Raw genomic sequence first — 144,179 nt, forward strand, 5'->3', positions numbered from 1 at the left:
TATTTTTGCCGTCGTTGTGGTCAGTCTGAAAACACTGAGTACACCCACGTAGGCTACTGCAACCCTTTTCTTTCCAGTTACGTTTCCTTTGTGTGTATTTTCTGTGTTTAGAGGAAAGTTTTGCAGACCAGGCTTACTTTTAGTCTTCAACCAAAGCAAACAACAAGGTTTATTTTATTTTATTTTGCATTTGTTCCTTTAGCCTATAGTCTATTGTTTGAATATGCTTGTCCAAGACAGCTTAGACGTCCATTTAATATTAATATAATATTAATGTAATATAATATGGCCAAACATAATTAAAGCAACTAGCTTTTTCACTACTGTTCTACCTTTTTCACTCCCACTCCAGACTTACTCCTCTCCACTGTGGGATGTCTACTGCCTCAGTCCTATCAACTCATCTGGTTCTAGAGCCCTCTGCTTACAGACACCCATTCCCACAATTAGTAATCCCATCACATAGCCACTTTCATTACGGCCTATCAGATGGGTTATACGTTGATTTTTTTAATACTGATTACAACTGGGCAATCCCTGAATGCTACCCTATAGGACATCCTTCACAAAAATCAAAATTTTTACAATGTTATTGCTAAAATTCCTGATTTTTCACAGCCCCCTACAGGGCAAATGTAGTTTCCCGTTAAATATCTCACCTGATTAACAAACTAGAACTCCCCACCTTTCCATTGATATCCTAAATGTCCATATCTACTGTACAATTTTGGAGAAAATCCACCTCAAAAATCAAGATCTTCACCATCTCAGTGCTAAAATTACAGATTTTGCACTGCCCCCTACAGGACAAATTTGGTTGCCCGTTCAATGTCTCACCTGATTTATAAACTAGAACTCACCACCTTTAGAGTGATATCCCACAAGTCCATATCTACTGTAGCATTTTGGAGAAAATCCACCTCAAAAATCAAGATTTTTCACCATATCAGTGCTAAAATTCCTGATTTTGCACTGCCCCCTACAGGCCAAATTTGGTTGCCCGTTCAATGTCTCACGTGATTCATAAACTAGAAGTCCCCACCTTTACAGTGATATCTCACATGTCCATATCTACTGTAGCATTTTGGAGAAAATCCACCTCAAACATGCAAGATTTTCACGTTTTGTTAAAATTCCTGATTTTGCACTGCCCCCTACAGGCCAAATATGGTTTTCCGTTAAATGTCTCACCTGATTCACAAACAAGACCTCCCCACCTTTGCATTGATATCCAACGTGTCCATATGTACTGTAGAATTTTGGAGAAAATCATCTTAAAATTCCAAGATTTTCAAAAGTTTTTTTTAAATTCCTGATTTTGCACTGCCCCCTACAGGCCAACTATGGTTTTCCGTTAAATGTCTCACGTGATTCACAAACTAGAACTGCCCACCTTTTCGGTGATATCCCACATGTCCTTATCTACTGTAGAATTTTGGAGAACATCCAGCTCAAAAAACAAGATTTTCACAATGTTTCATTCATTTTCCTGAATTTGGAACGCCCCCTACAGGCCAGATTTGGTTTCTTGTTAAACTCGAACTCACTACCTTTCCAGTGATATCCCACATGTTCATGTCTTTGTAGAAGTTTGGAGTTAAACCAGCTCAAAAATCCAAGATTTTTTAAAGTTTTGATAAATTTCCTGATGTTGCACTGCCCGCTACAGGACAAATATGGTTTCCCATTCAATGTCTCACTTGATTCACAAACTAGAACTCCCCACCTTTCCATTAATATCCCATATGTCCATATCTACTGTAGTATTTTGTAAAAAAGTATTTTAAATTCTGATAGTGATTTCACAATAATTTATCTTTATTGCAAAAATACGCTGTTAACATCAAACAGTTTTATGTATACACTTACAATATTTCACTTACAAATATGTACAGTCATTGCAATATCTCAATTACTCAAATTGTCACCAAACCACAGAAGCTATGTATGCTTTACGTATTGCTTCTCAGATGATGGGAGGTTCACTTGACATAACATAACATAACATAATATCATTTAACATCACTTAACATAGCATCACTTAACATAACATCACTTAACATCACGTAACATAACGTAACATAACGTTTTTAGATTTCAGTGTTGAGCCTTTATTATAAAACGGGGGGCCCTGGTTTTTAATGATAGGAAAATACGAGTTACAACGTCCAATGTTCTAGGTGTTGAGTATTTGAAATTACATACAGGAATATCTGTCACTTAGCTTCAATTGTATTTTTCATTCCAGAACAGTGCTCAGGGGCGTTTATACATTCCTGTTGATTATCCAACCTTTAGACTTCTTCTGATGAGATGGTATTTGGAAGCCTACAGTGTGTCTTCTGTGTCATAAGCACAACCCTGATCTTCAAGGGCAACATTCTGTTTGATCACAACCAACCAATCAATCAATCAATCAATCAATCAGTAAAGAAAGAAAGAAAGAAAAAACATTTAATAGATATATTTAAAATGTAATTTTAATATTGAATTTATTTAATAACTAACATCTTTTATTTATTTATTTTATTTATTTATTTATTTGCTTACTTATTCATTTATTGTAGGAATATTTATTTATCTATTTATTTACTTACTTACTTATTCATTTATTGTAGGAATACATGTAAATTAGTTTCAGCAGCTTTGAGTGAAGACATTTCTTACCTGATCTTCAGATTTCGTGATGTCATCACCCTGTGGTGTTGTTGTTACACCCTTTGACTCTGCCTGTTCATCCTGATGTTCCTTGGAACTTTCGTCAGCATCATCTTTGTCTTGTTCCTGTGAAGCAGCATGTTGTATTGAGAGAGTGTTTTTTAGAGGGGAGGCATTAAGGAATGTCTTGATAACACTTAGTTTTACAAGGACCAAGTGTCCAACCATCCAACTTTGTAGCATTAGTCTTTTCACATGTGCATCATTAACTTTGCCAACTCCACCACCTGGTTTGAATGACTCCTTCATTCCGTCATAGAAATGCCATCCCTCATTGCCTACCCGATGGAAGCTTACAAAATGGGCAGACCTGTTCTGATAATAAGTTAAACCAACAGGTGTGTACCTGCGGAGGGGACATGTGTTATGAATCGGGTTGTCACCATAACAGATTTTTTTATCACAATTATATTTGAGAAATCGTCACAATAACTGCTTTTATCACAATAATTGGCGCTGCAATAATTTTATTTCTTTTTATTTTATTTATCCTTTATTTAACCAGGAAGGTCCCATTGAGATACAATATCTCTTCTGCCAGGGAGTCCTGGTCAAGATGGGCAGCAAAATAAGATAAGAAAAAAAAGGTTTCATATAAAGATACAAACAGAGACAGATAAACCATAAAAACATATCAAAAATACAACAAACGGACACAAAACATACAGGGATCATGGGCTAAGAAGAATCATAAAAAATAATGGCACATGTTAAAAGCAATGACATTGTTCTGTAAAAACTGATTTTAAAATATTTTTAAACATGTCAAGAGAGGGTAATGATTCCAGGTTAAGTATGCCTTGCAGCTCATTCCAAGCTTGCGGCACATGAAATGAAAAGACAGATTTACCCAGCTCTGTTCGGGTGGTTGGGACCATGAGGAGAATTTTCTCTGATGATCTAGTGTTATAGCTACTGTGGCAATATATAAGCAAACTAGATATGTACTGCGGTAATTTACCCAGTAAAGCTTTTACAATAAAAATTAACATATAGGTTTTTCTCCTTAGACACAGTGAAGTCCATTGAACCATTTCATATGTTACAATGATGTGTACGAGCGCTTGCACTAGTTACAAACCGCAAAGCAGCATGATAGTCTACATCCAGTTTTTTCAAAAGAGATGAAGATGCATGCATATAAATTACATCACCATAGTCTAATACTGACAAAAAGGTACTTTGAACTAGTCTTTTTCTAGCAGTAAAAGTGAAATGAAACGGAGATGAAAACTGGAGATAACTGTCTCAGAATTATCAAAGTTTATTATTTTTTCTGTTTTTCATCATCTAATGGTAGCCAAATACCTGTTCATATGGTTTTAACATTGACATATCAAATGGTATGATCAGTTATACTGTATGTACATTGCAGTGTTGTGTGAGTGAGTGTCTGTCTGTCTGTGTACAGTAGTATGGACAGTATGGTTAGTTACAGTATGTGGTGAAGATGCTCAAAAAATTTTGGACACATGGCTTACTTTATGAGTCTGCACTGCCTTGGAGTAGGATGAGCCCAATCATCTAGGTTTTTCTGTAATCCAGAAAAATCATTGCACCTGAAAGAATTACACAACTTTTTATTACACATGAAATTTACAAACACATGCACTTTTGGAGTTATTAACAAATATACCTACACAACTTCAATCACCATTTCATTTTTGGGAATCCTGGAAAAGGCACAGTCCTGTTCAGGACATCTGGTAACCTCCCTGACCAACTGTAGGGTGGTCAGGTGAGAAACCACAAAATGATGTTCAGTTCCAAAACAATTCCAGGCAGTTTTATCTTGAAACTGTGGGAAGTTCTTAAGCCAGGCTATTTTCCCCTGGCTCCACCTTCTTCCCAAGAACTCTTGGTGGACCTCAAGCAAGGACTGCAGCCATTCATCGTGAACAGGTTCACCTTCCACCTGCTTCAATACCAGTGGGTGTCTTGACATCACTAGATGTAAGATGTACAACAGGTTGTCAATAGTGCATGTATTTGTCACAGTAATTTGTTCGCCATTGACTATTCTTTCACCCGACCAAGGTGGGCTGGTGTTTTTCTTTTCTTGGTTTCTCAGCACCTTTGGTGGATTGTAATATTTGCTTTTTTTGGTTTTTGATGCCCTTTTCTTCCACGTCTCCTGCTGGCTCAATGACAGGTCTTTTGGATCTTCTATTACGTCCTCATCCCCCTCACACACCACTGCCTGATGAGCACTGTGAACATCCGCTCCTTTGAAGCACCCCAAAACAAATTCCTCCATGATTTGGACAAATTGTCCCGGACGACGGTGGAGTTTGTCTTTTAGCACCACTTTTTTGTGATGTGGAACCAGTTCTTAATATAGGCATTTGTGTCCCTTGTTCGACCCATGTGGTTAAGCATGAGACCACTCCAAAGTGGGAGCGTTCCAATGTAAGGCTTTAGGACCTTCAGAGGTTCAGGGCAATAGTGAGGATTAGAAGGCAGTTCACTGTCCTTCCCACCCTGATCTTTTTCATTCAGTGTGATGAAGTTTTGTGCATGGATTGAAAAAAAAAATTGAGGAAAAAAAATGGAGGAAAAAAAAAATTCAATCCTGAGATGAAGAACCAAAACACATTGTCACAAAAGGTAAGTGAAAGTATATTCCAGACAGGAGTAGGCCTACATGAAGGCCCATTGAAAAATGTAAGAGGAATACATATAATGCCAATTAGGCCTAATATATGCCAACGAGAAGTTTGCCATTACTACTACATTGGCTGTTTTTGTGGCCTAACCATTATTGATCTTGAGCCAAGGTTGTAAATGTGCAGTTCTGAAGATGCACTGCTCTCAGAGTTTGTTCAAAAAACAAAAATACCACAGCGATACCACCATGTCAGGACTTTGTGTGTAAATTTAAACTGCAATATTTTAGGGAAGATGTGCCACATAACCAAGGTGCTTTAGTGAGGTATAAGCTATATGGGCAAGATAGATCTCTTGTATACTGGAACATGAGGCATGGCCTAATTCTGTTAAGAAAAAAAAAAAAAAAAAAAAGACCTGTTCAAACACCACACTAAAAATCATGCACCTTTCAGTGAGTCACACCTCAGCTCATTCATTCATTTAACCTATACATTTATTCATTTAATGTCATCATTTCATTCATTTATTAATGTCATTTATTCATTTTCAGTGATGTCAAGATTACAATCATAAAACAAAGACAACTAAATGGTACACAATAGTGAGTGAAATTTAGAAAGGAATAAAAACATTTAAACAGTTTCAAATTGACATAAGGTTTGTGATTACAGATCTGAACTGACCATATGAAAGGAGGAAGTTCATTTTTAGTGTATTCAAGATTATTCCAGGAAGCAGGTGTAATGTAACACAAGTGACTAAACAAAACCACATGCTTCAGTTGTTACAAAGTCAGGAATTCTTGCAGTAATATTGTGAAAATCTTGATATTGGAGGTGGATTTTCTCAAATTCTACAGTAGATATGGACATGTGAGATCACTCAAAGTGGGGAGTTCTAGTTTATGAATCAGGTGAGACATTGAACAGGAACCCAAATGTGGCCTCAAGGGGGCAGTGCAAATTCAGGAATTTTAGCACGGATATGGTGAAAGTTGTTTGAGCTGGATTTTTTCCAAAATTCAACCATGGATATGAACTTGGAGTTGCCAGACATTCAAATCAAGGCCTGAAGTGTGTCCACCAATTTTGCGAAAGATGACTCAAAATGTATGCCAAAAAGTGCAAACAGTTTCAAACTACACAGAATTTAAATAAAACTCATTTCATGAATAAACAAGCTGAAATGTATTAAAATAAACCAATGAACCAGTAGTCCTTGTGGTGTAAAAGGTTTGTGGGAATGGGTCAGCAAAGGGTTCCTATGGGCAGATTAGGTGACAGGGCTGAGGCAGTATACCACAGTGGATAAGACCTAGATTTGGAGGAGAAAAAGACAGCAAGTTAAAAACACTATGTTGCCTTGAAGTAATCAGTGCAGTGATGAGGAACAATACTTTAACCTTTTACATTTGCAGGTAGGCCAAAAGGAGATACTTGTATAATTCTCTGATACGAGTAATTACAAACATCAAATAAGGACAAGTTTATTATAATAGCCTGAAGCCAAAAAAGACTTTTATGGCATAGACAACCAGTCCATTAATATTCATAAAGTTACCCTGGACAAAAAAAAAAAAAAAAAACCCTTTCATACAACATGCAATGCAGAAAAACCAAACGTTGCTGTTCCTTATATGTGGACGCTTTGAAAACTATTGCGCTACATACCTTTTGGACACAAAAATATTACAGTAGGCCTACTGCATTTTACAGCAGTAAAACTGGTTTTTTGTCCAATAACTGCAGTCGTAAGGGTCTAAACACAAAATGTGCAATAAGAACGTAATTAGAAAAAAATGGTTGTTGAACGCTTTATAAATGAATGCAAACTCGGTTTAAGGACTGAGTGCGAGAGTGAAATTAAGGTCGGAAATCAGTACCAACGGCTCTGATCGGATCGATGTTGCGGTAAACACTTCCACCCAGTGGCCGAAATGCGCATTTTTTTAAGGTGGAATCGAAACTTAGGAGAACCGGAAGCGAACGTAGAGCCAATTCCAGCGTCGTCCACCAAATGCTTCAAAGCAAGGAAACGGGGCAGATAACGCCAAGTTCAAGTTTATTTTCAAGGTCAGGTTTATTTGTCATGTGCATACAAGTACAGAGTACCATAAGCAATGAAATAAAATGTGCCCTGGCGCTCTCAGCCCAATATCAATAAAAGTACAATAAAAAAAGACTAAACACATAGATCAGACCTCAGCCCTCCTAACTGAACTGTTGTTCAGGAGCCTTATTGCCTGAGGGTAAAAACTGTCCCTGAAGCGGGAGGTCCGTGCTGTGATGCTCTGTAAGCGCTTCCCCGAAGGGAGGTAAGAAAAAAAGAGCAGGGTGACTTGTGTCCTGCATAATGCATAGTGCCTTCTTGCAGCGTTTGATGTAAATGTCCTGTATTGGTGGTAATGGTGATCCGATGACTTTAGATGCTGTTTTTACTGTCCTCATCAGGAGTCTATGATCATGTGATGTAATGTTGCCAAACCACACCAATAAGCTTCCTGTCAAAAGACAGTAAAAAAGTTAGAGGGTTTTTGTAAACAAGCCATTTTTTTTTTTTTTTTAAACACTTTTGAGAATAGTGCCCCTGGTGTGCTTTCTTGATGACACAGCTGATGTGAAGAGACCAGGAGAGAGAGTCAGAAATATGAATGGCTAAGAACTTAGCTATTAAATTTCCACAGGAGTGTTATTTATGGGAACAGGTATGTGTACTGATTTACTCCTCCTGAAGTTAATGAGCTCCTTCATTTTCTCCACATTAAAGAGACAGATTGTGTGACACCACATGGTTAGGTTCCCCACTTCATCCCTGTAAGCCATCTCATTGTCAGTAAAGTCCTATCACTGTTGTATCACCTGTGAATTTCACAATGCTGTTAGTAGGATATTTAGCCACACGGTCATATGTGTACAGACTGTACAGTAAAGGACTGACACAGCAGCCTTGTGGAGCACCGGTGTTCAGAACTACAGTGGATGAATATCTGTTTCCAACCCTAACTATCTGCAGTCGGCCTGTCAGGAAGTCCTGTAACCACCTGCAGATGGAATTGCAGAGGCCAAGGTCTTTCAGCTTAGTTACAAGGATAGATGGAATAATTGTGTTGAAAGCACTGCTATAATCAACAAATAGCATCCTGACATGTGTTTTTACCCTCCAAATGTTGTAACAGTATGTAAAGCCAGTGATACAGCATCATCCACAGCTCTGTTAGATCTATATGCAAATTGTAATGGATCGATAGTAGCAGATGTGCTGTTGTTTATATGTACTTTCACCAGTTGCTCAAAACACTTCATTATCACAGAAGTTAAAGCTACGGGTCTAAAATCATTCAAGTGGGTAACAGGTGATTTCCTAGGCACAGGTACTATTATAGATTTCTTAAAACATGTAGGAACCACACAGAGGGAAAGCGACAGGTTCAGAATGTCTGTGAAAACAGAAGCAAGTTGGCTGTAGCAGGACCTTAAGACTCGAGGTGTAATGCCATCTGGGCCAGCAGCCTTCCCTGCTTTAACAGATTTAAAAACCCTGCGCATATCAGTCTCTGTCACCTGATGTACTCGCCCACTTTGCAAGTGTGTGTCCACAGTTAGAGATTGTCCCTGCTCGGGTGACTCAACAGAACGCTCGAAACAGGCATAGAAAGTATTTAGTTCATCTGGGAATGAAGCGGAGGTAATTGAGACGTCACTTGGCTTGGTTTTGTAGCTTGTGACAGCTTGCAGGCCTTGCCATAAGCGCCTCGAATCACCCTCGCAGCAGTGTTGTTCAAGTTTATTCCGATGAAGTTTTTTTAGCTGGCTTAATGGCCTTTCTGAGCTTGTATCTGGCTGTCTTGTAGCGTTCATCATCCCCTGATTTAAAAGCAACAGACCTTTCTTTTAGTCTCCTATGGACATCGCTGTCCGCTTGTACGGACATCCACGGTTTTTGATTAGGCTAGGAGCAGAATGTACGAGTCGAAATACGTAATATGTCGAAGTACGTGTCCACACAGAATTTAACATAGTCAGAAATTGCTTCAGCGTACTCATGCAGGCTCGAAGAATCTTTAAAAACTGCCCAGTCAGTAGAATCAAAGCAACCCTGCAATTTGAGCTCACTTTCGGCAGTCCAGCGCTGTACGGTCCTCATGGTGGGCTTCTCCCTCCTTGCCTCCTGCTTGTAAACAGGTAAACGGTAAAGGCACATACCTTTGTCGTGGGAAAACAAATTGCGAAAAGACACAGTAACTCAACCAGCCAAATCAAACTGTACACGCCACCAACACGGAAACCAAGTTCCCCAAGAGAGAAAGGGAGTGAGAGCAAGCGCACAGCCAGAAAGCGGTCACCTACCGAGATATAATGCTGAAGAAGGACCGCCCGACAATTAAAACGCCCGTAAATCGGCACATTCCGCACGAGGACAATTAGCAAACCCAGCACGGAGACAAGTAAGTAAGCAGAGAGAGGAGGAAAACCTAATCTGGTACATCAGTTTAGAAGCAAGTCAGGTTTAACTGTCAGGAGTCATTGTCGGGACGATTGTAACAGTTGTTTCTTTCGTCCCTCTACAACAGTGTTTCTCAACCCTCTCCTGGAAGGCCCCCTGCCCTGCATGTTTTAGATCTCTCCCTGCTCCAACACAGCTGATTCAAATGATCAACTCGTTATGAACTCCTGAAGCTGCTTAATAACAAACTGATCATTTGAATCAGCTGTGTCGGAGCAGGGAGAGATCTAAAACATGCAGGGCAGGGGGCCCTCCAGGAGAGGGTTGAGAAACACTGCTCTACAATAAAAAAAAGACTATAGGCTACTTATTATATTATTATACCTAAGTCGTTCCACATTTGTACAAAATAGCACCTGATAGAACACGCACAAGTTGTTGATCGACCAGAAACGAAAATTAGTTTCTGTCTGTAACGTCCCGGCTCTGCCCTAAGTAGCCTAGCCCCGTGTTTCCCAACCCTGCTCCTGGAGGCACACTGTCCTGCATATCTTCTATGTATCCTTCCTGCTTGACTAAATCAGGTGTGCTCAGCTAATCAAAAGTGCCACTGATGAGTTCAGTCAGGTAGGTAGAGCAGGGATAGATAGAAGATATGCAGGACGGTGTGCCTTCAGGAGCAGGGTTGGGAAACGCTGGCCTAGCCTAACGTTATTAGCCCTTTCGCAGGTAGGCTAACTTATTTTGTATGCAATGTAACGCGCTGTTACGTTACATGGTTCGTTACGTTTTCATTAGCGTTATTAAAATTCTCATAGTTTTCAGTTAGCATTTGATATATTTTTAACGTTAAATCACTGTTTCATCAAAGCTAAAATTAGCTAGAATTTTTCCAATCTACTGTTCTAATCGCACCGGTTTAAGGCGCGAAAGGGTTATTCCATTATGCTAAATAATTAATGGCCTAATTAACATTTAAGAATTGCAAAGTTAAGGCTATATGCAGCTAAATAAATATATTGTCATATGCGCTATTAGGCTTATTCAAGTGTTCGTGGGGGCTGGGGAAGCTAAATTACTTCGCTTACTGCATGTTTAACTTCATGTTCTCTTTTTTGTTTATCATTTGTTTTATGTTTTTGTGTTGGTGTTACAAGTTCATAAGTTGTAATATGGTCTACTGTGTTGAAATAAATTAACAAAATGTTCAGTCTCCTTGCTGGTTGTTCTGACACATTCAGAATCATTACCGCTTTTGCCGTTAGCATTGTCATTAACAGGAGGCTCGCTTCGTGCCTGCGCTTGTAAAGTATCCTAAAGAGGCTATCTGAGAGCAACACAGACAATCTGGTTAATGCCAGTGACTCTAGTGGTACATCAGGTGCCAGTGAGGAGGACATCATGGAGGTAGAATTAGAGGATGACCTGCAGGACTCCTTTGAGGATGATGCTTTGGAGGATGACCTGGAGGACGCCTTGGGGCATAACCTGGAGGACTCCTTCGAGGATGATGCTTTGGAGGATGACCTGGAGGACGCCTTGGGGGGAGACCTGGAGGAATCTGACCAGGAAGTCACCTTGGGAAAATCACTCACATCTGATCTGACCAGTAAAGGTTAGATCATTTTTTAACGGACACAAAGACTGTGTACTAGTACTGATAAATGCCATCATTTCATCACAATATCACTCATCTTAACTACATTACGTTAACTACATTACATTTTCATTTCTGAACAGATTATCCTACCACCGTCACACGGCCTACCTCTGTGTCCCTGGCAAATGATGGTAAAGTGGTGAATGGGAATGATGGTTAAAAACAAGTGGCAATAATTGTATGGGCCATGGCCACCCTGAAGGCTATGGTTTGAAACAAAAGCATGACTTGAAGTCTTGCACCACCAGGTGCCATACCTCCAGGTGCCAATGGTCTGGTGGAGGAGAACCCATTGGGGGCCCATGAAAACAGCGGGCAGCCAGGTGAGTGCAAATAAAAGACACTCCAAAAAATACTCAAAACTTTTCAATATCTTTGCCAACACATTTTTAATATATAATTAAGTTGTTCTGTTCATGGTGGAATAAAAAAATTATATCTTTGTAAAAACAGAACAAATGCTGTCATACTAATGCTTTGTATACCCTATTCAGCTGACAGGACAGAAAAAATTCCTACTTGGGCCAAAACCATTCAAGGTAACACTTGTTATTTTAAAATATTAAATCTAATCTAGAAGAACCACAGTGTATGACAATTACACTGACTCTTATAAACTCTAAAAAAAATCTTCTTACATGTCCTTAATTACAGACACATTACAAGTTCTTCTTAGGAATGTAGAGACCTTGGAGGAGAACCAGAGAGAGGCTCTCCTTCTGCACAGAAGAACTCAAGGAAGACACACTGAAGAGGTGCCAGTGATGGACCTACAGGTGGCCCAATCACAGGCCGAACTCCAAGAACTTGAGGAGCACCTTAAGGTGCTGGAGTTCCGGAAAAGAGTGGTAGGTGTTTGGATAATACTAAAGTAAACTTAAGCCATAAACTATAGCTTACACATAGTGTGCAACATCATTTTGATACAAGTAAACAATTAAGCAATTTATTGTAATATTGTGCTTACCTTGTTCACTAAAGATGTCCACTTGTTTTCTCAGATCTCCCATCTAAGCCTCATAAGTGGGTCCAGCCCTGGAGAGTGTGTAAGGAGGGTGATGCGGGCATTAGCCACCAATTATGTATGGAGCAGCTACAGCCTCAAGGGGAAGAAGGGGAAGCTGCCACTCCTTGGCACAGCACTGTGCACAACAATTAAACGTGAGTCCAAACACGTATTTCTACAAAAGAATCAAAACATGTCAGAGGCGTTACCTTGTATTAAAAAAAACTTAAAATTGGTGCTAACAGTAAGTTCATGATTTCTATCTAATTTCAGACACAGTGGTGAAGTGGAAGGCAGGACTGGGAGAGAAGGACTGGGAGCTCCTGATAGCGGAGACTCTAAAACACGACCCATCAGCCCATTCAAAACAAGCCCAAGTGAATTAATTGTGATTGCATGTCCAACCTTAAAGAATTCTTTAACATGGAAAAGTTAAAAACTCATCTCAACAATTAAAGGGATGGTCCAAATATATTGAATCACGTACATTCTAAGTAGAGATCTTTTCACGCCAGATCTGACACGACCAAACATAATACGTCAACGCAGACCTCGTTTGCGTAACCGTAAAGCTCAGATCCTTTTATTATTACTCCCACTGCAGTTTTTCTATTTTCCAGTATGATACGAGTGAGAGTGAGAGTGGGGTTGGTAAAGGATATAGGCACGGGAAACACGGGACACGGGAAATACGGGAAATCGTTCGACCAGACCTAATAGTTGTTTAAAGCTAGTTTTATTTATTTTTATTATTATTATTTAGATTCGTTGGAGATTTTAAATTGTTTGGCATAGGCTGCAGTTCTTTGTCACAGTCACATGATTAAAATTCTAAATCCTATGGGTTGCACAGCTTTTCACTGCAGTTATGAAAAAACAGAATGGAAAAAAATTACATTTATTTATTTATTTTGATGCGTGTGCAAGAACCCATGGGATTTGAATTTAATAACTGATGTGAATCATTTGTACGAAAAATTCGGACATCTGGTGTGAAAAGGCGCTGACAAGTGACAGGTTAGTTTTTTAATTCGATCAGTTCAGAGAAATTAGCACCATCATAACGCAGGCTACCAGAAACCATAAAATGTACTAATGTACTGTACATTTCAACTGAAATATGAATTTAACACTAGATAGCCTAATCCAGACTTTATGATATTTTATGACTTTAACACTGAAATTAACGTAGCCTACTGGTATAATACTGGTAGAAGATGGCGGAGCGGGTGGTGTGCTGAACACGACACTCTCAGCACGTCCCATGTAAATCTACAAAGTTACTAAACCTAAACTACTTCATAAAACAAGCTGGAACACAACGAGATTGAAAAACTCGAGAGTTTTATTGATCTTTATTATTTTAAAAGGAGTTCTAAACAAGAAGCAAAAGCGCCCGAGAGAATTATTCCAGCGAAACGGAGTCTGAAATGACTGCGGCGCTATCAGAAGAAGACCGTGCGGTGTTAGCTTCAGTGAACGAACAGATGAAGCACCTAAGAAAGCTGGATCTGCTGCACGATGTCATAAAAGATATCACGTCAGATATCAAGATATATAAGTGGAATAAAAAACAGCAGTAGAATACAATAATAAACTTAAGAAAATGCGGCTCTCAAAAACCGTGAGTACCTTCCTAACAACAACAGAAAAACTCTGATGAAAATAAGCAAATGAAAGCTGAACTACTGGACATAAAATGTAGAAATTTATACTGCGACTGAAAACCTGCTGAAACAGTTCATGAAAAACGAACTTAAGATGTCTGACAAGCAGGTAGCAGAAACTGAAATTGAGAGAGCGCATAGGATTGGCCACAAAAAGGATCCCAAGAAACCCAGCGATTTCTCATTTCAAAGTGAAAATGTCAGTGCTAGAGCGTGGAAGGGAGCTCAAAAGCACAGTTTTTTCTATGTACAAGTAGTTCCCTCCCGAAATCGTGGAAAGGAGACGCGCTCTCTTACCCATAAAGAAAAGCAACAGGGCACTGAACAATAAAGTGCGATTGACAGTGGATAAACTGCATATTAACAACCAGCTTTTAAGGGACTCCAAGATAACAACGTGGCTGTAAGTGGGTATTTTCCTTCTCTAGCAGCATGAAACATGTTTGTGGGATAGTGTTGAGGGGTGCCCTTTGTGGATGAAGTGGAAGTGGTGTTGGGGATGTGTGGAGTGTAGTGAGGGAAGGAGAGGTGGGTGGACAGAGGTAGATGTTACTTCACAGTACGTTGGGAAAGGGATGACACTGGGAGGGGGGAGGGAGGTGTGGGGACAATGCATAATTTATGTAAAACTCAACCATCTTAATTTTATGCATGACATAACTACACTGCCTTGTTTGACCCATTGGATTAAAAACTCTGTCAAACTCAAACCTTAATATCTAAATATGGTTATAGGAGAACTGAGAATAGCCAGCTATAACTGCAGTGGTTTAGCAGACCACAAAAAAGACAAGCAATTTTCACCTGGCTGAAAGATAAAGGATACAATATTTTTTGTTTACACGAGACACATTCTATACCTGCAGATGAAACAGTTTGGGAGAAGGAATGGGGGGGACCAATTCATTTTTCTCATGGTACAAAAAATTGTACTTTTTTGTTCTTTTTGTCTTTTGAAAATTTAAATTTATTGAAAATAAAATTGTTGACTGTGACATGGTGGAGATAATGCCTGTTTTTTGATTAGCGTAGGTTACACATCAAACAAAAATATTAGTCCTCCTAAGGCAGCAGGTAGCTTTTATATTTTGGGCAAATGAGGACTGCAGGGCATGCAGATCCACCCCAATAAAAGCGGATGTAATTAAGAGGGTCGCCAGGACGAAATATGGTCGCCAGGATGACTCGGTTATGGACTGACAACATCACAAAATTACGTTGCCGTTTCAAAATGGCACCTTTCACTTTCCACGTTGCCGCGACGTCCAACTTAACGTTGTAGCAGCATGTTTGGTCATTAAATTATGTTGTGGCAACGTAAGGGCAACGTGACTGTGTTAGCTGGGTTGTGTTATGTTTAAGAGATATTCTCTTTATTATCGGAAACTGATTCAGTGTCTATCCCTGTTGATCCTGATTTGAAGTAATCAGCTACTTCATTTTCAGCAGAGACATAGGCATCCTCCTCATTCTCTTCAAAGGAAAAGAAATCATCCTCTTTACTAGAAGCCCGGTGCTGTGTTATTGGTGTTTTCCCTGGATGCTCCTCCTGTTCTGGGACATATTTTCGGCATTCTGTTACCAGACTTGCTTTTGCTAGGTCCTTCCTTTCCTGGTCACGCAACCAATGTAATCTGAATTTAGGTAGTGTGACAGCAGCCAGCAGAGCATCTTTATCTTCAAGAACACATGCGAATCTTGTTTTGATTGCCTGAAATAAATGACATGTATTAGTGCATTATACTCTACATTGTAAGCATATCTGGTATACAGCATAAATCTGTAGGCTACAGATCAATCACTACAAAATTAAACTGCACTTAATAGGTCTACAAATTCTGCATATTGCCTAGACACATACATAACTGTGATTGAAGTTGTTGGTTTAATGAAAGATAAATGCAAAATAAAATAGCAGCTCCTACCTGAACAATTACATCTGGTAGGCCGACAAGGATTGCAAGACGACCTTTCACTTCCAGAATCTTGGACATCAAGGTCTCCAGTGTGTGCAAGAGTGTTCCATAAAAACAATTGTCCTCTCCTTGCAAAATGTCCAGTGCCACAGTAAGTGGCTTCATCACAACACAGTACTCTTTAAGGAATTGATATTCCCTTTCACTGATACATTTCATCTGAAGTTTGGAGGAGATTGTATTCAACTCGACCATAGGTATCTCTGAAATTTGTGCCAGGGCATCATAAAACAAATTCCACCTGGTTGTGCAAGGTACTAGCAGTTTCTTGGTGATAACGTCATTCACAATCTCCGAGGCCACAGTTGACCGATTCCACATCCCTGTGCATTTTGTGGTAGCACTTTTGTAGATAGTTTTCGTTTCCATTTTTGACATAAGCCACTTATCCACATCAGTGCATGAGATGAGGTTCAGTATGTGCGATGCGCATCTGTGATGTGGCGGTAAAGAAATTACGTCATCATTAATTTCGGCGGCACTATCCAGCACATCCCCAATGTTCGTAAAATTCACCTCATCCTCTTCCAAATCTCCAGAGTCCGACTCAGGCGGGTGGGACATCTGAAACGCTTTCACAAAAATTTGAGCCATTGTCAGTTACAGTTGCTGTGACTTTGAATGATAGGCCATAGGATGAATGGATGCTGTCTATCTCACTTGCAATATTATCATATGTATGCCGGCCTTTGATTCTTTTGCATGCTAATGCTGCTTTCTGACATAGCATGTCGTTTGGATTTATCCAATGTGCGGTTATGCCAACTTTTATTATGCACAGTCCAAATGTCTGCTTTGGTAGAGACATTCTAATCCCTCAAATGTTTTCTTGAGTTCGATCTGCATGTTAGCATATTCTCTATCCAGGTAGCTTGAAAAGGTGCTAATTAGATGTCTGAAGGAAACTGATTCGACAGTTGACAGGGGATGCATGTCTTCGACAACATATCTAGCTATCATCTTGTTTAGTTCTGCCTGGCTTATCGACTGTACAGAAGTCTTACGTTTAAAATCTAGACTTGGCTGTTTGCTTGGAGTGGCTCCCTCTTCAGCATCGTTATGGGTTGGACCTTTTGCAATTAGCTTTGTCAAAGCGTGTTGCTTTATCAGGTGCTTCTGAAGATTATAATTGCTAGTCTTTTTCACTAGGTTTTCACACCTGCACACAGTTGACAACTCACCACAATATTTTTATTCTTTACTCTCGATGAGAGAAAAATAATGCCCATATTTCCAGGACAGCAAGCTCGCACTACCCGAACTGTCGGCCATTGTGTCACATTGTGTATAGGTTAATGCTGATTGATTGATTCATTTACTGATTGCGCCACCATAAGGTGGAGGGAGGTAGGTTAGGGAACAGGCAGCATTTGTCTGCATGTCTGCAGTTGTCCATTTCATACAAGATAAACAAAGTAATGAGTAACGAACACATTTAAGTTTCAGTAACTGTAATTGTGTTACTTAATTTGAAAAAATGATTAGTTATATGTTTGTTACTGCCAAAAGTAGTGAAGTTACAGTAACGCGTTACTCCCAACATTGGTGTTAACAATGTTACTTATAACATTCTTCCTCAGCCCTGGAACTCAAACCATTTTCTGATGCCCCAAAAATATATATTTAAATAATTAAATTAATGTTATAAACGTGCGACAACTAGTCGACTAATGGATTGAACTAACGACTCCTAGTCGACTAGGAAAATCTTTGGTCGGGGGCAGCCCTAGTTTTATTCTAATTGAACTAATTATTTACCAGGCTTGTTCACAACACCATGTGATGTAAAACGTTTTTTTATGTTTAACAATGTAATATAGGGTTACAAGAAATGTTATTGCAGTTTAAAAACACACAAATATCGTACATTTTGAACTTTATTTGTACATGTATAATAATGTTAAAAGTAGGCTTACCGCCGACTTAAAAGGCAATATGGTGTTTCGCTATGTAGTGGCGCCTGACTTAATACAGCCCTCAGAAGCACATAGCTGAAAAGCACGTAAGTCAAGGGCAGAATACGTGTAAATGGTGTTTACATAAGAAACACCCAGATTTTGGGGTTGCTGCCCGAAGCGCGTAAAGCTGCTTACACACTACTAGCGTTGGGGCATCAACGCAACGCTCAGCATAGGTTTGACATGCCGCTCAGTCCTCCACATGGCAAGTATCCTAGATATGTAATCACGGAAGCGCTTTTTTAAAAAGTAGAGAGTGGGAGAAATAAGGCAGACAGAACCTCAAGTACTATCTCAACAACTTTCCTGAACATGTATTTCAGCAAACAGAAAAAGTTTGCTCTTTTCACTCAAGTCAATTCAATTCAATTCATTTTTATTTGTTTGGCGCTTTTTACAACACAAGTTGTCACAAAGCAGCTTTACATTGTTCCCAGGCCTGAGATCCCAAGCCAAAGGCAACAGTGGCAAGGAAAAAAACTCCCTATCAGGAAGAAACCTTGAGCAGAACCAGGCTCAGCGGGGGAGTCCATCTGCTTCTGGCCGGCACTGGGCAGATAGAGTTAAAGACAAGCTTAGCTGATCACTACCCCAGAGGAAATCCCCTGTGAGATTGCACACAGAATTGAACTTTGGTTTCTTTGGTTTCACAAATGGGAAAAAAATTTCAGGAAAGACAAGTCAAGTTCATAATTTTTATTTTTTTTTTATGTTATTCCACAACACATTCAGCCATGCAACATGCATAGTTGTTTTGTCAGCTGTGTTTTGAAGTATTGAAGCCCAATTAACTTGTGAACACCAAACCAAAGTTAGCCAAAGCAAGACAATATAAATCCACTGAACATTTTGTTACCTTGAATATAGGAAATACTGGAGGGTGATGCTTGCTTGTCAGTACTGATATGAAGCCACTTCCAGGTAAATGGCCACATAGGATGATGATGGACACATAGACATTTTCATCACCCGATGAGAAGGAAGAGGTTGCTCTTACCTCAACAATGCAAAGTTTTTTCTTAATTTTGCATAGGCTCATGGACAATCAATGCATGTATCAATTTGTAATTGAATTTGTCTGGCAAGGAAATCAGACTGAAATGGATTCAGAAGGATTTGAGACTTGGGATTGGTTCAGTCTCCATCAGCTTGTCATTTGCACTTACTTTTGTCACAAAAGAGCAAAATCCCCCTTTGATAACTACACTCAAGGCAAGAAAATGTTAAATAAATTTTGAATTTTCAGTTGAAATTTGCTTTAATCACAGATGGCTCATAAGCAGATGCTGCTATTTAATATGATGTGTGCTGCATGCTGTCTCTTATCATCCTTGTTAAAAGGTTACATTTTGTCTGATTTGACAGACAAATCAACATTCTTTTGCTCCACTGAAATATACAGAACTGGGTCATTCATCCCTTGTCCCATTACATATATACATAAACATACATACAGAAACACAAACAAATATGACTCCAATGACAGGCTGTCCCTTTTGGCATCTAGTACATCATACAAAAACCAGATTTAATCAGTGCAAATCATAGAGACTGAAACATGATCAGCCACCACAGTCCTTTACCAAATTATGTTTCATACAGAGTGCTGCCAGGTGTGCAACACATTGTCCATGTAAAACTGCTCTAGGATAAGCTACCCAATAATCTATATCAGTCACTGCTGCTTTTGATGCAAAGTTTTTACATCTCAGAGATAAAGGGCATCCAGTGCTACAGCAAATAGCCGCAGCATGCTGCAGCTTAACAAACAAGAGGCATGGCCTACTTGAAATGGCTTACCGGTTTATGTGTAGTATTACATTGTGTACAGCAACCACAAAATAACATCTTAAATTGACATTTTTAATGAGGCACCCCTGTGAAGAATGTTACATTTACGAATGTTAATTTTCCCTAATTAGGACTCTTGCTTGATTTATTTGGTCACTTATTAGGGTTCCATGAAGTCCAAACTAATTACTGCTGTGCAAATCTTCATTTTAAAGTGCTCATTCAGTGGAATTAAAGGCAATATTGGATTTAACATTGAGATGTCTTGTATACTATTATTGTAGTATTTTACTATATTATTATACTGTAGTATATTTGCATCCTCTTAAGATAGACAGTTAAAAATAGGACTTTAAGGTACATCATCAGTGAGAATCTGAGGCCTTATTTAATGTATTCAGGAGGAGCAAGCATCATGCCAACAGCTGTAATTACATAGTCAGATTGAGTCAATTAGAAGGATTGATGAGGAGCATCTGGAGAAGTTGACCAGAAAGAGTCAATTCCCTCAAAGGGGACTTCCTCTTTCAGTGGAACAGGGGCAATTTTACCACTTTGTATAAAAACAACTAAAGACTGCCCCCTGCTGGCTGATCAATACCACTTCACATTCAAGGACTTATCAATAGGGATCTTGGGAACCTTAGTATTTACTTACAGCTCACAATCCTCAATCAACTAACATCTGACCCTGTTCTCCAATTCAATTAATCATTTTACTATACTTACTGAAAAACGAAGTTTCACGTACTTTAAAGACATTTAAGTATTCTTTTTTAAAGCTGGAATCTTTGCTGATTAGACCGCACCCAAATAAAGGGAATTTAAAGGCTTTTGGCTTCTGGCTATTTCTAGATCATACAATTCAAAACTACATTACAGGAAAAAATGTCATATTAAGAATATATGAATGCAGAATTAAATGGTAATAAAGTTAATGCATTGCATTCATGTGGATCTCAGAATTGGTTTCAGTGACAGGCTGAAGGTGAAGTGGCTCACTTCTACCACTTATTCACTACACCTCACCAGAGGTGGGGAAGAGTGGGATTACTTTATAAGAACCAGATGGGGAATCAGGCAAGGACATTCTCTGTAGGAAGGGCCATGGAAACTGATGGTGAATACACAGTGAATACAGCCCTTTGCAGGGTAATTCAGCTAGTGCTGGTTTTGAACTTATAGCTCTTTACAGGGAAAATGTTTTGCATTTATTTGTGCAGGATAAAATATGTAAAAAAAGAAAGTTGCAGTAGGCCTAATATGTAGGGGTGGGACAAAATATCGATACAGGAATATATCGTAGCCTATTACTTCCTCTTGCGATACGTTATCGATACACTGGCACCAAATATCGATATTTTTATTAAAACATGCAGGTGCTCTAAACAGATTCCCCCCGCCAAGTTGACTTACCAGAGTCACTACTTCATGACTCCTCGCGACTAGCTCGTGATTTTACACCGTTACATTGCATACTCCTTAAACTTGCAGATGTTCATTTTAATAACTTGCTTTATGGTTAATTTGATGACCTATGTTATTATCGGACAACTGACCGCCATAAAGATGTAACAACTGTAGGATCAACTAGGTAGCCAGCAAGTTGACTAGCTATAATGTCATGGGTTGATGAAAACAGGGCATCGACTTAACTGAGATAAGTTAGCTAACATTTCTTCGCTGGCAAAGTAGAAACATTATGCAGTTTAGAGGAAAAACATATCTTCACGTACGGCTGTCAAGTAGGCCAACCGGTCCCTCATCACACTTCTTTTTCTACCAAAGTTGGTTTAAAAAAACATCAGCTAGTGTGCTAGCTAACGTTAACTCCCTCTTACGATGTAATCCAATGTCTTGGTACTATTTCCCAGAATGAAGTTGAAAATGTATCCACACACATCGGCTGTTGTATATGGTGATTGTCACGTTGAATTTGGCTATCAACTTTTCACTATATAAGGATGAGCAGCAATGCTTAGGGCTTTCCGTGGTTTGTGTCTTCCCTTACAGTTAGCCAACCTCCCAACTCCTCAAAACTAATTTGAACTGCGGCTTGGCCTCTTCATGCTCACGATCGTCCACACACACCATCGCCACATCAGTGGAGACCGGAGAAAGGGTGTGGGGTTGTGTAGCGCTCTAATACGGAAACTAGACTGAACGATGTAACCATTACTAGCCAATCCAAGTAATTCACGACACACAGGAGCTGTCATCAGTGTGTCCCTACAAGAAATAACGGAGCCAGCTGATAATGGGAAATACATGATCTAGCTTGTCACCTAGCCTAACCACTGTATTTCAATACACATGGAGGCCATACAGAAAACATCTAATGTAAAATATAGAATGAGCTCATGACTTGAATGACTTTAATTGCCGCAAAATATGTAACACAACGGCTGCATTTTCTGACGCCTTCTGGAGTTTCATTTGTGAAGTTTACATAATTAATTGTCAAATTCTGTGAAACTGACACCACAATGCAGTGAATAAATACATAATTCCTGCTTTTTGCCTTTTTAGGGGTAATTTTTCTTCGGTTACACAGATATCGTGATGTATTGTAGATGATTGTCTCGCAATGTATCGATTGTTATCGTGGTCAACGTATCGTGAGTTACTCTGCGATTCCCACCCCTAGTAATGTATATGCATAGAGATAACACAAATGGTTTATTTGATCAAGCTGACCCATCACTTTTTGTCTTTCCAGACCTAGACTTTCGGTCCAATATGGATATTGCAACATACTGTACTACACCAACACAAACACCCAACAGTTCTGGGCTTCCCAAGTTATTTTTCAAAGCCTTTTAAGCAGTTGTGCTTCCTGGCTCAATTGAAGGAACACAGTCAAGTTCACCTATGCTTTTGGTCACTGAAAAAATGAAAGCAAGAAAGGACTGTGAACAAGAGTTGGGAACGCATGGGACATGGCAATAAATGACGAAATGAAGTATGGCAGGTGTCAGGCAATGAGGGAATGCTGCCTATTTGGATGGGTGAAATGGATGAATGGTTTGATATTAAGCAAAAGGGTACAAAGGGACTAAATGATCAACCAGATTTTTATTGAATGAAACTGAATTCTACTAGTGCCATCTTATGTAAATGTAAACATTTACATTGCATTATGACTCATGACAACAATCAAGGATGGAAATGGATTTATGCGCATATTGATCTAAAGTAGTTTAAAAAATTACATTTTCTTAAGCCTTTCCTAGCCTTAATTACATCTTCTAAATCTCTTCTCTCTATTCTGTAGACTTTATTTTAACTGAAAAAATGCACACTGAGGGATATAAACACATGAAATCAATATGTTCTGTGGAATAATAAGAGAAAGGAGGCTCACACACTATCACCTCCAAGATACTTTTTTAAAGAGAAATTTACACCAATCTTTTAGCATGGGTGTCTATCTCTACCATCTGTTGGTCTGCAGTGTGCTTATTTGCGTGTGAATTTTTTCTGATGTAACTTTTGGAATAAAAACCATATGGCAATGTTACAGGTACATGATACTGAAATGTAAGTTTAATTAAATACATTAAATAAAAACATACAACTTTTAGAATAAACATCACTATGAAATAATATTATTAGTGCATGCTATTGAGCTTAAAAATTTTTTATGAATACACACTTCCAGTGGCAATGGGAACACTGCAGCTATCCCTAAAATTCCTCCAGCGTTTCATGTCAGACTCATTGTATGTTCCTTACTTATTTAGTCAGTTGTACTTTACCACCCATAGATCCATTTGCTTCTGGAAAGGAGAGTGAGCATATTTACACTCTATGAACTCAAGTAACATGTGGTATTGCCTCCTGCTGGCCAATTCTGCTATCACAATTTGCTCTCAACAAAACATCACACCACTTTTTTTTAAACTTAAGTTAAAAAGAATCCTAGCTGAAATTTAAACAGAATTACATGTTTTTAAATAAAGAAAAGCAATGTCAATACTGACAAACATTAAAGCAATATTAGACAAATGTGCCTTTATAGAACTTAAACTACATAAGTTTACCCTGTCTATGAAATACTGGTACTGCTCTTAATCAAATACCCAGTGCAATATGTCACCTCTCGGCTTCAAGACTGGAACAGCCTGTGCAACTTGAACTGCAAGGCATCACACCTTCTCTACAGCTGCCCTTGTAGTGGACTCTGACACAACATTTATACCTGAGTCCAAAATAAAGAATTTAGAAAAGCAGATTATGATTTCATAGTGCAATTGTACATAAACAGTTTACTACTTACACATTGTACCAATTCAGCAACAATGTTAAGGCCTAATGATGAGGCTGATCAACACATACTATAGTATATACAAAACAGGACTTGATGATGCATCCATTTGCAGTCCATTTTGCTTTGCTCATCAGAAGATCTGCAGACACTAAGCCACCGAAGCAAATGCTCTGCCCAAACAACGCAGTGTGTTGCTGTATGTACTAGGTGGCACGTTTAAGGTGAGAACAGTATGCCACAAGAAAGTGCTGAGTATCACATAGACTCTGTGTCATTCATAAGACCACAGTGTCCCTTGGCAGCCAGCTCTGAATAGCACAAACTAATGTTCTGATCTGAAAGTGAAGGTGTAGCTAGTGGCACTGCTTGAGACATGGCTTCTGCATTCTCCATTACTTCCATGGCTACACAATATCAGCAGTGTTACGGCCCTTCTGCTCCATCCTGACACACATCCTCTAAGTAGCCATCTGCATTGTGAAAACAGGATACTTCTGTATCAATGACAGAAACTCCATTTGGGCTTTACTCTTCTTTTTAGTGGTCTGCACTGGTCTTTTTAGTTCTTCATAAAGAAGCAGAAAGTGCTAAAGTAGCATTTAAGAGAGAGAATCATTATACATTTTGTTACGCTTATGTTTAAGAATCTGTCCGAGAATAAGAATATGACTGAAGTTGTAAACCATTTAAGGACTTAAAATTACTCAAACTATCTCAAAGGATATATCTGAGGTCTCCTTACTGTGCTCAGTAGCAGTTACCCAGCTACCTTAGGGCTTTTTATATGCATCATTGATAAAATTGAAAATCAGGATTTTGTCAATGAAAATCTGTTGAGCTGGGTATTAAATAAACAAATATTAACTTCAGAAATAGCTGTAAATATAGCCAATTTAGTTATTTGATGTTATATATCATATATCACCATATATCACTTCCCTCGCAATACAAACTTCAGTCAAGTTGCAAAATTAACAACCAAATATGGAACTACACACACTACATTATAACTTCTATAACTGTTTGAGACCCCTTAACAGGCAGCTTGCATTACAGTCGACTGGTTTCCTATGACTTGCTACAACCAGCTTACTTTAACCTAGAGCTTTACTTCAATAAACAATTCCATACATAAGTAACTATCACAAATTATTCAGTAAACAAACAGCCAACGGGCAGTTTATTAACATTTCCTACATTGTGCGCTATTAATCACCCACCATTATTGCTGTTAAACATCTCCATTCATTTCTCTTTGTCTATAAAGCAAAAAGCTGAAGGTCACACCCTCTCAAAAAAAAAAAAAAAAAAAAAAAAAAACTCAAAAAGGCAACTGAGGATATAATAAGCCTCTTTTCTTTGCTCAAGTTCTCATGAAGTATTGGGAGACCCCTCTAAAAATGGCTGATATCTCTCAATGCAAATGAAGTGCGCGAGGGGGGAGAACTGGAATATAGCAGTTGTTAAGGACTTTTTCTCTGTGACATTTTAAGTATACTTTCATAGGCAACCTTTAAATGATGGTCTTCCATTCTTAATTGTTACACTTAATTCTTCTCAATACAGCCACTGATGTCACTCAGAATGTTTTATAGCCTTACTAAAACTTACTCTTAGCTCAATGGTAACTATACCTTTCAGGTCTGATTTTTTTCCTCTTAATTAAAAAAAATCTTAGGAAAGCTCTCAGACATTTGGGGAATACAACACCTTCTTGAAGTTTTCAAGCACTCATTCAAATGGGAATTTAAAAACATTCTAACAGTAAAAAAGCAGCTAATTCCAAGGAAGTGTGTCTTGCATTACATGAGACTGCTCAACAATGCCTCTTCACACAGATTGGTGAACATCACTGCAGGAGACAGTACTGGAGACTGATCCTGCATTCAACTGCAGGCAAGGAGGATCCATCAAACCCAGGCAACTCCAGTACTACTACTTTTAAAATACATATAACCACTTTCCTTTGTTATATCAGAGACCACTTATGCCACTTTATATAAATATTTATCTTTATGAAAAGGGTGGTCACATTTCTAGGTATTCAATGCACGCATTTTTGATCCTATTCAAGCTTAATTTTTATCCCAAATTTTTCCAAACTTCATTTGATGCAAGCCTGTTTGGCTATTAAACACCACAGCAATGTCTATGATTGCTACATCACAAAATTACATTCAATAAAATTACCAGTTTCATGGTTTGTATTGCAATGACCTAAATGCTGCAACAAAATACCAATATAAACAAAATTATATAAATACTGAAGTTCTACACTTCTGGAATGATGTTAATGAAAATGATTTTGTGTGCAAAGTCAAGAAATGCTTTGATGCATTTCTACAAGATGATCACACTTTGTAAAATAAAAAGCAAATTTCACTGATAAGTAGAAGACTCCAGTTTTATGTTTTTTCTGCCTAACAGAATAATACGAGAATCAATTCATTATATGCCTAGGCAGGGTTACAATCACACTTTTCTTATTAAGAGGTAAAACTAACTGTTTGTAGAACTCTGTACTTCTGTTAATTCAAACCACTTTCAACCACTCCCTTACTTTGTAGAAATTTCCAGAGAAAGTAGCTAGTAGAAAGGTGTTTTGGCTTTCATCACAGAACAATGAGGACAAGGAGTTGGTGTCTCCAGATGCACTCAGTTCTTTAAAGCCTGCTCCTTCTCTGCCTTCTCCTTGGCTTTCTCCTTCTCCACCAGCTGCTCCTCCTTCTGTAGCATCACCATGATCTCAGCCACTTGCGTAGTGGAGATGTCGATGTCCTCCTTGTCAATCAGCTCTATCACCTGTGGCCACACAGAAACATGGGCCATTTAAACACCAAGCCACCTCTGCACTGACAGTTGTGAAAAACGATAAAGGCACTGGCTCCTGCTGCACAGACCTCCTGGAGTTGTTAAAGTATAACAGATTACAAATACATCTTGAACTGTGTTGACTGTTCTTTGCAAAGAGGTATATTACAACATGATAATATCGACTGATATTAGCTGGCTCCCAGTGATGAGGGAGAGAATTAACCATGATTTCTTCCTTGATGTAGTTCTATGAGCAAAACACCAGTTCTGGTCATTGCCATGTTTTCCATTTCTTTTAAATTATAAGTTTTAATATGCCATCAATCAACAATGGCACAGTGGTTCTTACATACTGGTATCTGTGTTCACCTTACAACAAAAAGTAAAGTTAAAGTATAACCCAGTTTTCTAGAAAAGCATTTCTGCCCACAGAATCACAGTTACCAGCATAACCTTTATGTTAGTGTGGCCAGTTCTTCTCAATCAAGCCTCTGACTGATATTACACATGAGCTCCACGCTAGCCCCTCAGTGTCTCAGACCTATCAGGCCACACAATCAGCAGGTAAATGATACCTCAGACTTCATGCAGACAGGAGCCTCCCTAACACTGCACACCATTGTAATTATGGGACAGTGATGCTGCCAGACCCTCTCTGCTGTACAAGAAAAATATGTAGTATTACATGGGAACTGCTTTCAGAGTTTTAATATTGTTTAATATTGCTGAGTGGTAGGAGAACAAAAGCAGTATTTTAACCATGGTTACTCATGCATTTTACAATTAAAGAGACAAATAGACACATACAACTAACAAGCATATTCACTGTAAAGATAATCATAAACAGACCACAACACTTGAAAACAACATTTTGGCTATACAGTTATTAAAAAGGGACATACAAACAGCAAAGCTACACTAGGACTACTGGAGTGGTAGTTCAGAGATCTGAGATTTTTTGATGAGCCTCAAAAAATAACCAAAATGGATGATTAATGTAAGCACAGAAGAGCAGTTATGGCACTTCACCAAGCTATATCCATTACCTGCTCATTAGCCCTGAAGTGTCAAGATTCTCAACATTTCCAACCCCTCCCCACCAACTGGGACTGGCTGTTGCATATTTCGGCAGCTAAGTAAGGTATTATTGGTTAACTTATTGTACACCTAAAAATCATAATTAACTGCTCTAAAAGGAACAAAATTTGGGTGTACCTTTGACATTAAAAGAGCTCATTTAACACTGAAACCAATGGGGAGTGGCCAGTGCTTAAAAAACAAAACAACAACAACAATGGCTTCACTAGCAGTAACATTATCTGGGTATGCATCTGCATTTCTTATGTAATTCTTCACACGTGTTTCTCACGGTCTGGGAAAAAGGCACTGGATGTTTCTCCAATGCTGATTGCCAGATTTTATGGCATGACTTCAGAGAAATGCAAGCCTCTGTCAAAGGTACCTTGATGACATCGTCAATGTCAATCTTGCCATCCTTGTTCTCATCCAGCGCGTCGACGATGCTCAGCAGTTTGTGCTCTGGAATGTTCTGGATCTGGCGCAGGACGGCAATGAGTTCGTTGATGCTGATGAGGTTCTCCCTAAAGGTGAAGTACATGCTGCATACAGGAAACCACTACTAAGTTTGGCAAGAAGTAAGATGGTGGTGAGACGATGAGCTGCTAACAGGAAGTGACATACACAGGGGTCCCAGATCACAGCAGGTAAACTTCCTGAGACTCAATATGGTTAGATCCATTAAGTTACAATGCTTTCAGTAAACAGTGTCGACTACTGCTTTGTCGCAAGCACAGCTTTGCCCTTCTATAATCTGTTGTGGAAAAATACTTAACATTTAATAATGAAAATATTAAAATACTGAGCACCTGTGTCACTGTTTAAAAAGTAACTGGGTGGATACACATCTTCAATAGGAACCAAAACTACAACTCACATTTCTCCATAACATAAATACATTATATGGACAAACGTATTTAACCACACCTGTTAATTATTGAATTCAGGTGTTTCAATCAGACCCATTGCCACAGGTGTATAAAATCAAGCACCTAGCCATGCAGTCTCCATTTGCAAACATTTGTGATACAAAATGGGTTGTTCTGAAGAGCTCAGTGACTTCAAGTGTGGTACTGTGATAGGATGCCACCTTTGCAATAAGACGGTTCGTGAAATTTCATCCCTGCTGGATATTCCACAGTCAACTGTAAGTGATATTATTAGAAAGTGGAAACGTTTAGGAACAGCAGCAACTCAGCCACGAAGCGGAAGACCATGTAAAATCACAGAGCGGGGTCAACGACTGCTAAGGCGCATGGTGCGTAAAAGTCGCCAACGCTCTGCCGATTCCATAGCTGAAGAGTTCTGAACTTCCACTGGCATTAATGTAAGCACAAAAACTGTGCGGCGGGAGCTTCATGGAATGGGTTCCATGGCCGAGCAGTTGCATGCAAGCCTCACATCACCAAGTCCAATGCCAAGCGTCGGCTGGAGTGGTGTAAAGCACACCGACACTGGACTGTGGAGCAGTGGAAACGTGTTCTGTGGAGTGACGAATCACGCTTCTCTGTCTGGCAGTCAGATGGGCGAGTCTGGGTTTGGCAGATGCCAGTAGAACGTTACCTGCCTGACTGCATTGTGCCAACTGTGAAGTTTCGTGGAGGAGGGATAATGGTATGGGGCTGTTTTTCAGGGTTTGGGCTAGGCCCCTTATCTCCAGTGAAGAGCAATCTTAATGCTTCAGCATACCAAGACATTTTGGACAATGCTATGCTTCCAACTTTGTGGCAACAGTTTGGGGGAGGCCCTTTTCTATTCCAACATGACTGTGCCCCAGTGCACAAAGCAAGGACTATAAAGACATGGTTTGATGAGTTCAGTGTGGAAGAACTTGACTGACCCGCACAGAGCCCTGACCTCATCCCCATCGAGCACCTTTGGGATGAACTGGAACAGAGATTGCGAGTCAGGCCTTCTCGTCCAACATCAGTGCCTGACCTCATAAATGCTCTCCAGAATGAATGGGCACAAAATCCCACAGAAACACTCCAAAATCTTGTGGAAAGCCTTCCAAGAAGAGTGGAAACTGTTATAGCTGCAAAGGGGGACCAACTCCATATTAAAGTATATGCATTTGAATACAATGTCATTACAGTCCCTGTTGGTGTAATGGTCAGGTGTCCAAATACTTTTGTCCATATAGTGTATATAACAGTTTTCCTGTTATCAGTTATTGTCATAAGTCCAAGGACTGGACTGGTTTACACCAGCAATAGTTTGTATAGTAATAAATTCTTTTGTTTATAAGCTTAAGTGTAATACTGTCAATAAGAAGCAGAGCATAATTAATAACATAAACATTAAACAGTTCTAACTGAATACAGCATAGTAAGTATGCAAGTGATTTCTAGTCCAGAAAAGTAATCACTAAATTACTTGCTGAATACATTTTTGAATTTGACTTCATGACTTGAATTTCTGCATGACATAAACAGGGCAAAATATTTCCAAAATATTTGCCTCTCCTCAGTTTTCCTCCCTTTTTATATCACTGTGGCTCAGATAGCAATCTGTAAAATTTAGGAAAAATAAACATGGGGTACAATGAGATGGCAATTGTGGCAGGACAACCTCGGCCCCCTCCAATGTTGTTATAAAGCCATGATGCTCATCATGTCCTCACCACCATTTTACTGAAGAAACTGAACACGAGCACTGTAGGTCACTTCCCAGCATGCACCACACAATCTCCTTCCTGGATCTCTCCTTAGGGTGTGAGGGAGCAGTCTGAAAAGGTGGCCCTAGATGAGCACCTGGGGGTCATCATTTATGGGTTTTTGAATGAATCCCAACAGTGTTATTTTACAGAGCAGGTGGAGTGCTCACAAACACATTATTCAACATGGAGTCAATAGACAATTTTTATGCTTTTTTCCTCCATAAAGTACATGGATTTTCGGAGTCTCCAATTCTATGCGGTAGTAAGACACTCCATCAGTATGACCACCCCCTGGAGGACCAACGCTAGTCATGTAATATCAGTGGATATTACATTACTGGCATTTAGCAGACATTCCAGAGCAACTTACATAAATTACAATTTTATACATGCTATTCATTTATACAGCTGGATATTTACTGATTCTTGCCCGACAGTACAGCAACCAGCAACCTTTCAGTTACATGCCCTGTTCCTTACCACAATGCTATACTGCCACCCATGTAACTTGCAGACACCTGATGAATTGCAGGGTGCCTGACAGCAGTGAGACGATCAATCCCTGCTGCCATATCCACACCTATTCCTGCCAGAACAGAGCCAATTGGTTTGGTCGCTGTGGAGCCCTGGTCATCATTGTTTGACTGAACCCAAAGAATTCAGCTTGCATACAGGGTCTGAACCATTGAGCTACTTGGAAGCCCGGTTATTTAACCATTTGATGAGTAAATTTACATATAAAATTTCATTAACGAAACATATAACATATGTTTTTATTACAATGATGGTTGTAAGAATTGTAACCAGACTTTGTCAGTGCAGGGAGTTTAAAAATGGTCATTTGCTGCAGCTATACGTTACTTCTGTTTGTTTTCTACCTCACTCTACCTCAGGATCACTGACACGCAATGACTACAAAACCAGAGTCCTGCTGCTCTTCATTGGAGTAAAGTCTTTTTTGTTGTATGATATATGCAGCATTGGAAACAAACACATTAGTTTGGCCGGGCTGCCAAATCTGTTGAGGAATCAACTTAAAGAACTGCAGGACCTCTTGGTCCTTCCTACTGTGTGAAAAATGACAGAAAAGATTAAGGAAGAAAAGACACACTCTTACTGACAGAAAAATTTATGAAGAGAAGCAGCAATCTTACTGAAAGAGTGCTGACTTAATTAAAGAAAAGATTAAGGAAGAGAGGGAGCACTCTTACCCAACAGGGGGCGTTGTTCCACTGTCCAGTTGTCCATCCAGCACCTTCTTGTCCTTCTCCAGCTCAGTGATAATGTTATCTATACGCCCAATCATGCGATTGACCCTCTTGGAGAGCCGTTTGCTGGCCTTAGACACTTCTACTGCCCTCCCCTGGCCTGTCTTAGACAGTTCCTTTCTGATCTCCTCAAGGTCCTGAGTCAAAGCAAAGATTGACAGAAGGATAATACACTGCATATACAAAGACACCATGTTTCTGTGTGTGTGCGCACGTGCATATGCACTCTTTACCTCATTGTACTCCTGCACATCATCCTTGAGATCCTCCAGCTCTTCTTTCTCTTTGGTCAGCAGCTTCTTCTGCTCCTTCAGCTTGGTACAGGCATCACTCAGCATGTCAATCTCCTCTTTGGTGATCTCCTCTCCCTGAGCAGAGATAGGTACTGGTTCAGTAGAGAACTCACACATGAGGACAAGGATATGTATGTAAAATGTATGTAGGTATGTACATTGTATGTACATGTACATTTTTACACACACACACACACACACACTCAGTGAGCACTTTATTAGGTACACTTGTATGCTTAGGTACGCTTGTTGATGCAAATATCTAATCAGATAATCTGGCAGCAGCTCAATGCATAAAATCACAAAGACATAGTCAAGAGGTTGTTCAGCTGCAGTTCAGACCAAACATCAGAATGGGTAGGAAATCTGATTTAAGTGACTCAGACCATGGGATGATAGTTGGTGCCAGACAGGATGGTTTGAGTATCTCAGAAACTGCTGATCTCCTGGGATTTTAAAGCACAATACTCTCTAGAATGTATAGAGAATGGTGAAAAAACAAAAAACATCCAGCGAGTGGCAGTTCTGGGGGAGAAAACGCCTTGTCAATGGAGGTCAGAGGAGAATGACCAGACTGGTCCAAGTTGACAGGAAGGCGACAGTAACCCAAATAACCACACATTACAACAGTGCTATGCAGGAAAGCATTTCTGAACATACAACATGTCGAACACTGAGGTGGATGGGCTACAGCAGCAGAAGACCCCTCCGGGTACCACTCCTGTCAGCGAAGAACAGGAAACTGAGGCTATAGTAGGCACAGGCTCACCAAAACTGGACGGAAGACGACTGGAAAAACATTGCCTGGTCTGACGAATCTCGATTTCTACTGCGACATGCAGATGGTAGGCACATGCCTCAGTATTGATCTGCTGAGCCCCAGTAAAATCTTACGTTCGAGTTTTAACAAGCTGCTACATTTGTGGCAGTGGATTAATTTAGATTGATAATAACGGGAAAAGAATGGATGCTTCTAATCCACAATGTCAAAGCAACGTGGCTTAACCCAAAATACAAGCCGAGGCGCGCACCTTGCGCTCCGGGTCCGTACACCACGGCACGCACATTACTGTCCGTGCACGGCAGTGTGCATGTTGTAGCAGGTGCACCGCGGCGTGCACGCAGCAATCTGTATCAGCGCACAAAACAAGAATCAGGATTGAGGAATGATAGCACGACGGGTCTAAGCACGACAGTAAGTTTTTAAATAATACCGATGATCTTATTTTGATTTCGAACATTACTGACTCCTGTAGATGGACATCAGAAAATTTTTTGGACGTAACAGAGACAGGGAAGCAGTAAGGAGAAATGACACAGAGAGGTAAGACCTGGCTGTAGTTGGTGATAAACAAACTAGCTAGCTAACCTACTTGTAGGTCTGGCACATGTAAAAGCCTGGATGATTATATAAATTTGGTGAGGCTATATTTGATCAGATTTGTTTGGATATTGCACCAGAGAAAGAGGAGCAGAATGCAGGAGGAGGAGGAGAGAGACAGAGCTGGATAAACAGTTGGGGAAAAGCGAGAGAGAGGAGAGAGACAGGAGAGAGACAGGCGAAATACAGGAGAGACCGCACCCCAGAGATGAAACTGAGGGAGCAGTTGCCACAGTAGCAGCGAACATCAGACTGGGGGCAAGGGAAAAAAGCGTTCCACAATGTAGAAGGGAACATTAGTGACCTAGGGGAAAAGCATTGTGGCCCAAACCAAGTGAACCCAGCACAACTTTGGGTTAAAAAAGAGATCCTTCAATTTTAACTGGTTTGGAAGCTTTCCACAGTTAGAATATGCCATATTTAGAGATGCAGCTTTTTGTTTTTAATGTAGGATGTGTGGTAAACACATGAAACATGACACTTTTGTAAATACTTGCCTAACAAATTGGAAAAAAGCTCTGGATCTCTTTAGAGAGCATGAAAAAACACCTGCCCATAAAGCAAGCATGCTTTCCTGGCACAGCTTCTAAGCCAGTGCTGCTCATGGTAGTGTTGATGAACAGTTACACTCAGCAAATGAAGCAGAAATCAAAGAGAGAGGGGGGTACATCAGCCATATTGTGGCTGTCACACAATTCATAGCTAAACAAAACATTCCATTCCGTGGCCACGATGAGGGAATCTCCAGCCACAATCAAGGAAACTTTCTTGAGCGTATGAAACTCCTAAAACAGTTTGATCCATTTCTGCAGTCATAGCCCCATCACACAGTACATATTTATCACCTTCGTCTCAAAAGGAGATAATTGAGTGCTGTGCTCAAGAGGTAACAGCAACTATTGTCAGTGAATTAAAAGATGCAGGAATGTTTTCAATTATGGCAGATGAAGCCAGAGATGGAAACACGGAGCAGTTGGCTATATGTGTCCATTATGTCACTGCATGTAGAGTAAAGCAGTGTTTGCTGGCCAAGACAGAATTGAAAGAATTTGATGCAGAATGCATAACTGCTGCAATTGAAGAACAGCTGGCTCATAATGGCACTGAACACCTTAAGTGAGTTGCACAGGCTTATGATGGTGCAGCAGTAATGAGTAGGGCAGTTGGAGGTGTCCAAGCCAGATTTAAAGTAAATCATCCACAGGCCATTTATGTGCACTGCTATGCACATCAACTAAACCTAGTACTGTGCCACACCTGTCGAGCAGTACCAGAAGCCAGGGATTTTTTTTGACCTGTTACAGAGTGTGTACTCATTTTTCAGTGTTTCGCTTGTAAATTATCACACATTCAAAGACGTTCAGAATCAGCTGGGGTTACAGCCAGTGTGCGAAATACCCGGTGGCAATTGAGGGGTCCCTCCTACCCATACCCAACATTTATGTTTCACAATATGGGAGGTTTTTTCGGCAGGGTGGGGGAGGATAGTAAATAAATAAGTAAATAAATAATGCAGAAATATGCTATGGTTTCAAAACCAGAATACTCAACAACGCTTTGTCGCACAGAGAAACATTGTGAAGCGATAGGGACTTTGTGACTAATTCAACCGAAAAGCAAAAATTGTGTGATTTTAGTAATGGGGGCCCCTGGAGCTTTATGTCACCCCTGGGTCCTACTCTGTAGTAGAGAAGTGTACCTAATAAAGTGGTGTGTGTGTGTGTGTGTGTGTGTGTGTGTGTGTGTGTGTGTGTGTGTGTGTGTGTACACATATATTATATATATTTTATATATATAGTACATTCTAGAATTGGGGGTACATTTCGTGTCTCCCAGAGAAACCTTTTTTTAAAAAGAAAAAAAAAAAACCTTTATTGAATCAGTTTTGAATAATAATACTAATTATATTAAACTTTCAGTAATAATAATTCTTGATGTATATTTTAGGCGCAATTTATACCTCAAATATTAACTAAATGACTCCCACCCCACACATTATTGACTGTCATCGGCTCCTGATTCATACATTCAACTTGAATTAACATGAAATAAAGTTTAATTTTCAGTTTTTTGTGCTTACTCTATTAACAGTTGTAAAATCAATAACATAGAATATCTATTTTCTGTAGAATATGCAATTTCAGTAATAAAAAATATATATTTTACGTCTGTCCCAATGTTCTGGTCAACTCTGTTACCTCTGTTATAAAACCACGTAAAAATCTTCAAAGAGTTCTAATAAAAAGCATGTGACCTGCATCCAGTGATGTCTTTTCCCCTGATGGGAAACATCTGGAAGCCAGTGAGGTATGTCATGCTTCTTCCCTCATTATTTTGTACAAAATGTTGAGGATATACCAACAGTAGATTAATTATTTGTCAGCTCTGTTGTTGTGATATTCCAGTGAATCTCTCAATTTAAAAAAAAAAAAGATTATATGATGAAAATCCATGAAATTCTGTTTTTAGACATGCCATGTGGTATCCGGTTTGAGGTTAGCATATGGAGTTAAGGCACAAAATGGTGGAAAATGTCAACTGAACTTCAAGGAGCAATGGGGAGGGGGACAGTGCCTTGTAGTTGTGAAGCAATATGGATGGGGTCAGTGCCTTGTAGTTGTGAAGCAATAGGGAGGGGGTTAGTGCCTTGTACTTGTGGAGCAATGGGGATTGGGTTAGTGCTTTGTATTATAGGAGCAATGGCGAGGGGGTCAGTGCCTTGCATTTGTGGAGATTCAAATCCAGTTCAATCCTGACCCCTGAATTTGTAAAATTTGTTGAAGGCAGAGTATAGAAATTTACCAAACAAGAGCAAACTATTACCTAAACGGTAATGTATGTAATACAAATGTGAATACTGCATAAGTGCACCTGATGCAGATGGTCAACACAGTTTTTCATCTCACCTGGATACGAAGATATTTCTGCCATTGCTCAAACTGTGCAGCATGCAAGAAAACAAGCATTTGATAGGAACGGAGTCCATTAGTGACAGAAACAAAACCACTCAGCACCACAGCAGCAAATAAAATACTATAGCAACTTATGGAACAGCATGAGCTTTACAATGTTAATAAAACAGAAGATCAGACAATGAAATAAATCAATATAAAACAACCATGAATACAGTGAAGAGAACCACAATGACACAGGCTGAGCAAAAACAGGCAGGCTATGACTGGAAAATTATAACCTTGTCAGAGAGGTCATGAACTGATGCCTTTTTCATGTTATTCCACTATTAAATAATTGTAATGTTTTGATGTCTGGAAGTGCAAATGCTTCTCTGAAGGGTCTCCAACTTGTCCACAATGCAGCTGTTCACATTCTAACCAGAGGCAATCAGAGCTAAGGATGCAACCAATCTGTTGAATACTCAACTGTCAGTTATAAACGTGCAAGTCAACAAGTTAAGTTAACATTAATCAAAAAAGTTTGTTAGGGGAAAAAACAAGCAGACCACTGAAACGTTATCACTGGATGATATTGTAAAAGGGGTGGGGCTTTCTTTTCCCATTCCAAGCTTTTGCTAGTAGAAGTAGCCTAATGTAATGAACAATACATGATTTACATGATGTCCCCAATCCTAGTGTGATTTTCTTCCCCTTTATGTCATTTTTATATATTGTAGTTTTGTTTGATGAAGTTATTTCACTCATAATAATGGAGACATTGCATTCAAATCCACATGTTGAACCACGTCAAGGATTGTTGACAGTTTGTTTTGTTGTTTTGTCAAATGCACTATTTGCACATTGGAAGGTGCTCTGAATAAGAGCATCTGCTGCATGACAAAATGTAAATGTAAATGTACACACAACTGCATGTGCTTGCAGACAAATGTGACAGCTTTGTTCACATGGTGCTCTCTCATTATTCCATGAGGAGCAAAAAGTACTGCAGGTGTTTGTTCCATAAGAGAGGAGCTTAAGAGGAGAAGGAGAAGTCTACGTGCTAATATTCAGACTACAGACACATTCTCAATCTTCAGGTCTAGGCTTAAAACTGACCTTTTCAGTAAATCCTTTGCGGGATAGGGGTTAAAGGACTGGCACTTTTAGGCTATAGTGTCTCTGGAGGACTGAGTTATCAGTGCTGTCCCTAGGTATGGTAACTCTTTAGCAGTTCCAGCTTTGATCTGGTGGTGACAGCATTAGGTCTGCCCTCATGACTACGCTCACCCTCTGCAACCCATTCCTTAGTTGTACTCAACAGCTTTCTGTACAACTGCTCACCCTCTCTACTCCTCTTCCTTTCATCCCTCTCTTCTTGTTCTCTGTCTACCTCTAATGCTCTCTGTGCCTCCCACTAATAATGATTTTCTCTCCTCTGCGATAGCAAGCTCCTGCTTCAGCCACTAGAATCGATCAAGCAGCCCACCCTCGCCCCCCTGGTCCAGCTCCACCTGCTATTCTGCCACTGCCAGTCAGCCCCACCAACAAGAACATCCCCTCCTCCTCCCAAAAAAAAAAAAAAAAAAAAATCCCCCTGCCCTTAAGATAAGCAGACTACCCAGTGCTGCCCAGAGGCACACAGGTTCTGCCCTTTGAGCCAAGGTTTCTTCTGGCTGGTAACCTCCACTGACACATCCACAGTGAATCACTTGGAAGCCATCTACTGGTGTGAGTCTCTGAGCTTTTAGTGCCAGGGGTTACAGCATGCATCATGGAGCACTACTGATGTTAGCCATGATATGCACATTTCTGAAGTAAATCAACAATGTGACTGGGAAGGAATCGCTACAAAACTAAGTTTCATGGAGAAATGGAAGTGTGTTATTACTAAGGCAGTAAGATAGTCAGAGCCATATAACAAGTATAACATATAACATACCTGTCAAAGATCAGAGATTGTTAAATCACAAATTACTGCAAAACCTGTCATTCAAGTCACTATGTTCTTCACGTTATATTTTGTCCTTAAGGATGTAAGGCCCATTTTATGAAGTCTTTACTAATATGTTGTTAAGAAATCATTCCTTCTAACTTAACCTTAACAGAAACGTGAAAATGTGTAAGCAGTACACGTGCCACACCCACCTGTCTTACCTTAATCCCCTCCAGTACTGGGGCAGTGTCTCTCAGGGTCTCGGAGTGGATTGCTACGTCTACACTGGCCAGTTCCTGTTCCATATCCACAGCTATCTGGCTCTTGGCCCTGCCAGTGGGTGGTTCTAGCTCCCCAGCCAATTCCCCCCCTTTCTGTGAGAAGGAGAAGAGCCTCTGTGCTGATCCATCAATGCAAACTGAGCTAGCACACAACATTCACATGAGCTCTCTACAACTTCACAACAGCCCCATTTTCAACATTACTGCAATGTTGGGAGAAGATTGTGCTTAAACTTAGGTGCCTTCATGAACATCACTTGGAAACAGAATTCCCTCATATTGAAATGAAATATTTCTTACATCTCTAATAGATTACTGTAATGCCCTTCAATCAGGATGATGGAATTCCAATTTAAAACCTTTGCAAACTGTTAAAAATACTGCCGCAAGAAACTTGATGGGAACAAGAAAAAGTTACTATACTACCTCACTTCACCGGGTACCAGTAAAATATCAAAATGATTTCAAAGGTGGACTTGAACTGCCTTACCTGCAGGGTCTATTAATCCTATTAATACTCTATTAATAGCCCACTTAAATAGCTTCATTCACAAGTAGCTGACTTGCGGGTGGTTCCAACAGTGGAACAAACTAAATCTGATGGTAGAGCTCTGTGTGAAAAACCTCTATTAAGGAGTAGCTTAGCTATGATTATGGTAGGGAATTGCACACAATCTCAGTTTTTAAGACTAGACTGAAAACACGAAAACTTGAACTGCCCCTACCTAGTTCCTGCTCTAAATGGGGTGGGACAATCTCGAATCACCTTTGTGGCAGTAAGTCCTAACCTTTCTGTTCATCCCCTCTTTGCTGCCACAGTTCATCTCTGCTGAGCTGCCTAATGTTGCATTGCCTCATAACTTCAATATGAAGGAATTCTGTTTCCAAGTGATGTTCATGAAGGCACCTAAGTTTAAGCACAATCTTCTCCCAACATTGCAGTAATGTTGAAAATGGGGCTGTTGTGAAGTTGTAGAGAACATCCTGTCCCCGTACTGTCGCTATACTTGCTGTATGCACTTTTGTAAGTCGCTTTGGATAAAAGCGTCTGCTAAATAAATAAATGTAAATGTAAATGTAAACTTAATGCACTCAAATTGCCTGTTCATCTCACTCTACTACATTCCCTCCCTCTCCTCTCTGTCTCATCTCTCCATTTTCTTTTTTTATTCCCTGAGGAAAATGCCCAAAGGCATCGGGCAATGTTACGCCACAAGCGTGTTGTTCTTGCAGCACAAGTTCCTCTGGCTACTCACCTGCGCTGTCCCCTTCAGGATCTCTTTCGCCTTCTCCACAGCATCAGCCAGGCGCTCCATCTCCCTCTCGCGGTTCTCCTGCTGGATGGCAGCCTCCTCCTGCAGCATGGTCTCTAGCTTCACCTTATTATCCACCTTGGACAGCTCCAGCTCCGCTACCTTCACCTGCGCCTCCTTTGCCTGAGAGACAGTCCACAGTCAAGCACAGACTGCTCAGCTACAGACACACGCATACACACACTTTAACAGATCATTTACCTACAGAGACACAGACCTGAACTGACCACTCACCTACAGAGACACACAGACAGACAGACAGACACCTGAACTGTGTCACCTTAAGCAAAACTGGCAAATCACACAATGAAAAAAACGACACTGCTCTAGTTTTGAAGAGTTAAACGTTTGCTTTAAGGCATCACTCCACACACCTACAATGTCAGAATTATACTAAACATACAATTTCAAGCTGTTTTCTTGTTGAATCAATATGAACAGCCTTCAGTTTGTTCCAATATGTGGTGGTTGGGCACAAAGTCATTTCAGCCAAGAAGGAATGAACAGCTGATGGATTAATGCCCATCTTTCCAGTAGAGGGGTTTCAGCCTGAGAGGAGGGTCCAGGACACATACCACAATCTCCGGCAGGGTTTTGAGTGTGGTCTTGAGCTGGTCAGCTGGGGACAATGTGTCAGGCAGGTACATGGCCCGTGACAGCAGCAGCAGAGAGGTGGGGATGTGCTGGTTCAGATGCAACTCCAGCCACTGAGAGGAAAATACCACCACATGCTTACACATCCCATATGACCTCTGCATATATTATCCATATTATCTTACCCAGAGCAACTTGCATAGCTTATGATTTTTAAAGGTGACTCAGGTGATCTGGGTTAGGATACTTTGCTCAAGGGTAAAGTCTTGCCGTTTACCGCTACAGTGCACTGCTGCCCTGGTCCTTACCACTACAGCACACTGCTACCCTGTCCTTTACCGCTACACCACACCACTGCCCTCTGAGTAAATATGAGGTGGATGGTGTGATGAAAGTGAGCTATGGGAGATGTACCTGCTTGAGCTGCTCTCGCAGTCTCTCCTCTGTTACACCCAGCGCCCGCATGCCGCGAACTCGACAGGCTGCCTGCAGCTCGTTCACATTCAGGCTGTCCACGCCCTCCTCTGCAATCAGCTATATAAACGCATGATGCATACATGAACACAGACACACACACACAGGCATTAAAACTGAGTTTCTACTCTTTTTAATGGAAACATCAAAAATGTTGTGTGACTCTACTTTGTGACTGCATCCTGTGACTGCGTGACAGAGATCTGTGACTGCATGACTACACCCTGTGACTGTGTGACATAGGGCTGTCACAATAACCGCAATATTGCAATACCACGGTATTGTCAAGCCAACCACAGGGGATGGCAAGCAGCCGTACAACCGCACGTGCGCACGAGACACCATTTCGATTGAGCAAAAAAAAAAAATTTAATTAGGGATTCACGATATTGGATTTTTGCTGATATTCGATATTTGCTGATATTTTCAAACTCTCACAACTCGCGTTATTTATTTTAAATTTTGGCCGATGGCCGATTGCCAATGCCGATATAGTGTGTCTGTATATATATGTAGATGAGCCAAAACATTATGATCACTCATAGGTGAACCGAATAACATTGATCATCTCCAAACAAGGGCACATGTCAAGGTCTGGGTAGACTACATGGTAAGCAAACAATCAGTTCTCATAGTCAACCTGTTGAATGCAGGAGAAATGGGCAGGAGTAAAGACCTGAGGGCCAAATTGTTATGGCCAGATGACTGGGTCAGACCATCTCTGAAACGGCAAGGCTTGTGGGGTGCTCCCGGCCATCAGTGGTGAGTACCTACCGACAGCTCAGATCACTGTTGGTCACTGCTAAAGAAACCCACTTTAAATCCAGCTGATGTCAGAAGCTACCGTCCAGTACCTCTTCTACCATTTCTCTTCAAAACCCTCGAACGCGCAGTCTATAACCAACTTTCTCCCCATCTCCTCCAGAATAACTTCCTGGACCTCCTGTTGCAGGATATACAGGAGCATGGTACTGTAAATAATTTGCATTACTACTGCGATCTTTTGCCTATGAGGTAGTCAGCTAAACCTGATTGATGCACTAATTGTAAGTCGCTTTGGTTTAAAAGCGTCTGCGAAATGCCAAATTGTAAATTGTAATTGTAAATTGAGGAGGGACAAACCACAAACTGGCGATAGGGTGTTGGGCGCCCAAGGCTCATCGATGCGCAAGGGCAATGAAGGCTATCCCGTCTGGTCCGAACCGACAGAAGGTCTACTGTGGCACAAGTCACAGAAAATGTTAATGATGGTTACGGGAGGAATGTGTCACAACACACAGTGCATCGCACCCTGCTGCGTCAGAGTGCCCATGATGACCCCTGTCCACCATCGAAAGCGCCTACAATGGGCATGCAACTGTTGGAACTGGACCTTGGAGCAGTGGAAGAAGGTCGCCTGGTCCGATGAGTCCTGTTTTCTTTTAGATCACGTGGATGGCCGTGTACGTGTGCGCCGTTTACCTGGGGAATTGATGGCACCAGGATGCACTGTGGGAAGATGACAAGCCGGTGGAGGGAGTGTGATACTCTGGGCAATGTTCTGCTGGGAAACCCTGGGTCCGGCCATTCATGTGGGCATCAATTTGACACATGCTACCTACCTAAACATTGTTGCAGACAAAGTACATCCCTTCATGGCAATGGTATTCCCTGCTGGCAGTGGCCTCTTTCAGCAGGATAATGCGCCCTGCCACACTGCACACATTGTACGGGAATAGTTTCAGGAACTTGATGAAGTGTTCAAGGTGTTGGCCTGGCCTCCAAATTCTCCAGATCTCAATCCGACTGAGCATCTGTGGGATGTACTGGACCGGCAAGTCCGATCCATGGCGGCTCCGCCTCGCAACTTACAGGACTTGAAGGATCTGCTGCTAATGTTTTGGTGCCAGATACCACAGGACTCAGGAGTCCATGCCTCGGCAGATCGGCGCTGTTTTGGCGGCACACAGAGAATATAATACATATACATATATTTTATATATATGTATACCATTAGGACCTCCGTTCGAGTTTCAAAGCACGAGCTTGGCGATCGCGGGCTGTCTTGTTTAATTTCCCATCGCATTCTCTCGTTATGGAGCTGCGATATTTATTTTGAATGAGCAGAGACACAATAAAGTTACAGAAAACGTTATGTGCTATCCAGTGTCGTTGTGTAAGTGTACAAACACAAAATTTACACCCTCTGTTCGAGTCCCAAAGCAGGAACTAGGCGCTCACGGGTTGTCTTGTTTTATTTCCCATCGCATTCTCTACTTACCGAGCCACGATATTAAACAATGGTCTCATGCCCCTCCGGAAGCAAATCAAAGCTTAACGGCACTCAGCTAGCATCCTTCCAGGGTGAGAAACCTAGCTAGGGGGTTGGATGAAACCATTAGGACCTCCGTTCGAGTCCCAAAGGACAAGCTTGGTGATCGCGGGCTGTCTTGTTCCATTTCAAATCGCATTCTCTCCTTACAGAGCTGCATTATTTAAAAAATGGTCTCATGACCCTCCAGAAGCAGAGAAAAGCTTAGCAGCACACAGCTAGCATCCTCGCAGAGTGAGAAACTTAGCTATATATTTTACCCCTCCTCGCGTCACTGGTACTTTACAAGCATTGCAAATACCAATTTTGTTATCTGTTTCAGATACTTCGAAATACTTCCATACAGCGGACATGTTGAAGCTTGTTGCTGGCGCTCATAATAAACATTTAGCATCATCACGTGCACATAGTTAACTCGTCACTTTATCAGCCAGGCACATCGGCAGAAATTTTCACATCTGCCGATATCATCGTGCATCCCTAATTAAAATAGTTTTGCATGCGCACAAGAAACTTTTTTTTTAAAGTTTTTTAAAAATTTTTTTACTCATGTCGCTTTAGGAGCTCCGTAGATTAGCACTTAAAAGATTTAGCCCTAAACAATTTGTTTTATTTCTTCTCGTTTGACAATTTATATCTAGCCTAGGCTACCCTTTCAGTGAAATAAACGCCTGCCTCAATAAACGCAGGGGAAAATTATATTTATTTTTCATGACTATAAAATGAAAGAGCAGCGGGTTAAAATGCTTACAGCAGTCCTATTTATTTTTTGTGGCTAAAAAACGAAATAACACAAACAAACAATTTTTTTCATTAGGCTAAATGAGGTCATTTTAGTGAATTCAATTTGCCTTGCCTTGCGTGTTCATCTGTTCACGGATTAGACATAAACGAACAAAACAAGCTGTCTTTCGGATCATGGTAGCCTAAATTCACAGTGATATTGCTATTCTTACAGACTGTGCTCTCCCATCACAGGTTGCAATGACAATGTTTAACTTACTTTATTAGTGGTTCCTGTTTGAGTTGCTACCAAAGAGCGCTGTATAATGTTTGTTAAGTAGGCTACTTGGGGGAAAAAAAAACATGCTGAATTTTACTGGTTAGTTCAGCTACCAATAACTTGCAGAAGCCTGAGGGCTTTAGGTGAAAGTTAAGTAATTAAAGTAAACGCCTGCCGTTTATTGGAAGTTTTACGGTATTTAATTTGTTTTAAAACTGTGTCATCTTTGTCATTTAAAAAGCAACAATATACCTAATAATAGGCTAACAATAAAACTTATTTATATATCACTAAAATCAAGATAAAAAGTAATTTCCAAAAAAAAAAAAAAAAAAAAGGAAAAGAAAAAACCGCAGGGGAAATTCCTTCACTGCCACAGCCCTAGTGTGACAGTGCTCTGTGTCCAGTGACTATGCCCAGTAGTGATGCGCGGGTCGACCCATAACCTGTGGGTCCCGTGGGTTAACCCGTGATTCGGGCGGGTTCAGGTAGGCTTACTAGAAAATATCACGGGTTTGGGCGGATCAGGTAAAAAAGTGAAGCAGCGTTCCGACTAAGTTATAAATAACTTACAGAAACATTGCATGCAATAGGCTTTGCGTTATAGGCTCTCTGAATTGCATGCTCCAGGCTAGGCCGTGATTACTAGTCCACCTTCTCTTCTCCTTCTCTGTCTCTCTCTCTCGCTCTCTCTCTCCCCCTCTCTTAAACACACACGCACTGGAGGGTGCAGGTCCTCTTATGCCCTGGATGTCAATAATCTGCATTACTGAACTATAAAGTAACCTGCATCTATCACACATCTCTCAGCACCCAGACTATAATTTATAATGCATTAGGCTAGGCCATAATTTATAATTATAGCCTGGTCTAATAGCTTATCAGCTATCAGATAAAGCCTAGCAGCTTTATCATCAGTTTGCGATTGTGGTTTGTGTCAATGCATGTGTTTTAGAGTGTTGATAATAGGCTTCACCTATGAGTTTTTTCCCTAAGCTTTTGTTTACATTATACACCACCAAAACTCTTTTCTCTCAGAAAGAGGACTCAGAAAGAAGACGCTACCACTGAGGATATGGCCGACAATCAGAGAAAACGGCGAATGCTAAGGCTGCACACAAAGTGAACCAAAAAAGTAAGGTATGGGAGATATTTGGGCAGGTTGTCCTGTCCAATGACACCAGACTATGTTACCTGCTTCAGTTGTGAGGCATTGTACAAACATGATGTTCATGTCTTTGTGACCGGCAGAGTTACCCGTTTGCCTCTCAGCCACCGTAGCTCCTTCCCTTGGCCACGCCCCCTAGTAGCACTCGGGTGGCTAACCACTAATTAGCCAAGGTTCCCGTTTGTGTATATATATGGCCGCTCCGTCAGGTACGGCAGTTCGAGTCCCTTAGTTCACTGCTTTCCGGTGCGTAACGCTATTAATGCTGAAAAGGTATGTGCTCCCTGTTTGATTTTCAATTACCACTAGATCATTGCTGTGCTCACGCATGGGTTTAAAATTGAATTGTTTGGTAACAAGTATTCGTGGTTCTACCAACGCGTCCTGTGGTGTGTGTATGTGCTTCACTGAAGGTATTTGCGTTTTATTCAATCTGTTGCACCCGTACCTTTGTTAAAATCCATGTTGCAAACAATCGATCATGTATTTTAAATATGCGTGTGTGTAATGGCAATGTTTTAATTTAGGTCTGTGCTGGAGACGCCGAGTAGGCAGCAGTTTCGCTCACGTTAACCGGAAGGCCCGTAGAGGTAAAATTTAAACTAGGGGCTGCCTCTTCCCGTGTGTGCAGCTCGCGGCAATTGGGGACAATGTATGTTGTGTACTTGGTACTGCTATGCGAACGCTAAACCATGACGAATATTGTTTTGTTACCTTTTTAGGAAGATTTGCCACTGCTGCTTTGCCTCCTGTAATTTTAGTTAGCTTTTGCCTTGCGAGGTTTTTAGGTAAGTGGCCTGAGTTGGTGTGTTTGGCCACTTGTTTGTGCGTGATTTTTATCGGCAGATGGATTTTAGGCGTACTGGCTGCCCCAGTGTTTTCTATTTTATTGCTTTTTAATTATTTGTGCTTGACATTTTTACATTAACTTTGTATTTAGTCCTCAACCAACTGGTTGGGGTTCTAATCGTCCCCCCTTTTTTCCCCTTCCCCTTATATAGTTATCAGGGAGTGTAGCTGCTGGTCTGCAGGGTGGGTCACTGGACCTGGGTCCCCTCCTTCGTGCACTGCATGCAGTGTTGTAGTGCACTTCACTTTTTGCTGTGGTCACTATTTGCTGTGCGTGTGTATATGTACGTGTGTGTGTTAGCAGGCACCAGGAACAAATAAATAAATAAATAAAAATATATATATATTTCTAAATAAGAAAATGTTCTCTTACTCTATGATATGGATGCCATTGCTATACAGGGTAAAGTTGGCGTTTTGCAGGTTGGGTAGGGTTCGGGTGGTTGATTAACGCATATTTTTGCGGGTTGGGCAGTGCGGATTGGCTCTCATAACGGGTTGGGTGGATGCGGGTATTAAAAAAAACCCTGACCTGCGCATCACTAATGCCCAGTAACTGTGTGAAAGCACAGCTTTTTAAAAGCAAATTTTTTAAAGCAGATGCCCAAATTCTCTGTGCTCTCCAGTGCAGGCCATGAAATACAGCTAAACAAAGTTAAACAAATTTACTTGTTAATTGCATCCTCACACAATGTTCACACAATATAATTAGAACTGAAGAGAATGTATTTTGGATATATTCTTATTAAATTAAATTAAATTAATGGAATAATTAGTATTCATCACAGTACATCTACTGTGAATCATTTTCAGCCCCACAAAGCATATCATCATGTTTTTGTACTGTTTTTGTATAGTTTTGCGGTTTTTTGTAACAACCCTAGTGACTACGCTCTTTGACCGTATGACTGTGCTCTGTGACTTTGTTAACCTAAACAGTCTCAGCCCAGTGTGGATGAAGCTCTGCTCTTTCTAGCCTCAGGCACATTCTGAGTGAGACTTACCTTGTCATCAGCACGGATGGCCCTTAGTTTCATGATGAGCTGGAAGCGCAGGAAGTTATTGGTGCCGATAGATTGCAGCTCCAGCAGGCGGCACAGGGCCACCAGCTGAGGGCGCGTCAGGTTGTCCAGGGTCAGTTCATCCTCAAACAGCTTGGAGAAGCGGATGATCTGCTCATTACTGGGCCTCTCCCCTGAGTCACGGATCTGCATGGGTTCAAAGCACAGCATGTCAGAGAGACCAACTGTAGCGAACCACTAATAAATCCTTCAGAATTTACTTTCATCTAAACTCACTTCTTTAGCAAAAATAAGTGTGATGCAGGACACAGATTTGAAAAATGTTTTCTAAACACTTTACCACTGGAACTGTTCATTTCAGACGAATCTGAGCTATATCCTTCAGATCAGCAGCATTACTTTGAACGGGTTACCATCTGCTGCAGCTGCTCTCTGGGGACCCAAAAATGATGTTCTTATAACTAAACCATACTTACACTGGCACAGTCTCAGCTGCACTACAGTGGGATCCGGGTTTTCATGGAATTTGTATGGTTACATAGCCACAGTTTGGCCTAGTTTGGGGGGGAACCTCTGTGTCTTGTTTTCCAACCTGATACTCAGGTAGCAAGCTTTTTCAGAAAAAAAAAAAAAAAAATCACACTGCGATGATGACAGTTCCCATAAACTGAAAAAATATGCTGCGTTGGGCTTCTGTGAGAAAATCTGGGCTAATTATGAAAGGAGTGGAATGACCACTTAACATCAGAGCTCAATGTGTGGACATGCAGGTTACTTTGTCCCTTTGCTGTGAGCTTGGATTGCAAACAAAAATTTAATTGTACAATACTTGTATGCACAGATCTCATTCTGCAACAGTAGCAGTATATTAGCATAAGACTTAAAAGTGTGTGGTGTGTGGTGGGGGGGGGATAAATCAGTATTAATATTCACTGTTTGTCAGAGTCCCTACAGAATAAAAATGTATGGTAAAACTCACATGATCCCTTTGTCCAAATCCCCACATTGAAATGAGACCAAGATTAACCAGATGTTACTGCCAGGTCCAAGAAGGTTAAGGGAATAAATAGGTTACTAATGACACCTAGGGAAAAGTCAATGGATTGCAAGGTGACTTTTTAATTCTGTTTTAGCTGCCTATTCCTCCTGGAAGCCCAAAGAAAAGGTTACCTTCTGGAAGAAGGTGGAGAATTCCTCGGTCACGTTGCCCTTGGCTGCCTTGTTGCGCAGGGCAATCTCCTCTACTGTGTCCTGGAGAAACTTGGCCATCTCCAGCTTTACTCTCAGCTCCTTTTTTAACCTCTCCTCCTGCATTGAGGATAGACAGTTAGGCAGATTCCCTATTCATTGAATCCTCAATTGCTTTCACTGAAACTTAATGGTACATGTGGTGATAATGTGTAATCTAAATATGATATTGATGATATTGTGATGATTTTTAGTCAAAAGTCTAGAGAGTTGAGATGTTACACGTCATGCATTTTTTTAAAAAGTGATAGGAATGTGCGTATTATCGAGAATGGATCATCAGAGTAGTCTGATCTTCATAATTGCTAAATAACACAAGTTCACAAAAATGTATGAGATATAATGCTAAGTTTAGCCACAATATGTTTGTATGCACAGCTTTAAAACTACACACTTTGGCCAAATGTTACAGAGCAACTTACAACTAAAGCTGCATACACTATTTGCATGTGATGTCATCACGTGCAACTTTATTGCTACATGAAACAATTCACAAGCAATTGAAACATGATTTAAATTGCAGATTTATATAGTGCATGTAATTAATTTTTTGAATAATTTATTCCTCTCTGATTGCATCAGGCTACTACATTTTTCAGAAATAAAAGTGAAGTAAATAAAGTCATAGCTAGCAAACTGGATACCGATCACTTCAAACTCAAAACTAGTTAGCTAGAAACTCGCTCAAATACAGCAAAACAGGATTCTTTGTAACTAACTTCAGTTAGCTAGCTAGTTATTATTCAATGTGGACATTTCATGTTGACATTTTATTTACTACTTGTGCAGACCTTCATAAAAAGTCAATGAGCATTTTTTCCCATAGTCCATAGTGTATTTTTCTCCATCTGTCAATAACCAAATATGAATTCATTCTGCATACTTTATGATCTGAATAAAAACCTAGCTAATTACTGTGTTCAAAAATGACTGGAGTGAAGTGCTAGTGTTTCCCCAAAGAAAGGTGGGCAATATCTGCGCGTTGACAGAATGTTGCATGAAACGAGGTGCATGAAATTCAACTGCTGTCAAGTTTGTGCGTTACAGTTGAGTCACTGGTTAGTTCCTCCATGTGATGTCAGCCACTGCCATTTCAGCATGTGCTGAGTTTTATAGACAGACGAACGTTGTTTGTTTAGCAGGGTTATTATATCCATGCAAATATAAAAATCAAATCTTATAAATATCTTTCATTTATTGTAGATATTAATAAGGCATTATAATTTCTATCGTAGTTCAATTTCCTCAGCCAACTGCTCACATAAAATTACAAGGTGTATCTTGTATTTGTTTCACCACCCCCCTCCATAGAACAATGCCATGCTTACCATCAGATGCATGGAGGCATCAGTAAACAGAGATGGAAAGTGTATACATATATAATTACTGTACAAAGTCATCTGTACAGTACATCTTTGACAAAATCCACTAAGATTCCTCAAACAGACTGAGCTTTTTTAATTTTAACTTTTTTTAACCTTACTTTCATTTCAGACAATTTCATTTTGGTGTTCAATTTACATAAGATCTTACCTCTTATGTTAAGAGGTAAAAGAATATAAAATAAATGAGAAAATGTTTTAAAAATTAAGGAATTTTCCATTTCAGTTTTTTTTTTTTTTTTAATTCAAACCTATAATCTTAAAAAAGGCCTTTAAAGCCTTCTATATTTGTCCTGTATATTTCTCTTGCATATTTCAGTTGATGGTTAAGGAGAATAAAATAATCATAAGGAAAAAGCAGTCAGTGTGCAAGAAACCTGTTAATTCCCATCAATTCCCACACAGTTCCCACACAGTTCCCACACATTCCACTTGCAGGCTTTGTGGTATGAACCTTGGAGGCATATTGTCTGATCTTCAGCAGACTGCTTGGTTTTCATCCTCCTGTAAGAGGAGTAACTGTTGCTCCTACCTTTTTCGACTGGGTCTCGAAGGTCGATGGCAGCATATTGGGGAAGAGCTTCAGAGCCACGGGCAGCAGGAATTCCATAAAGGGCACAATGATGAAGACCAGGAAGGGCAGCAGGCGGAAGACATCTGCACATGTTCTCAAGAACTTGGACAGGAGAGACATGAGTGGTTTTTGTCATTAATGAGGTGGGGAGCACAAGAAAGCACTCCTCAAAATTAAGAGAAATATGAATATCTATTCTAACTACATTCTATGCTTTACAGAGACAATTTGTTGGAAGAAAGAGTTGCCTTAAAATGAATTTTCTATGTAGACAGACAGTCCCTGTGTTACAAATCACTCCTCATACATAAACTCAACTTTACACAAGTCCTCTTAAAATACAAAAATATGGACATAATAAATCTGAAATGTGTAGCATATATTAGGGATGAGCTAATTTCACTATTTGAATATCTATCTGAATATCTGCACAGGGGAAATTAAACACCACTGCAGTGCATAATGTGTGAAAATTTCTACTTCCTAGATATGGCATAGTATGGCTGTAGTTTAACCCTTTCGCGTGTACGGTCACACTGGTGTGATCAGCCATTTAGCGCGTATGCTAACAGCGATGCGATTAGAACACAAGATTGGGAAAAATTCTAGCTAATTTTAGCTTTGAGGAAACAACGATTTAACATTCAAAAATATAGCAAATGCGGCGGTGAAAACGATGAGAAGCTTAAAACGCTAATGAAAACATAAACCATATAAAACATAAACCAACGTAACAGGCGTGCTACATAGCATAAAATAAGTTACGTGCCAAAGGGTTAACCAATATAGTTTTTCTCAGTCAATCTTAACTGAACCACGTATACTCTATTATACAAGTATTTGTGAAGCAAATTTGCATGACTTTTCCAAAACTTTCCAGGTTTATTTATTTTTCCAAAACTTCTCCAGGCCTGGAAATTGCTATTTTCAAATTCCATGATTTTTCCAGGTTTTTCATGACCGTACAAACCCTGTCTAATTTCAATAGCCACGTCATCCCAAATGGCTTGATTATCATAAAGACAGACAAGATGGTCCACACCTCTGACGACACCCTGACAATGGGGTCAAGTGAGATGGTAAACAATTATAGAATGGGACCGGGAGTGGGCAATTGAGAACAAATGGTCTCCTGACTTACTCAAACACGGAATTCTGATTTCATTATCATACAGGCAATAGGTCTGGTTCATTTACATCAAGAGCATAACCTAAACTGTACATACTGGAATTGGTTTGAACAATCAGTGTTCACTCCGACACCACTAAACCCGAAGTCAGTGCTTTTCATGTGCTTCGATACTGTTTTTTTTTACTGAATTAAAGATGGACTTTCACATCAACATGCATTCTTCTTCTCCATCCTCTCTTTTTGTATATTGGTTAAAAATAAATTCTCTAGAATTGTTATTCATGCCAGCATAAATGTCATTAAAGTGAGGCAATCAAAGGTCCTTAAAAAATACTGTTTCAGTGTATGAGACTGCTAAAAAGGTTGAGCTGGTCTGTCATTTTCTCTAGTGCCACTCCATCTTTCAGAGGTGATGTGACCTATAAGCACAAGACTCATGTCTCTAAATTGATAGCTGGCTGACTGGTGCATATCAATGTGGAATTTGTAGACAATTGGAACTCTAAAAGCTGGCCTAGAGAAGCAAGGGACTCCACCCCAGCTAGAGAGGTTCTCTTCTCTTATCTAGAAATATAGAAAATAGTCTTATTGCCCACAGTTGACAGTTTGCAGCACTTGCCAGGAGACATGCACACAGTCTTACATTAATGTCTACCAGCTTCTCAGACCCCCTAATTTTTCTGTCGAATTTGTGATCTTTCCCCATATTATCAATGCCCAGTTATGCCACAGGGACCTCTGCTACGATAATATAATTCACATCAATATCATTAACTCAAAGTCATCTAGTGAAATGCGTTCTGAAAATTTGATGGCAGTGAAAATAGGGCAAATGAATATTAGATCACCGTGTAGTCATTCACAAGATCTGACAAAGTAGATCCTTAATCTGTCCAAAACCAGGTTTAGACAGAATGAAAACACAGCTCTTAATGAAGCCACCCTTGGAGGGGGGGATTCCAATAGCCACCAACACAACATATCTGGCCACAGGGGTGGTATTGCTATGTTATTTTTTTTTTTTAACTTTTTTGAATGATATTTGTTTAGCACTGTGAACTATTCACATTCTCCATGATGGTGTCATTTTAAAATAGGACATTTTAAATATTAACATTGACAGTGAAATCGATAAATGAAAAATATATATGCTTTTATGTATATTCGACTGCACTGGTTTTATTCAGTGCGTAACTGAGCCAATGCATTATCTGAAACACAAGTTATCACCCTTGATATGAACTTAAACAACTGTTTTGCCTTCTGATCACTTCTTACTGCACTGTACATTGTACCTTGGCATGTGACAAATAAAAAACTTTGAGTTTGACTTTGACTTATGATGTTTGAAATTCTTACAGTCCCCAAATTATTGTCCCCAAAACACACTACCAAAAATTTCCTCTAAGCCATGTGTTGAATTCCCTCACAGTTCAAACTTTAAAAAGGACCTCCCAAATTTCCTTCAAATGGAAAATGTTAATAGCTTAACCTCAAAAGACTTTTTGAGTGTTTTCAACAATACTGTACATCAAACCCTCCACTGTTTATTTTAAAGTGGACATGAAACAGCCTAATTTTGACGAGTTTTGTATAGAATTAAGTTTGTTGGAATTTATTTTGAGAAAATTTTAGATATAAAACGATTACACGTTAAATTACAATAGATTTATGTTTGGTACTAACTTACCAAACTTAGCTTTCGCTCTGGCTCGCCGCCATATTGCCGTTGCGTCATTGACTACGTCATGAGGTTGGTTAGTTGGAAAGTCGACCAAGGAAGACAGCAGTTGCGGCGATGGTACGCAGAATTTCCAGAGAAACTTGCTTGTTGTTCAAGAGAAAAGTAATTTAAAAAAAATCAATAAAATCATTTTTAAATCAATATCTTGTGTCAAATTGATTTCTTTAGTAAGTAGCCGTGTAATAAACTGATAATGTACAGCTTCGCGTCGGGGTCTTGCATCATTTATTTCGCAATAATGACCAGCTCGCTGTACATTATCCCTTACATATTACATCTAATCATTATCTTGTAAACTAGATGGCTGTGCTTTGACGGGAAAAGACGTAACAATCCTGGTCATACCTCTTTCTGCTCTGCCAGATGGGCATGCCGTTGGGCCCCTTCCTTACAGCGCACAGCTACTTCTTTGCTATTAGACTGGGTCAGATGGTCTGTACACCCAATCTTATAAGAGAAAAAGTCAAACACAGGGAGCGGCCTCAGACTTCAGCTTGTTGGACCGGCGAACCACCAGTACGCCTGACTCTCGTCCACATCGTCATTGTTTACAAAGTGCTCGCTACAAATCCTAGCATCACGGATAACTGGGGGATTCTTTCGTTTCAGTGCAGCTAGCCAACAATAAAGAACCGCTTGCCGCTTAAGAGGCAAAGTATGAAAGTGGACAATCTTTCTTTGGTTTTTGACTCTATAAAATTAATTGCTGCATCCAGGGGCAATACAAAAGTGACCCCCTTGCATCGCTTTTTAGTTTGGCTTTTCTTATTGTCCAGTGAGTCAGTGATTGTCAGTGCTGTCACTAGTTAATTAATGTGAACTAATGTAGAATGTCCAAGACAACCAACCTCATGACGTCACATTCTACGCTAAAACAAGATGGCGCTACACTTGTTTCAAAAATGTAACTTAGATTACCTGTTATTTTTAATCCAGTTTCACTGACAGTGTTAAACCTATAAGGATTTTTAGAGTGGGAATCCATCTTGCAAATTATGCTAACTACATCTAGTGTTTCATGTCCACTTTAACGTATGTGCCCTAAAACAAGCTTGCTGGAAAATGAAACAGATATGGTGGTCTACAAGCCTAGAGGTATTCTTTCTGGCAGGGAAGGATGGTCTTTTACACTATAAACGTGCAGTTTTATCAGCCCAGTCATCATACTTTTCTAAGTTAACTGAAGAAAATATTAAAAAAAAAAAAAAATAGATCCCCATTTAATACCATTGCTAAATTAAATAAAGCCCAGCCTGCACCTTGTCTAACAGACTGCAGAAGAAACAATTTCATGAACTTTTTTGGTCAAAAAATAGAAGAGGTATCTACCCTCTCCCTCACCTTTACCACATTACCTTCACAAAGGCCTGACATCACCTAAAACGATGACGGACAATTATGTTTTGATTAGTCTCACAATTGTTCAAACAGTGCACATACATGCACAATTACCACTGCTGTGAATGAATAAAGTCCCATAAAAATTTGAAATTTCAAGGGAAAAAGCTGAGCAAAAAGCTCAACAGCAAGAACGGTGGAGGGTACTGTCCTTTCTTCAGTTAGAATGGTGGTGTTGCCAATTCATTCAGGGCTTTTTCACAAAAGATGCAGCGGTCATTTACCTAATTCACAAGTCAAGCCCAAACAAAATTGTCTGGATGAAGGATTGTGAAACTGATTTTCATGACCTGAAGGCATGCATGAGTCAGGGACGTGTTCAGACTTTGATCTGTCATTCACTGCCCAAACTGACACCTCTGGGCTAGGGGAATCCCGTATGCCTGTGCAGTACATTAGCTGGAAGCTGTTCGCAAGGAACACAGCCATTGAAAAGCAATTTTTCTTGCAATAAAATGGGCTCTCTCAAACATAGACTTGCAGAATGACTCCCAGCTGGAGACAGACCACTGCACCTTGCAGTAGAGGAAATATATGAAGGACTGGTGGCACTTCTGGATGTAGCTGTACCGGTTTACCATCAAATAGCAGGCAGGTAAAGACAATGTGATTGCTGACTTGTGCCCCACTTCATGTGGCTGAACTGTCATAAGTGGAGGGGTATGTGATGATGTGAATGCATTTACACCTCATCACGTTACCTACATCCCCACGGCTGATCCTGTAGCAATTGTACAGGCTGCAACTTAACATTTGTGCATTTACATGTTACATAGTAAATGTTAAAGAGAATAAAATGCAGTACTCTTGTGGGTTTGAGTGTGTTGCTTTGCCATCTGCACTAGGTCTTAGAATGGATGAGCTCGGTCATTTGTTTTGAGTAGCAATGCAAAGTGTTACTTTGTTCCTCATGACAGCGCTAGCGTGATAAAGCAAACTTTTACTTTTATGTTGGCTGTCCTTGTGACACATGCTAACCTCATTTGTTTCAAAGTTAACAGAGTGTATGGGTCACCTTGCTTTTCAGGTGACCCGTATACCTCCTTATCTAAAGCAATGGGTACATACTAGGGCTCCATAAGGAAGGGACCAAGCAGGACAGTTAAACTACATATATTCTGGAGATGTCTTGACCAAACATATAAATATTAAACTGTACCATGTTCATTTCCTTAAATAGCTAATATTAGAAGTTGCTTGTATATAGGGTTGATTCATTATAGTGTTTTGTCTAGTTTTCCTTTTTTCTTTTTTTAATTTGCATTTTTACTTTTTTCCAAAACCACCTGCAGTTTGACAGTTTTTGTTTCTTGCTGGTACACTTGTAGATATATCCACCCTTCACTTCAAGATCTGTGGTTTTTACATGATCGCCCTTTGGCTGCAAGTTCCACTCTACACTGTGACAAATTTTATCTGCGTTTCACATTAAAGCAATTTTTTAACTAAAGACTGAAGTCTCGTTGTTGACCTGTAAGCAAAGCTGATGGCAGGAGCTCACCTGCCTCCTCTCGCGGCGGGACAGGGCATGGCCATTGAGGATCCTCCACAGCATGCGGCCAGCAATGGTGGTGTCAATCCACAGCAGCCGAAAGCCGTGGTAGTAGTGCTTGATCTCATCCAGCACGCGCTGGCCCATCGACCGTCGCATCGGCTCCACGTCCACTGTGGGACTGTACACAGGGCCTCCCTCTTCCAGCTTCTTATTCTTGTCCTTCAGGGACTTGAGGGACTTCTCCACCTTGGAATCATCATACAGCCTGCCCGTGCAGTGCCACCACCGCACGGGGACCTGCTGATGCAGAGCCCATAGTCCTGGATTCTCGCCCAGAAAGGACGGGACTCCCACTACTGCGGCACAGTAGAGCCTGTGAGACCCAGAGGCCAAGCATGGGTGGCCATCTCCACCTTTAGTGTGCAAAGCTGGAAAGAATCTGCTGCTTCTCAACTCTTTAGTCCTAAAAGAGACAAATGCATATGTAGGTACAAGGCATACTTTGTCATTATGGATTGAAGGGCACTTTACACAAATTTAATACACTGGCAAACCAAGTGACATGGGAAAGCATATTCACAGAATTTTTTCTTACATCGTTTTGATCATCCTTGTGATCATCCTGTTTTTAGTAACATAATTCATTTGTGGTCATGGAGTAAGCTCTATTATAATGTGGAGGAATTATAAAGAGGCCTTACAGTCCAGCTAAAAATCCAGCTAAGTTATGGCAGACATCTGTGGCTACACAGCAAAGCTTTGCACATTTCAGGGTTTCACAGGAGTCTTGACTATCAATGAACTCATTAATTCTGAGTTACTGGACAGCAGTGTAAGAAGGTGCAGGGATGAGATGTTGCTGGTTCGAATCTCTGCTGAGGCACGTTTGTTGTACCCTTGGGCAAGGTACTTAACTCACAGTGGCCTTAGTAAACATATCCAGCTGTATAACTGGATAACACTTGTAACATATGTAATTTGCTCTGGGTAACAGAATCTGCTAAATGAAAATAATACAACTCATATCAACAAGTGAAAATACTCTAAAGCTGGCAGCACTGCACAAACATTGTTCATAAAAAGAAACCATTCCCACATTTGGTTTGATATGCTTGATTGATCACCTGACTTCCACTTTAGTTTCACAAGTTCCCAATGAATCATATTTTCATTGTTTGCATCTTTCACTTAAGGTACTCCTATTAAGATTTTTTTTTGGAATAATACCGATGTGTCTCATGTTTTTCTGACTATATACACTAGTGCAGATACAGATTTTTTCCAGACGGTGTCTTTCTTAAACCAGTACTAGGAAAATTTAAGTTTCCTGATAGGAAATATGAGGCAGCACATCTAACAGAGTAAATTGTTACAAAACGCAGGAGGGCATCCAATAAATATGGTGCTGTCTATAAGCTAAGTCATCTGACATCATCTGCAATCACATGAGGGCACTAAACATGAGCATGGTAATATGACAGTTTCTTGCAATATGGGATTGCTACCTTTGGAGTGACAAACGGAGAGCTGTACAGCTGAAGCAGGCACCATCCTGCTGTTTCCCTGAGAGATAGAAAGGAAGACAGGAACATGTCACGGTATCATCACAGAGGTCTACAGGAAGGAATACGGAAATAGGTCATGGTATCATCACACAGGTATACAGAAAGGAAGACAGGAAGATGTCACGGTTTCATCACACAGGCCTACAGGAAGGAAAACAGGAGCATGTCACGGTATCATCACACAGGTCTACAGGTCAACAGACATGACACAAACAGTCATCGTGAGTACAGACACAGACAGCATTAATCTAACTGCAGACAGATTCACTGAAGCCTATATTAGAAATACACTGCAACATAAAGAAGTACAAAAATGCCATTTGCAAATGAAAGTTCACCTGTTCCAGTGCCTCTATTGAATCTAACTTCACTGAAAGAACATCACACATTTCAAAAGGACATTTTCTGACACAGAGAGTCTTCAGTACAAGTGCTTCTCGCTCACTGGCTCACCTTGGTGAGAAACAACTACCTTAGAGTCTGTGGAATTCACAGCTTTTAGAATTTACCCATCAGTCCTTCTGACTCCATCTGCAGACAAGCCGCACATATACATCAGATTTCATTTCCTCACTTCTGTGATCTCAGTAGCATCCCCACAACTGATGCTATAGTTTTTTGTATTGTGTACTTGGCAATGAAAATACAAGTGACGGAATGTTTAGGAGGAGAGGAGCACAGAAGACTTCTGGTGACGTATATTAACCTGCTTCAGTACGAAAACGTGTTACACACACGTACACTAGTAGACAACTTGTATATAGGCCGAACTGAAGTGTCTGTAAACAAAGCCTTTACCATAGTTCATGTGGGGACTGTTTTTGATCAAGAACCAAAATCAACAAAGCAACTGGAAAAGACTGAGCTGTCAAAGAAATAGGAGTACCTAAAAAATGATGACAACGTACATGTATAAAACGTGTGGGATTGCACTGTGCAGTTTTGCAGGTTAGACTATATAGTGCATAGAACTGATATTTAAAGATAAAAGTAGTTACTCAGAATTTAGTCCAGTACCTTACAAGTATATCATTTATTAAAAAAGGTTCTTTTGCGAAAAATAGCCAAGAACAAGGTATACCTCTGGTTTCAAGGATTCTTTTACTGTTTTGCAAAATTATAACTGCCGTCTTGCAATATAATCATGTCCAAGATCCTGAAGTCTCCTCTTAAAAATTCCTCTAAAAAAACTCAAAAGGGCACATGGCCAATGTCTGCAGTGTTGACCTGTCTTTTGATTTCCATTACTTGAATTGTTTTTCCCCTTTCATATTCATGTAAAAAAGCCTTTCAAGGGTCTCTTTTATGGTAGATATTCCTTTTTTACATTCATTTACATTCAAAGATGTGTAAGGTTGTGAAGCAACCAAGATAACAGTGTGTAAATCCACCCTTTGTCTCAACCACCTGCTCAACCTCTTATTTAACACCTAATCAAGGAAACACTATCTGATGACAGTCTGGGGGTCTTCCAGCCATTCTCCTTTTGAAATAGTAAAGTAGCTGGGAGACGATAGTTAACTTAGAGTGGCAACCAAGAGACCACAAACAAATAAAATGGGCTAAGATGTGAGGGCCGGGAGTGAGCTGTTTCATCGGTTTCGTCTTTCATTTGCATTCAAAGCAAAAATCCGACAACAATACTGCATAAAATAAGTCTTAATCAACAATTCTGGGTTCATTTTGACTCCACTGAACCCAGAGTGCGTTGGACGCATTTCTGACAACCGCCGTTCCTGTAAATAAGTGTTTTCCATGAAGATCTGGATTGTACCTTGTTTTTCCTGACAGATGGAACTTTGCCTGATGGCTGGGCTGTGTAACCCAGCTCTGCCAATGCTGACAGGTGACAGGATTTAGCTTCACATCATCCTGAAATAGCTGCAATTGCAACAGTTGCAACAATCATAATCCAATTTGTATTCTGAACACATACAGAATGGATGCCACTTCTACCAGCAAGCATATTCTCTTTGGGTCTTCACTCTGCAAACTTTGAAAAGCTGACTTTCTTTCCAGGACATGCATCTTTAAAGTGCCCAAACAGTTGCTGTAAGTTGCAGAATACAGGGTTTTTCTGGACATCGACCAGGCTTTTGCTGCTTGGACTCTTTATTGCCACATCACTACATAATACACATTAGCAAATTTCAATATTTATTTTCACATTTTCATAATCATAATTAACCTAAAAAAATGTTTCCCATTTACTAGGGCACTATTAGGATATAAAGATATGAAGATCATGTTTGTGGCATGTATAGATCAAAGGCAAGGATGAGGGAAACAATGTTCAGATTAAAATATTTTGCAAATATCAAGTCTCGAGTCACTGTCAATCTTTACATCAATGCAAAACTAGGGTATGCAAATTAAGACAACTATTTATCAGCATGCAAGGTCATTGATTAATACCATGTTGTGCGACAAAATCATGTGCTGGTGCGACCAGCTGAGAACATTGGTAGCACCAGTGCTACCAGTGGAAAAGTTAGTCTGGAGCCCTGATATGAGAGAGGACAGTGTGGCCAGGACCAATGAGTTAAACCTGTTTTTCAACAGGTTTGACACTGGAGCCTTTGTCCACCCACCCCCCAGCCCCTCGACCATTCACACCTCCCCAATCACCATACAGGCCCCCTCCAGCCCTTCTTAGGGCCCTGTATCCGGAACTGCCCCTCTCCCCTCGCCACTCCCCCCAACCATCACAACTGACCAGGTGAAAATGCAACTGGAAAGACTCCACTCAGGCAAAGCTGCAGGCCCTGATGGCGTGACGACGGAGGTGCTTAAGGCGTGTGCCGAACAGCTATGTGGAGTCTTCCAAAGCATCTTCAATCTGAGCCGGAGTCTTGGAAGGGTTCCCACACTGTGGAAAACGTCATGCCTGGTCCCTGTGCCTAAGAGGGGGTACCCCAAGGTCTTACATAACTACAGGCCAGTGGCGTTAACATCACATGAATTAACATGGCCCCCCGAGAGGCAGCCATGGTTGTATGGTGTCGTTTATGTTTATGTTTGTTTTGTTCGCTAAACCTACACATAGCGTCACAATTCGGATTACGTTCAACCGACACGATCTCCTATATATTAGGAGCCTATTACTACAAGATATTATTCCGGAATTTCTGAGCATTCTATGAAAGAACTCTCTGGGTGATTACCAATCCTCATCAAGGAACAAAGGCATGGCAAAGCGGCGAGCACGGGAAAGACGTGGTGTCGCGGCTTCGCAGACGTGGCTTTTGACCGGCACTTCCTGGGATATTTCTTTCAAATGTTCGTTCTCTACACAACAAACCCAAGGAACTGCGAAAGCTGGTAAGCACAATAAAGGACTTTTCTACTACATCTGCACTCTGCTTCACTGAAACGTAGTTACGTGAGAACATTCCCGATGCTGAGGTAGATCTGCCTGGTTTTTCACTATTCAGAGCAGATTGCGATCCTGCACTCTGCCAGAAATCCAGGGGTGGAGGAATATGTTTTTATTTTAACCAACACTGGTGCAGCGATGTGTCCGTTTTAGGCAAAACGAGCTCTCCCAAGCTGGAAAGTTTTATTGTCAACTGCAAGCCATTCTACTCTCCGCAGGAATTCACCTCTATAATACTGGTTGGGGTGTACATTCCACCTCAGGCAAATGCCCACTCACCACAACAGCTGGCAGACCAGATTGTACAGGTTGAAGGAAAACACCGACTCTCCAGTCATCATTATGGGAGATTTCAACCACACCAACCTGAGTGTTGAACTCCCTAAATACAAACAACTGATCAAGTGTCCCACCAGAGAGGGCAAAATCCTGGATCATTGTTACACCACCATCAAGGATGCATACAAGGCAACCATCCGTGCCCCACTGGGGAACTCTGACCATTCCCTTATTCACCTCATCCCTTCATACAGACAAAAGCTTAAAACTACCCAGCCTGAGGTGAAAACGGTGAAAATATGGTCCCCTGAGGCCATAGATGATCTGCAGGACTGCTTGGACTCCACAGACTGTGGTGTTTTCAGAACCACCAACGACAGCCTGGATGACTATGCTGAGGCAGTTACCTCTTACATCAGTTTTTGTGAGGAGACCTGCATCCCAAAGACTGTGTATACAGTGCTGCTTGAAAGTTTGTGAACCCTCCAGACATGGTCATTGTTTTTGTTAAAAAAATTAAAATAACCTTATTAAATGTACATCCAAACCCCAATTTGTAAAGCAGACTTTCCAAATGATAGACACAAACAAAAAAAAGATATTTTCATTATTTATTCAACAAAAGTGGTTTATCTCATAAAAACTGAAAACTGTGCAAAAGTATGTGAACCCTTTTATTTAGTAGCTTGTGCCATCTCCTTTTGCAGCCATTACTTCAACCAAACGTCTTCTGTAACCACTGACCAGTCTCTCACATCTGCCATTGGGGATTTTTGCCCACTCCTCCTTGCAGAACTCAGCCAGTTGAGAGAGGTTGAAGGGACATCTGGCATGTACCGCCCGCTTCAGGTCTAGCCACAACATTTAGATTGGATTGAGGTCCGGACTTTGACTAGGTCAATCCAGAGTACAAATCTTCTTTCTTTTAAGCCATTCCTTGGTGGTATTACTTGAATGCTTTGGGTCGTTGTCTTGTTGCATCACCCATTTTCGGCCCAGCTTCAGCTCCCTGACTGATGGCAGGAGATTCTCATCAAGAATTTGTTGATAGGCCTGAGAATTCAAGCTTCCCTGGATAATATGGAGTCGTCCAGGCCTGGAGGCAGAAAAGCAGCCCCAGACCTTCACATTTCCACCACCATGCTTCACTGTTGGGAGGAGGTTCTTTTCTTGGAATTCAGTGTTGGCTTTTCTCCAAACATGGCAGTTTTGATTATGACCAAATAAATCTATTTGGACTCATCTGTCCAGAGAATGGACTTCCAAAAGGCCTCTGGTTTGTCCAAATGCTCTCTGGAAAAGTTGAAACAGGTAGCTTTGTTCTTTTTTGAGAGCAGAGGCTTCCTTCTACCAACCCTCCCATGAATGTCATGTCTGTTCAATTTCCATCTGATTGTAGACACATGCACATTTACCCCAGATGCTGCCAGAGAGGTCTGCAACTCTCTAGAGGTGATGTGTGGGTTGGCCTTTACCTCATTTATTATTTTTCTGGTGCTTCTTGATGATAGTTTTGATGGGCGTCCACTTCTAGGCAGAGTTGTGGTCATGTTGAATGCCCTCCATTTGTAGATGATTTGTCTTACAGTGGATGGATGGAGCTGGAATCTTTTGGAGATGGTCTTGTAGCCTTCCCCAGACTGATGGGCTGTCACCACCTTCCTGATGTCCTCGGATATCTCCTTTCCTCTTGGCATTGTTGGTCTTTGTGGGTACACCTTGGCACCTCTCTTTTAATCAGTGTTGCCCAACCCCTTTCCTAAGGATGTCTAATTGGTCTGCTCAACTGATTAATTAAGCACCCAAATGTGTTTCACCTGAATCTGTTACCACTTGACGTTACCAATGCAATTCCATCTTTCATGTAGTTTTTTGGCTACTCACACAATTCCCTCTAAAGAAACACATGCAATTGATAACCATACATCTGACATTTAATATATAAAAAACTGGTGATGATAAAATAAGAAAATCATGGTAAAACAGAAAACTCTGAACTGCTCAAGGGGTTCACATACTTTCAAGCAGCACTGTAGGTACAACAGCAGCAAACCTTGGTTCTCTTCTGAGCTGGGGAAATTACGCTCCACCAAGGAAGACGCCGAAAGGAGTAGTGACCGAGACGCATACAAGAGAGCCAAGTATGCACTCAAAGCAGTCAAAACTTCCAAGCGCAAATACAGGGACAAACTGGAGAACCACTTCTCCACTAATGACTGTTCTTCCATCTGGAGGGGACTCCAGAATATCACAAACTACAAACCTAAACCCATCAACACCACAGCAGACCCTTCACTCCCAAACCAGCTTAACACCTTCTACTCCAGATTTGAAAAACAAAGAACTTTCACCCCAGCCCCCTCTCCCCAACCCAGCCACACTCACTGAAGCCCCTTTCACACATGCACTGGACGCTGGAATGTATCCGGCCCTTAGCCGGAGGAGCTGTATGTGAGAACGCAAATGTCCAAATCAGTTCGACCGGACATGTGACGGACTTCATTCTGCCAGCTCCCTAGTAAAAAGTCCGCCTCATGTCGGAGTGAGCCCATGTGTGAATACAGCAGGCAACGTTCTGGAGAATCCACCGCCAACGAGTGGGCGTGTTGATGACGTTTCTGTCATGCAACTGGTGCGAAACCGGAAGAAAAGAAACATCTGCCTCGTAGTCTTTTCTGCGTGCCTGTATATTGCTTTCCACTGTTTTGTTGACATTGCGGATACGTCCAAATACATGCTATTTTGAGTCCAATGATCGTTAAAGAGATAGTTAGCTATAGTTATACTGCCAAAACTTGTCTCTTATGATGATCAATAACGTTGGTTAGTAGTTCATTATCTTGTTAGTAGCTAGCTAAGCTGTAGCTAAGTAATAGCGATAGGTATAGTGAGACAGGTGAATTGGTGACCTAACATTACATAGCGAACTACAAAAACTTACCTTCCTGTTATAATAAATGTATAATTAATAATAAATTGTGTGTACCGGTAGCACCATTTGGATGGCTATGTGTGATTTTTTATAGGCTACCCAAAAGTACAATAGCTATGTTCGCCTTCTCCTCCTCCGTGCCACATTATGTGCCTGTACCACCGAAAGGTAAGATATTGAAAATATAACACTTCATCTCGCGAATGCTTTGTCCGGAGTTCATACGTGAAAACGGCTTGAGACACTGTTTTCCCCCACCTCCCCCCCAACCCTCTTCTGACCTTAACCTCCCTACACCTACAACCCCCAACTCCCCAGCCCCTATCACTATCACTAGCCATCAACTCAGCTGTATTCTCAAGAAAGAAAAGATCAGAAAAGCAGCTGGCCCTGATCGTGTCTCACCGGCAACACTTAACTGTTCTGCACAGTGCCTATCTCCCATCCTGGCTGATATCTTTAATAAGTCCCTGCCCCAGTGCACCGTGCCTGCTTGCTTCAAAACCTCCGTTATCATCCCAGTCCCCAAAAAACAGAAGATTTCCTGCCTGAACGACTACAGGCTGGAAGCCTTAACTTCTGTTGTCATGAAGTGCTTTGAGAGACTCATCCTGCACTACCTCAAAACTAAAAATTTAGATTCTGATTCTGACATGTGATGAAGACTCTGGAGAGGCTGGTCCTCTCCCACCTCAGACCCCTGGTCAGACCAGCATTGGACCCCCTGCAGTTTGCTTACCAGGAACGCATCGGAGTGGAGGATGCCGTCATATGCCTGATACACCTAGCCTACTCCCATCTTGACGAGGCTGGGGCCACTGTAAGAGTCATGTTCTTCGACTTCTCCAGTGCCTTTGACACCATACAGCCTTTATTGCTGGGAGACAAGCTCAGGTGCATGCGGTTGGGACGCTCCACTGGTGACCTGGAAAACGGACTGCCTGACCAACAGACCACAGTATGTGAGACTAGGGAGCAGTGTGTCAGAGACAGTGTTGAGCAGCACAGGGGCCCCCCAGGGGACTGTCCTCTCCCCCTTCCTGTTCACCCTGTACACCTCTGATTTCAGGTACAACTCAGAGTCATGCCACCTTCAGAAGTTCTCTGATGACGCTGCCATCGTGGGGTGTATCAACGTGCAACAGGAGGCAGAATACAGGGGACTGGTAGACCGCTTTGTGGAGCGGTGCAGCCTGAACCATCTGCAGCTAAACGTCAGCAAGACGAAGGAGCTGGTCGTGGACTTCCGCAGGTATAAGCCTACTCTGACCCCTGTCTCCATCCATGAAGAAGATGTCGAGGTAGCCCACTCCTACAAATACCTTGGAGTGCACCTACACAACAGGCTGGAGTGGATTGAGAACACAGGCCCTCTACAAGAAGGGCCAGAGTCGGCTCTACTTCCTGCGGAGACTATGATCCTTCAACGTCTGCAACAAGATGCTACAGATGTTCTATCAGTCTGTGATATCCAGTGCCATTTTCTACACAGTGGTGTGCTGGGGGTGTGGTCTGAAAGCCAGGGACGCCAACAGACTGAACTGAACTAGCTTGTTAAGAAAGCCAGCTCTGTCATAGGAGGCGGAATTGAGCTGGACTTACTAGGGGCGATGGTGGAGAGGAGGATGCTTAAGCTGGTGAGCATCCTAAACAACACCTCCCGTCCCCTCCACAACGGGCTTGTTAAGCTGAAGAGCACCTTCAGTGGCAGGCTGATCTCCCCCAGGTGTTCCACTGAGAGACACAGAAGGTTGTTTCTGCCAGCAGCCATCAAACTTTACAACTCCTCCCCTCTCTGCTGCAACATGGATCAGACTGACGCTTGAGGCCCTGTGCTGTTCCCCTGTACACATATTCATTGCACAATTAAAATAACTATTTCTTTTTTTGAAAAGCTTTATACTTCAGAAATAGGTCTAAACACATCTGAATTAAGTAATTTCCCTGGACCACATTCATATTCCCAGGATATCGGAAGCAATTAAAGAAGAACTAGAGAAAGATATAACTTTAATGGAATTATCTGTTTGCCATTGAGACAGTATCAAAGGAGGGAAAACCCCGGGGCCAGATGGGATACCCATTGAAGTTTATAAAATGTTCAAACATAAAGTTATGCCACCACTATTAGAAATGTTCATGGAATCTTTTCGTAATGGAATCCTTCCAACATCCTTAAGAGGAGCTTTAATTACTTTGTTGCCAAAACCTGGCAAACCAAATAATAACTGAAAATTTTAGGCCAATAAGTCTTTTAAATGTGGATTTAAAAATTTTGAGTAAGATAATAGCCAAGAGACTTGAGAAAATTATTCCAAATATTATTGACAAAGACCAAAATGGCTTTGTACAAGGTAGGCAAGGCTTCCATAATGTTAGGAGAATCCTAAATATACTGATAGAGGAAAAGGGAGCAACAGATACAGCATTACTGTCATTAGACGCGGAAAAAGCATTTGACAGAGTGGAATGGCCTTATTTATTTGAGATCCTTACACGTGAAAACTTTAATAAGTGGATAAAACTACTTTATACAGAACCATATGCTGAAATCATGACTAATCGTAATATATCCAAATCTTTTAAAATACAAAGAGGATGTAGGCAAGGAGATCCCTTATCCCCTTTGCTGTTTATTATGGCTATAGAACCACTGGCAATAGCTGTAAGAACGCACCAAAACATAACAGGCATAATAGTTGGACAACAGGATCATCGTCTAGCTCTATTTGCGGATGACATAATAATTTTTCTGAAAAAGATGGAAATATCCATTCCTGAATTATTAGAACTCATCAATATATTTGGAAAAATCTCAGGATATAAATTAAACAAATCAAAATGATCAATTATGTTCCTAAATCAATTAGAAAGTAAAAAACCCTCCTAAAATAGCCACTCAATTTAAAATTGTGGATTGCTTCACATACCTGGGTATCCAAATTGTACCACAACTTAAACATATTATAGCATGTAATTATGAACCATTAATGGATGAAATTTCAAAATCACTAGATAGATGGACACATATACCAATATCACTAATAGGTAAAATAAATGTCCTTAAAATGAATATACTGCCTAAACTATTGTATCTATTTCAAAATCTCCCACTTCCTCCTCCAAGTAACCTGTTCACTCAACTAAAAAGATTGTTTATCAGATTTTTGTGGAATAATAGACGTCCCCGGACACGACTGTCACTACTGTACTTACCCTTTGATAGAGGGGGACTGTCCCAACCCACTCTGGTACTATTGGGCAGCACAATTGAACACATTGCTGTTCCATTTCACGGAAAGAGATGCTCCTCTCTGGAAAGAAATGGAGGAACTCCAGCTAAGTCTGCCCCTCCCTACATACCTGTACTCAGCAAGCACTAAAATCCTTAAAAAGAATACAAAAAATCCTATTGTGAAAAACATGATTGTAGTGTGGCATCAAGTTAAAAAATATCTCAGAGAAACGCCCTCTCTCTCTGTCTTCAGCCCAATATGGAGGAATGACTCCTTCCCACCCAGGAAAAGCAGACGGGGGGATTTAAATCTTGGGTTATGAAGGGGCTGGGGAAAATAGGAGATCTGTACAATGCGCAAAAGGTGTTGATGACATTCAAAGAAATAGTTGATAAATTTAATATACCACCGTAATCATTTTTTCAATATCTTGCAGTTGAGAAATTCATTAGAACTCGACAAATCAACATTAGACATTCCTGAAATGTCCTGTTATAGAGAAAACTAATGAACACAAATTGTTTAGGAAGAGGTTTGATTTCCAAAATGTATAAATGCCTGGTGGATGGATGTACAGAAACGTCTGTAGAATGGCTGGGGGCATGGAGAGAGGATCTACAAGAGGACATCTCAGTGGTAGAGTGGGAAGAGGCATGTACTAAAGTACAATCAAGAACTACTAACACCCGCTTGAAATTACTGCAATATAATTGGTTGATGCGATCGTATGTAACTCCAGAAAAGCTAAACAAATATAATAGCGCTATTCCTGATATTTGTATCAAAATGTGAGAGGGAAAAGGGTACATTTTTCCATTGTATTTGGCAATGTACAGAAATACAAAAATTCTGGCAAGAAGTGAAACAATACCATTCAGAATATTTTACAGATTCAAGTACCCTTAATCCCACAGCTGTTTATATTAGGTTTGCACCCAGAGAATTTGAAAGATTTAAAAAAATCAACGATCATTTATAGATTTATAAGCATATTAATTGCAAAGAGAGTAATAGCCCTATCCTGGAAAAACACCAGGAATCAACAAGTGGCTATCAGAGCTATCTACCACTCTCCCTTTAGAGAAAATCACCTACACATTAAAACATCAAGAACATAATTTTCATCACATCTGGGGCACCTTCATTTCTTATATATCAGGAACGGACTTGTCACATGTGATGGAAGATCCTGGAGACGTGTGAATAGTGGCCGCTCTGTAATACTCAATTCTACAGGAATGTTTGTTTTTTATCCTTTTCTCCTATTTAATGGACTATAATTATTTGGACCCCCAACCAATAATTGGAACAACTGGGAAGGTGGGGTGGGGTGATATGTTGTTCAATACAATGTAACTGTATTTTTATGTTGTGAAAACACTAAAAAGAATGTTGGCAAAAAAATAACTATTTCTCCTATCTCACTCCCATCTCACAGATACTGGTTTAAGAATTACACTATATAGTTATTTATAATTGTTATTCACAAGTATAATAATAACGGTGTTTTTTCTATTGCGTACATGCAAATGGTAAATTTATAGCAAATTTATAGTAAATAGTAAATTGCAATAATTTCTACTCTTGTTTATATTTGGGTCATATGTCATTATATACTGTACTATGTATATATTCATTGCACAATGGACAATAACTTTTCCTGACAGATGCAACCTTTCTATTTATTTTATTCTATTATTGTGTTTGACTGACAGATGTAACCTTTCTATTGTTTTTATTTTATTCTATCGTTGCGTTTGATTTGTGCTGGACGGGCTGTTGTGACACTCAAATTTCCCTCAGGATTAATAAAGGATTTCTTATTCTCATTCTTATAACAGTGTCTTGTAATAATCCTGAATATGGCCAAAATGTAATGCAAATGCCAACTTTGATTTTCTCTCATTCATACTTTTAGATATGAAAGTCAAATATGTCAAAAATCCTTCCTCGAATGGACCTTTACATCAAAAATGTCACATTTTTTGTTCCATTTTCAAGCAGAATGACACCAGAAATTCTTGTTAAGTACCTTTCTCAATGACACAACAGCAGTGTATCAGCTGAGAATGTAACTCCAGCACAGCATGAAAGGCAGAGTATTAGTGAAGCCAGCTTATCCTCAAATGCCTCTCTATGGACATAAATACTACTCTGCGAGTTTCTCTCACACTAGCAGATCAGGGCTTTACTTTTGTCTTATTCTAACCAGCCACATTCAGCTCAAATAAAGTTCATGATACAGAAAGTTGAATGTAAGTTTTTTCTTTTTTGTCCCCTCTCAACAACCCTGTTTTGGAACTGCCAATTGTTCCATCATTGTGGGATCCCAGTTACTATCAGGAAGGGACATAGGGCTCAGCCTACACTCAGGGACTGTCAGTGCTTTGCCAACTGAGCTGCTTAGGATCATCATAAAAGCCAAGAAAACATGGAAACAAATCAAAACTCTACTACATTTGATTGGTATTTTGCATGGGACATGGTATGCCCAGAAGTGAACCTCAATCCCAGTTTGTGTAAATGCCCAGTTTCTTTATGAAGCAGAGTATGCATGAATTTGGGATATGTGGACAGTTGTTCTCTACTGGCAATAACACATAGATCGTCTGTTGGGACAGCTAGTAGGCAACATATGACATAACTTTCAGTCTCTCAGATTTCAGGCAATTTCAGGAAACCATGCAGTGTTCTCATGAAAAATGATTTCTCAGTGGATGAAATTTTACTTGCAAAGGGTCTGCAATCCATATGTATGTCCTGAACATTTCTTCTTACATTACATATGTGAAAGATAAGAAACCAGATAATTTCTCCTTGCGTACTTAATAAATACTTTATGGGGAAAGATTTTAAAAAAGATTTTAAAAAATGTGCTTTGGTCTCTCGGTTCATTTATGAGTGAAAGATCACCAGTTTTTCCACTATTCTTCCCTTTCTTTTTTTGTTCTGCTGTGTTTCATTTAATGTTAATAAAGATCATAACATTTAAAGACAGAGGTCAACATCAATCAACACTTGTCACTGAAACAGACTTTAAAAAGGTATGCATCTTACTGGCTCCCTTTTGAACAAACCACTGGTTACAAATGGTTACAGAACCCTTGGCAACATGGGAGAGAGTGCTGGAACGTTAACAAAGGGAACATGGACACATATACAGTAATGTGATACAATGACACCACGGGTGCTACCATTGCAAAGCCTCACTTAATTGTTCTTTACTATGCCCACATAAAAAACTACTGCCTCCTAAAAAAAGATGTTTTATTTTCTCTGGATTCCACCCAAGCACATCAGCAGAGGCTGATAGGCTGAGGTAGAAGACAACAAGCATTTGGCTTAAAAATTAAAATGTCCTTCAACTCTTTAATGTAACTGACTTTCATGATTAATAAGAGTGCCAACGTCAGTCTGCAGCCATCATAACAGCTTATTTTTAACACCTGTAAACCTTTTGGTCGCTCGTATTCCCAACCCCTCCTCCCCCCACATAGTTACTTCCCTTACACTGTTACTAACTTGTACCTTGTCTCCAGCTTGCATCTTGTCAGGCCAACTAATGAAATTTGGTCATGCAGCACTTCTAATGCGTTGACTCCTCATATGGCTTTTTGCTTTGTTGTATTCTGCATTTTTTACAAGTCGCTTTGGATAAAAGTATCTGCCAAATGAATAATGCTACGAATCTTTTGTAACTGTTGTGTTCAGACTTTCTGGGCTTGTCTTCCATTTTTGTATTGTTACATTGCCTGTGGGGCTTTTCAGTTATGAATAATGGAAATCAGTGAAAATCAGTGGAAAACACCAAGTATTAACTGAGTTGACTATGCACACGATAAAAACAAAATTCCACTTTGAAGCATTATTTCAACCTCCAAAAACGTAAACTGAAATACATTTTTTCTACCAAACAAGAGACAATTACTATGCTAAAATCGGCAGCTAATGGGTGGTATTAAGTTTCGGCAAGGTTGATAATCAAAAAAGCCATCAAAAATAATTTTAAAAAAAGGTTCAGGACACACTGGTTCAAAGTGAGCTTATAGTTCCATATTTCTTGCTCCTAGACTACCTCTGATGGACTCTTGAGTCTACCATTTCAAACCATTTCCGATATATTATTGCTAATGCAATCACTAGTGTGCAATGATTTTTCCTTATCCACATCGCTATACACTGCTATATTTTTTGGTAAACTTATACTATTTTGCGCCAAAATGATTTCATTTAAGTATTTTATTGACGATCCCAGCAACTTAATGCTCACTGCACAAATGGAGCAAGCGCGGTCCGCCAGAATTGTCCGACCTTATAAAATAAATGTGTGGATCTCACATTTTTCTAACACTGTCATAACAATTAGATTATGTAAACTACACATGGGATTTAATAAGTATTTAAAAATGAACTTTGCTTGGCACTTATCTATCATACGTAATGTTAAAGAAATCAATTGTAGGAGCACCAAAAATATGGCTGACAGCAGCCGTAGGACTAGTGCTACTGTTTGGTTCAGACATCGGCCAGGAAGGCTTAACATGACTCAGTCATTTTTCAGCCACATACGCAGTTTCTTTAGATGTATGGAAAACACTGGTAAAACGAGGACAACAGGAACATGACTATAACGTTACCGTAATTCGTTCCAGAAGCTGTCTTTAAACAGCAGGTGGCTAGCGATGAATGATTACACACAAGGAACTGTTAGCATGTCAAACTAACGACAGTTACGGAAAGGATACATACGTAACTTCAGTGTAGCTGGTAGTGTTGTGATTAAAAATAAATTGTCTAGCTGGTTAACTAACATTAACAAAAGCTTCAAATGACTCAGAATGACTATCTCACTAGCTGCCCAGATGGAGAGGTAACCGCAACCCCCCACCCCATAGTAAAGCTACATTTCTGAACGAATTATAATCGGCTAATAACTAGCTAACACACATTTCTAAAACCACATGAAATATTGTGAATTATGTAGCGAACATTCCCCAGGTTTACCAACTTTCAAGCTAGCAAGTTCCCTGGATCGGCGGCAGCGACTGACGGGTTTTCTTTCAGAATTCAATGCATGTCCCGCTAGACAGCTAACATTAGCTTGCTTGACGTACGAAGGTCAAATCGGGTTACACTGTGCAGCTAAGCCTGCTAAACAGCTAACCACACAAGGGGAGCACCCTAGTTAGACTAGTTAATGTTTGCTAGCTGGCTGGCTAAAAATGACCTTGACGCACTGGTTATGGAACCTTCATCATAGTTAAAGGCTAATTTGCTAGCCATCCAACGTTAGCTATCCAGTTATGTTTTCTCGCTGCTCACTGTCTTATGAGCTACCGGTAGCTGGCCAAATAACTATCAACACAGCGTAGTTTTTAAGTTAGCTAACGTTAGCGAACATTGTTTCAATAGCAACGCAACGGTAGCAGTACAATTTTATCTGACAGTTCGAGACTGACAACATTTAGTCCATTTGGCTATCTGTTTACTAACTTAAATGAGAGCTAATGTTAACTATCGGACGCTGAAAAGTAACTGTTAGCTACCTCGTGGCTAGGTAGCCAACTGCCGACAGTCATCGGTTAGACCGATGGCAAAATTAAAAAATAAACACCATTAGCGTTAGCCAACTTACCTTTCCGAAAGTCCTTGTTTAAGGACCTGGATGTTTTCATCAGTGGAGACCAAGATCTGGTAAACAGGATTAATGCCATTCTAAACTGTGTTAATGTTTAACACTTAGCAAGCTAAATACAACAAAATAATGAAATAACGCTTGTTTGTTTTACGTGCTTACAGGTAGCTAATTAGCTAGCCAGTGAGACAGAGACTGAACTTGTCGCCCCATGCCCTTTCTTTCCCGGCCGTTGTGGTGACGGTGGTAAACCTTACATTCGCTTCCGCCTTCCTCTGAACTCATCTCACCCGGGCTAGCTTTAAAGCGTGCGCGGCACACTGCCAAAAACTGCAAGCGTTTGTACAGCCGGGCAATTCAAATTTCCAGGTCTTAACAGTCGAAGAGGTTGGAATGTCCACTAATAAAATAAAGTTAGACATTAAGTCCTCAGCGCAATATTTTAACCTAGTTGAGGCTAATTGAGGCATTTTTCTCATGCTAATATTACATAGCTATAACGCGTAGCTAATCAAAGGTGCCCCATTTGACTCATGTAAGCCAATCAGAAACGAGTATAGGGACGCGCATGGTAAGAGAAAGTGATGTCATCTATAAAAATGGAATCTTTCTTGCAAAAATCTAATAAAGATTTTAAAAAGTAAGGGAAACTGAGCTAAATTAAGTAAAGGCAAGTGATAATTTCAGGATTCCCTGTCAACGATTATGCGAGCACAAACACAAGTTATTCTTTAGAATACCACGATGGATAAGACAGCACAGTGTTCTCTGATTAGCATATTTGTTGACAGCCTTTGAAAGACTCAGCCTTTTCAGGAAGCGGCACAATTGCCTGTCTAGTTATTTCACTGCACTGAATGAATGAATGAACCTTGTTCTTGAAGCTATTGGTTATGTTTATCAAACTGCAGCACACCAACACACTGCGTACGTTTTGTTGTTGTTCGTCTTTATTTTCAAACACAAATATTTTCTTCCTGTATAGTCTATATTTTGTCAAACACCTCCACGAAATTGCTGTTTGAAGTGTTGTTTTTATCGTAAGACAAATTATTGGAGGGAAGGACAGGAAACACGGAAAGAGATTAAATATGGAAAAAAGGATTAACAACATCCTCTAAGGGCACTAAATGTCACTTTGAAAAGGCAAAAATGTCTACAACAGTCATGCACTGTACTCAAGCTGTGATTTTTAAACATAGAAAATGAAACCAAAACAATGTCTTCTTTCTTTCTCTATTTTTAGTTCCCATATTCATATGCTGTTGTCTTAAATTAAAAGTTAGTAACTGCCCCAAGCCAACACCAAGCGGTAAGATTTGTCTGATCCAAAGACTTCTGCTTCCAGATCAAGGTGTGATTTAGGGTGTTTTCACATATAGTCCTTTTTAAACAAACCAAACTCAGTCCTCTTAAAGTGGACTAACCGAAAAGGAACTCAGTTCTTTTTGCGTTCACATTCTGAGTTCATTTGAAAGAGGACTCAGTTCTCTTTCTGGCCCACTTCAGCTCTGATGGGGCCTCAGTCCTCTTTCTGTTCACACTATAGTTCCTCTGGAGCTCTCATACCTTTACTGCTTTGGATTATGGGTAGCTTTCACTTGGAACAAGATGGCTGTTGCTATACTTGTCTTATCCACATTCCTGTGGTATTTTGGTTAAATTATTGTCTTGCTATCACTACCAGCGGCCATGGTTCTGTCTAGGGCTAGGCGATTGATCGAATTTTATTTTCAATTACAATTTTGCCTTCCAACGATTATGAAAACAAGATAATCAAGATAAAACGATTATTGTGTCGCATTATTTATTGAAATGTATGTGTGTGTGTACATATATTTACATAATTTTTTACATTTATTTTTTAATTTGTTTTTCAGTTGGATTATATTTAACCCTTTCGTACGGAACTTAATTTTATGCTATGCAGTGCGTGTGTTAATGGTTCATTATGTTTTCATTAGCGTTCTCATAGTTTTCAGTTAGCATCTGCTATATTTTTTAACGTTAAATCGCTGTTTCCTCAAAGCTGAAATTAGCTAGAATTTTTCCAAATTAGTGTTCTAATCCTACCGGTTTAATCGTGATCTCAATATTGACCAAAATAATCATGACTATGATTTTTGCCATAATCGAGCAGCCCTAGTTCCGTCTATTTGAGTGTCCCAGTGCAATATCATGTGATTTGTCTACAGCAAGTCTAGAGGGCTAAAGTACAATGGCAAAAGGCAAAGCAAACCTGGGGTGCTTTGTGTTCACAATGCACAGGTTAAGTGAACCACAACGTGGAATTGAAGCGAACCGAACTGAGACCACCTCCCCTTAACTAGAACTAAATGTTTTGAGCACATTACGCCAGTTCTAGCTTCTCTCCATTGGCTACCCATTAAATACCGGATCGATTTTAAAATATACTTACTCACATTTAAGGCTTTAAATGGGCTTGCCCCTCCCTATCTTAAGGACCCTCTTCGCCCATACCTTCCACAAAGAGCCGTTCCCAAAATGCCGGGTTTCTCATTGTTCTAAGAGTGGGCAAAACTACTATAGGCGGTGGAGCCTTTTCCTATCGAGCCCCTCTCCTGTGGAACAGCTTACCTACCAAGGTTTGGGGAGCAGACTCTCTCTCCACCTTTAAGTCTAGGCTCAAAACTTATCTATACAGTAAATCCCTCAGCTGAGGGACATGGGCTGGTGCTGGCGTGGATCATAGAGTCTCTGGTGGACTAAGTGGTCATTGTTGTCATGACATGGACTCCTGTGCCATGACCTGGTGTTGACTGCCTTAGGGTCACCCTCATGACTATGCCGGTTCCTTGCCTCCTGTCCCCTAGTTATGCTGCCATAATGTTAGTCTGCCGGGGTTTTTCCTTGTTGCACACTAGCACCTTTTTCCCTGCCCCTCTTCTCCTGCCTCTCTGCTGTACATTCCTGTCATTCTTATCATCCACTAATCACTGTTTTCTATTTGTTTCCTGTCCCTGCTCCGGGTTCCTGCCTGGAGCTGTAGCTCAAGCAACACATCAGGATCTTCAGTCCTGCTACTGCGCTACCCTGCCTATCAAACCAACTGTGTTCCAAGAACCGGACATTCTAGGATACATTTTATAATTACTCTGTTGTTATTTACTACTGTACGTACAACTCTGTTTTCTCTCTAACTGTATCTGTCCAGTGCCGGCCAGAAGCAGATGGGCTCCCCCCCGAGCTGGGTTCTGCTCAAGGTTTTTCCTGTTAATTAGGAGTTTTTCCTTGACACTATTGCTTTAGGCTTGCTCTCAGGGGGTCTCAGGCCTGTAAAAAGCGCTATACAAATAAAATTGAATTGAATTGATTGGAGGGTGGCAGGCCTTTGGAATGTGATCTTGGGGGGCTTAAAAAGATGCATTTGCATTCAGAATTCTCATGCATTCAGAATACTCATTTGATGTATGGGTTGTTGGCAGGAACAATAAGCCCTCACACTTTTGACATCCACCAAACAGTATTATCCAGAGCAATATACAAGATGTGAGTACATTTACATTTTTGACATCTCATCCAAAGTGACTCCCAAAGTTACAAAGTCATGCACAAAGTGGAATTAACAAAACAACATGAAATGTTACACAAATAAGGACACACATGAATAAGACCCAGTGCCAAACACAGGACCAAGACAAGTGCACACCCACACCAGCATGCAAGTGTGATCGTGTCCATACAATATGCCCTACAGAAATGTTCTGTTGCATTACTTTTCCAACACTTACCCTGAAGTAAAACTTCCACATATAATGGATGGGATTAGATGCACATTGTTAATAAAGTTAATTAACAATCACAGTATAGGATAGTGATGTGACAGGACTTCCCTTGGTGGACTCCTGCAGATAGGCTCCCTTTGTAGTCTTTCTGCTACTGAATCTTTGTATGGCAAGGCTGAGAAATAAGGCAAACACTTCAGTGCAGGGGTCATGTTTGATTGATCAACTTCAATGGTTTTCAATTTGTAAATTTTTAATTCCAGATTTGCAGATGTCATCAAATTCTTTGTGTAGCTTCCTGCTTGCTGCCATCTTGGATCTACTACAAACTGAAATGCTGCATGGCACATACAAGAGGGTGACATTTAGTTGTGTGGGACAGGCATGAAAGCTCGAAGGTGGGATTGTGATGGGACTATACAGGAGTGTTACTCTATTAACAGACAGTATAGGGATAACTTTAAGCAAGCAGGAACAAGCAAGAGTGGATTTCACTAACACTACTGGGCAGTCATGCTTCTTTATGTTTTCTTTTTTGGCAGTGACTCTGTGTCCATACATCTGGACATTAAGCCCTAAGCTAAACGTCTAAATATCCCCACCTTGAGATCACCGTCAGAATGTGTTTTACGAGCACGTTTGTAGTTTTGCCTTAGCTTGCAGGTTTGCGCTGAGTTAAACTTACACTGACTTGCGCTATGAAAACAGGCATAGCTGACCAATATATTCCCCTTACATACCTTCCATCAATGTTTTTGAGACATTTGATTAATATTGGTGGACAAACTGCAGGAGGGGTTTTGAGGAAAAAGGAGATTTTATACAGATCAACAGGATCCATTACATATCTCAGTACTCAGTATTGAGGGTGTTGCTGAATTTATCAAATTTGCTGACTATGACAATCAATCAAATCAATACATTTAATCAAACAAGGTTTTTACACTATCACAGTTAGTGTAATCCATACATTGTAATCTGCACAACTCAATTCATACTTCCAGGAATGTTAGCGTTACAAAATTACCAAGGTACAACCAATTGCAAGAACTTTTATATATTTTTAGTTGTAGATTTTTGTTTAAAAATTAAATTTTAGGGGAAAAAACACAAGCAATGCACAATCTAACAAAGGAACAGGGTGTGGAAAAAGTACCACTGGTGTCTGTGGGAAAAGTGTAGCTGTGGCAGTGTAGCATAGTGGTTAAGGAGCAGGACTCGTAACCGAAAGGTTGCTGGTTCAATCCCCGCTGTTTAACAATAATGCTGCTGTACCCTTGGGCAAGGTACTTAACCCACAGTTGCCTCAGTAAAAATATCCAGCTGTATAAATGGATAACATTGTAAAACAACTGTAACCTATGTAAGTCGCTTTGGATAAAAGCGATAAAAGCGTCTGCCAAATGAATAAATATAAATGTAAAAGACTTCAGTATATAGTATTCAGTATATACAGTGCTATCCAGCTGTGATATACAGTTGACAAGAAGGGAAAAAATCTGAGTCAGAAGTCAATTATACCTGTATATAAAATTATAAAAGGAAAGACAGAGGCAGAGAGGGGTATGTGTGTATCAGTCAACACAAATCTACAAAGTTTAGTTGCAAAAGTCCGAAAGATTTAACAATGAGAACGTGACTACATAAAAAAATACTACATTTAAGAGAAATTTTTTTCCTCTGTTTCCTCTTTTCCCAGGTCTTCTACAATGGAAAAGAAATAGCTACAATAAATGTGTGTCTTTAATGTTATTTACTTTACAAAACAGCTATGTACTGTATAGCTATTTATGTGCAATGTATATAAATGGAGACATACGTATTTTAACAAGGCAGAGCGACAGCACCTAATCAATGTTGCATCGCAGAAAGATGAGGAGGGACCTGCTCAGCTTTGCTTGATGTGCTCATATAAGGGTGCTCTACGTTGATCTCTACGTTGCGTTCCCTTTCCCATGTTTCCTTTAGGTGAAAGGTGCTTATAGTATCATACTCTTTGAAAACACTGTAGAAAGAGCTTATGGAATTGCTCAATTGTAATAAGAAAAGCTGCCTCTCTGTGTGAGACACGTTGGTTGGCAAGGACTGTAGTATCCCTCTTAACAAAATTCCTTACATTGGATATAAAAAGTCTACACATCCTTATGAAATTGCAGATTTTTGAAATGTAAAGACAGAAATAACAACAACAACAACAACATAAATGTCAGACTCTTTTCATCTTTAATGTGACCTTCCAACAAACAAAAGTCCATACAAAGAAAGAGTTAATTATTAGGAATAATAAATAATAAAAAAACTACAACACCCTGATCGCATAAGTCTACACACCCCGCCCATCTAATACTTTGTGGAAGCACTTTTTGCATTTATTACAGCAGCAAGTCTTTGTGAATAAGTCTCTATTAATTTTTCACATCTTGACTTTGGAATTTTATCCCACTCTTCTCTGCAAAAAAGTTCAAGTTCCTTCCTTCCTTTTTCGGTTAATTGGCTAAAAGACATTAAAGTGGGTCCATCTAATAAATCATACAGATTAGAAAGCCCTTTAGTTGCCCAAACCCAAAAACCTGTTATTCCTGGTAAGAAATCAAATTTATCACATATTGGAATGAGGTGATTCGAGATCTACCCTCTAATCCTCTAATAGTCTGCCATGCTTTAACAGTGCAGACTGTTATCAGGTTATTGCAGGCAGATTTCAGAGATATTTAAGCCTTTTAATAAATAAGTTTGTTAAGGAAATGTTTGGACATGGGGCTTCCTATATCAAACCATATAGATACGGGCTTATTATGCACCCAGTCAGCTATCATGCGCAGGTGAGCACTTAGTTGATATTTTCAAATGTCAGGGAGGTCAAGATGAGGAGCTCTGAGGATGAGAGACATAACCTATCTATTCTGAGGCATGGTTTCTTCTTAGCCCATATAAAGGAACTAAACCAGCTAATCAGGTTTTTGATAGTTTTATGTAAGAAGATAATTGGAATCATCTGAATTGGATATAGCAACCTAAGGAGAATGTTCATTTTTAAAAGAGCAACATGACCCAATCAAGAAATAGGGAGGATGTTCCATCTCTCTAAATCCAGTCTAATGCGTTCAAATAGGGGAACAAAATTTGTTTTGTACATTTGGTCAAAAATGGGTGTTATACAGTGGCGGCTGGTGAGCTGGAAACAGGGGATGCTGAAACATTACCTTTAAATCTATCATTACTTTCAACCTGTTCCCCTTTATCCTCCTTGATTAACAATAAAACAAATAATTCACAGAATAATTGACACCAGTGTGTAAATAGAGTAAATGATTATGCTGGCGAAACAGCGCAGATCTGTCTGTCTGTAGTTTGTGCGCTATTGCGAAAACTACAGCATGAGGTTGTTTAATTAACAAGGATGGCAATTTGAACAATTAAGTGGCAAGTAATCCCAAAGTTTTCTCTTAAACGTTTCACATTATAGCTTTCTTGTGTTACAAAATTAAAATTACAAAACAGAGCTAAATTTAGTTAGATCGATTTAAATTACAGAGAATAAACTTTTAGGTTAGGTTGAGCAATAACGAACAATAACGTTTAGAACACAGACCCCACAAAAGCTGTGATGTGTCATGAGCATGTAATGTAATTTAAATCTATAAATGCCATCCTTGTTAATTATTTATACAATTTCACGTTGTAGCTTTCACAAGCACACAAATCTGCACTGTTTCGCGAGCGTAATCATTTACTCCATTTACGCGATTGGTGTCAATTATTCTGTGAATTATTTTTTATTGTTAATCAAGGAAGATAAAGGGGAACAGGTTTAAAGTAATGACAGATTTAAAGGTAATGTTTCAGCTTCCCGTTTCCAGCTCACCAGCCGCAACTGGTGTTATATACTCCTAAGTATACGAAGCCCACTGGGAACCATTTGAAAGGGAAAGGAGATGAAGTTTGAGGCTTTTGTTTTAAACTACCCAAGGGCATTGCTTCTGACTTAAAATAGAAATTTATTCTGTAACCTGAAAAAGCACTAAACTTGATGATGGTCTCAATAAGAGTGTCAGGGCACAGGCACGGACTGAAACGCAGACCAGGCATGCTCAAGTTTCAAGATGCTTTATTGGTAGGGGAAATCGCAGGGCAGGTATGTATGGCAGAACAGGCAGGGTTAAACACCAGAAAGGCAGTCCGAGAAAGAATAAACAAGGAGCAGGGATCGAAAACAGGAGCAGGCTGGGTTAAACTGGGCGGGCAGGCAGAACAGGCAACCAAGGCAGGGCGGTGGGGAGGGAACAAAGTCGGATGTCAGCACAGGAGGAACACAAGGTGGATACAAAACAGACAAAAACTGAGATGAACTGGCAATGAGACAGAGACAAGCAGGGTAGATAAAGGCAGGGCTAACGAGGAGATGGAATGCAGGTGGGCAGGCAGGCAGGTGGAGACGGTCAGGAAATCAGGCGGGCGGGGACAGGGTGGAGAGTGGGGCAGGGCAGGAACACAAGGGATCTGTAAACAAAAGCACATGGACAACACTGACAGACAAGGAGAAACACAAAAACAACAGCTAAGGAGCTGAAGTACTGACAAAGAGTGGAAATGGATACCTGAAGCTTAGTCAAAAAGATTAGGACGTTATCAGCATAAAGAGTAATCTTATGCTGTCTATCTGCAACGGTTAGGCCATGTATGTCAGGGTTTGTCCTAACTGCCTCGGCCAGCGGCTCTATGGCTAGGGCAAACAGTAGAGGTAAGAGAGGACAGCCCTGCCTTATACCTCTCCAAATGTGGAAATTGGGAGATCACAAACCGTTGGTAAGTACTGCAGAAAGAGGATTATTATAGAGTAACTTGACCTATCTAATAAACTTTTCACCTAGACCAAATTTATGTAAAATATGAAACAGATAAGGCCATTCAACATGCCTTCTCAGCATCCAGTGAAACAACCAGACCATCTATTGACTGCTGATGAAAAAAACTGGATTGTGTTCTGTAACCTGCATGTTGTTACATGAATTACAACCTTTAATAAAACCAGTTTGGTCCTCATTAATAAGTCAAAGTCAACTTTATTGTCAATTCTCAAATATGCACAGGACATACGGAGGATTGAAATTGCGTTTCTCTCAGGCCCACGGTGACAGTACAACAGTTCAACATAACACAATGACACTGAGAGACAAGAACAAGAATTTTCACAGAAAACAAGCTACAAATATTTACAGCAAGGGTATCCAGGCACATGGTAGGTTTATAAATATGAAAAATAAATATAAATAAATATAGAAATATAGAAATATAAATATAACTACATATTCCACAGACTGTAGCCCCTTAGTAGCATCAAACACCTCTTCCCTAGATATAGGAGCATTAAGAGTAGATCTCTGATCATCTGACAAGCTGGGAAGATTAAGAAGAAAAAGTGTCCATTAACTCCGGGGCATCGGCATTGGCATAATGGTTGTAGTGTCAAAAGTTTGCTTACCATAACCATCTGTAATTGTAAGGATAGTTTGGGAGTCTGCCTTTTTCTTCATTAGATATGCTAAGTATTTCCCTGCCTTATCACCATGTTCATATAGTTTTTGTTTGGCAAATATAATTTTGCCCTCTGCATGCTTTGTTAAGAGACAGTCTAAAGCAGAGTGGAGTGCAGAAATTTCTTTAAGCCTCCATGAAGAGGCTTTTTCAACCTGCTTAAGTTTGGATTCCAAGATCTCCCTGTGTTCAGCTTGTCAAAGTCTCTTACTGGAAATATAAGATATGATAAGACTTCTTGAAAAGGCTTTGGATTTGGTTTCCCATAGCAGTGATAAATCTTCTGTAGAGGTTGAATGAATAGATAAAAATGATTTAAATTCCTCTGTGAAATAAGATATGAACTTACGTTAGAATGTAAGGGTTAAACCTCCAGTGTCTAATCTGAGTAACTGCGTTTCTGAGGTTATATTGAATGAAGACAGTAGCATGGTCGGGCACAACTATATTCCCTGTGGAGCTAGAAGTAACTGAATGCAGCAATATGTATGGAATAAAGAAACAATCTATTCGTGTATAGCATTTATGGCATATTCTTTAACTACCGGGTTCTGAGCCCTCCATACATCTACATAATCCAGGTCCTCAAAAAGGGCAGTAAGAATCTTTGCCTGGGGAGAGAGAGTTGGTTTGCTCAGGGGAGATTTGTCCATAATTGGGCTTAAATGGCAATTAAAATCACCTCCAATGAACGAGTTCCTGACATTGAGATCTGCCAATTTAGAGAATGTAGTGGTTAGAAAATCAACTGGAAGACCAGGGGGACATTCACAATAGCAATTTCATCCCCATACAATACACCCCTCACAATTAAATAACGTCCTGTACCCTTTATACAGTTTAGAAGTTTAAATGATACGTTTTTTCAAAATAAAATAGCCATGCCTCTACTCCTTGATGTAAATGAAGAGAAAAAGATTTGCCAAATCCCCCTTGTTGCAATTTTAAATGGTCCTTATCATTTAAGTGGGTCTCCTGCAGTATTGCTATATGTACCCCCTCCCTTTAAGTCAAGACCTTTCTCCGTTTAACAGGTGTGTGGATACCATTAAGATTTCAGGTGCATAAATTCAACGTTGGTATAATCATGAGCTACAAAATAAGATATTTCCTGAGCACATTTTTTGCTCACATTTTTTGAACACGTCATTAAAGTGAAAAGGAGCTGAGTAACAACCAACACCCAACTATCATACATGTAATAAAAAATGTACACTTAAGGTATAACTTGCCTAACATTGGCATTTAAGTTAAGCACTGTCCTTATCTTAATCCAAAGAGAACTCGAGTGAAAGGGCTCTCTGACAACAAAAGAGAACTATCTGCTCAGGATGCTGAGAGGCATCGCTCTTATTCTAACCTACATAGACTTTTTTTAAAGAAAACTCGATTTATGGTATAGACCACACCAGTAGCATATAGGCCTACTCACAACTCGGTGGACATCCCAATTAGTCAACTGCACAATTCAAAAACTTGAGTCAGTCTGACATTCATGCGTTATCAGCAAGAGTCACATCCAGCGACTCGATGTAATGCTTCACCATCATGGAATATCTCGGTGGAGCTGTGGTGACTTTGAGTGAGGCAGGGTAGACTTGCTTTCACTCAGCACCGATTGACTTCAGACGTTTCTTCACCCCCCCAAGAAACACAATTGTGTAGTTCTGTGCGTACTGAACAGGCACTGACTAAAGTAATTGGTTAGGTGTTTTAAGACGTGTGGGTGTTTTAAGGTGTGGGAGAGAACCACCTCAATTCATATCATCAAAGTGAAGTCAGTTTTGTTGTAATGCATGGCCATAATGGATGACCCAGGCAATTCAGCAAAAGCGCCTTTCTTAGGAAAGATCTAATCCAGAGGCACAATACCACAACACGTCAGGGTTATTTTGATGGCTGGATTGGAATGGTGTCAAACACATCAGTCACATCATTTTTGTATGTTTGGTGCCATTCAGTCTATTCCATTCTAACCATTATATTGTGACCACCCTCCAACTGCACCCATAGGACCCTCTGTTGCTTTATGCTATTTATAGATAGCAGGGGGTCATACTACTTCATCTGGTGTACTGAGTGGACTTTGTCATGTCATGTTGCCAATAACTGTCATGTTGCTGTAAATCATTTTGCTGATTCTACTGCTCTTTACTCCTTACTCCAGCATTTCTGCTGGATCAACACAACCTCTCCTGCCCCGATTGCTCCTTTTCAACTGGTCTTCCCACCACTGGTCCTAGATTTCTAAATAAAACTGTACTCAGAACTGTGTGGTTTTAACATTATTAATGGTAATTGTAACGTGAAAATGCTGATGAAACGCCAAAATAATTCATACGCAATATATGGGTTTCAAAAAGGTCCTATGTGTAACCCACCAATTACTCTTTAAGCTGCAATTTAAGCAAATCTTAGATAAGAGGGTTCTGGGTAGCACCATTGGGAAATAAAAGCGTTGATGGTAGAACACACTAGAAGCATTCTAGACAGAACCTAAAAAACTCTGAAAAGGGTACAAAAGCACACAAGCTCTTCAGTCAGGAGTTGGAAATGAGACAGGGTAGCATTTCAGCCTTTCTCTATTGCAATTGTACATTAGTGAACTGGTTAAATTATGGCAGCATTCGTGCTACCAGTGAGCTATTAAGTTAGCTAGCTTCACTGTATGTCCAGTTAGAGATAGCTAGCTATAACACTATCGCTGGCTATGTAGTTAGCTAGCTGTATCAAACAGTTACGCTACCTTGTTAGTGTTGTTTTACCAAGATAGCTTGCAGTAATTCATAGTTGGCTACCCAGCCAATTCACTATACCATAAAACTAAGGTGTGGTTATATTAGCTAGCAGTCAGTAGCGCTAAATTTCCCAGATTTCCAGCAGGTCAATATGCAATTTTGGAGATTTTCAGTGGTATTCAGTCCAGGAATCGGGTTAATCGGAGTCTGGAAAACTGATCCAGTATGTCTTAAGGCGTTTTCACATATGAACCACTAACCAATGTTATTGATCATCGTAAGAGAAAAGTCTTGGCAGTGTAACTATAGCTAACTATCTCTAACGATCAATGGACTCAAAATAGCATGCATTTGGACGTATCCGCAATGTCAACGAAACAGTGGAAAGCAATATACAGGCACGCAGAAGACTACAAGGCAGATGTTTGTATTCTTCCAGTTTCACCAGTCGCATGACAGAAACGTCATTAACACGCCCACTCGCTCGCGGTGGATTCTCCAGAACGTTGCCTGCTCCGTTCACACATGGGCTCACTCCGACATGAGGCGGACTTTTTACTAGGGAGCTGGCAGAATGAAGTCCATCACATGTCCGGTCGAACTGATTCGGACATTTGCGTTCTCACATACAACTCCTCCGGCTAAGGGCCAGATATGTTCTGGCGTCCAGTGCATGTGTGAAAGGGGCTTTAGATAGTGACTCAAGCAGGTATTTGCTAGAATGTAACAATGCATAATTGATAAATTTCATTTAGCAACTTATGAATCAATGAAAGTTTAAGTACCCATAGTAACCAAATATTGACATGGCCATTTCCTTTATTCTGCTGAGGGCTGTTTATTTTGTTGTTTCAGATAAAGTTAAAATCTTCAGCAGTCTAGCAAGTGGTGAGTACATGTTTTGTGAAGTAACCCAATATAGCTAAAGTGTCATGTATGGAAGGGCTTGCAGTTCCAGACAAGAGGCAATGCAGTGGACACCATTTTATTGCATTTTTCTTTGGCTTGGGGTACCCTACCAAAGCACCATTTTCATTGTTTTATGTGTCATGTGGAGGGAATGCTCTGCCTGTTTTCTTATAGCCCTGTACCTTGGGTCTGGTGTGAGCTCTGGAGGGCAGGGCTGGGTCTCCTGGGGTAGGCAGTTTTGCTAGTGGTTTTGTGTACTGCTGTAACTTACTGCTGAGCTTGCTGTGCGCATATAAGGTGGTGCACTGAGTCTATAGGTGAGAGTAAGTGTAGTGGATTGCTGGTGTGTGTGCAGGTGTAACGGGTGGTATCTTGCGTTGTGTTTTAATATGATGTTACGTGGGTCGGCAAGCGAGCGAGTATCGAACTGAGGTTCTTACTGCACGCTGCCAACCCCTTAAAGCCAGCGTCGTTGCCAGTTGAGCTAAAGGCAAATTGCCATTAGCCTGTTGGCGACAACGCTACTTAACCAGGTCTCAGGCGGAGTGACGTAGCCGCTGCAACCACTCGGCTACCTGCTACCCGCTACCTAAGGCTTTACGCAGGACTCACACGAGCTAAACACTTCAGCTCTGCTACACAGGTACACTTACCCGCAGGGTGCTCACATCCAGAAGAGCAGCATCCTGGTCCTGAGGAGGGAATTTAAAGGAGGAGACCAACACCTTGTGTCCTGTAATACATTAACTGTTGAAAATCGCTGTAGAGAAACAATTGTTAATCAAGTTTTGTTTAAATCGTCACTTGTCCTTGTGTATTGGCTGTGGGTGAGGTAATCCTGTCTGGGGTTAAGTGTGAGGAAGGTCCAGACCTTGTTGGCTCAAACCCTTATTGTAAAGTATCACAAACACTTAAGATGCCTACCACCTCATATATCCATGTTCAAACAAATGGTTGAAAACATAGCAGTAAAACATGACTATTTGCTAATGAGCTCATCATGTGCAAGTCATCATGCCCAAAAACAATTAACCATTGAGGTGTATATTCTTGTTAGCTCAAATGAGAGCTGACAGAATTATATCACTTTCAGTGCTGCCAAGCTCTATCACACTGCCTTAAAAATGGCAACCTTTGGCTTTAGATTCAGCAATGTGGCCCAAGGACAGAAACCTGTTCATTAATTACAGCAAGTTAACATTTACATCACAGAAAAGAAGGCTTGTCACTAATGTTAACTTTAGTCAAGTTTGCCAGCCACCGTTTGTTAAACGGTAAGTTTGTATACAAAACCAAGCCACTCACTCAAAAGGACAGAGCAATAGTCTTACCTGTGTCAGAGTGAGGATTGCAGGCAGAGGTGCAAACCTTGTTTGCCTTTCACTATTCTTAGCTTTAAAGCTCAGTTAAAAACATTACATCCACATTTCAGTTGTTAGGCAATCAGCATGCTATTTGTTTATGTTTTCATATTTTTAACAGATTCTCTCTTGATGCATCAACTTGGTACAATTTTACAAGGAGAGTGGAATTTTAAATGTTACATACCACAATCAAAATATAAGACAATGTGTTACTATTGTTGTTCTCTCCTTACCCCGCCATGCCTGCTCCCCACAAGGCTGTGCCCATTCAGGCGCAGCACGCTTGTGATCCGGCGACTTGAATATCCACCTCAACAAACCAAATTGCAGACCCCCTTATGCCTGGTGCACACTAGAGGATTTTGAAATCTTAATCGATTTTAAAAAACGTGGGAGATCACAGACAAGATTTAATCGACTTTTAATATTTAATCGTAGGAACGCACACAGCAGACGATTCAGTCAAGACGCAGGACCACACACTTGGTGTTTATACTAAACGATTTCAGAGTGGTGATTCCAGGGACTGCGTGACGTCACAGACCTGTGCGAGCTGGGACACACAATACGCGAGTGCAACCAGATCCGGAAGAGATTTGCAATCTAACCGCACCAGACTCCGAACAAATCGAGCCACTAGCGGAACGCTTAATACATGAATACTATATTTAAAAAAATACAAATGGAACTCCTTAGTTACAGAGGCTGGATAAGTATCAATACTTCAAGCATAAAAGAAATAACAATACTGCACAGTTATGAGCTTGTTTGCGTGTCTCCCAATTCGCACAGTCTTCACCGGTGAAAACAACGAACACACACATCCAAATGTGTGTTATTTAAAGAGCCGCTTGGCTATCAATCAGTCGCTCATTAGTCAGACAACCGTCAGTCTGTCCACAGTGGCCGCACGCATACCTGTCATTAATTAACAACTCAGTGATTCCCGAATGCAATGCACCCAACCCAGAAAGGAAACAGACAGATAGGTGATAATTCCAACCTAAAACAATCGCGATTACCTTAGCGGGTTTCAAAAGTATATCATAATCATTTCTGTTGGGGATATGAATTCTATAAACGTTTACTTTTAAAAAATATTCACACTCTCGTTACAATATTACTGTGCTCTGGGCTTGTACGAACTAGGTTAACTGTCAGTTGCTGGGTTGGTGACGCTTCCCGGTCAGCTTGCTCTCATTGGCTATTGCGGGTTTCTGCTCAATATTCCATCGCTGTTCCTTACACTACAGGATTTCAAGTCGTAAATATTAAACATGTTTCGAAAGTCGGGGAGTCTCCGTGTAGTGTGTAGGGCCAGCATTACTCTCTTGGCCTTCTTTGACCTGAAACGTCTGCACTCCAGCGACTCACAAAGCAGGCAACCAGCTGGACCTCATCCTGACACATAACTGTCTCACTGACAGCCTCCTTGTCACTCCACTACACATGTCTGATTACTTCTTTGTTCAGTTTACTGTGTGTCCCCCTCCATGTCCACCATCCTCTCCTCCTCCCATTTCCTTTCGCCACAACCTCCTCCCTGATCTCTGCTTCTTTCCCCTCTCCAAACCGCTTCTCCTCACTTAGAGGAGATGATGTAGATGATGCCACTGACACTCTCTGCTCCACCCTAACCACCTGTCTGGACAGCATTTGACCTCTATCCTCCTGGCCACGACATCCTCCAACCCCTGGCTTTCTGAGGTTCTCTGCGACCATGCTCAGGGCAGCCGAGAGGAAATGGCACAAATCCAGAAACCCCGCCAATCTGACCAAGTATCAATCTCTCCTCTCTTCTTTCTTCTCACACATCTAACTGCCAAGGCCAGTTACTACCAGGACAGGATCAGCAACACTTCAGAAACCCGCAAACTGTTCACAATATTCACCACTCTCCTCTGCCCTACACTGCCGCCTCCACCCTCAACCTCTCTCACTTCTGATCACTTTGCCACTTTTTTCACTGGAAAGGTGGAAGCCATAAGCGGTCAGTTCTCCACTCCACACATTCACAGCCAGTCTCCACTCACATGCAACACACTACTGTCCATATTCTCCCCTATCTCTGAGGCTGACATCTCCAAGCTTCTACTCTCTAACTGACCCACCACCTACCCCTTGGACCCAATCCCCTCCCATCTCCTACAGGCTATCTCTCCGTAGGGCTGGGCGATATAGCCTTCGCAATATATCGAATAGCTATTTTTAACACAATAACAACTATAATAACGGTATGGGGCATTAGGTTTTTTCCTATTAGTCATACCTGATGCGGGAGCACACCTCCAGTTTTCTGAGGCCATGTGAAATGCTTCTGGGAAAAAAAAAACACCACTCGTTGCTATTCAATGTTAATATCACAGCAACAGCACTATGCTGCTTCCATATGGTAGATAGAAACACATGGCTACAAAGACAAAGAGTGAAAACTAGGGCGGTCAAGCGATTAAAAAATAATCTAATTAATTACATTCTTTGTGATTAATTAATCTAAATTAATCAGGTCAGGTGGTCCCATCGCATCATGGTGCAAAATCACTATCCAGAACTTGTTCCGCCGTCGTCTCCAGACATCCCCCTCTGTCTTCAGAAAACATCTGAAGACACAGCTCTTCTGCTGTTACCTGAGCAGTTGAAACACTACCCCCTAAAGGAATTTCTCATGTCTCAAATCTGTTTCCTACTAAACTATTAAAAAAAAAAAAAGTAATCTAATGGTTTAATGCACTCGTTAGCTCTCCCAGCTGGCTTTATCTTGTCTAGCCAACCACTGAAACCTGGTAGTGCAGTGCTTCTAATATTGTTGACTCCTTATGGATTTTTTGCTTGTGTTGTGCTTTACCTCACTTGTAACTCACTTTGGACAGAGACATGTAAACGGATCAACTGAATTATTGGCTTTACCACAGCATTGATAATAATCATATTATTGTGTGCATGTAAATGAGGACATTGAAAGGTTGCTATAAAGATGTCCGATCAGAATTTTAATAAACAATATAAAAATGGTTCTATTACAATTTGAAGACCCCCTCTCAGAATCTAATACCACAAAGAATCAAGCATTGCACGTTTGTTATCTTATTTTACATGTTAAATAATGACTGTGATTTTACATTAGGAAGGAACATGATTTTATTGGTAATTATTATTAAATGTTATTTATTTATTAAAGTATTAATCTAGCGCGTTCTGTAAACTACGGAACACGTATACGTTTGCCCGTTTTGACGACGAGCGGCTTGCCATAGCAGTCAAGTACGGACAGTGTTGATGTCAGCAGAACGTCACATCAAGTATTCATTCGAATAAAGGGTGGGATAGGGACATGGCCACCCCGAGTGAAATGTATGGAAGGCAGGAATAGGCCCCATGATCTATGGCAAATGCGCGGAAAATGGAGGTTGCCAGATCGGCTGTAAAATCCCCCCTTTTCAATCTGTGGTGCTAAGACCATATAACTTATTAAAAAAAAACAACAACAGCATTTTAATGGAGATACTGAATGTAAAGCAGGCATATTGAGTGATAGATGGATAATACTAGCTAAGTTGAAATGCCAGTGACTTGTTGTAGCAGTCGTGACATTTGAATTTGCACATTTCCAGCACTGAAGAGTGTCACAAAATATGTTGGAAAAACTAGCTATGCTTGGGAAACAAGCTTGCACAATAAAAGTATACACTGAATTAAACATCTCTCTCGCTCTCTCTCTCTCGCGCGCGCACGCACACACAATTATTGCTTTGCACTTAACATGTCAATCATGTTTGTGTGTGTAGGACTGAGGCTTGTTCAATGTGTCAGTGTATCCTGTTTATGCAACTTTTCATAACACTTCACTGCGTGCACCGTGAAAGTCGCTCTGGATAAGATCGTCTGCCATAATGAAAATGATGAAATATAATCACATAACTCTGAATTGTAGTTTGCTACGACGGCGCACCATTACATCATATATCTCCTTAAAATCTTCGGGCTATCTGGATCATTTGGCGTTTTCCCCAATCTGGACACATTTTCTGAAGCGCTGGCACAATTTATATGACGTCAGTCAAGGAGGATGCCTTTCCCCTAATTTGTGGAGGGCTCGGACAGCCGGTTCATAGTTTTATGAGTTGTGAAAAATGCAATTTATTGGGAAAAAAACTAAAATATATAATAAATAATAAGTACTGCGACTATCTGTGCGAGCAAAAAATCGAAAGGTTTGGGATGTTGTTTCCGGGCGACATAAAGGCAAAGTTGTTTTTTGAAAAGGCCGGTTAAACGCTGCGCTGCTGCCAGCCAATCGGAAGTGAGTATTTTTCGCGCTGATTGGGATTAGAGTTTCCCGCAAGCGTACGATCTGGTTGCATGTTGTCGGCGCTTGGAAGATGCTACAATCAGGTTATTATTCTTTTACATTGTCATTTCGTCTAACCCGTGCATTGTATTTGCATTTTTTTTTACATTACTCCCTTCCAAGATAAGAAAAAGAGGAAAGGTCATTTCTGTTGTATCGTGATCACTTGTATTAGTTAGCCTGCTAGCGGGGCAGAAATTAGCCGCGAGTCAGTGAGTCAGCAGCTAGCCACCGTTTGGCCATCTAAAGCGAACAGCCTGGTTAATATGGATTATTTAGCACCATCATACGGCAGCTTTATTGCCGAAGATATTATCACAGTGCAGCTGTCCAATAATTGCACATTGTTTGGTGATTTACCTTCTGGCCTACCCTACAGCTGGCAACTAGCTAAGTTATTTGCTGAGGGAATGGGTATATTTGTGAGCGTTGGCGAATGTTCGGTAGCTCACTAGATGTGTTTTTTAAGTAACTGTACCGGACAATGTGACAATACAGTAGTTAGGTAGTTAACGTTATTCTGTTTCAGAGACAGACATGTAGTGGGTACGTAGTGTTCAGGGGGTTAGCGGTAGCCAGGAGCTATGAGTCAAAATGGCCCTTAAAAGTGTTTTGCGGCAACATCCAACTCCATTGATGCAAGTCTTACTTATTCAACATACGACTAGCGAGCAAGCTGCCTTACAAATGAGTGAAATATGTCTGTTGAAAGGCGATTCATTTTTGAGTTGCGTTTAAGCATGCCAGCAGATAGCAGCCTGTCCTGCTTTGGCGAGTTAGAACTGCGCTCGGTGAAAAGGGTCCAAGCAGAAATGAGCTGACTTTAGTCTAATTAGGTAACATCCCACTGTAGTTAGACTGTCCAGTTCAACAAAATCGCCACGGCATGTCGAAAGGTGCTGTACTCGATGGATATTGACTTACTTACTGGCCGCAGATAATTGCCTTAGCTGTTTAAAGCAATGATACCAAGAACGGTTGTATACTGTTCCTCATACCTAGAAACGACAGGGGAATGATTCGAAGCATCACGTTACAAGATGGTGCGAATAGCTCATATTGGCACGCTAAATTCGTCTCATTTGTAGCCACTCGGTTATGTACCTACCTAAGGATGCACACGCAGATCAGTTTGTTGGTACTTTAATGGGAAGCCATTTTTAGCAACATGCCACCCCCCGTGGCAGTTTGTGCAAGCAAGATAAATACCATGCTAGCGCTAACGTTAGGTCACACAACACAGCGCTCAGTTCTCACTCATTTTGCTTTTGTAAGCAAGATTTTAAAGTGGATATCTAAGCACGATCTACTCAGATAGCAGAGAAACCTAATTATTTGTAAGCAACCTGATTGTAAAATAATTAACTTACGAACCATCCCTAACTTTACGTGGTCAGGATACACACTGGCAGTAATGTGATAAAATGCCTACAAAGGGACATAATGTTACATTTCCAAAACACTTTAACGTTATATATTGTTGTAATGTTTATATTCAATGCAATATTCCCCTCAGACTTCTGTCATTATAACCTTATAGTGTAATTATACAACGGGCAATTTGATAAAGACAAAGTAATATGCCCAATATTTGTGTAGGGTGCTTTTTAGAATGAACACTTTGCATTCTGAAATGCAGCACACGTGAATTCGATTTTTTTTGTAGACACGGCTCCAAACGGGATAAACATAAATTAGTTTCGCGTTAAATACTGATCGAAACAGCGCTTAAATTATTTCATTCCAAACGTATGCCATTATGTGATTTTGTTGAATGTTTTGGTGAGCTACTCTTTTGTTAATCTCCTTCCACCTAGCTGGCTGGCTCAACTCCTTTGCTCCTGTATGCATCACAGCAGGCAGGTGGAGGAACACTTGAGTTTGATTGCATACATTGATAATGACGCTTGAAATTACCTTTTTCTTGGACTATAGTTAAGAGGTGTTTTTACGACCAGTACATAGTGTGACTGTCTGAATTCATCATGTCCTGCAAGTGAGTGACAATGACAGTACAACTGTCACGTGCAATATGACATTTCCAGTGGATTCATCATCAATTACTAAATATTGTGCTACCAAATTGACCTTGAAAAGAAAGTTTTGAGTTTCCATGCAGAGCTTTGCTCTTCGTATTGTATTACTTTGGATACATGATTATTGTCAGGGAACCAGTAGTCAGCAGAAACCTTTTCATCCAGTACATATGCTGTTATCTGTAGCTCTTTTTGTGACTAGTGACAGTGGTCATAGAAATGTTAATTTCTTGAAGCTGCTTCAATCTCAGGCTTATCCCAAATCTATATGACCTTGATGCCCAGCTGAAGTCTCTGGGCAATGTAGCATGGTCTGTGTGTGATCTTGATTTATAGAAATTTTCTCACTACTTTTGCCACTGGCAATTACTGATAGACCATCACTGTGAAATCACTCAGTCTAGTCTTCCAGTCAGTGACACCATCTTCCACTAGCTGTTTGACAAAAACTCCTGTACTCTTGTTTGATGAAGACCAGAATATGCTTTATTTAAATACATTCATTATTCTTAAATATGCATTGATTAAATACCTCTCAGCCAGAATATGAATATAAGTAATGATTGCTTTGCTTGGTTTTCCCAACAGCATGCTTTGCTTCATGTCTTATGTGTGCACTATGAATCTGAAATGTAAAATATCTTAAATAAAATAAACTGTTTAAGATACACTGAAATGAAGTTCTAAGATGAAGTGATTTTAGTGAAATTTATTGACCCCGGTGTATAATGTAACTTGATTAAGCTTTGTCAATGTAGTCTAACACTGAAGCTTTCCGTAAGGCCCAGTTAATAAGTGCAGAGACAAAATCAGCATGAACAGTAGCCCCCATGTGGTCTCTTGTTATAGAGATTCTCCTCCACATATTGTGGGTTGTCCATGGAGGTTTTTTTTTTTATTTAAAATTTAATTGGATTAGCTACTCTAGTTACGTTTTATAACACTTCTCCAGCTTTGGCTAGTTGAGAAGGTTTGCTGGCTGCTGAGTTAGCTAACTAACATTTCTGTCATACTCATAACCATCTTTTGTGACACCAGTATGCTTAACATGATTTGGATGCTGGAAGATGCAGTTAGATGTTCTGTGAAAAGGACAGTGATGTTTCTCCATAGCAAACTCTTTAATCAAACTAACCTAGATAGCTAGTCAACATTAAATGGGCACATTTTAGCCAACAGGACTACATTTTAATGAGGTAAATGTGATTGCCAGCAAGCAAGCAATCAGCAAATGACATTGGCAAAGTAATCTAACATTACTGATGTTAGGTAGCTCATGTAGGGGGGCTTTGGACAAGTAACTCGGTTTAGTCAGACTTTGTTTCTCAAGCATAAAATGAATTATATTTATATTGCTATTTAGTTGCTTTAAACTTCTTCAGTATCCCTTTACCTTGCTAGCAAGCTATAAGTCTAGCTGAAAAAAGATTAGTCTGTGTATTTAGGATGCATGTCACTGTAGTCTTTTTCTAGCTTTCTAGGAATAGTCATGCTGCATGCTTTTGTAGTCTATTGTGAATTTTCATTTCACATTCTTGTTCCATGGATATTTTGACCACTTCAGCCAGCTAAACCATGCCTACTCTTGATTTCGTCTGTGTTTCAGAGGTTTGTCTTGAGAATGCAGCAGCAAGTACTTGAAAATGAAACTCAAAGCTGTTAATTTTAGCTGGCTACATTATCTTAATTGTGCTATTGTGAGATAGATACAGTAGGAGTCATCTCATCTGTCTGTGGTTGGATAGATAGGTAGCTGGTGTAACAACATTCATACTGATTGTTAGGTAGCCAGCTAACCTAAACCTGTGTTTTTGTAAATGCTGCATACTTCTAATGGACAAATGAAAACACTGGCTAGGTCTCTCTGCGTTGAACAAAATGTTGGCTCAAGAGTTACGAAACCAAATCATTGTATTGCAAACAGTGAAAACCTGTCAGATATTTTGACTTACCTGATTAGCCACCATGAAAGAATGCTTCACTTGTTTCACCACACCTATCCTGCACAGTTGGACAGACACTAATATCAAGGCCTGTTGCTGAGCAGCTTAGGTCTGCTACATTGGATTGGTAGATTTGAATCTCATTGTGAAGAGACTTTCTACAGTGACTAACTAATCTTTTACTCTCTCTTTGTTCTGTCTTGCAGTTGAATGAGCTTGGATACAGTGGGGTCAAATGGAATGGACTGCAAAGGCCGGTCTTTGCCATTGATCCCAGAGACCTTGAACCCCATCAGCATGAAGCAGACCTCAGAGTCACTGGGCAGTCGCAAGAGCCGATCAGACAAGAGCACTGACCCCCTCCTGATGGACAAGGCTGCTGCCCAACTAGCTGCCACTTTTCAGGATAGTGTCCTTCAGAAGATGGGTAGCCACAGTCATGAGAGGCTGAAGGACTTGACTTCCCGTGTTCTGAATGGTGAGCAGGAGAAGCTGCCCAAGCTGTGCGGAACTGATGCTCCCCTCCTGAAGGGGGCAGACACCCCTCCTCAGCATGCTAGTCCCCAGAGGAAGAGCACCTCCCCTGAACTTAAGCTGAAGATCACCAAGATGGTACCCAATGGCAAACCACGCTTTGAGTCCTGCTTCAATGAGGATGGTGAACGCCTGGACCCTACAGTGGCTCCAGGGACTCCCAGCAAGAGGATGGTAGGGAAGAAGAAAAGGAAAAGGCCAATGAGGTCAGGACCCAAGGCCAAACCCAGTCTCCTGCCTGTGCCAGTGGTGTCTTCTGTGAGCTTGAAGGCAGAGGACGTTGTTGAGACTCCAGACAAGGTTGGACCTTTCTCTTTTGATTCACACTGGTGCAAGAAATATGCCTCTATTCCCTTTTCACTGAACACTGATTGCTACCACAGTCCTGAGTATAGCTTTCATCTCTCACCAACTCCGTCAGCAAAGAAGTATTAGGTATCTTAGCCATTCCAGCTTTTCTAGGATTAGTCTTCACGTTGAGAAGTGTTGATGTTTAAAACAAATTCTTCACGTACCACTTGGTAGAAGTCAATTTTTTAATGCCAACACTAAGCAATCCTGATTGCCACCACTTTTTACACAAAATAAGTTACACAGCAGAAGTGACATTGAAATGCTATTTCAGTTACTATATTCAAGGTCACACTTTTTGGCAGTCCATATTGTTTGCGGGGTACTTGCTTTCAGGTGTAAATAGTTTTTAAAGATAAACCACAGTAGTTTTAATTATTTCTAATCTGCCCTCTTGTGTTGCTGCTTGCCATTTTCTTGTTTAAATGGAGGAGGCATGGATCATTCAGACTTAAATACTGACTTTAGTTAGCTAGGTAATACACCAGCGATCAGATTAGTGTGTTCCTTCTCCTCTGTGTACATTGGAAGTGAGTGTACATGTGCTTCTTAAGGAATAGCCCATTCTATGCTGTGGTATAAATATAAAGCCTGGTGGGGTGCTGTGATGTGGCCCCAAGGTTGAAGGCTTGTCTAATCTTGTGAGATTACAAATCATTTACTGCTTATACTGTGTAACAGAGATCCTTTTCATATTATGACTGTCTTAATGCTTCACTCATTTTCTCAATGCTCATGAAAGGAGTTGAATTTATAAGTGCAATTGTATTGAGATTTCGATTTCTGGCATTTCTCTCTCCTCCCAGGCGTGCCAGCAGCCTGAGCCCCTGCCTGAGGTGAGGGAGGAGGGGAAGTTGGGGGTGCGCTTTTGTGTTGGAGATGTTGTGTGGACCAAGGTGTCTGGGTACCCCTGGTGGCCATGCATGGTGACCACGGATCCAGCTCTCAACAAGCATGTCAAACACAAAGGTGAGAGAACAGCATCTCATCATCATCACGTGTTTTCATAATATTGTTCATGTTCAGTGTAAGATGTTGGCTGTATTTTCTCAGTGTAGACTGATGAATTTTGTGACTTTTTCAACATGAAGTTGTTTTCCTGTTCATATTGGGCAACTGGGTCAGAAATTGCCCAAATTAAATTTCTACCTGTCCAGATATACCATAGTCAAACTGTAATATAAAACATGTAAAAAATGACTTGTGTTTTTGATCTCCTGTGTGTTTGATTTGCAATTTCCCTCATACAGGGATCCTTTGATCCTTTGTCCCAGAGTTGTTGTGGCTGTCTAGGTTCTCTTTTCTTTCTACCTAAAAATTACTGTAGCCTACAAACTCAGAATAATTAATGTTTCTGAATTATTTTCTTTGTGAAGCAAATGAAGCAAAACAGTTGTCACTGCACTCAGCACATCCTCTCCACTACTTCTCGCAATTTTATAAGTTGTAAATGAAACTGGTGTCAGTACTAATGTATTGCAGTGCAACAAAAGTAGGTCTGACAAGTCAATCAAGTTGGATTGGGCAATGACACTGTTTTAGATGAAGTACTGTGGAAAATACAAACTTGACAGTTGTAAATTGTTGAAAACTGCCTCAGTAAGCACTGTCTGCAAGCACAGACTCTGGATGTACAGGCATAGATTCTACAAGTGTCTGGAGTTATTGGAGGGATTCTACCTATCTTTAATGAGAAATTCCATCATCTGGTGTTTGTTGATGGTGGTGGATAATGCTGTCTCTGGCCCTGCTCTAGAATTTCTCATTAGTGTTCACTTGGGTTGAGATCTGGACTGAGATGGCCATGGCATATGGCTTACATTGGTTCAGTGACCATTTGTGACCTGTGGATAGGGACATTGTGATCCTGGAAGAGAATGCTCATCAGTAAAGAAATACTTCTCCATGGGAAGAGGTGATCACACAGAATGAGTTTACCATGCCTTCTTAAGGGTTGGGTGTTCTCATCCACTTGTTGAGAACAGGGTGACTCATCTAATATATCACTTTTACCACTGGCTTTGTTCTTTCCACCACATTAAAAATGAATGAGAAATGTGCATTTTAGCTGTAATAAGGTGTTTATGTACTGTAGCCTGACAGTAGTATCCCTCTCTGTGATGTTCTCCATGGGCTGTTCTTGAAGAAACTGCATGCTCCCTAGCTTTGTACTTGCAGTCAACTTTGTGTTGACAGTTGTGTGCCTGTGTTGCCTTGCATCTTGAACCAGTGCATGGGCATCAGTCATGGAGTATGTGCAACCACAGTTACCCTTAGTTGATGATGTCTGTCCCTCAGTCTTCCATGCCAACAACACCTTAGCCACTGTTCCTCATGAAACATCAGCAAGTTCAAGAGTCTTTATTACCAAGGCTCCTGACAAATATGCTCCAACAGTTACCCCTTTGAAGTTCATTGAGATCTATTCCTGTAGCCATGGTAGCTAAAATATGGAAAGCTGGGCCTACTCAGAATTTGCATACATGACCCTAAGCATGATGGAATGTTAATTGCTTAATTAACTCAGGAACCACACTTGTGTGGAAGCACAGCTTTTTAATATACTTTGTATCGCTCATTTACTCAAGTGTTTTTTTTTATTTTGGCAGACACGTGTAATAGAGTATAATGTGCATCATTTACAAGACTGGTGTCAAACTTGGTAAAGAGGTTTGCATTAAGTATGAGGAAAAAGGCTGCACATCTACTAAATGATAGTAGTAGTTTGCAGATTTTTGTGCCAGCTAATGGTTGTAGCCTTGAACCATTTTATATGCCTCTGTTCAGTCAATTTTGTGCACTCAGAATTTAGTTCACTAATTTTGTTTTTATTTATTAATGTCTATATTTTACTATTTTTTTATGTACTGGGGGTGGGGAATTAGTGAGACTGTTTTGTCAGGCCTTTACAAGGTCTGCAGGTGTATGACTTATCTTTCTCTTTGTCCCCCAGCTGTCAATAGCCGAACAAGTCTGCTGTACCATGTGCAGTATTTCGGTGACACCCCAGAGCGAGGTTACATTTTTGAGAAGAGCGTGGTGCCATTTGAGGGTGAAGAACAATACCAAGAGCTGTGCCGGGGTAGGACCAAGCAAGCCACCTCTCGTCCCGTTCGCAGAAAGGTACATCACCCTCATCACTTTCTCACTTCCACCTCATACAACCATTGGTGGTGCACATAATCGTCTTGGGTAACTCTTGTCTATACTTAAGCTTCTTGTCAAAAGGAGACGAGCCAACCATTTTAAAAAGGAAGGTATAAATGGTATCGGGTCGTAGTAATAGTAATAGTGTATTGATACAAAAGTAATGACAGAGCTGAACTGGCCAGACGTGTCAGACCAGTTGGTGCTGGAATATCTGTATAGATCAGGGGTCGGCAACCTTTTTGACATGAAGTGCCAGTTTGAAATGTTCTTGTTAATTAGTGTGCTATATCAACATTAAGTTTAACATTAGGTCTGCACGATATGAGGAAAATCTGCAATGTGCGATAACATTGTTCAATATTGCAATGACGATATGACTTGCGATAAATAAATGTTGAAATGTGCATGTTAACTATACAGTTCCTTTGTCTTTCTGCTTTAATAGATACACTGCTAGCATAGACCCCATACATTGAAAAGCCTATGCCCACTGAATAAAGAAATTAAATAAATTATTTCGAACATTCTTTTATTGAACAAATTGCACATGAATGCCCAACCAATTAAACAGAACATTAATTTAAATAAGACATTATAACTAGAAGAAATTAATCCCTTTAAAATATTTTCTTCTAAACCAGAGGTGCCCAAATTCTTTCTTATGAAGGGCCAAAAATTAATCTGGAGGGCTGCAGGCCAAAAATAAATGTTGATGTTATGTGAAATTACATTAAAATGTGATATATTTTATAGAAAATTAGCATTCTAAATCTAAAATAAATTTTCAAAATAATAAAAACACTAATCTGCTTAATGGTAATTTTATTAATTTGCAGCAAAGATTGTCAAAAACATAAAACATCCATATGCTTTTTGGGAGCATAAACATATTTAAAAGAAAAGACACCTTTCTGACAAAGTGTATACAACTCAAGGTGCTTTAGAAAATTAAGTTGAAAACGGCTGTATTGTCCAAGTTTACATTGAGCAACATTTAAGTTACACATCATCACAAAATGTCCCCATATGGTAGCTAATATGGGGAGCCACAATATCAAAACCTTTAATGAAAATTAGCTTCTCACTCACAGGGTCCCTCGGAACGATTTGGTAATTTCGTTTTATAGTAACGTTGGCTAACTAATAACACCAACTAAGGGCGTAGGTTTGCATATGGACGGTAGGGACATGTCCCTACCAATATTTTGGGAGGACAGAATTTTCCCTACCAGTATTTGAGCGAACTCATTCGCATTATCTTTGGAGTGAAGTCATATTAGATAATTCCGATGTGCCCGCGGTTGTTGTGTCCCTACCAATGCTGACATCAAACCTACGCCCTTGACACCAACAACAGATTATTGGTCAGAAATCCAACAGAATCCACTAACCCGGGCTGCCAGGTTTGGCATAATTATTTTGCCTAATTGGTAGTGACTTCGCACTGACTTGTTTGACTGAAATAGCAATAGTTTGCTTTCCTTACTGAGATCGGGTCAAACTAAACAAAATAAAACATGCATTTTAGCCATGAATTTCAACACTCGTTCCTGTGCAGAAATAGCCACAGTTTGTTTCTATGGTTAGCAGCTGTAAGTAAACACTTGGCAGAGTGTTGTTTTAGTGCTTTTTCCAAAGTGAACCTTGTCGGGAATCAGTTTTTATAGCATGTAATACGATTTCAGTTTTCTATGTGACGTCACATGAAATCAGACTGGCAACCCTGTCGAAAGGGCCGACTGTAGTTTATCACAAAGACACGTTTCTTTAGTGCATTTTATTTCCTATTCAACCAGGGCTTGCTACACCCCTGCCCCTTTCCGCTCATTGGTGGAATGTCAGTTTTAGGAGCTAACTGAAAACTGAGAAGCTTAATAATGCTAATGAAAACATAATGAACCATGTAATATAACACACGCGCTATATAGAATAAAAATAAGTTATGTTTAATAAGAGTTAAAAATTAAAAATCTTCTCTCGCGTGCTTATCACCAGTGTGCCAATGATTACGCTGCCACGTGCCAATGGTGGCACGCATGCCTAAGGTTGCCGACCCCTGGTATAGATGAACACAGAACATCAAACATTTGTGTCATAGCTGGCACATGGATCATTTACATGCCACCTCCTTTTATGAATCTTTGCAGTTACTAGTAGTGGGCATGTGTGGAAGTAATAAGAAAAAATAAAAAAACAGCTTTTACCATATGCAATTTCAGAGAGAATCTTGAATGATATAGAGGCTCAAAATCAATGGAAGTGTTTTGGATAAGAGAGGATGCTTTTTGGATAAGTGAAGAGAGGACTGAGCATTAGTTCAAAGAATGGAGTGTCAGCTGTATGTTACTTTGAGTTTGAGAAAAATCTTTTGGTTGTTAAACTACAGTAAGTGAAGTGGATTAACACCCAGTAATGGAATGACAACATGGCTCCCTGATCTATAGTGTCCAGAAATGCTTAATTACGGATAGGGTTGGATATTGTTTGGGTTTTTTCCGATACCAGTGCTAAAGCGATACTTTTAAAACGGTATCGGTGCCTAAACGGTGCCTGAACCGATACGTTTAAAAAAAAAAAAAAAAAAGACAAAACGACAGTCGACGACATTAAAAACGCCTTTTTTATTATTGCTGACGCAAATTTGAACTTGAAATTGAACAATATATTAACCTTTTAGCACGTAACTTATTTTTATGCTATGTATCGCATGTGTTACGTTACATGGTTTGTGTTTTCATCAGCGTTAAGTTTCTCATAGTTTTCAGTTAGTATATGCACAAAATTGTAAACCTTAAATCACTGTTTTCTCAAAGCTAAAATTAGGTAGAATTTTTCCATTCTAGTGTTCTAATTGCACTGGTTTTAGCATACGCGCTAACGGCTAATCACACTGGTGTGACCGAATATGTGTGTGTGTATGTATGTATATACGTGTGTATATATATATATATATATATATATATATATACACACACACACACACACACACTATATGGACAAAAGTATTCGGACGCCTGACCATTACATTGTAATGGCATTGTATTCAAATGCATATACTTTAATATGGAGTTGGTCCCCTTTTGCAGCTATAACAGCTTCCACTCTTCTTGGAAGGCTTTCCACAAGATTTTGGAGTGTTTCTGGGGGAATTTGTGCCCATTCATTCTGTAGAGCATTTATGAGGTCAGGCACTGATGCTGGACGAGAAGGCCTGGCTCGCAATGTCCGTTCCAGTTCATCCCAAATGTGCCCGATGGGGTTGAGGTCAGGGTTCTGTGCGGGCCAGTCAAGTTCTTCCACACCGAACTCATCAAACCATGTCTTTATAGTCCTTGCTTTGTGCACTGGGGCACAGCCATGTTGGAATAGAAAAGGGCCATGGATGTAACATCCATTTCGGAGCACCAGCGATTCGGTCTGGTAGATATCGGTCGTATAGGAACCGGTGCCATATTGGCACTGGGTTTTGGTACTCAACCCTAACTGCGGATTTGAATGTCATTCTGTTAATGATGATGTAGCATGAATATGTACACAAAGGTACATATATGCGATATGTGCTCTTATCAGGTAATGTCTTTTGGCAACCTGTATGGAAATAAACGTTGAAAAGGTAATTTATGAACAGTACACAAGAAACATGAATCTGAGTCTGAGAAACCCTTTGTTTAGAGTTTTTCTCAATAGTTTTGTTACATTTCTGTAAACTGAAGTCTGTGCTCTCAAAGTGGCTAACTCTGTCTAAACTCTGAATAACTTTTGCAGAATTAATGCTACATTTACATTACTTTTACACACATTATAAAACTAAACACAGTTTACGTCACGTAGGTGTGAAAATATATAATGATAGTGTATTACCATAGATGAATCACATTTTTACAATTCACAAAATTTACATTAAGTGAACACTGCAGCTGTGATGAAACAATTACAATAATGTCATCTTGTATGAAACTGTCATGCTGTCATAATTAAGTTCAGAGGCACAGAAAATATTATATAAGTTGTACAGGAAATGCATTTTCAATAGTCCACACACCGGTTTGGTATCTGAGCTGAGATGGGGACTTATGTCAGATTAAGGGCCTTGTGTCAGATTTCTTGTTTAGATCCTTGGGAGAAAGCATATTAAGATTGTAAATCCGTAAACATTCTCTTTTTAAAAATGAATTGTCTAAATCTCCTTCTCTGCGAGGTAAGTTGACTTTCAGTGCCCTAGTATTTAAATGTAGAAAAGCCATGTTGCAAATGCAAAGTGGGCAGCCACTGGGTTTTTGAAACAGATTTCTTTGGTCTGCTGTCAGAGAACCCTTGTAGAACACAACATGCTCAGCAGTGTTCATCTGTGGTTTTCCTTCATTTACTGTTCGACAAATTGTCTGATGAAGTTGTTCAAGTAGAAGTGCATTTTGAATTAAATTTGTCATTACCTGGACTGTAAATATGAATTTTTAAGATCAATTGAAATAAATAACACTTATACAACACAACAGCAAGTGTTGCACAGCAGCTCTGTACAATTATGGTATTTTTTGAAAATGCAAAAACTTATTTTGGCTCATGAAAAATGAAACTAGCTGTTGAACAAGCTTCATTTCAGACCGTGTTGGGTTGTGATGTATGACTGCACTGTGGATGGTGAAATGAGTACTGTGTGCTTGTAGTATAGATGGGGAAAATGAGTTGTGTAACTGCACTGTGAATGTGGAAATTAGTTGTGATGTGCATCTGAAGTGTAGATGGGGAAATGAGTTGTGATGTGTCATCCTCCCCAGCAGAAGCCTGGCTCGGTGCCTCTCAGGTTGCGGGCCCAGTGGAATGCAGGTGTGTTCCAGGCCGTGGCAGCTGCTGGCATGGCACAGGAGGAACGAATCGCCAAATACACCTTCACTTACATCAGTGGCCGGCCACATCTCAACCCCCATGTGCGGGTGGAGTTGGGTTTGGAGCAAGGCCAGGGTGACATGCAGCCCAGCCCGCTGCCCTCTTCCCAAAGCTCCCACCCCAAGGAAGGTGCCCCTCCCTCTGACCCCTCTCCCAACAGTAGCACTTCTCGGAGTAAAAAGACTCCTCTCAAAAAAGCCTCCAGCAGCACAAAACGAGGACAGCAACAGAAGCAATTACTACCTACACAAAACAAACCAAAGCGGCAGGTAGTCCCACAGGTCAGTACAGGTGGTCCGTTTAAAGGCTTCTTATGCTTTCTCATGTTGGTGTAATTGAGATCTTTATTCTCAGACATTCTTTCTTGGATAAAAGCATCTTAAAAAGAGTAAAGTTCGGTTTGGAAGTGTGTGTGTGGTTTTTTTAATTTTGTTTTTGCAGGGTGTATTTAATAACGATTCCCCCTTATTCAAGGGAAAATTCAAGGGAAAAGGGGAAAACAAGAGAAGGGTTTGACCACAATAGGAGCAATTTCCTCAAGTGGCGTAAATGACACAAACTTTTTTAGTTGATGACTGAGAAGGAAGATTTTGATGCATCATTAAAATGGAGGATGAAATATAAGTGACAAGCTTTTTTGTAATCTTTCGACAGGATTTTGCTCAAAATGCACCCATCACACAGACCAAAACAAAAAATTAAAATAACAGAAAACAAATGTAGCCTGCTTCATACATTTTTTTTCCTAAAATAATTTAGGCACTTTTGTTCACTTCACAAAGTTAACACAAGCTCCTTTATCATGCCTCATCACCCTGTCAGAACCCTAACTGGTTTCAAAAGACTGAATAAGAGATGGCATTTATTTAATAAAACATAAATTAAGTTGGTCTAATGAGCTGTTGTTGTTTAAAAGCATAATGATTTACATTTATAGCTAGCCAGATACTTTAAACACATTCATGTTACTCATCCAAATTCTTGCAAAAAGTTTTGCCCACTTGGCCACACATGAATGCCTTTTTGTGCTGTAAACTGTCAAGCTGTGCTTCAAATTATGTTAAACAATCTACCATGGCAGCAATATGTTTATGTAATTAAATAAGCCTCACATTGTTATATAGAACAAATGAAGTATATTTCTGCTGTGCTGTTCTGCTGTACAGCATTTTTGCTGTGCTGTTCAATGGCTCTGCATCCGTAATGTACTTTACCATGCCATGCCTTGGCTATGCTTTGGTGACATGCCTTCCGGTGGCTCTGTGAAGGTCTCACCACAACTTTTTGTTCTTCCCCTTTGTTTATTATTTAGTCTTATCATATAATTGGACATGAAAATACACGCACAAAACCAAATACCACCTAAAGAGCTACCTGGTAATGAATGGTAACATACATCAGGTATACATGGCCATGGAAAAGTTTTGTTTTCCTTGGATCATCAGCATTTTGCATTTCATTAAATTTTCTCCTTTTCCTGATTAATTCACTTCTTTCTGTCCAGGGTCCTTCCTCTGCCTCCACTGAGGACAAGATGTGCAAACCCAAGGCACTCAAACCAAGGGCAAAAAGCCACATAGGGAAGAGCCAGGCAGTGGACTATAGCACAGAAACTCCTCTGCTTCAGCCCCCAGACCTCTCAGATTCAGGTGAGGCAGCAGTAATGATACCATCAGTTTCAGAGATTTAACAAAAACGTCTGAAGAACAATGTTAAAATTAGTAGTTATGGACTTTTTTTCTTGTACCTTAAGCCAAGAAACCGGCTAAGTCCAGATCTCATCCTGCCAAGGAAAGGATAAAGTCAGATTGCAAAGGTAAGCTGGCAGCGCACAGTTTTATGTATTGTCATGGTAATGTCTTACATTTTGAAACAGATCTGTGCTGATGCATTTATAAACTGGCTTCATATGAGTTGAAAGAAAATATATCTGTATAGGGCTGGGCGATATAGCCGTCGCGATATATCAAATAGCTATTTTTAGCGCAATAACAGCTATCCCCAGTATGTGGTGTTAGGTTTTTTCCTGTATTTTTTTTCCCGTTAGTCATACCTGATGCTGGAGCACGCCTCCAAAGTACAGTGAAATGCTTCCAGGGCAGAAAAATATAACTTGTATCTGTATGTTGGTGAACTTACCTATTATCTTTGAAAAACACACAGCATATGTTTTCACTAGGGTTGTCAAAATAACGTGTTAATTTTGATTAATTAATTATAGAAAAAAATAATGCGTCAAAAAAATGAACACGGATTAATCGCACTCTATGATGACCCCATACGTCACTGTGCATTTAAGCATTTATCATACCCAACTGCAGGCTAGCTAGGTTCTTTTATATCATACATGAAACATATCCACATTTGTGCTGTCGGTAAATGCGAATTAAGTTCGCATTGGTGTAATCAATGATTGCATCGGAACATCTGTAAAGCGGAGTGATACATGTGTATTTAAAAGTGCCAGTGCTGTTATACTGAATATCAGCACTCATGGAATGCCTGTTGTCCAATCAAATCACTTGGTCGGAACTAACTGTTGTATAAAGCACAATTTGAACATAAAATGCTTTTCACAGAAAATATTGATATATGCGATTAATTTGGATTAATTAATCACAAAGCATGTAATTAATTAGATTAATTGCTTGACAGCCCTAGTTTTCACTCTTTATCTTTGTAGCCATGTGTTTCTATCTACCACATGGAAGCAGCATAGTGCTGTTGCTGTGATATCAACATTGAATAGATACGAGTAGCGTTTTTTTCCCCAGAAGCATTTCACATGGCCTCAGAAAACTGGAGGTGTGCTCCAGCATCAGGTATGACTAACGGAAAAAAATTGGGGGGGGAAAAAACCTAACACCACATACTGGGGATAGCTGTTATTGCGCTAAAGATAGCTATTCGATATATCATGACAGCTATGTAGCCCAGCCCTATGTTTGTATATTAGGCAGTATTGTCTCCATTGGATGGTTCCCTATCTACATGATTTCTTCTGTGACCAACTCATATTTTCCTCAAAGTGCATACAGAGCATCTTCCTGATTTGCAGTAATAGGCCTTTTTCACACCACCATATTGGAAAGCAACAGGGGGTAAAGTTACTTCCGGTCAACAATGTGTGTCTGATATTCTCTGGATCTTTGGCAAATCTGCCAAAATTCCACCTCTCACAGGTTGCTGAAACGGTGGATATATATTGCAAAACAAAACGATCCAAACTGGATCGTGGATATAAACTGTTCCATGAACAGTTTATCTTCAGTTACATACCATGCAACACCGTCATTCAAAGCTAGCTGTGTCTGGACCAGTGCCAAAGGTTATTGCAATTCATTTGAAAGATTTCACTCTTTCAACAAAGAGCTGCTGTCTGCAGGACCTGCAAAACAAAAGTCATGGATGCTCAGGCAAAAACTTTAATCTTTGTCATTTAAAATCACACAGACAGAACTACACAGTTAACAAGGCTGGTGTAAGTAGCAACTATGTAACATTCACAGTACGTTTTAGGTTGCATTCAGTATTAGTCTCACTCAGTATGAGCAACCTGTCTGCCATGGAGCACACAATCTTTAGATAATCATTAATTGCCTAATTAGTATTGTTCCAGTCCTCCTCAACAAAGTTGTTTATATCGTGGTAAGCTGGAAATGTAGATGAGCTGTTATCAACCTGGGTGTTATAGCCTTTAATATCTTGGCTTTAATAAATGACACATTTAAATATCATTTTATGTAGCTAGCTAGCCCATCTAGCTATCCAACACCCACCAGCCCATTGATTTTTCTCTTTGGTGGGTTGAAATTGCAGGGTCATTTGGTGCTTTTTGTTTAAAATAAAAAGTTTTCACTGTATCTGTCACATCACATATTTTGATAACTGGTACTAATGATTAAAAAATGTGGAGATGCTACTACACTGTGTGAACAGACAGCAGAAAAGTGAAGGTCATATTTAGAATGACACATGCAATCGGAAAAGGGGAAGACCCTTTTTATGTACTTAGAAAATGTGTCTGGCTTGCTAACTAGCTAGTAGTAGTAGCAAACATTTCTGTGGTTTAGTTGTTTTCTTTAGCTGGATTTTTTTCTTGCTGGCTAGTGGTTTTAGTAAATAATATACAATGTTCCTACCATACAGAGCAACGCCTCAAAGGCTGCAATTAAAATGTAGCTTGATTTGCGGGAATTCTTTTGGCTGGTGACACATCCAACTGGCTGGTTGCCCAAAGGGTTATTTGTGGACCCTATTGCCTAATAAAACATTGCAGCTGTGTAATAATAGCCTAACTGGGCTGCTTTTGTTATTAACCTAACTACTACTTATGTTATCTACATATATGTTATCTCATGAACATTTTCAGCTAGACAAGATAAATTGAACCTGAGAAGATAAGTTCTAGAAATTGTCTACCAAGACTGACACAGTTCTCTGTGTATTATCAGATGGTTTATTATAATATGCACAGTTTACTACATGAATGTTGATATTTAGCCAGCAACAAGGTAACAGTGTATAGGAATTGCTTAACCCATGGCTGAAGTTATGTTTACAGTTAGGTTTAAAAAATATCCATTTTACACATCTGTCTAGTCTTACAAAAATAAACATTTAATAATAAACTAAAAGTTTTTTTAAGTAATGATCATGACTTTTCAAATGCATGATTTTATGAAGAACAGTATTCTTTTCAGTCAGTTTTAAAATTAGTAGCACATATCATTAATTTGTTTCTGGGTTTACTGTTTGCAAACTATAAAAAAATGAGCAAAGAAACATTTTGCCATAGAAATTTTGCAACTAAGAGTAGACCAATGAACTGTAAATTGAGTAAATTGGCTAAACTGGCATTGTGGATTTAGATTTTTTTTTCCCCCAATTTAGCAGATTACAAATTGCATGTTAATAAGAGGAAGGGATATACCTAATTTACAGTGAATTCTAGGAACCGAAAGCAGACAGTGCAAATCATCTCTTTATTCCTGTGTTCCATCTAGCATTTTAATAAATATCAACATTTCAATAAAAATATATTTGCTTAAGTAGTTGAGGTTCGTAACCTCTGCACACTTTTAGGCTCACCGGGAGCAAGGGAAAAATTGACTTTTTAAAGGCATCCATTCATGGAGTTCTCTTTGGAGTGGAATGTGATACCAATATTAGTGCCAACTTAAGAATTGCTTTGTGGGACATGGTATTTAATAATGATGATGATAATAATAATAAGCAGTACTAATAGTACCTTTCATTGAAGCTTATTTCTCACACAAGAGGCTTTGATTGGTTCAAGTTACTGTTGCAGAGTTGAAACCATGAACACCTTTTCATTTCCCCTGCTCAGGGCAAAGAAAGTCAAATATGCTGAAGAAGCCCTCCAAGAGACCACTGAGTGTGACAGGCATGGAAAAAGCACAACACCCCAAGAAAAGGCTGAAAGTGGACAGCAATTTGAGGAAGCAAAAGGTTTCTAACTTAATAGTGTGGCAATGTCTCCACTGCCGAATGCAAAAGATGCTCATTTCATCTATGATCCATAATTTTGTATATAAACATTTTGTCTAGTTCCTGGGCTGAGACTTGAGTAGCGGTTAAATTTCTACATTTCTTAATGCATTATTATTTAGGGGGATCAGTCATACCCTGGCAGACCTTTGTGTGCCCCTTAGTTTCCTCTTTATGATTTTCATCATTTGTTGCTCATTTCACTAATTGAATTTCCTCATTCTTTCCCTGTGTGTGGATGCAGGCTGATTCCACTGCGCTAGTGAAAAGGAAGTTAAAAATAAAACCGACCACAGAAAGGAAGAGAGAGCCTGAGCACTCCCCATGCAAGCTCTTTGGTAATTTATTTTACTTTCTCAAAACCATAGTTTTTACTGTGAAATCAAGATGAAACTTTTTTTTTTTTTTTTTTTTTTTTTTTTAGGATTTAAAGAATTTGAAAATATAACTTGCACATCGCACATCTGTTGCATGTTCTGATTAAGCTCTGTATGAGCAATACATTAGCAATGGTTGAAAGAAGTTGTGTTCATGGGGGTGGGGACTAGTCAGTTAAAGTAACTGACTGTAAGTAACTTCTAAAAGTGAGAAAAGGCATGTATAGGTCTCCAGGGTACTCATGGCTTGCGCTTGTCTAGTGAGCACGTTGGACGGAGACTAACCAATGAAAATGCAACTAACACGTATGCTTCACATTTCAAATACACATTAAAGCTTCAAGGGAAGCAAAAAGGGGAAAGCTTTACAGCTGCAAGTAAAAGTTTGTCTTTGAGTGGAAGTAGGCCAATTGGCTTTTTGATGAATAAAATGAAAAAATAAAATTTTAGTCTGCGTCTGAAACCATGAGAACATTGTTTAATCTCTTGATTGTGGATGGACACACACATTGTGTATTGCATAAAAGTGCACGTATGTTTTAATGTTTTAATAATTTCTGATAACGTTTTGATTGTAATATTAATGTTTTTTTATTTGTAAGAATGTGTAGTAGGTGTACAGTCTGTGGAAACAGGGGCTGTTGAGTGAAAGGGTAGGGCAATTTTACTTTGGCTTTCCTCCAGTAGAACTGGGCGTCAGTTGGGCAGCTCACCCATGTAAACCTCTGGTGAGGGAAATGCTGCACCTGTGGTGCTGCACAGCATCAGTTAGACTGTTGATCCATTCCCATGCAGAGCACACACTGCCTGAGCCTGAGCCACTGAAGAAGCGCAGGAGGGTTTCGGGCACGCAGTCAACGGCTCCAGGACCCAGGAAGAGGCGTCTTCAGTCCTGCCTGGAGCCAGAGGTGCGGGGGGAGTGTGAGGTGTGTGAGGGGATTAGAGTGAATGTGTGGGAGGACTGAACAGGCTCAAGCTGTTGAGCACAGCAGTGATCCCTATGTCCCCTTCTTGTAATAGCGCTCTGAGTCCCCCAGTGACAGCACTGACGAAACACACGCTGCCAAAAAGGGTGACCGTGGGACCAGCACCAAGAAGGAGAACGTCTGCCAAGTGAGCTTTGCTGTGGCCTTATCCACACCACTGTGCCCTTCTCCACATTCACATCACTGCATCCTTCTCCACATTCACATCACTGCAATCTTATCCACATACACATCACTGTGCTCTTACCCACGTTTAAATCACTGCACCTTTATCCACATTGACATCGCCGTGTCTGTCTCCATATTGCCAAGCCCTTATCCGCATTCACATCACTGTCTTTTCTCTTTTTGTTTACCTGGTCTGTTATTCTATGTTTTCTCACTGTGTTTTTTGTTTGTCTTGCTATTTTATTTTCGCATTGGGTCTTCTATATTGTTTATTCAAGTTACAATTTGTCATGAAAAATTGCATGTTGTTTATACTTTAAAGGGAATGTAATTTGATAAGGACTTTTTGAGCATTTCATGCAAATATACATACAACATCCAGAAATCAATTGGATTTCAGTTGCTAGGCATAAGAGAGGTCTGGTTTCTGGAAACCAAGGTGATGTATTCAAGGTGTTTTTACCTTGCGGGTAGAAGATGGTCGGCAAATTTGAGTTTAGATTTGGCAGTAGTGTTGTACAGTTTGAAAGTTTTAGATTTACATGTTTTTATAAAATTGTCGTAAAGCAGCCTTTAAGAACATAAACTTTGTGTGTCATCTGTACATTCAGGTGGTAGTAAGAGCCTCTAATGGCAGAAGTCTGTGCTTTCCCCTGGGCTGTGTTGAAGAGTTCTGTGGATTGTGTTCTTCATCTGCAGGTGTGTGAAGAAAGTGGGGAGGCCCTGCTTCTGTGTGAGGGCCAGTGCTGCGGGAGCTTCCACCTGCACTGCCTGGGCCTTACCTGCAAGCCCCAGGGCAAGTTCCTTTGCCAGGAGTGCAGCACAGGTAAAGAGGCAGCCCAGGCACATGGACAAGATCTGTTGTTTTCTAAGCCAGCTTTTCAGGCAGCCACCCTGTTGCAGAGCCCCTCTCCTCTCTCTGAGTGTCAAGTGCTACCTGGTTGCTCTCTCTCTCTGAGTGTTGACTGCGCCTATGGTCTGTGGCAGGTGTGCATCCCTGTTTCTCCTGTAAGCAGACGGATGGAGAGGTGAAGCGCTGCATGGTACAGCATTGTGGGAAATTCTACCACGAAGCTTGTGTTCGCCTGAGTGCCCTGTCTGTGTTTGAGAGTAAGGGCTTCCGCTGCCCACTGCATGCCTGCCTCAGCTGCTACTTCAGCAGCCGCTCAAAGCTGAAGTCCATGAAAGGTAAGGGCCACCCACACACCTCTTTCTCTACCTGTTTTATCTGTAACCGTATGTTCACACCAGGAGCGGCGGGAGCATCAAAGCGATCGGAAGTCATTCATTTCTATGTGAGACCTTGGCGGCGAGCAGCGGCATGACTGTTGGCGGCGCATCTTGGGCGGTGTGGGTGTCAGAATGAAGTTGAAGTCCAGGCAACTTTATGATAATGAGCTATGATGCAGTTCGGCGGCAACCAATCGGAATTTAGAAGTGCTCCGCTCTAGAGGATTCTAGAGAGCACAACCATGTAAACTTTTGTTCCCACCAAACATTAGTTCCCAAACACAGTGGAGGAGAGGTTGATAATTGCTGTGGCAGGTTTTCCCATTATTTACTTTAATGCAGGCTACACACAAATTAATGTTAATGTTAATTAAAGACCAAGTCTAGTAAACGTGTTCTATAAACTGCATCACTTGGCACTTAGGAGTAACACAAAAATCACACCACACAAATGGCATTTAATTAGTTTATTTTATTAGTTTATTTTGTTACCAAACATGTAATTATAATTGTTCATTTCTTTCCTTCATTGATTGATTTCTTACCTTCACATTTAAAAGATTTCATGAGGTTAACCTATACCCTACTTGTGGTCAGTCGGCACAAAGATACCGGTCGACGTGTTTGTTTTCTTTGCGGCCCCTTTAAATAAAGCTTGCAAGACCAAGCATTCCGAACGAACTTGGAGCTGCTTATTTCAACTATGTCAGAACATCCACTTCTTCGACAGCGTTGTAGGCAGGGCAGCCAGAGTGAGTTTTGACACTCTCGCCACTCCCGGTGTGAACGTACAGTAATGGAACCAACACATCTTATGACCTTGGTGCTCTAATGCTCCGCTGGTTGCATTACACTTTCTCATGTCATCCCATTGGACATTTTTTTAATTACCCAAAGCATTTTCCCTCAAAATGGCGCAGTTGGGTGGTTGAGGTATATGTGCATTGGCCTGATATGGCAGGAGTCCTTTCACTGGATACCATGAGGTCTGCGAGGTCTCACACATGAAATTTATAGTTCGTTACATGTGTTAGGAATTTTCTTCCTTCGTGGAACCAAGTCAGGACCGGCGAAGTAACACACTGATGACCACTTTTCAATTGAAAAGATTTATTTCGATGCGCAAAGGGAGACTCGCGTGGGAGCAGCAACATGTGTTCCGACCGAGATCTTCAACATAATGGCTACAAGTCAGGGTTTAAGTACCTTGTCCGAGGTATACCAAATGGCAGGTGTGAACATTCCCGTCGGGAAGTGCATATCACACCTGGATGTCCTGGGGACACCCACTGGGTCAGCTACTGGGGACATCTCTTTGAACCCTATATGTGGTTGGCTGTCTCTGACAGTCAGAGGGCTATTTTAGATTGTGAGTGTGGGAACGTAAATACAAAATGTAATGCAAACAAAATGCTATTTAAATAGGATGTAACTGGTTCAAACCTATCATATGCAACTGCAGCCACAGCAGGGAACTCCCAAATTTACCATAAATTATACTGAAAATTCATTCAAATATGAAACTGGTTACATCAAGTTGAGGGTTTAATTAGAATCAAATAGATATTGTGACAACTGCAGTTCAGTTTTCTCAGAATCCCCTTGGTAGTTATTTGGTTATTAGCATTTGTCAAATGTTAAAGATTTGAAATGTATACAGTGTTACAATTGTTTATCTACTGATTAAGTATCTTGAATTAGGAAGATGAAGTGTGATTAATTTGCTTGCCATCTCTCACACACACACCAGAGGTGGAAAACCCTGGCTTCAGAAAGTAAAAGTCCTACCATGTATTTAGCCATTTACTAAACAAGGTGATTTCACTAATTTGGTCCTCTACCTGGCTGAAGGGTTGTGCTAATTAAATTTAGCTGGTGTAGTTCGTGGGTGGAACAAATACGTGGCATGACTTTTACTTTCTAGCCGTTTTCACATATGAACTCCGGAAAATGTCCAGAGAATCAGGTCCAGACATTGTCCGGAGTTACCCTTTCTCACATGTAGCACACAACAGGAGATTGTCTGTGTCAGACGTGTTCTCACCTATTGGAAATATTCCATTTGGTTTAGACGAGGGGTGGCGCCTGGGTAGAGCATGCAGGAGGCAGGATGCAAAAAGTATGCTGCAGAAATCGCAGTGGCTGTATTCGAAACCGCCCACTGCATACTGTGTACTGCGTACTACACAAGTATATACTGTACACTGCGTGCTATTTTTCAGTGTAGTACCCAGTATGCGACCATTAATCATTACATTTGTGTTACATTGTCGCATGAAATAATTGCGAGTTTAGAAATGTCCAGATTTTCTCATGATGTTTTCCAGTTAGACACCACTTGCATTCTCACAAGTGAAAAGTATTGACGAGTTCACGAAAAGTATTATAGAGTTGAAGTATTTTCAGGTTTTTTCTTGTGTCTTACCTTTTGGTGGTACGGGCACATAATGTGGCACGGAGGAGGAGAAGGCTATATATAACATAGCTATTGTACTTTTGGGTAGCCTTTCAAAAATATTAGGGGTCGACCGATTATCGGCCTGGCCGATTATTGGATCCGATATTCAGCATTTTTATGCCTATCGGCATTGTTATTTTTTTATCCGATAAAATAAATTAATTTAAAAATGCACTACTTTGGCTCTGATGCAGCCGCCTCTCTCTGTCTGTAGTCTTGAGCAATGTTCCACCCACAGCACTATCTGATTGGTTACACGTCACAAGTAATAGCCTATCAACACTGAAGACTACTGTAACACAGAGGAACGCATTTGCAGACTAGAGCAGCTGCGGTGAGCGAGCAGAGCTGTGTTTTGAAGGTAAGGCAGCAGATATTGCCAAAGTTGCAATAAACATCACAATCCTCTACGCTGAAGTTGCGAAAACGCCACAATCTTATGATCTATATCTATTATGACAAGCATGCCCAGTTTCCCAGTTACACTGAAAATGCCTGAATAATGCACTTTGTTGCAGTGATATACAGTTAACTATAGTGAGATAATAGAGTTTATTTATGTAGCTATAGCTATATCTTTGAGTAACGTTCGTGCCAGTGTAATTGGAACTTAGGGTGTACTCACACTAGGCAATCCATACCGTGCCCGAGCATGTTTGTTCCCCAAAGTCCAGTTCGTTTGACTAGTGTGACCGCTCCGTACTGTGCCCGGGCCTGCTTGAAGAGGTGGGCTCGAGCACAGTTCAGTTGGATACCGGACAGTTCAGCATGGAACTCGAACAAGAGGTCAGTGATGTGACTGTCCCATTTAACAAATATATCCATTATAGCAACAGTTAGCTGGATATCTGTTAGTTACACGCCCAGTCAAAATAATTCCTTTAAACCATCATTTGATTATCCAGCTGACGATATAACAAGCTGGCTACCTCCAAAATTCGATTGGTTAGTTCTGTAGATCTATGCCTGAAAAATAACTATGTGGATCCCCACATTAGCTTGATTACTAGCAAACGAAATAAAACTAACCACTTAACATGGCGATGTAAGCAATGCTGTTGTCAGGGGCTTAGAGTATCACAAAGGAAACAGCCAACCTGTTTAAGTAGCTAGTCTTCAACAATCGTTGAGAGAGGGCCGTGTGTCACTCCAAATAAGCCACAAAGTAAGTACAATCATGAACTCCATTGTGCTGTGCGAGAGCGCTTTTCTTCAACACAAAAAGTTGCAGCGTGCTCGGGCCGGGAACGTTAAGCGCAATGTGAGTGCAGGCCAGTGGGGGAGTGGGGAGGGGGGACAATCATGCTCGGGCACGGTACAAGGCAACCAGGCCTAGTGTGAGTACGCCCTTATTTTAGCTACCATATTGCGAACGTAACATTACTCACCTGTATGAGGTGGTGTTTTTACATGTTACAGGTATCCGATGGTCATAATAACATGACCTAATGTTGAGTCTCGTAGAGCTAACTTGAATGTGATGGCAAACGTCAACAAGTTCATTTGTTGATCCATAATTTAGCTAGCAAAAAAAACTAGCAGGCAAAAAACTGATATAACGTTATTTCTTGTACGTCACTTACCAGGGCCGACACTCTCAGTCTCAACCCATGACTACTAGTAACTTAGGGATGGGGCATGATTTTTGAATTTTCGAATAGTCATTAAATTATAAAAAAATCGAATAGTTTATGCGACTATAGTCTAGTCTTAACACCCTTTCACACGTAACTTGCTACGTAGCGCGCATGTTACTTTATATGGTTTATGTTTTCATTAGCATTATTAAGCTTCTCATCATTTTAACTGCCGCTTTTGCTATATATTTTTAATGTTAAATCGCTGTTTCGTAATGTTACTGAAGTGTGTCCTGAAGCTGTCTGACTGTTTCTTGTAGAGAGGTGCAGGATATTGTTGTTAGAGACTTTAGACGTAACGGAATGGCATCTAAGGCCTGTGTTAATCCATACATGGACTACATAGATGGTGTAGAGTTATCAGAGTTATAAGAAATGCTGCTGGGAGCTCCCTGCACTTTTTGTTTTAAGATAATGTTGAAAAGTTCTCTTTTAATTAAACATATGCTTAAAGGCATTTCAACAAAGTTTTGTGTTATTTTAAATTTTGACACCAAGATTTTCGTTTTTACTGCAAATGTATATTGGTTCCAAATATCGGTTATCGGTCTCCTTGATTACTAATCTATCAGTATCAGCCCTGAAAGAACCATATCGTTCGACCCCTAAAAAATATCACACATGCCATCCAAATGGTGCTACGGTACACATAATTTATTATTAATATACATTTATTATAAACAGGAAGGTAAGTTTTTGTGGTCCTCTATGTAATGTTAGGTCACCAGTTCACCTATCACACTATAACCTATCACTGTTACTTAGCTACAGCTTAGCTAGCTACTAACCAGATAATAAACTACTAACCAATGTTATTAATCATCGTAAGAGACAAGTTTTGGCGGTGTAGCTATAGCTAACTATCTCTTTAACGATCATTGGACTCAAAATAGCATGTATTTGGACATAATCCGCAATATCAGCGAAAGAGTGGCAAGCATTATACAGGCAAGCAGAAAGAGTAGCAAAGCAGATGTTCTATTCTTCCGGTTTCGCGCCAGTTGCATGATAGAAACGTCATCAACACGCCCACTTGCTTGCTGTGAATTCTCTGGAAAATGACCTGCTCTGTTCACACATGGAGTCAATCCGACATTAGACGGACTTTGTACTAGGGAACTGGCAGAGCGAAGTCAGGACTTCAGACATTTGCGTTCTCACATACAGCTCCTCCGGGTAATGGCTAGATAAGTTCTGGCTTTCATTGCATGTCTGAAAGGGGCTTCTGAAGCTGGGGTTTTCCCACCTCTGACACACACACATATCTGGAGGTACAAACATAATTAGCGTAAATAAAATGTATGGGGAAAAGTCAGCTTTTCCCTCTGTCAGTCAGATTTACAGATTTCCTTGTGTGGTATCATTTGTATATATGGTTTTTGCATTTTGCATAATGTCCTGGTGTTACAAAACTGATGAGGGTTGTTAGAGTCAAGATGGAAAAGAATGGTAGCACAATTACGAAAGAGTTTTTTATATCAAATTTAGATAGTGACAGTGACAAGGAATTTATGCTTAGATTATTCTACAAGGGCCAGGGTCTCTGTGAGAAGGTTCTTCCACTTTAAGAACATGTAGAGCTTTTGAAGTTTAAAAGCTTTAAATCTGCCTCGTTCTTGACAAGTCGTCAGTGATGAGACTAACACAGGAGAGACTTCAAAGAGATATCAGAGCAGCCAGAAAATAGGGCATTACAGTAATCCAATCTCTAGAAGACAAAAGCATGGATCAGCCTTTCTGCATGATTCAGTGATAGAAATGCCCTAATTGTGGAGATACTATGTAAATCAGGGGTCTCCAACCTTTTTTCATCTGAGAGCTACTCTGAAAAAATGAGTGGCCGAGAGCTACTCATGTCTTTTATTACTCACACTTACTCACATAACGTATCGTTCACATTAACCAGCTGAATTAAGCTTTTTGTATATACATGTATCAAATGTCAATATCCAAAGTTCATGTTTTGGATCAAAACCATCTTAAATTCACATCAATAGCATGTCAAATGTATGTTCTGCATCCATATGTTTCAAATTTCAATATGTCAAGCTCACATCATATCAAAACATCTTAAATTCACATCAAAGTCATAGAAAATATTACTACGTGTTTATGACGTGAGATGTCAGACAAATTTGGTGATCGTTGGACGCTATTTTGGAACATTAAGCCACGTTAAGCCTTTTCCTTATAATGGGCATCAGTGGAGAGGAAAATGCTTAATGTAAGTGAACGTCCATACTCATAGGATTTCGGTTTTGATTTTTTGACAGGTGGAAGTATTTATGACGAGACATGTCCGAGAGAAATTTGGTGATTGTTGATCGCTGTTTTGGAACATTAAGCCACGTTAAGCTTTTTCACGTTAAGAGTTTTAGAATGTCCCTGAAGTGGCGCTGAACATTGCATTACCGACTGAAATGCTGGTACCGCAGATGAGACACACACACTTGTCCCTCACATTCATGGGGAAAAAAAAAAACTCGCACTCCCATTCCTCTTGGAAATAGTATATGTTCTGCTTTTTTTTGCCTGGCCACTTTCTTTGTTCATCATAAATCTGGCTATTTTATAAGCTAAACTGACTTGCTAACACCACCGAACTCCTTGCCTTAACTCAATAGCTATCTCAGTAGCTAGCCTACAGCGTAACTGACGTGACGACGTGTTGACAAACTTGACAGTAGTATAACTTATTTGATAAACAGCTCATATCATTTTGTGTTGGAGGGGGGTGGGACATCTGTGTATTTGATTGGATTGAAATGAGAAGAGGTTTCCAGGGTGCATTTATTTGTTGGATTTTTTTGTACATAATCTTTGAACCTTTTGGTGAGCTAGTAGCTACTCAAAAACGGGCAGCAAGCTACCAGTAGCTATCAGTGTTAAGGGACAGGAAATAAACAATCATGCAAAACAATGTTTGTAATGCATGTCTCTTGCTCGTCTCTTGAGTTGTAACCGTTAACCTGGATTCATCAATACACATGAGAAGCTCATACCTGACAAATACAGGTACTTAGGAATAATGTTATCAAGAGGGAATTGTACATAAAGAGAATGGTAGAGGTTGCATGTTTGCATTATTGACCGTACACGCAAAAGGGTTAATATCAGTATTGAAGTTGCCAGGTCTGCCTTATCTCCCTCCCTCTGTGTCTGACGCAGCTCTGTAGCCTGAGAGAAAGCAGTGTTCGGCACGTGACTTGTGGCGGCTGAACTGCGCAAGTATTTAGACTCATAAACCAAAAACCATTCATCACAGTGCTCAACTGAAGCATCATCAGAATCTGCACAATTTATCCTACATTTTGACTGTATAATGCCCCCTAGAGCCAGAATTCAAGGAGATACGGCTGTGTAAAAAAAAATGTATTCAAAGCCGGGGCGAAATCCTCCTGCTCTTCGCTCCTATACTTTATAATGGGAGTAAAATTTTGAGTAATTTTTTTTGTAAATGTCTTTAAAAATGTAAAAGTATAAAATTGTAAAAGTACAAGCCACACCAATGGTGAATGAGCAGTCAATTTGTTTTTGGTGTCAGTGTCTGTAGCTTGAACAGTGTAAGCGGTATTAAGGCTGGAAGACGAGTAAGTAATAAGCCACACAAGAAACAGTGTGCTTCCCCTTCGTGCATCCACACTAATTACAACTTTAACAAATGCCATTTCACTGCTATGAAATGATCTGAAACCTGACTGGAATGGTTCAGACACTTTATGGAATTTAAAGACTGCAGTTTTTTCCCTGAGCTGCAGCACATTTTGGATCAATGGAAGATTTGAGATGAACCTGTAATTCTTCAGATTATCGAGGTTCTTTACCCAAGTCTGAATTTTTCAGTTATTTTGGAAAACATCCTGATAAGCTAACTGTATTCTGCATGGGTTGGCTTAACACAGGACGAAAGTATTTTAAAAGAATGAGGTAGAAGTCACATATTGATCACTTATAGTAGATTGCAAGTGGTGGATCAGTTTTCAGACTGACAGTCTGGCGCAATATCCAGAACATTAACATTTATTCTTTTGGCAGACACTTTTATCCAAAGCGACTTACAAGTGAGGTACAATGCAACACAAGCGAAAAACCATAGAGTCAACAATATTAGCTTTACCTGCTAGTTTGTACCTCACCTCACCAACCTCTGGATCTTTGTCATGCAGTACTTCTAACAAGTGTGTTAAACCATTACAACTGAACCATCCAGAAATATTCTAAACATTGACACTAACATTTAAGTTTGCAGAATTGTTACAATAACCAGAAGCTACTTGGGTCCTGTCTTAATCCATTTGAAAGCCATTTAGCCTATTATTTCTTGGCACCTAAAAATGTCTTTAATTGTTGCAGCCCTCCTTTTAATAGCCCTCTACACACACACACACACACACACACACACACGCACACACCATATCAAAACCACACTGTGTGAACCCTGACACTTTACAAACCTTTGACTGTATGGGCCCCGCACCGTCTGAACCCCAACAATGTATCTGTCATGTCACAGGTAAAATGATGCGTTGTGTACGATGTCCTGTGGCCTATCACACTGGAGACCTCTGTGTTGCTGCTGGGAGTGAGATGCTCACCCCTACCTCCATCATCTGCACAAACCACTTCACTGCGAAGAAGGGCTACAGCCATCACACCCATGTCAATGTCAGCTGGTGCTTTGTCTGCTCTAAAGGTTAGCACACTTCCTCATTTCCTCACTGTTCTGTCTAGACAAATCTACTGACATATCTCAAGGCCTATGCATTCTCAAGATGGAGAAATTTTTGTAAGAAGCTATCGTCATTCTTTTGTTTGACTGAATGTATTTCTGGTTGTAAATATAATGTCACTTGCTGATAATGGATTGTTTCTCACTCTTTTACTTGTAGCATTCACTATCTTGAGTGTCAGTGAGTGTAATGGCTTTTATTTTATCTGGCATCCTGGGTATTGTTAAAGCACCAAAAGAGTGTTAGTCTTTTAAAATGTGGATGATTGTACAGTGAAATCTTATTTTGACATATGTATATACACACACACACACACACACACACACACACACACACACACATGTATATAGTACACTTTTTCAGCAAAGATGTCTAAACACACTAGTTAGTCCTTTTATTAAATAACTATTCAAGATAGTAAAATGTTTTTAAAAAGATTTTTACATTTTCCCTGGTGTCATTTTGTTGGGTAGTAACTTGATTACCTACTTCCTGTTTCCTCTTTAACCACTAGGGGGAAGTCTACTGTGCTGTGAGTCCTGCCCTGCTGCTTTCCATCCTGACTGTCTCAATATTGCCATGCCTGATGGCAGCTGGTACTGCAACGACTGCAGGGCTGGAAAGAAGCCCAAGTATAGGGACATAATCTGGGTCAAGTTGGGCAACTACAGGTAGGAATGGGAAACTCTGTCCCAAACATGCTAAATTGTTGAGATATAAGAGTACATTTTATCTGAATGTTTGTTAGTGGTATTGGCTGCACCTACTGTGTCAAAGGAAGAAAAAAGTCGAACCTCTATGGATTTTCCCCCACCCTTTTGTGTTTCACTTCCTGCCCTCTCCTCTAGATGGTGGCCTGCAGAGATCCGACACCCACGCAGCATCCCCTCAAATATTCAGCACCTGCGGCACGAGATTGGCGAGTTCCCCGTGTTCTTCTTCGGCTCCAGGGACTACTTTTGGACCCATCAGGCTCGAGTCTTTCCTTACATGGAGGGTGATCGTGGTAGCAAGTATCAAAAGAATGGCATTGGCAAGGTCTTTAAGAATGGTAAGCTCACAACTGTAGGTCCCATGTAGTGTGCAGGGAGAACTACAGTGACAGAACACTGTTCCCAAAACAGCAGCACAAATGGCTGAATGGTACATGATAGCTTACTGGTACATTTTCACACATACTGACACAACCCACAACCTTTTTATTTGTGTAGTTACTGGAATTCTTTTGATCCACACCCTCCTTTTTTCAGCCTATATCGTAAAGGAAGTTAAATCCTCTGATAATGAAAGTGTACAGAGGGTAGACAAAATAATGGAAACATGAGTATTTTTTTAAACTAATAGTGTTTGATGCTTACATTTTCATGTGGTTGTCTTATTGGGCAACCAGTCATCAGTTTTTGGTCTCCCCAATGTACAAAATGGTTGCTGTGTTTTAACATATACATTTTGACACCCTCAACCCCCTACAACGGTAAATTGCTGACAAGAGAGTCATTTGCATCCATCTCAGCCAGACAGTCAGGTTCAGCTGACATGAAACCTTTTGGGTTCTTCTCCTTGGGCTAATAACACTGTATAAACCATTAAATGATTATATCCAGTCATCTTGAGAGTATTTCAGAGGAAGAACTTGAAGATGCTTGTAGATTTCTCTCTCTTGCTATAATGTTGTTAGCAAGATTTGACCCATATTGCACTACAGCAATAATAGGGCTGTGCAAAAATATCGTTTTTCCGATAATCATTTTTTAAAATTCGTCCGATTTGATATCGATCTGTAAAATTTATATAAAGCAATTACTAGTCCCCCCTTATTAGATGTCGCTCTCTCGTTTAACTTTTAACGTTTAACGACCTGCGAACACATAGGCCTAGAGGAAAACCTGTTACATCAATTTTTTAAACTGTGGTGTGACTCCTGTGTTCACCATGGCTAAACCTATGGTCACACGGACGACACAGAAGAGAGACAAAGCAATCGGCTGCCATTCATTTTCAATGAGAGTTGGCGATTTACAGCAACAAGACACCTAGACAGCCTTTTGCTTTGCAACTAGGTGGGGCTAAAATAGACTAGACTCGAGTTCTGTTTTATGCAAATACTGAGCAATACGACACGGCGAAGGCAGCGTGAAACATGTTGCTGAAAGGAATTTTGGTTTCAGTCAAACATGGAGGAGAAGCTTATCGTGGCAGTGTCGGGTTTCCCCATAATCTACAATTTGTCTCTTGATACGTACAGAGATGTAGATAAAAAAAAAAAAAAAAAAATGTGTGGAGAAGGGTGTCCGAAATCGTGGAGATGCCTGGAATGCATATTCATATGTTTGCACTGCAGTCACAGCTTTTTATACACAACTTTAATACAGTGCACAACCACTACCTAGCTAGCTAGCTAGCTAGCTAAACTGAACAGCAGCACTTGCTCATGAATGCAGTGTAATTTATCGCAACTCAAGAGAAATGTAGTTCTTCATGTTCGTTTGCTAGCTAGCTAGCTAGTTGTTCATATTAGGCTAGCAAGAAAACGTTGTTCACAATTGCAAAGTTGCTACTAGCGGTCAGCTACGTTTTGTCAGTCATTGTAGCTACCTTACAAACCAGCTTTCCCTATGCTAACTAATGCAAACACATTGCTGCTGCGTGTCATTAAGTAGGCAATGATGCGTTGTTTTTGTTTTTAAGGAATTATACCCATGTGTTCCTCAAATAAAAAGATTTTGGTATACAGCCATGCGTCGCTTAACATCCATAATATGTTCTGTGAAATAGGACGTTATGTGATTTGGATGTTGTGCAAACACCATACTATATACTTAGCAAACCTATATGGAATAGGCACAAGATTGGATGCTGCTGCTTACAAGTCGAAGCATACAATGTTATACGGTAAACTTTTTAATTGTAAGTATGCAGCCCTACTGTCTAATGCTTATCAAACGGTTAAATCAGACAGGTAATCGTATAATTTATTAAAAATGCATTGAAGTGCATCGGAGCAAGAACTTGTCCGACATAGTGCAGCATCAGGAACAGCAACATACTAAAATAAAATAAATAAAACAAAACAAAACATTACTCCATTAACCCTGTCGCACGTACGGTCACACCGGTGTAATTTGCCGTTTAGCATGTATGCTAAAACCAGTGTGATTAGATTAGATTGGAAAAATTCTAGCTAATTTTAGCTTTGAGAAAACAACAATTTAACATTAAAAAATATAGCAAATGCTAACTGAAAACTATGAGAAGCTTAGTAACGCTAATGAAAACATAACAAACCATGCAGCGTAACATGCGCGCTACATAGCATAAAAAGTTACAGCCAGCTAGCTGGAAGTAAAACCGAGTTAGCAAGTTAAATAAAATCAATTTGCCTTATCACAGTGTAGGCCAATACACTAAATAATTCCCTGCCACCTTTGTCTTGGAGAGGCAGCAAACTGTAAGCACACTCACTAGCTAGTGTCCTTGCTTGCTGCTAGTAGCTTGTTTGACTTAAAAACACTGCATTTCAACCTCAAAACTACCAACACATGGCGACCGACATGGTACACTTCTTCCAGTGACATGGATTAGATATAGTAAGATGTATAGAAAAAACGTGTAGACTTTGTTTGCTTCACGACAAGACTGAGAGCCACTAGTCGGTCGGCGTGTCAGTGTCGTACTGAAGTGTGCCTGAATCAAGAGTGATACACAGAGGCGCAGAGGTGAGCAGATCACATATACTGGTTCCTTCAGTCACATCATTCATGTATATAGCCTATTGATTTGCAGCAGATCTACAAATAGGTGATTTGCAACCTCACTAGATGAAGTAGTTACAAGAAGGATTTTTTTTTTCTCCACATTGAAATTCATAGCCTATTGTTACGTTAAATGAAAGACAGGTAACACTGTGACATTGCAAGCTAAAGAATCAGACAAGGGATCAAATCTTAAGTAGACATACTGTGGATAGCTTGATTGCCAGACAACATAAAGTAAACACATGTCTGAATATATTAGTAATCCAGACAAGGACAGCATCACATTGTACCACAGTCATCCACTCCATGGTGGGGAACATAAAACCCATACCCAGAGTGCCCCAAACACAACAGGGAGACTAATGAGGGGACACAGTAAAACCTAAAGCACTTACCCCATGTCAAAAGGTATAATACAATATTTTATTGTTGGGTTTTCTGGGATGGTGAAAGGTGACATTATAAAGACAGACTGCCATTGCAGTTATACAAGTGTTGAGCTGTTTTAGTGAGATATTGGACCATCTTCAAGAATGAAAACCTCCAGTTCTTAGATAAGGAACGTGGAAGCCACCTCCACACTATTTGTACTAGTATGTCCCGTTAAGGTTCAGTGATGATTAGATCTAGTGATTGGGGAGGCCATGGGAGGTGTATGACTTCATCCTGACTGTCACCAAACATAAACCCATTCAGATGTAGGTAAAAGTGTAAAAGATGACTCCATAGACAATATTATTTCCTTCCACTGGTTATGAGTCCAGTCCTCTTTCCTGATGCTGTTTTTCCTTGTTTGTCACTTGGTGTTATGATTTTCATTGCTGTTCCCTTTGACATATAAATAATTTTGCAGATTCTGTGATTTGTGCACCCGGAATTCATGCACCAACTATTTGACCTCTTTCAAAATCTTAGATCTCTTTTTCTTTTTGAAACTCCCATAATAAAGCCAATATGTTTGGCTTTAACATGACTTTTATAGCAGAAACATTGGTAATTGTAGGACTTAGTTGCTTCAGCTACTTTTGCATTTGTTCTTTTCATTATTTTGTCTTATTTTTGTGCTTGTCATTGTCTCTGCAGCCCTGCTGGAAGCAGAGGCACGCTTCAAGGAGATCAAGATGGAGCGCGAAGCCAAGGAAGCTCAGGAGAGTGAGAGGAAACCTCCACCCTACAAGTATATTAAGGTCTGTCTGAGGCCCATTGTTACCTCTATTAAGCTAAGATGGAACAATAGTGGGGACAGTTCTCAATGTCATTTTGATCGCTTTCAATCACTGTTCTAGGTTAACAAGCCATGTGGCAGGGTACAGATCTACACAGCAGACATCTCTGAAATCCCAAAGTGCAACTGCAAGCCCACAGATGAGAAGCCGTGCGGGTTTGAGTCAGAGTGCCTGAACCGCATGCTTATGTACGAGTGCCACCCCCAGGTCTGTCCAGCTGGCGACCGCTGCCACAACCAGGGCTTCACCAAGCGGCAGTACCCTGACACAAAAATCACCAAGACCGCTGGCAAGGGCTGGGGCCTGCTGGCCCTCAGGGACATTAAGAAGGTAAGCAGTCTAACACATCTGACACATTCACATCTGTGAGTCACATGGTCTGGCAACTATGTTTGCACTTTTAATAAGAAACCACTACAAATGCAAAGATAATCCAAGTGATGTCTCACACATGTATTATCACAGGCCTTTCTGGTGCCTGTGTGCAGCATAACTGCTATAGCTGCAAACACATATACAGTAATTACATCTGCTTGTGTGCAGAAGTGGTTTTGACTGGGAGTTTTTGTTAAGTGTATTTTTATTTATGGCATTTAAGAACTCTACAATAGAATAATATGAGTCCAAGAGATGGGAACAATGAGGATTTAACCACCTGGATCATTTCAATGAGGATGGACATATATAACCAAGAGGATGTCAGTCCAAGCCTCACGTTCCCCTTCTGTTGGATTCACAAACTTCAAAATCTGTTGACATGTTGAACAAGTACACAATCATTCCACATAGATGTGTTGTATCGGTGATTAGTTGCCCAGTCCTGCACCCAGTAGTGCAATAGTGCAGGTCAGTACTGGGACATACAGATGCTCATGTGGTTGTGTGATTGTTCTCAGGGGGAGTTTGTGGGCTTTAGCGTGTGCATGCCTGTGAGAGCAACAGAAAGCAACTGAGTGTGCGAGTGTGTCACTATTCTCAGGAAAGGTTTGTGGGCTTTAGTGTATGCATTTGTGAGAGGGTGAGTGTCAGTGTTCCTAGGGGCAATTTGGGCGTGAGTGTGTATGTGTGTGAAAGAGAGGGAGAGAGAGGGCACATGTGTCTGTTCTCAGGGGGAGTTTTGGCATGAGTGTGTCACTGTTTTCAGGGGGAGTTTGTGAACGAGTACGTGGGGGAGCTGATTGATGAAGAGGAGTGCCGGGCCAGGATCAAATATGCCCAGGAGAATGACATTACACACTTCTATATGCTAACCATAGACAAGGTAACTACTGTCCCCTGACATGTAAAGAGTTTTTTAGCTTGTTTATTTTACTTTACTGGCTATTGTATAGTGGTATTCCATAGTCACACATGTGACTGAAACTACTCAAAATTCTCAGGATTGAATGCCAGTATTTTGTAGCCATTCAACTGCAATTGCACACCATCATTAAATGACTACTGAAGCATACCTACTCACACTTCATCTTGGTTCTTCCACTCTGGCACCCAGAGTCTGATCACCCCAGCCTCTTGGTGAAATGTAGTTCAGTGTAGCTCAGGGCATTGTCAGGCAAGGGGAGTGCAGCAGTATATGGAAGGGAAAAGAAAAATCCATCCAATCCATGATGATAATTTCATATTCAAAAGTATTCACATAGGTTAAAGATCTCCGGCCCCATGCCAGAAATCCAGGATGCAGAGATTTTAGATCAGGCAATAAATTATTACCAGCATATACGGGCTCTGATATTACCAGACCGGAACGCAATTTTATTAAAAACAATCACTGACATGGTGTTTTTCGATGAGTTTTAACCAATGGTAGCCTGTTTAGGCGACGTACTTTCAACTTTCTGTGAGGCGGCGCCAGGAAGTATTTGCGGGGACTGTATCAGCTGATTACTGCACAATAGGCTAGCATGCATTCAAATAGATGGAGCATGGAAGCAAAACTTGTGAAGGTTGGCGCAGACACAAGCACAATAGAATGGGGGGTGAGAAATAAATGGCAATAGGCTTGGTTAGATGAAAACGGTAATGACGGACAAACGTTCGGCGTATGTTGCCACAAATTAAATGAGCCTGGGAGCTGCTTTGCACCGTGTGTTCGAAAAAAAACAGTATGGGACAGGTGGCAAAAGGTATTGTCTCGGCATGATACAGATCCCTCACACAAAGCAGCTGTTTGGGCTCTTCATTATACGTCAACGTCGCTGGGAGCTGTGGCCACTGTAGCTTCTGCCGCTTCATCCATCCAATACCGCGTGTGCAATCATAAAGTCCGCATTTATGGCAGAACATGACCTGTCTTTAAGGATAGTGCCAGCGCTAGTTGACCTTTGCAAAACATCACAGGCCAGCTACATATCCACTCACAACATAGCCTGTCACATTAGGCAATGTTTAGCGCACCAGCTGTCAAAACAGATGTTTTCACAGAACGTTAACGTGTCCACAAACCGCAACATGGACAGAATTTTCAATGTATTGGTCCGATTCTATGATGATGACTTGGACAAAGTTGTAACACAGCATCTTGCTACTCGTCCAATTTTTACTGAAGTTGCACTTTTCATTTTTAATAGCATTTAAGAAAAGGAAGCACTTTTAATTTGAGAAAAATTCTTAGTGTACTGTATATGTTTTTTTTCCTTTTTTTTTTTTTTTTTTGAATTTGTGGTAATGCTAAATGTACGTGCGTCCCATTTTGTGGCGTTCCACCCCCCGCCCCCGCCCCAAAAAAAATAACATTTCAGGCTCTGAAAAATTTGCTGCTTTAAGCCCTGTATCCATGTTAACAATGCACGTGTTGCTATAGCAATCATATATTCAGTTTTTTTCTGATACACTGTTGTATGACATCAAAGTTATGATGGTGCCAAACCTAGGCGAATTCCATTAGACAGTATTTTTTGGAAAATTCATTACAAAAGTTGGGACCGTGTTGTAAAGAGGCCCTATGTGCTGTGTAGAAATTCAGAGTAGGGGGGAAAAAGGTATTTGTGTGTTGAGGGCATCTGTACTCTTCAGTTGGTCAATGCACAGTGAATGGACTCTGCTTCTGACGGCAAACTCTGTCCATAGGACCGAATCATTGATGCTGGACCCAAAGGCAACTACTCCCGTTTCATGAACCACAGCTGCCAGCCAAACTGCGAGACCCAAAAGTGGACAGTTAATGGGGACACTCGGGTTGGGCTGTTTGCCATCTGTGACATCCCTGCAGGTGAGAATGCCACAGTATGGGTAAAACTGCACTTTCAGATGCTCAGTATGTATTTACCTGGATGAAATTTCTTTGTTGATTAAGTGTAAGCAAGAAAATAGTGCAACAATCTTTCAGTAAAGAATGTAAAACATGTAGGCATGAGACGGTACACTGGTCACAATATGTATTGCAAACTCCATTTTGTGTAATGAATCAGTCATTACGAAACAATATTTCCCTGAGAAATAATGCTTGTAGGAAAACTAAAATACAACATAATTGAACATGTTTTTCGTCTTTTTTCCTTTATTCAGACGTCAATCCCCTAGTCATGCAAATATTCATGACATACTGTTGGTTTGGTGCCATATTGCTTTAATAAAACATCCATAATTAATAATGAACTTAGTTAGCTGTTTAGCTACATATTTAATAAGAAGAGAGACTGAATTTAACAAGTTGTACTGATTACATGAAACCATCAATGAAAGTATTACCTAGCTTTTTACAACACATTTGCTATAATAATCTTCCCAACATTTAAATGATGCTGCTGAAATTGCTTGCCTGGAAAAGAAAAGGTTACAAGGTGGCTTTCAAGATATCTTTCTTTGTTTCATAGTAACTGTACATGGTAAAGTTCAAATGCATGAGAAAGAATTAGAACCACTTGCTTGTCAATAGAGAGAGTAAATATTTCTGTCTTTGGTAGCTTAAGTTAATTCTTAGTGATATGGAATGAATCAGTCATAATATTTGTTTGTCACTGTGCAATGATGGTAAAAAAAAAAATGTATGAAATTTCCATTTACCCGTGATGCTTATTGTCACGACTGGAACCAACAGGAACAGTGTGTTCCAACTAACTGTTTTATAAAGTGCTTTTTGTCATGGCACTACTGAGGACTGACTGACATGGACCTAACATCATACTGTAGTTCTGCCTGAGAATTGCAATTGGATTGAATTGAATTGGTTTTAATTTGAATTTGGCATCTTATGTAGAGCACTTTATTTGATATTGAAGTTCATGTTTGAATGTCACACCTTTCATTGGATTTTATAGATTTTTATGCTTGAATTACAATTAAAGTGTAAGCTGTATTTAAATTATCCATTGCATTCAAGCTGTTAGTGCATTCCTACTGTAACTCTAAATGTGAAAAGTCAGATTTCAGCATATGCGAGTGATATACCGGGGCACTCGGAAAAAGTAATAGAACATAGATACTTTGATCCCCTTCCAAGTAAGGAAGTGATGTGATAATGTTAGCTACTTAGCTACATGCTAGAATAAATATGAGGCAGGGATAGGTATATTGTGAATATTGCCACAGTTAAATGGTGTGTTTTGGCATAATGTGTTCTAAAAGTATATTTATTTTATTAATTACCTTCATTACAGTAGAACAAAAAAGAAATGGCAAATGGTTGCTATGCCATAAACGGTACGCAGTGGAGCTAGTTAGCTAATCAAACTTGTTTTTTTTTTTCCTGGGTGGTCTAGCTACAGTAGTGGTACTCCAACATTGAAAAGTTAGCTTATAGTTATGTTGTTTATGACTTTTTTTTGACAAAAATGTATATTCCATTCTAGCCAAAGGAATTTGACTTTGAGGTATGTGCTTATCCGTATGTATTTATTGATTTCACCAAATTCAACAATACAATATTTCGTCTAATACCTAAAAGTCAATTTCGCTACATTGACACACGACCAGTTCCAGCACAATACATGGGAGCACCTTAATCTAATATGGAGTGACTCTGTTTGTGGTTTCCAGGCACAGAGCTCACCTTCAACTATAACCTGGACTGTCTGGGCAACGAGAAGACCGTGTGCCGCTGTGGAGCCCCCAACTGCAGTGGTTTCCTTGGAGATCGCCCCAAGGTGACACCATTCTCTTGAAGCAGACCTAATAAACTAATTCTGATAAAGTGCAGTAAATGCATTTACTTCATTGCTTGTGCTATGAAAATGTACCACTGCCACTTCACACATAGAACATCCCCTGGCAGATGGAGGGGGGTGCAGAGAATGTGGAGCGTGTTTTGGTCCGGTCAGTCCTATAGCACAATGGTACAAACAAAAAGCAAGCCATTTGCTTGCTTTTTGTTTGTACCAGGTCTTAGTACAGTGCAAGTATTTCTTGCTAAGCAGAGCACACTAATTGTCCCTGTCGTTGTAGCTTCAAGTTTGCTTTTCGATTATGTATCGTCCCGCTCTTGCTGTAGGTAACAAAACATTGAGCCCATGAGAATTGGAACCGTACTGTATGAGGGGGACTCATTTAGATGAATCTGCATGGGCAATTGCAGAATGGCTTTGCTCAGCAAAGCATTACGACTTCATGTCTCAACTCTGCTAAAAACTACTACTAAAACTACAACTAAAAAGGTCCTTCATCAGGCACAATGCAGAAGCATGTTTGCCTGTGTGTATATGCTGTGTTTTTAGTCAGATTTTTCAGCTTTTCAGTCTTTGCTCAGGATACATTCTTGCAGTATCATATGGTCTTTTGATATGCATGTGTGGTGTGTTCCATTTGGTTACACTTGCCCTCCTTTCAGAACTCCAGCAGCCAGGCCTCTGAGTGAAGGAAGAAAAACCAAGAAGAAGCCACGGAGCGCAAGTCTCGCACTGAAGGGAAGAAGTGGGTCAGAGGATGAGTGTTTCCGCTGTGGTGATGGGGGTCAGCTGGTGCTGTGTGACAAAAAGAGCTGTACCAAGGCTTATCACCTGTCCTGCCTGGATCGCACCAAGCGCCCCTTTGGTGAGCCTCCTTTTGGGCTTAGTCTTCTCTCTAGGTCTCAACAAGAGGCCATGTATGCTCACGACTAGCGTGTCATAGCAGGGAAATACCTAATAGTTGATTTTTTTTTTTTTTTTAAATTACATAAATTCATAAATTAGTCAGTGTAGCAAAACTAAAGGAAACACCCTCCATGCAAAGGTTCAAGACATAAAATGTAATTATCAGTTTGTGTTTAATAATGGAAAAAATTTAGTAAAATAATAAAGCATGATTGTCTGTGGCTCACAAAAATTCAGCATCCTCACACTCCGCCATTCTCTGGTAAACTCCATGGAGATAAGTTAGCTCCATAAATGTGATACACAATTTAACTAAGAAAACCTGGGCTCAATTTATCCCACAAGGACCCAATCCAAGATGGAAATTAAGATTAATGGAGTGAGTTTATTATTATATTTGCATTTTTGTTACTTGGCTGTCTTGTATATGATATATGGTATATTAAACTGGACCATATTCCGCTATATGGCCAAAATTATTTACAGCCAGAATGATTCTGCTGGTCTGATACTGCAGTGGTCCTGTCTGTGCTTACAGAAGCACCAGTTTTTTTGTCATGTTTCTTGCAGCGCTGGCATTCAAATTTGCAACTGTCTTTAATGATATTGGTTTTCATATAGTGAGAAAACATAAAGTTTAACTCCTCCTGACAATGTCATCTGTATTAAATAAAAAGTGAAAATGAACTTTTAAAAATGCTGTTACTATCAACTGTAGTGTGGAGGGATGATGGAAACACATTTGTATCTACTTACACTGATTTTAGTAAAAGGACAGCCCCTTGGTTGATTGTGACCTCTGGCAAGAAATGAATGTGGTTTAGCTCTTAAAAGTGCTCGGCAATCGAATTGGAGGAGGATAAGCAGATTTAAAATGCTGAAAAATGTCAGGAAGGCCAAAGCAAATTTTCTTGCAGTCATACAATGTAGACAGCCTTTGTGTGCACCTTGTCCTCTGCTGCTTAATAGGTGTGGTTGCTGTGTTGCTGCTATTCAATCGACTGTGCTAGTATTACATATGGCTAATACACGCGATGTTCCTTGATTGATCTACGCTACTCTAAGCTGCTTTTTTAAAAAACATTGCTGTTTGCTGCTGTTAGATGATGTAATATTATCATGTCATTCTTAACTGTTATGAGTTTGTCTGTTGTGCTGCTGTAACCTGTACAGGGACCATACATGAAAACTAGCATTATAGCAACTTTGGCACTGGTAGAATTTTGTGTAATGTCCATCGTACCTGTCAAAAAAAACATGATTTCAAAAAATGTGGTGAAATGCTGTATAGGAGCGAATGAAAGCTGGCTGTGACACACATGGGGAGAAACCAGAAAAGGCAACAGCAGAGCAAAGAAATATGAAAGTTTGTAAATGAAAATGTATTTTCATAGTCTAAGTTCTCTTAATCATAATTTTGGTTTTGAACAGGGAGAGTTTGGATTAGATGCACAGTGAATGTGGTTTGACTTGTGGTGTTGCATAAATGAATCTCTGATATTGACTAACCCCTTCCTCTCTTTCTGTTATTCCTTTAGGCCGCTGGGATTGCCCTTGGCACCACTGTGATGTCTGCGGGAAGAACTCTGAGGCCTTTTGCCAGCTCTGCCCTAACTCGTTCTGCAAGGACCACCAGGAAGGGGCGCTGCGTGTCTGGGCACCCACAGGACAGTTGTGTTGCCAAGAACATGAGGAGATGGAACTTCGGCCCATTCTGGACAGTAGGGAGGCCGAAGTACCCTCTATTGAAGGGCCTAGGGTCCCCAAAAGCTACAAAAAAGCTTAGAGGGATAGAGACTGCAGTGTTCTATTGTTTGTACTGCACTGTACAGAAATCATGCAAAATGTCTTCAGTTGCCAGCACTGTACAGCTTATGTTGTTATCAGGGAAGCCCAGTTGCCTTTGAGTTCGACTGAGCCACTAGGAAAGGTCCATTTTCTTAGCTTTTTACATTTGTTTTTTTTTTTTTTTTTAATGCTTCTACACTGATAAGCAAATGTGGTAAGCACAAAAAAGGTGACTACGCAACAGAAAACCACCTCATAACACAGCATTACAGTCAAACTTGAATTTTTTTAGTTTTCTCCTGAGAGAATTCATTTTTATACGGTAGAAGTATATATTAAAGACCAAAATTATAAGACTGGAATATTGTTATAGTTACAGTTTGGCAACCAGTAACTGTTTTAGAATGAGTAATATCTTAAAACTGAAGGAAAGACACTATTAGTAGCTCTTAATGACTGTCTTTTTCATGTGATAGGTATAGGTTGCATTTAATAGCTCAGTAAAATGATCTTGTGTTGTAGCTCATTTTGAATTTGTGGTAAGGTATGGTAAATCTTTCTGGGGTTTGAATCTACCATTTTCAGAGAGGAATACTAAAAATATGGAGCAGTGATCAGATTAATGTGGGCTTACTTGACAATAGAATGAAATAAGTGGACTGAAGAATTTTTTCTACATTGGTGTCCAAAATACATTAAACGTGTTCTAGCAAATGATATCAAACATTATCCAGTTTCTGCTTGAATGTGATTTGTGAGATGCAGTTTTACCCTACTCCTGGGCTCTTGGGGATGTTTCTGTCCAATGAAACAGTACATTTGGGGAAAGTGTTCAGTATTGCATTTTATGATTTTACTGTACAATTAGCTGTACATTTAAATGTAGTAATATTGCATTAAACTTTTTTTTTTAAATAAAAGGGATAATGTACCTACAGTACATACCAGTAATACAAACTGATTATTTTGGGTGCCTGTGAGTGTGGTACTGGACTTTGCCTTGGTGGAGAAAGCACACTAGGAATGACACTGTGGCTCAAAAGCAGCGCCTGCCACAAGGTTTGCACACTTGAGCTGCCCACCCTTGGGACCACAAGTTTGGTTTTCGAAGAAGTTAATGGTTTAGTGTGCTTTTTTTTGTAATAGAATCTACTTTTATGAAGGTAAACAAGGCAAGGTGTTACAAAATGTGGGGGGTGTAATTGTTTAAATCAGGATTAAGCTTGTATTTATGCCTAAATACATGTGAGTGGTGAATGGAAATGGGAGTGGGAATGCATAGATTAGAATTACTCGCTAGTAGGGCTGCCCCCAATTTTCCTAGTCAACTAGTAGTCGTTAGTAGTCATTAGTTCAAGCCATTAGTGGACTAGTAGTTGCTACCTGCTTGCTACGTGGTTCCTGTTGCTCACTTCCCGAACACCAGAGGCAGACGCCGATCGACTAGGACCCAGCCAGGACCCAAATTCGGAGTGTTTGCGGTTTCCAAAAAGAAAAGTTACAACTAAACAGGAAATTACAACGTGAACCACAACACTTATCTAAAGAAGTAAAATATAGACGTAAGTAACCTCTGAGATAATGGCTTCTACCTATTCTTCTGTCTCGCCTATCCTCAACTCTCCTACCTCTCGCCGTCCCCCCTGCATTGTGTGTAATATGTATAGTTCTCCTTCTCAGCCGGTACTGCTAATTTCACCTGTGCAAAATGTGAGTTAAGCGCTAGGTTGATAAGTTGCTAGGAAGATAGCAGAATTAGAGGCACGCATCCGCACCTTATATAAGATCAAAGCTAGCAAGGAGTTTATTGAATCCTTCTCGGTACCAGATGTGTCAGGTAGCTGCTCCCCTAGCTCAGCCCCGGCAGAGCCTTCGCAGCAAGGCAATTGGGTTATGGTTCGGGAAAATAGACTTAAGTGTAAGCCCCTGGTGCACCACCAACCCCCAGTTCACGTTTCTAACAGGTTCTCCCCCCTCAGTAACACACCAACTGAGAAACCTTTTAAAAGAGCCCTGATAATTGGTGATTCCATTTTGAGAAACGTGAACGTATAGACTCCAGCGACCATAGTTAGTTGCATTCCCGGGGCCAGAGCATCCAACATAGAAGCTAATCTGAAAGTGCTGGCGAGAGGTAAAGGTAAAAGGAAATTCTCGAATTATTCATGTCGGCGCTAACGATGTCCATATGAGACATCAGAAATAACTAAGTTAACAATTAAATTGGTGTGTAAAATCGCAAAACATATGTCGGGAGTCAGTAACTTTCTCCGGTCCCATCCCTATGCGGCGTGGTGACAAGATCGACAGCAGATTATCATCACTAAATCGTTGGCTGTCTGAGTGGTGTCCCTCCAGTAACGTAGGCTTCATAGACAATTGGCACACCTTTTGGGGGAGGCCTGGTCTTTTAAAAAGAGATGGCATCCACCCCTTGAGGGAGGGTGCAGCTCTTATCTCTAAAAATTTGGCTTATAGTCTAAATATCTCAAAACCTTGACTCATCAGGGCAAAGGCCAGGCAGCAGACTTTCTTTCTTAAACAGATCTCTGCTGGTTCCCTTGAACCACCACTTACATTTAGTTCCATAGAGACAGTGTCTATCCCCTGATCTTCGGTCCCATACTGTTTAAAGAAATCTGTTAAGGGCATTTGCCCTGACAACTTGATAAAAATGAAATCTGGTGAACCTGAAATTAATATGTGCAAACAAATGGTCCTGAGGGTTGGTTTATTAAATATAAGGTCTTAAAAACCCAAAGCAATGCTAGTAAATGAATTGATTACTGACCATAAATTCGATATCCTATTTCTTACTGAAACTTGGCTTAAACCAAATGGCAATCCCAGGTATTTGTTCAGCTCCATCTCCAGACTAGTTAAGAACCCTGCATCAGCTAACCCCTGCATTCCAGCAATTCATAGTAGCAATGACATGAATTTTTTTGCAGCAAAATCATAAAGATACGTGACACAATTCAAAAACTCTCCTCTAATTCTGCCTCCAGCCTGGCTTGTCCAACCTCAGAAATGTCCAATACGCCAATAGGCCAGCCACATGCCTAGACTCTTTCACACCCATTGAATTTAGCGACTTCTCCTCCCTAATTAATTCATCTAAAAATGCTACCTGCCTACTAGACCCCATTCCAACAAGATTCTTAAAACAGCTGCTACCTGAAATTGGCACTCCATTATTAAATCTGATCAATGCCTCCCTTACGGGACGTGTACCTCAGTCCTTCAAACTAGCAGTCATCAAGCCCATTCTGAAGAAGCCCACTCTAGACCCGACTGACCTGTTGAACTACAGGCCCATCTCAAATCTCCCATTCCTTTCGAAAATCGTAGTTGCTTTGTTACAACTTTTTCTTTGCTCCTTTTTATAGTCCAATAATATTCTGGAAGTCTTTCAGTCTGGGTTTAGACCGCATCACAGCACAGAAACCGCTCTCCTAAAAGTAATCAATGACCTACTTCTCTGACAGTGGCTGTATCTCCCTACTTGTGCTCCTAGACCTAAGTGTAGCCTTCGATGACATCAATCATCTTATTCTATTAGACCGACTTGAGAACCTGATTGGAAGTGGAAAGGCTCTATCCTGGTTCAGGTCAACACCACTTTGTCTTCATTAACAATGAGTCTTCCAAACTCTCCAGAGTAAGACATGGAATACTACAAGGATCCGTGCTTAGACCTTTGCTCTTTTTGTTATACATGGTCCCTCTTGGAAATATCATTGGTAAACGTGGCATTAATTTCCACTGCTATGCAAATGATACCCAATTATACATATCGGCCAAACCTGATATCTACTTGGAAATATCAATCATGGAAGCCTGCCTCAAAGACAAAGACATGGATGGCCCATAATTTCCTCCTAAATTTGGACAAAACATAGACTATTGGCCGATAACCAATATTTATCAGGAGCAAATTCACCAATATTACATTAAATCTTGATGGTGTCTCACTGGCCTCAAGTACAACCATCAAAGACCTTGGAGTCACGACTGATCCTGAGCTCTCTTGACACACATACAGTTTTATGAAAAATGTTTGGGCACCCTTGTGTGGCTGCATGTTAATTTGCTCTGTCTTTATAAGGCAACATCATAGCAATATGTCATTCATTTTCTAAAGAAAGCTGGATAATGTGATGTTTTTCAGATGAAAATTCTTAATGTAGCAGTATTGAGTTTTATGAAATAAAATTGAAGGTGAAAAATTGGCTGTGCAAAAATTTGGGCACCCTTTTAATTGTGCAGGAAACCAGAGGAAACCAATCGTGTCTCTGGTTTCCTGTAGTAGGGTTATCCAACTCCAACCCGATTAAATCCACAAATGGATTGCCTGTTTTGGTAACAATCTTTGAGACCTTTCCAAATGTTCTGTTAACCAAACCATCTTCTATGTGCAAATTTCTCGTGAGGACAACACTCACACCCTCTGACAGCTTTAATGTGTCAGGCAGATCTCCTTTGTGGCCTTGAAATGGAGCTGCTTGCCTTTTCATTTGTCCTGTTCGCTCATCCTTTTTATAGTCTTCCGCATCAATACGTGTTATGCTGGGACAGAAGGCGGATATAGTTTCATTATTGTGTCGATTCACCTGCTTGTTTGTGGCAAAAATGTGTAAAACATCCGAGGGGCAGTCAGCCTGGTTAGAAAAAGTGCGGATGGCTAGTAAAGCTGTGTCACTGGCACATAAAGGTTCTGTTTTCTTCTTGACGCGAAGCCTGTTGAGCAACTCAGCAAATGCGGCGTCTTCTTTCTGTCTCATAATTTCTGTCAGCAGCACTATCTGGAAGCAATCTCTTCAAATATCCACTGCAAATGTCCTCATAGATGCACAGTGCTTTTGCCTTTCCCAGTGGCGGCAGTTGAAAAAAGTCCCCAAATGACACTGACACTCCTCAGAATGGCTTCTTGCTGCCTTTAATCTGCTGAAGTCTCCAGTCCACATATGCAAAGAGCTCTTTGGACACCATGGAAATTTCATCAATGACTATTATCTGCACATGTGAGAGAGTGACTCTGACTTCATCCAAAGAATTTTCAAGTCCTTGGTAGGGTGGATTCAGGTTCCTTGGCAGTTTGAATGTAGAGTATTGCCAGAGATGTTAAATGCAGTGGTTCCTGTGAAAGATGTCAGTAGCACTATTGGCATTGATATGTCGCCCTGTTCACTCATACTAGGCAGTCTTCTCAGAATTTTTGTTGCTTCGTTATAGATGTATTTGTTCAAATGAGATTTACCGGTGCCAGCTCCACCTGTAACAAAGTAAAAGAACTGTTCAAGTCTTTCTCCGTTTACAAACCTCAAGCACCAGTCTCTTACTGTGTAAAACACAGCCACTTGGGTTTGATTAAGATTTTAGTACATCTGCCGCACAGCTGCTGGACTCAGTAGAGGGCATTCTACGACAGCTGTTGTGCTGTCAGAATTTCTGCTGTATTCCGGAACATTGTCTTGCTCATTTACCTTGTCTGCATCCATCGGTTCACGTTCTGAAATGCATACAATCCGAACGAGTTCTGTAGTAGGAGCCAAAGTGGCCCATCCATCCTCAATGGGTCCAATTGGAGCAAAGTCCTCTATTGCTCTCTCAATTGCTTCGTTTTCTTTTTCAAACCGAGACCTGTTATTCTTCCCAAACAGGTCTTCACAAACAGGTGTCAGTAGATCAGTGCCAGGCAGGGTGACAAATGCACATGCAAAGAAGGACTGATATGAATTGAATGTGTTTGACTTTAGTTGATGATTGCTTCTATGTGGAAGGTAAAGTTTAAGAAGAGAGAGAACTTTTCCGGTTCCTTCCTTTCAGAAAACTGTGCATATCTAATGACAGCAGGTTTGCCTTTTGTCTGCTTCTGAATAAATCCCATGTTGTCTTGAAGGGGCAAGATATTTTTACCATTCTTCTGATTCTCACATTCTCCACACATTCTCAGAGTCTGGATCTCTCATGTCGAGATATTTTGTTGGTAAGCTCATCTTCAATGCATTGTCATCAGTGGGAATAAAGATAACTTGGTGAGAGCAAGAGTTTAGTTTTAAGCTGCACACACGAGTAACAGACTCTTGCACACATACCTCATGATTTTTGGAGTAGGCTTGCCTTATCCATTTCATTTCCTCCAGCTCAGATGCATTTTCATGGCTTGATTCCTTCACAATTCATTTGAGGTATTCACTCATCTCATGTCCTGCCTAGGTAATGTATGACAACATGTACATTATGCAACTGTAAGGATTCAAGATGTACTGAATATCCATATTGGCATTCCAGGCTCTCAGCAAGTGTGCATTGTAGCCATTAATCCAACAGTCCTTGGGTCCACGTTTCATCATGACAACATTGGTGTCTGACATCAAGTGAAGGAAAGAGAAAAATTCTTCGTAGGTCATGTTGTACTTTCAAAGGATGTCAGCTGTGCTTCCAAATGAAGCCATTGGATCATTCAACAAATCCCAAATATGCTTTCGCTTGGCTTTGGCTTGCACTTTTGGATTTGGTCCATCAGGATCAGCTGGACCTGGTCTTGTTATGAAAGTGGACTTCACCGGGGGTTTGGGAAACCCAAAGCGGCAATACTTCTTACCTTTCTTGCATCACTTTGTATGATTCCTGCACCTCTTTCACAATGTTGTGCAGTTCAGGGTCTGTCTTTTCATCCGGCAGCTGACATGATATGTATGTGTCAATGAACACAGCTACTTTTTCATCAGGGTAAATGTCAAACTCTGGTGCATCTCTGACCCAAAAAAGACAGTGGACGTGGCCTGATCCTCTGGCTTGGAGCTCTACCCTATAAAACATGTCCACCACTTCACCTATGGGCTGAGCAGGTGACAAAATTAAATCTCTCATTAGGGCCTCCACTCTTTTTTTGAATAATCTTATGACCGTCACAGGATTACTGCATAGGATTTCACATTTACTGGCCCAGTCCAAGTCAGAGAAGTTTACAGTTTCGCCTTGTTGTCTTTTGATAGCTGTTATTTCTGGCCACCTCATCTCAGCTGCACTGAAATGTAGGGATTCCCAACTGTCTCAATTGCAATGGCAAAGAGATCTTTCGTTGTTCTTTCCCAGTAGGCAGGAGTTCCTGGACGCTGCTGCATAAATCTCATAGCCTCCCCGTATTGAACAAGCCTCTGAACCTAACACTGGTCTTTCAACAATGCTATGTTTATCTTGCATCCATCCTTGGTATATACCTTCCCTTTCGCAGCTGAATTGACATACTTGACAGCTAAGTGCATCTCTGTTACATACTGAGCAAAGAATATGTAATTGGTGTCCATAACAAAAAGATTATCGGCACTGAACAGCCTAGCATTGAAATATCTGCTTGGAGAAATCTTCTTGGGTCATTCTTGCTCATCAATCATGTTGTTGCCTGTGTTAAATTACACTGGAAATGCCATGGATTCCAATTTAAGAGTCTTGCAAAAGCTAACCAGGCTATTTCCTTCAGCAGGTGCAATTGAGTAAATATTGTCTCTGAATGACAATATTTCTTGCCCAACATCAGCTGGCTGCAAGCATGTACCAAACACAATACCATAGTTTTGCACTTCACCGTCCTGCTGTTCATTGCTGTTGTTGTCCACATGAGAACCAGTTGAAATGTCACCATCTTCTGTTGCACCACATTCCATGGTTTTGAGGGATTCACACTCTGCTTCCTCGCTTAAAGATATGTCTTTGTACTCCTAATGAATCTCCTTTAATTTCAGTAATGCAGTTCGCACCTTCTTCATGTCCAGGTTCTGAAACGGATAATGGCCTTTGTAGCTTAGACGTCACTTCAGCTTCACCTTCAAGAGTTGTGATTCTGATGGGGGTCTCAACAAACACTGAACAGTTAATTCAACCTCAGATGGGACACACACTACAGCTCCATGTATTGCACTCTGTTGTCCTTTTGGGAGAGAAATGATCTTTGTGGAAGGTATGAATTTCACAATGACATGTCTCTCAAGCACATTCAACCCTTGCAGTTCATCAGGTATGGGGCTAAGTTGTAACTTATTTACCACAACGATAGACAGCAGGTGATCAGTTTTCATGACAGCAGTGACAAATCCATTCTTCTTTCCTTTCAGGTACTATGCACTCTCCTTGGTCTGAGCAGCTGTCTTTGCATGAAGCATTAAGATAAGTGCCAGTTAAGCACAAGGAAGCAAGCTCAGAATCTTTGGAGTAATTTGACAAGTCACATTTCCTCACCTGGCCAGGGAAAAAACATCTGTAACAGACAGTACAAATATAGGTGGGCCCTTGTTGAATATTTGATTTAAACAGAGATTGTGCTTCCTTTATTAAATGATCTGATGAGTTTGCACTGTTTTGCTGTCCTTCTGTGAAATTTGCAATGGTCCTGTATTTGCTCTTAATGCGACTGCCACATCTTATGCTATGCTCTGCTTTGAGGTTGTGAGTGAATTTAAAATAGCAGCCTCACACCATACAGTGTACAATACGGAATCTGCTGTCCAGGGCATACTGGTTTTTAAAGTAGGCCTTTAAGTTGACATTCTGTTTAAAAGAGAAAGTGGCATCAAGGCTATAGTGCTTTCTGATGTACTCCTTTTTTTTTTTTTTTTCAACTGGAAAGCAGGCTCATCCCTGTAACGACTTCTAACATAGTCCTTTTTTTTAACTGGAAAGTTGTGTCATCCCTGTAATGACCTCTGGCGTAATCCATTTTTTTAAACTGGAAAGCTGTGTCATCCCTGTAACAACATCTGAATTTCTCTTTGTTTGAGCTTGTAGGGATTTTTCCTTCTTGTGAAATAAGACTCGTAGTTCCAAAGTTTAGGTTAATAGCAATTTAATAACAAAGCAAAAACTAGTATTTAATTACAGTATGAAACATACTGAGTAAAAGCAAGGCAGATCAATTACAAAATGATGTTGTTTGGGTACAAGCTTTTATACCCAAAAACGAAGTAAAATGCAGGTTCCTGTCCCTGATTGGATGGCAGAGAAACAAATGGACATTTACATGTGTAAGGTTTTCGAGGCTCCACAGAGTCTCCTCCTTCATCCTGCTCATGGGAAGGGACAGGGGTATTGCACCTCATACAGAAACAAAGGGTGTAGTGTGGAAGGCAACCAAATGGTCATTGTCAACATCAAGGCATGCCAATCAATTCCCTTTGTCTCTAACACCCCTTGATAATTGAGTTAGTTTTCATTGTATTAGGTGACCATCCAAGAACACTGAAGCAAGTTTTGCGTTTTCCTTACAAGCTGGAAAGCTGTGTCATCCCTGTAACGACAACTGAATTGCTCTCTTTGTTTGAGCTGGAAAGCTGTGTCAT

The 144,179-nt window shown here is 40.3% G+C and overlaps 2 protein-coding genes across 6 annotated transcripts; one reads left to right on the forward strand and one right to left on the reverse strand.

Moving 5' to 3' along the window:
* Window positions 1–26,559: 26,559 nt before the first annotated feature.
* letm1 (leucine zipper-EF-hand containing transmembrane protein 1) lies at window positions 26,560–73,680 on the reverse strand. Of its 5 annotated transcripts, none has more exons than XM_036516802.1 (15): window positions 73,430–73,680; window positions 57,912–57,969; window positions 56,413–56,869; window positions 50,596–50,739; window positions 48,604–48,741; window positions 47,416–47,619; window positions 41,021–41,140; window positions 40,588–40,719; window positions 39,956–40,135; window positions 38,640–38,792; window positions 36,498–36,530; window positions 32,151–32,285; window positions 31,861–32,054; window positions 28,376–28,514; window positions 26,560–26,901 (listed from the first exon to the last, which is right to left on the reverse strand). In XM_036516802.1, the coding sequence occupies exons 1-15, from the start codon at window positions 73,506–73,508 to the stop codon at window positions 26,755–26,757; spliced, it is 2,313 nt and encodes a 770-aa protein (XP_036372695.1). In that variant the 5' UTR covers window positions 73,509–73,680; the 3' UTR covers window positions 26,560–26,754. The 5 variants fall into 5 exon arrangements, with proteins under 5 accessions (XP_036372695.1, XP_036372694.1, XP_036372698.1 ...); XM_036516801.1 differs by having other exon boundaries at window positions 28,376–28,532; XM_036516805.1 differs by lacking the exon at window positions 36,498–36,530.
* Window positions 73,681–92,042: 18,362 nt separating this feature from the next.
* Window positions 92,043–135,176, forward strand: nsd2 (nuclear receptor binding SET domain protein 2). Its single transcript, XM_036517412.1, is given in 24 exon segments — window positions 92,043–92,113; window positions 96,255–96,882; window positions 97,740–97,902; window positions 99,887–100,056; window positions 104,865–105,251; window positions 106,475–106,619; window positions 106,724–106,786; window positions 110,321–110,442; window positions 110,726–110,819; window positions 111,654–111,784; window positions 111,879–111,971; window positions 112,712–112,838; window positions 113,000–113,200; window positions 121,851–122,030; window positions 122,582–122,738; window positions 122,916–123,118; window positions 126,906–127,009; window positions 127,109–127,378; window positions 128,193–128,309; window positions 130,115–130,256; window positions 132,023–132,129; window positions 132,810–132,893; window positions 132,895–133,012; window positions 134,592–135,176. Coding segments are annotated over 23 exon segments (4,050 nt in total). The 5' UTR covers window positions 92,043–92,113; window positions 96,255–96,258; the 3' UTR covers window positions 134,840–135,176.
* Window positions 135,177–144,179: the final 9,003 nt, after the last annotated feature.

This window comes from Megalops cyprinoides, chromosome 22 (assembly GCF_013368585.1).
Source record: "Megalops cyprinoides isolate fMegCyp1 chromosome 22, fMegCyp1.pri, whole genome shotgun sequence".
In the NCBI taxonomy this organism is placed as follows: Eukaryota; Metazoa; Chordata; class Actinopteri; order Elopiformes; family Megalopidae; genus Megalops; species Megalops cyprinoides.

Coding starts and splice junctions, on each gene's coding strand:
- letm1 (XM_036516801.1), bottom strand. CDS start 73,508: ATGGCATTAATCCTGTTTACCAGATCTTGGTCTCCACTGATGAAAACA. Junction 41,141..47,415: donor CCATCCGTGCTGATGACAAG/GTAAGTCTCACT, acceptor GCGTTTATATAG/CTGATTGCAGAGGAGGGCGT. Junction 36,531..38,639: donor CAGTACTGGAGGGGATTAAG/GTAAGACAGGTG, acceptor CATGCTGCACAG/TTTGAGCAATGGCAGAAATA.